We start from the raw sequence: 144,179 nt of genomic DNA on the forward strand, positions 1-144,179 counted from the left end.
AGGCCTTAATACCATATAGTGCGGCATCCAAAGAAGTGGGTTTCTGTCCATGAAAGCTTATGCTAAAATAAAAGCCAGTTAGTCTTAAAGGTGCTGTCACAGTTCCTCCTCTCCTTTTCTTCTCCTTCCTTCTTCCTTTTTAGTGAATAATTTATCATAAAAGGCACTTAGAAATAATGATAATTTATCAGCTGAGGGCTCATCTGGAAAGGAAAAAGGGCTCTTGAAGTATTTAGAGTTTCCAGTTCTTTTTGCTTTGATTTTACATGAGCATTTCCAGTTGTGCATCCAAATCCTTTCTTGAAACATCCCAGATTTCCCTCCTTCCTCACCTCCTTGACTTCTTCTGCTTTCCCCCTCTCCCTGAGCATGTATCACATCTAAAATTATGCGACATTTTAGAAATAGATTTTCACCAATTTCCATTGATCCTTCTTTATTATTTTAGGAGTTATAGTCAAAGTGCTAAAACCAAAGAGCTGGAAGGAACCTTGTAGGCTATCCTTTCAAACATCCTGTTCAGTTGAAGTATTAATTTTCATCTATAATTCCCTTTTGACATGACACCTGCATACCTGGAGAAACTACATCATTCTATATCAAGGATGAACAACTAGTCCAGGATTCAACTGTCAGCACCAGGACACTCTAGTCTGCCTAAAATGCTACTCAGCCCCCCAAAAACCCTACTACTTTAGGTGCAGTACTATATGTTATTAAGGCATCAGGCATAAAGCATATTTACATAGTTGTGGACCCTAGCCTTAATTTTTTAAAGGGTGTAATCTTCTCTGAAAAGGAGAAGAGTGCTCAACCTGGGGGAAATGGAGCAGATGATGCAGTAGGGGAAATGCAGCACAGAATAGGAAAAGAGGCATCTACTTCTTATTCTGGAACATTCTTGATTTTCAAATATTAAATAGTGCAGAGGGGGTGCAACCTAATTAAAAGGCAAATTGTCCTCTAGAAGTTTAGAGGACAGTCCAGGTTTTGTTTTACATGAAAAAGGACAGTCTAGTGTGTGTAGATGGATCAAGAGACACAAAGTGGCCTTTGGAGGAGCCACATATTTCCCTAGGGCTCTGCTTTGCTTATCCCACTACATACAAGCCATTTGAGGTTAGAAAATTCTGCTTTGTTTGCCTTCAAGGCAAGAGTTTATAAATAGGACAGTGACACAGGAATTTTTATTTTTCCAACAGCTGCCCCTCAGCTTTGGATTGGAATGACCTGTCTTCAGGCATAAAGGAGTTCCTACCTCTAGTTGTTTTCTGTAAGGACTGCAATATGTTTCATGATGAGACAGAACAATTTTGGATTATTCAGGAAGCTTTTTTGGACTCCTTTTCCATTTCACATCTGCTGCTTCATATTATGATTTTATTTGGTTATAATGTTTTTAAAAGAGAACCAATATGGCGTAGTGGATTGAGTGTTGAACTAGCATGCTGAGAGAGCAGGTTTCAAATCCCTGCTCAGCTATGGAAATCCACTGGGTGACTTTGGGCAAGTCATATTCTGTCAGCCTCAGAGGAGGGCAATGGCAAACTCCCTCTGAATAAATTTGCCAAGACAGAGTCACCATAAGATGGAAGGCACATAAAAACCATAATAATTGTTTTTAAATGCTGTATGCCTCCTTGAGCATTGAAAAACACTAGACAACCAGACAACAAATGTGTTAAATTATATTCTCTGCAGGACCCAAGAAGAGAAACTGATATAAAAAATCCTGTACTTTGAAAATTAAATTATGGATCTTCTCTAATTTTGAAAGAGAGTTTATATTAAGACATGCCAAGGTCCTAAAATCCATGTTAAGTCAAAACAGACTCCAGTGGTGTACCCTGACTTGGTGTCACCCAGTGTGTGTGGGGGGGGGGGGGGGCAGGGCTTCTGGGGCCAGGACCTCTGGTGAATGTGCTGAATAGGAGCACACACACAAGCATGCACACTGGGAAAATGTGCACCCAGCCCCGTAGCAGCCTGGAAAGCCCTGCAGCGGCTGGAAAAACAGGACTCGCGCTCCCTTAGTGGCCCAGGAAGCCCCACGGCGGCCAGGAGAGCAGACCCCATGTTCCCCTGGCAGTCCAGAAAGCCATTGCCATGGTGGCTGGGAGTGCAGACCCCTGGCAGCCCAGAAAGCCCTATGGTAGCTGAGAGAATGGGCCCCGCATGCCCCCGGCTGCCCAGAAAGCCCTGTGGCAGCTGGGAGAGCGACCCAAGGCCCCAGGAATGCCCCACAGATTCTACCACAGATTAGAATTCTACCACAGATTAGATATGAATGAGTAACTCTAGATTACGCATTTGTAACAGATTGTGAATTCCAGCCCTCGGAATTTAGTATTTTTTATTTTAATCTTGGGTCCTATGTTTATTTTACTTAACTTGTCTGTAAAGATTGCATTACCTGAAGGGTGACACTACGTATTCTTAGTTATATTCTTATTCTTATTTTATTACTATTTATTATTACTATTTATTACTATTTATTATTTATCTTATTATTATTACTTGGTGGTGATATGCTTTAAAACAAATAAACAAACAAGCTAATTCCCCCATGTTAATAAAGTAGCTATCAATTGCACATATTCTCTCTCATTAGCTATATAGGATAACAGCCAGCTTTTTTTAAAAAAAATTTTTTTTAATTTTTAGAAACAGGGATTGGGAAAAGTTAGCTATCCACATGTTTCTGAACTACAAATCCCTTCAGTCCTAGTCAGTATAGGCAATAGTGAGAAATTCTGGGAATTGTGGTCCAATATTTGAAGAGCTGCATGGTTGCAGTTTGGGGACTAAGGAGCTCTACAGACCGTCCCGATGGAGCAGTGTCCCACCACCCCTTTCAGCACCGGATTGGGGCCACAGAAACCACACACCACGGCCATGAACTGGCAGTTTGCTGTTCTAAAAAGAAACAGCAAAATGCCGTTCTCTTTTAGAGTGGCAAAAAACCACCTTTGCCACAGCAGCGGTGAGTTTTCAGCATTTCTTTGGCACAACACATCTAAGCACTGCATCAAAGAAACAGCATGACACCAACCAATGTGCAGACAGGTGACATGATGGACAGGTAGGTGACATCAGGGCGGAGTCAGGGCATGCAGTGTGCGATCACCACGCCCCCACTCCACCCCAATGCCGGCATTTCTTGCTAGTCTGTAGAGGCCCTAAATTCTAAGCTTAGTTCTAATGAAAGTAAACCTATTGAATCAGTGAGATTTGTATAAGTGTCAAGTTAACTACGGCCCGGTACATCTGGAGTGGCGGCAGCTTTTTTTCCCCTCTGGAGGGAAGCCACAGCTGCCAAACCGTGCAGCTTCCCTCCGCAGGAAAAAGAACCCGCAAAAAGCGGGTTCTTTTTCCACCACATCATAATGGCAGTGCCTGTGTACACGGGGCGCCACCATTACAGCACTGCCAGTATGTGCTAAGGTTAGGGACTGTGTGGTTGCCGCACGGTCCCTAACCCTAGCTACACTGCCACCATGCCACAAAAGGGCCATCTGTCCCAGGCCTACATTGCCATCGTTTCAATGAGTTTACTTCAGTCAGGATTACCAACTAGATTTAACCTTTTGTGTGTGTTCAAACTTTATATATTTACATGCCTGCTACATTTGGTGGAAAGTAGGATAATCATCTCACTGGCCAAGATAGCGTAGGTTTAACTACTGCCCTTTTTAGAAAGGTAAAATAAAAAGTGCAAGCAGCGTCAGCACCAGAAAAGTAAAGAGAGAGAGGGAGGGAGGGAGGGAGGGAGGGAGGGAGGGAGGGACAGGGAAAGGGAAAGGGAAAGAAAATGGCAGGAAGACAGAGGGGGTAAAATGAATGAAAATGGTATGAAAATGGCTAGTTTTCTTAAATGGGAATAATGGTCTATTTCATATTAATGTGGCCAACCTGATTTTCACATAAACGTGGTTACAATTCCATCATTACTTTAATTTTCAGTTTATTATTCATTTACAATATCTCTGTGAAAATGCCTTTTCTTTAGATAGTTATATGTCCCAGCAAGGATAGTGGCACACTGAACTACTTGAGCTGTGTGTTGGGGTAACAACAGATTACCAAGACACTTATGAGTTTCACATAAGAATAGAAGTCTGGTTTACAGATGGAAATTATATTTTCAGAAAACAGAGATGAGTCTTTATTTAATGTTCCTTTATCCTGGCAGTCAACACTCCTAGAGCCCATCATATTACTTTGTAGAGGCTCACCCTAATGTCTGAACAGGTCTTTCATTGTTCCATTTTAAGACTGTGACTAAACACAAATGTCATTGCTTCAGTCCTTCAGTCTGTTTTATTTACCATCTAACCTGATGAAGAGTTCTAGAGAATTCAAAGGTGGCACACCCTTAGTGTGCGACTTATTGGTTAGACTGAGAAAAGTATTTCCCTAATACAGGCACGGTACAGAGTGCCAAAAGAGGTGCCAGGGAGGCGCCTCTCCTTGCTCCGCAGCAGCACCATAGCAACCAAATCGTGCGGCGCTGCTACGCAGCAAGAAAGTAGCATGCGGAAGCGGCTCCTTTTTTGCGGCTCACTTGCGCCGTGCCAAAGTGCCAGTGACGGCATGATGGTATGCAAGCGCACAGCGCCATTTGGAGGCTGCGCTGCTGGCACGTCATTGCTGTGTGCACCATCTGGATGGTGCTGCGCAGCTGTGGCACACCCATGACGTGCTAGGGTTGTGGGCCATGTGCATGCCCCGCCCGGAGCAACCCTAGCACATCATGGGCGCACTGCAAAGGGCCTATCTGTACCGGGCCATAGATTTTCAATTTGTTTTCTTTAATCAAGGTGGTTATTACTAATATATGCCTGTCAATATTGCAACTCTATGAATTTCACAGGGTTCTTTTTAAGATAGGAAGCACTCAAAGGTGGTTTGCCAGTTCCCTTCCTCTCATTATAGTCTACAGCACCTGTTTTTTGCTGGCAGTTACTCCTTTCCAAATACTAACCAGGCCTGACCATGTTTAGCTTCCAAGATCTGGTGATTTCAGGTATTTAGGTCATTCTTATGGTGGCTAATTACTTTTGCTTTTTGAGTAGGATCATCACATTCATCATGTGATGCTCTATGACCAACACTTTTGAGAAAAACCCAGTCATCCTTTGCTTCAGTCTCTTGTAGCCACAATTGTTTTGTTAATTTGACCTATTTACTTTCATTTGCTTCCATTCTAGTTTGGCATATGCTTTGTTCCCTTTTCAAATATATAAAATAATTGCAATCTACAACCAGAAGAGGGCGATGAACCCTAATAAATAAAAAAGGTGATTGTTACCAAAGCATAAACTACAGATCGAAAGCAATAGCATCTTGTTTATTTGCTTGTTTGACATATATCGCCACCGTGGCACTAAGCATTTGGCCTTCATCTTACTGGATCATACTAATTTTCATTTCAGTCTGAGAACTGAATTTAATTACACCATCATCTTTTTGTTTTGTTTTTTGTTGTTATTTGAACATGTATGTGAAGACATTTTGTAGATGAGAAGAAAATGTAAAGCAATCCAGTGGCTGCTTTTAGGAGCTTCCTCTTGACCAGATGTGGAAGAAAGCATTTAACTGGACTGGATCCCAGACTAAATTCCATGGAAGAAATTATACTCAGTGAAAGTATTTGGTGCATTTTTAGGAACCTTCTATTCCAAAACCACAACCACATCTCTCACACACTTTTCCCCTCCATCCCTGCACATTCTGATGCATGCCCTCTAAAGTTTGTTACCCTTTGGTGAAATCTAAAAATATATATTAACAAAATTTGTTAATATTTCCCCAGGAAAAAAAATACTGGACACCCCACTGCTTTATGGCTCACTCTAGACATAAACAACAATAATGGTCCCACTGGACCAAGCCTTATAATTTGCTTTGTTTTTCTTCAGAAGGAAACTCCCTTTAGACCAGCAACTTAACTTATAATTTCAAGGAGCCAACTTTTTTTTAAATGAGGGTGGATTTGGTCAAAGCAAATATAGCCTTTTTCTGAAGTGTAAAGTGCCTCAACATCCATAGTAGTGAGGATGGTGTTTTCCCCCCTAGAGAAATGACAATGGATTAGCATTTCCTCAGAAAATCAATGGTATTGTAACTTTGGATATTGGTGGCATACAGTTTGAGAATTGAATTCAATTGTAACTGGAAACACTACTCAGGGTTGCCTGGTTGTATATTTGTATAAATGAGAGATACGAGTAATGCAGCCTTCCAGATGAGAGGTCTGGGGAAAGTCCTATGAGTAACTGTTGAAAGAGAATGTTGAGGTGAAAAGCCAAAAACAAAATTCTTGTGTGTCGGAATTTATGCACCAGCTGAAAATAGAGATTCGTACTTCCAAAAAGTACACGAAGAAATAAAAAAAACAGATTATGATAATATAATAATGTTAGGGGACTTTAATGCAGTAATAAATCTTATGGTGGATAGAAAACCAAACACAAATAAAAAGATCAGGAAATCTCAAGGCAAGCTCCCTAAAACATTTTTTAAGCTTATAGAAGATATCAACTTGATTGATGTTTGGAGGTATAAAAACAACTCCGTGAATGGATTCAGTTTTCACTCTGAAGTTCATGACTTGTTATCGAGACTAGATCTATTTCTTGCCTCCAAATCAATGTTACCACAAATAAAATCCATGGATATACTGGTAAAACCAACATCTGACCACAATCCAATAATGATGGAAATTAAAGAAAGATGACCAGACTTTAATTGGGGACTACAAGAAAATTTATGAAATGAAATGGAAGTAGTGAAGAAAATCAAATAAGAACTTAAAACTTTTTTTAAGGAAAATAAGACAGAAGGAATGAAAAATAAAATAATCTGGAATATCAGTAAAGCGGTTATTAGAGGAGTATTTATCAAAATAAATAATGAACATATAAAGGAACAACAAAGAAAAGAAAAAATCATCTTGGAAGAATTTTAAAAAAAGAGGATGAATGGGGGAAGGAGATTAAAATTAAAAATAGAAGTAACTTTGTTACAACAACAACTAAAAACATTAACATTAAATGATATTTCAAAAAAATTAAAAGCAAACTGACAAAAGCAATTTGAATTTGGTGATAAAGTAGGAAAGTTATTAGCAAATAAACTAAAGAAAACCAAAGAAAAGAAACTAATCACAGAATTGAGGAACAAAGGTATTACTGATTACTGAGCAAGATCAAACATACATTTAAAGAATACTTTAAAAAGCTATATAAATATAATAAAGAAGCAGATAATGAGAAAGAAGATATCAGTACATACTTAGCTAAACAAAATATAACAATATTGAACAAGGAACAAAAAGCAACGTTAAACCAGAATTTTACAAATAGCGAAATCTCAGATGCTATCAAGAAATTAAAAGCTGGTAAGACTCCAGGACCTGATCGTCTATTTGCAGCATATTACAAAAAACAGAAGAAATTATACTTGGTCTACTAAGAGATACATTAAATGATATCCAGAACGAAGGAATTACTGACTTCTGGAAGAAAGCATTAATTACACTAATCCCCAAAGAAGATAGAGACAAATTAGAAGCATCAAATTATAGACCTATCTCACTCATTAACATTGATTACAAAATTTTTGCAACAATCATTGCCGAAAGATTTAAATTTTTTTTTTGAAATATCTAATCCATGAAGACCAAAGCGGATTTCTCCCAAACCGACATATGAAAAATAACATAAGAACAGTAATGAATATAATCAAACACTATGAAATACATAATGAGAAGAAGTTGGCTATGATTATGTTGGACACAGAGAAAGCCTTCAATAGAGTGAACTGGACATTCCTACAAGAAACTTTGGAAAAAATGGAGATGGGCCCAAGATTTTTAACATGGATAAAGGCGATCTATAAAGATCAAAAAGCTCAATTAATAATAAACCAAGAAAGAACAGATTATATAAGGATCAAACGGGGTACGAGACAGGGTTGTCCATTGTCACCACTGCTGTTCTTGGTAGTTTTAGAAATATTAAACAACAAAATAAGAGAAGATCCAAACATTGAGAGTATAAAAATAAAAAGTTATCAATGGAAGTCGAAAGCATTCACCGATAATTTAGTTTGTTTCTTGGAAGACCTGCAAAAAAGTATAAACCATTTAGTAGCAATTATTAGTGAATTTGGCAAATATTGAGGCTTTAAGATAAACCAAGAAAAAACATCAGTTATACTTAAAAATATGACTGCAATAGAGGAGAAAGATACACAAAGAAGAACAGGATTTAAGATAGAAAATAAAGTGAAATATCTAGGGATAACATTAACCAAAAGGAACATAGAATTATTTTCAAACAACTATGAGAAAACGTGGAAGGAAATAAAAAACAACTTAGAGAAATGGAACAAACTAAACCTATCTTTAATGGGAAGAGCTGCAGTCATCAAAATGAACATCTTACCTAAACTCATATTTTTATTTCAAAACTTACCTATTATATCTAATGATAAATATCTTGAACAATGGCAAAAAGAACTGTCACAATTCTTATGGAAAGGGAAAAAAGCAAGGGTAAAGTGGAAAATATTGACTGACAACAAAAGCGGGCCCTTCCAAACATCACATTATATTACTATTCATTTTGTTTAAATTGGTTTGAGGATTGGGTAGGATTGGATAATGAACGATTATTGTGTTTAGAAGGTTACAATTTGCATTATGGATTCCATTGATACATGTGGTACAATAAGCTGAAAACAGACAAAAAAATTGACCATAATTTTGTAAGACGCTCCCAATTTAAAGTGTGTAATAAGATAAGAAACCAATTTTATAAAGAAATACCAATATGGACATCTCCACAGGAAGCATTCTTGTATAGAATTAAAATTAAAAACAAGAATTGGGTAAGATACAAAGATATATTAAACAAAGGGAGTGACAACGAATATATTATGAAACCTATGAATCAGCTACAGGAAGAACTACCAAATATAAATTGGTTTGTATATAACCAATTGACAACACAGTTTAAAAAAGATAAAAAAGAATTTGGAATATCAAAAAGCAAAAGTGAATTGGATGATATCCTTTTTAACAAGGACGGAGCGCACATCACTAAATTCTACAAAACACTGAAAAAACTAGACACCAGAACAAGAAGTAGTCAAACACTCAATGATACGCTGGGCAATAGATATTGGAAGAACAATAAAACTAGAAGCTTGGGAAAAATCATGGAGAGACACCAACAAATTTACTTTATGTCAGAATTTGAAAGAAAATTATTTCAAAATGATGTATTGCTGGTATATGACCCCAACAAAAATAAATTTGATCTATAAAACTGGAAAGAAAAACTGTTGGAAATGTGAAAAGACTGAAGGAAACTTCTATCACTGTTGGTGGAAGTGCCAAAAGGCCAAAGAATATTGGAGGAGGATACAAAAAACGATGACTGAGATTTTACAAGTAGAAATAAATACCACTAAAACCTGAATTATTTTTACTTAATATGACTGAAAAAACATCCAATAAAAAGATTGAGAAATTCACAAAAATTATTTTGTACATGGTGACATCCGTGAGAATACTTTACGTGAAATATTGGAAAAACTCCCACACCAACTAAAGAGGAATGGTTGCTGAAATTAAGAGAAAACATGGACATGGATATACTCACCAAAATAATGAATAACAAACCCTCAAAAGAGGCAGAAAATGATTGGAAATGCCTGAAAGAATACGGAAAAAATTCAGGATGGAACTAAAATTAAATATAAACTAAAGATTCGAGAAAATTAAGGAAAATGAAGGAAAAGAAAAGAACACAGATACAGTATAAAAGGCTGTAAGATACTACATATGAATAATTTATATTTTTCTTCAATAGATAACTTTTGAGCTTTAGTATTAAGAAAAAATAAAGAGAGAGAGTTAAATATACATTTATCAACTTGTTTGTAAAAACAATTGAAAAAGAGAAGGTCTACTGTTATTAAATTAATATGTGGAATCAGGAGAGTTACATTTAATTTCAAGGACATGGATTCAGCAGTAAAGATAAGGAAGATTTAACAAATCAATGAAAATTACAAGAAGTTACTAGGCTTTTTGTTGTTTATTGTATGTATGTATGTATGTTTTTGTATGTATGTTTTTAATGTTCTTGTAGGCATGCATATATGTATCCTCTTTGACATTTGTCTTTTAATGTTGTGAAATAAATAACATTAGCCCCTTGCCTTCTCTGTTTGCACAACATCCTAGCAAAAAGAAATAGCATGTTTAGCCTACAGAAGAGAAGACTGAACCAAAAAATAATAACAGAAGATGCAACAGAATTCCAGGCAATAATATAGGGGAGGAGATGCAGATGTAATATTAGGAGACACATTATGATGGTAAAAACTCAGACGGTGACGGGCTCTTTGTTGATGAAGGTTTTTAAGCAGGGATGCTGTAGTTGCACCCAACATTGTAGATCCTTCATTGAGCAGGGGATGAAGTAGATCACTGTTTCTTAAGCTTTCTGATGTGTGGGACTGGAAACTCTCTCCTTGGCTGTGCCAGGGACTGGTACCATATTTATGACCATTTGCTATAATTGTTTCTTTATTGGAAGCAGTCCAGGAATCAGCAGTAAATGACTTGGAGGCTGGCATCTATTGACAGACCACCACTTTGACCAACATTGGATTAGATGGCCTCTGAGGTCCCTTGAAATGCTATTATTCTATTTTATATGTTATCACTTAAAGAACAAGTAATCATTCATATCAGTAAAGGAAGGATCACTTTGGACAGCTTTACAGTAAAATAATGTTGAAATAACCAGAAAGAAAAAGACACTTTAACTGCCAAGTGTGTTTTCACCAGTCAGGCTATTGTATATCAGTAATATATCAGCTGCTTCTAGCTATCATGAGAACAAAGGAAACTAGCTCCCTGCCTTCTCTGTTTGCACAACATCCTAGCAAAATAAGAACAGTAATCTTTGCATAGGCCAATATAGTAAGCATCAGTGGAAGTGGAAGTGGAGTAATGGAGAGATAAAAATACAAAGAGTGGCATGTTTAATGGCTTGGATAAGTACACAGAAAGATGTATACAAAATGATGTATTTTACAGTGTGAGATGGTACTAAGAGAGTCATAGGCCATCCAAAGCTTCCCTTTAAAGTTGTTTGTAAACATGACTTGAGCAAAATTGACATTAATGAGAGGGAAGCTCTGGTGAGCAGGAGGAACATCTGCTGTTGCAAACTCTGGCTGGCATACACACTTAAGATGACAGAAACCTACAGAGTGAATATAAGCATAAAATGAAACATGATGAATGTGGGGAGTAGCCTTATTCCTGGGCAGATCCAACCTGATGCTGTTTCATGTGACTGGCAATCACTCCCCATGGTCTCAGGCAAAGGTTTGATGCACAACGTACTAGCTTGTATTTTATGTAATAATCTCTGATGTGCCAAATGATTGTTTTTGTGGGATCTTGTTTAATTTCTTGCAGTCTGTCTTGTCTGTATTTCTGTTATTTTCAGTAATTTATTAATATTGACTTTGTTCTCTTTAACTTAAGCATTGTTGACCACCAGGAGAGGACTGTTTTAAAGGACACCTGGATCCATGGTTGAGAGGGCACCCCTGGAACCAGTGGGTAATGCAGGTTGGTTCTCAGGGGGCAGAGTCTAGGGGTCTGACCTGGATAATGAAGTACCTTGTCTCTCTGGTCTGCTCCTATGCCATATATTAGAGGGTCCCACATGGCTCTATCCCTAGTGTCAGCACTAGGGATAGAAAGAATATTTGAATATATTTGAAAAATGGCTTTCTCTGGTGTCAGAAAATTCTGAAGAGGAGAAGCAAGTAAGAATCTTCATAGTTTGGGAATCTTGTGAAAAAGTCATTTGGGCCAAGGTCCTACATCGACAATGTAACTGTGATGCCACTGTGATGCCACAGTTACATGACTGTAGCTACATCAGACTATGCCCTCTCCCCAAAAACCTATCTTTGCAGCCTGGCAGTGTCTTGACTGAAGTATTTCCATATGGGGAGATGGGGAGTTGGAAATTCACATCTCCTGCAGTCTCCTGATCCTTAAGGACTGTAGCACTGCTTTTCTGGCCTCTTAAGATGCATGTGTCATTTAAACAGCGTACCTCCAAAGTGACCCAAAGCAGCTTTATTTTGGCCTGTCTGTATGGGCCCAATATAATTCAAAGTAAAAATGTTTAAGAATGACATTAAAATTATGATAATTTTGATGTAAAACTTTACTGTTACATGAGATACATCAACAGATTAGGTTTACATAATTAATAATGGCCCAAACAATGTAAAAGTTGTAGACAAATGCATATGGAAATATACTTGTAAATGAAATAATAACCCCTCCCCCCACATGCACAGGAATGCACACACACACACACACACACAGTGGAACAAATACACAAGAATTTCAGCATTTATTGAATATCGTGACCAAATCAGAACTTTCCTTTCAGGCCTTCAATGTTATGAACTTTGTAAATCATTTCATCAAAATCAATGTATTTGGCCAACTCACTTTCAATTTTTAATATAACCAGATCAGACACCCTTTGACTGTCTCATGCAACTAGCTGGATACCAAAGGTCACAACCTTGGGCAATTCACACACTCTCAGCCTTGAAGGAAGGTAAAGCCAGATCCACTTCTGAACAAATCTTACCAAAAAAGCACACACACACACCCAATAAGGGTCCAAAACACCCTGCAGATATAACCCAGTTTGAGACTGCTTTAACTGTTCTGGCTCAGAGCTAGGGAATCCTGGGAATTGTAGTTTACTGTGACACCAGAGCTCTCTGAGAGAGGTGACTAAATGTCTCAAAAACTATAGTCCCCAGAATTCCCTAGCATAGAGCCAGGGTAATTAAAGTGCTCTGAAACTGGATTATTTCTGCAGGGTGTTTTGGATCCATGTCATGGGGTTTTCTTGACAAGATTTGTTCAAAGGAGGTGAGCCTTTACCTTCCTCTGAGGCTGAGAAAGTGTGACTTGCTCAAGGCCACCCAGTGGGTTGTGTCCTATCTACAGTGTGTTTTGTACCAGGGTTGCCATAAGTCAGAAACAGCTTGATGGCATGCAACAGGTTTTAAAACTCAAGAAATAATTCATTACATTATAGAATCATATAAAGAACAGAAAAGAATCAAGAGGACGTTCTCTTGCACAGGTTCCTTGGTCATGACTATGCAATTCCTTAATTGAACATCTGTAGCCTTTCTAACTGAATCACTCTATCTAGGAGATACACACACACACACACACACACACACACTAGTGTGAATAGCAAACAAAAACTAATAAATTAACAAAAGGGTTTGGCTTCTTCAGAATTTAATTTTTTATTAAGTTATGTTTGTTAATCACACTAATAAATATTTGCACTTTTAGTTTTTTGTTGCATCCTTCTGGGATCTAGAAGAAACCTGTCACAAGTTCCGATTGTTTGTTTTAAATCTATCTATAATGGAGGAATGGGTGAAAGAGTAGTTTTTAAGGGCCTAGTCCTAAACCTGCTTACTGGCAAGTAAACCCCTCTGAAAACAACAGGACTCAGAAAAATGTGAACATCAAGTTAAAACATAATTTTTAAATCAAGGCTTCAGGGAAACTAATGATTCTATACCACTTAGAGCTTAATGTTTATTTTTTTTATTTCTTGGCCACAATGAGCAGTCCAAAATTTCTCCAAATGGGGTCAGCCTAATGACAGCTGGAGTGTATCACTTCTGCTTTGCTGAATTATGGTTTGCTGAACTACAGCATGTGACACTGCTCAGGATAAAATAAGAATTCCAAATGACAAAAAGCTACAGATTTGTTGGTTCATTTTTTACCAGAAGGGTTTTTCAGTTGTTGTTGTTTACAAAAATAAACTGTACATAAGAAGTGAAATTTGGGGAAATGGTTTACCACTGGTCAAGTGACAACATTGCTGAATATCTGCATTGTATGTCTAGTGCTATATGGATTCCATAACAAGATGTGATTCTGGGGAACTGAAATGTGAGGTATGAGGGCTAAATAGAGTGACCCACATTTATTTATTTTTATTTGTTGTTAAATCAAATTGACGGTTTCAGCTGGAGTACAACCATTTAATCAATGGAATTCCCATGGCTGTAGCTGAATCCACAGCTAACAAGTGGATTTAAGTTGATAGAAATAACTCATACAGCTAGTGCTTTGCTTTAGATTGGCCTCTTCAGCTATTAGAAAAAATTGTGTTCAACTTAACCAGATGTTGCTCAAAGAGATGCCACAAAGACATCCATCTTTCTACACAGACAGATAAGAACCATTTTCAACCTACATATAAACCTCTAGTAGCCAAACAATCTCACCGTTTCAGCATCTGTGACTCTATGAACCAGCTGTTTCAATAAAGAAAAAAGTATGGATAATAGAATACAGACGCCTCTAACAAAAGCATAATTATTTGATAATGTTCAATAAATTTTGATTTGGCTTGATGCTTAAATCTAATTTAATACTGAGCAGTCGGGATTACTTTTCATATTCAAGAGGAAAATAAGAGACCAACAAAAGTAAAAGAAATTTGTCCTCATTCTCTGTGGTTGATTGAATCACCTGGAGCTAACATCTTTCCAATGAGAAATTTATTAAGAGCCCCTTGAATGCCTCACAAAATGGGAAACACATTTCAGTTACAAATTCCAAAGGAGAATAGCAGAAGTTTAACAGTGGCAGCTGTATAATGCCTCTCTTTCTAGATGATAACTATAGGGCGGAGAGAAGATTTTTTTTTGGGGGGGGGGGAGTTTCCACAAAAGGTTCAGAGTGCACAGCCCAAGTAAACTTTTAGTTTCCTTAACTAATTAACTATTAAATTCACATTACAGATGATAATCTGGAGAAGAATGCACACCACATGCACTGCTGTGAGAAACCGCTTATACCTAAAGAGATCTTGTAGCACCTTTGAGACTTAAGTGAAAGAAAGAAATTGGCAGCATGAGCTTTCATAGGGCCCATTCACACTCAGAAATAACCCAGTTTGGAAATCGGGTTATTTCCATGGTTTGCCATGTTCGAATCTCTCAGTGGCATTGATTTGCCATGATCGTGCCATTCTATCCCTGATTCTGTTCACATTGGCAATGGGATAAAATGCCATGATCCTGGCAGGAGGAGGGAGAGGAGGAGGGAGGGAAAGATGTGCAGAGACAGCAGGGGGGAGAAGAAGAGGAGGAAGGACAAGAGCAGAGACAGCAGGGGGCAGAGGAATAGGAGGAAGGACGAGAGCAGAGATGGCAGGGGGCATAGGAAGAGGAGGAAGGACGAGAGCAGAGATGGCAAGGGCAGAGGAAGAGGAGGAAGGACAAGGAGATGGCAGGAGCAGAGGAAGAAGAGGAAGTTCAAGAGCGCAGATGGCATGGGGGAAAGGAAGATGAGGAAGGATGAGAGTGGAGATGGCAGGGGACAGAGGAAGAGGAGGAAAAGCAGAGGTGGTGGGGGAGAAGGAGAGGAAGAGGAAGGGGAAGAAGAGTGGAGACAGTGGGATGCTCTGAATGGGATCGACTTTTGAGTTCTCATTGGCAACTCCCACAAAAAAGAACCACAGAAAAATAAACCTGATTAAGAGGGTTTGCACTGAACTCCCCCCCCCCCCAAATTCAGGTCAGAAAACCCCCTAATTCGAGACAGGATTACTATTGAACAGTTGTTGAAGGGGGGGGGGGGTTGGCATTGTCACTGCATAATGTCCCTGTTTCAGGATTATTATGGAGAGTATGTTCTATGGCCATATGTGGGTACTCAGAATGCTTTGGAGTAGAAAAGAAGATCAGGGAAACTCTTGCTTTGCTCCCTAACACCCCATCTCCTCCTGTTTTCCAAAATGTCATTATAGTTAAAGAGCATGATGCTTACAAGATGATAACATTATGACAGCACAACCTTGCTGACATAATTTGAAGCTTCCCCATCTTGTGGAAGTTTTATATGAACATAATTTCCAACAGATACCAACAGTAAAATTATCCAAACCATTTTCTCCCATAAATTAAAACTAATATTAATCCAAAACTTTTTTAAAAAATCCTCAGGGACTTAAAAAAATCATTTTACTTTCACTTGATAACATCTAAAGAAATTATAATAGGAATTGATTGATGAAATGTTGTCTCTTGGAGGTGAGAAGATCCATCACTTTACTGTGTCTCACAAAAGCCATATTAATTGAAAACACAAAATACGGAGTACATTGGGCTGAAAAACTGGTTTTAAAAATGTTCTCTTCTAGTCAGTGGGCAGGAATGCCCGCAACTATTGCTTTCGTCCTTTTCATAAAAACAGTAAAGTCATCAGGAAAAACTATGACTGGAATCCCTTCGTGTGTGGAATTTTTTTCTAATATCACACATTGAGAAACAACAAGCTGTTTGTGAAGCTAGCAAGGTTTATGTGAAGATTACAAAGACAGAGTACTCATATTTTTTCAATAGTTGCATTTTCCAGCTTTCACAGACTTTCCATTTCCATCTGATTTAGTCATTGTTTGATGCTCTTGGGGACAGAGTGAAAAACAAAGTAAAATAACTACAATGAAAAGGTTTTAGGAGACTGGGATGGGTGGTCAGTAAATAAGAAAAGGTAATCTCTCCAGCAGAGTATAAGTGTAAAAAAAAAAAAAAGCCTTAGTCAAACCGTTGCCCTTCAGATGCATTGAAACACAGACTTCATCATCACCAACTAGTATGATTGTGCTGGCTGGCATGGTAGGAGATGTAGTCCAATCCTTTTATATTGGCGGGCTTCTTTAAGGAGATTAGTGCATTGGCTTTAAAGTGCCTTATCTCCAACGGGATAAAGGCTAATTTAATTTTCAAACAGGTGAATGCGATAACACCCATTTTGAAAATTAAATGTGCCTTTATCTCTTGGATAGCCAATGCGCTAATCTCCTAAATACATGCCACTAATCAAAACAGTTTTTATTTTCTTTTGGCTGAAAAACAAAAACAAATATCATTACCAAATTTATCACAGATTTCCTTTTTAAAAAAACATATCATCTATAAATTGGCTATTGAGGACTCAGTGCTTGTGTTACCTTCCAAATAGTACTGAAACGTATTAACCCCCAGAGTCTAGCATTCTCCTTTGACAAAATGTTAATCGTCTTTGCCTTTTGCACAGCTAGAAATCTGCCAGTTGCCACAAGGGGACTAAACTCCATTATTAATTTAAAGTGGGGTAGACTACAGTAGATTTATTCCCACTGATATGAGGAGTTCTGTTCTGATTGAGACTAACAATTGGATTTAGGCCTTAGTCTTTTTAGTTTTTAAAAGTTTTTACTTCTAGTTTGTAGACCTTTTTAAAAATTTTCTAAGACTGTAACTGTTTCTGTTATTATTGAGGAGCACCACACTTTTCTTTTTGGATTCTATCTAATGCTAAGGACCTTTATTCCCTTCTACCATTGATGTACATTTCCTTTGTAAAGAAGTTTAACTTCTTCTCTCCTGTTCACATCTTCCACTATTTCATCCTGTTCTTTCTTCCTAAAATTTTGAGGCATCACTATGGCTACTCTCCCTCTTTCGCTTCCATTTTCTCAGTCCTTTCCTTTTGTGATATACATCCTGTAATTCTCCTTGCAGCTTGCCTTTTTTAAAAAAAACTTGCCCCATAGACTTTCCTTTTACCAGGAACTCCTGATCTTGTTTCTGTTGCTTTGGGTCTTAGAAATGTGCAAATACTTTACTATTTTCATACACATGCTCTTCTCCTCTAGGCCAAACTGTATCATGGGATTTGTAATTTACAGTTGTTTGACACTTTTCTCTGTAGCTTTAGAATTTGGAAAGGTTACAGAAAGTAATTTATTTATACACTCTGTGAGATTCCTGCTCATTTAAAACAAGAGTATCCAAATGTCAAAAGAATGCATATGTTTCAAGAATATAGTGCACAGCTTTACCTCAGTTAAGAAAGCATCCTTTTTACAAAGTCTCTTTAGGGTAGCTAAGCTCCCCGCTTCCTTGTCTTCTCTCTAGCTGGAAGTTGGGGTTTTTTGTTTGTTTGTTTTTTGCAGCATTAGCACTAGGAGCAAGATTGAAGGAGGGCTGACTTTCAATGCTGGGTTGCAGCAGTGTTTGCAGTAAATAATACAATAAAGCTTGACCTGGGAAAGACTGGGATTCTACTCCGATCCTACTATAGCTGTGTGTGCTTATGTGCAACAGGCAAGATAAACAGATGCCCTCAGAATCACTTACTGAGCTTATATGAACAGCAAAGCAGATAAAAATATGAAAGCAGATTAGGATGCCTCATCAGCCTCCCTGGCATGTTGAAAAAGCATAGATCTATCAGTTTCACCTCCTAAATGGAAATCATTAGAAAAGTGGAAGCTGTTGAAAGAGGTAGGGAAGAGAGAATCATCCCAGGAGGCATTTTGGAAGAAGCTTTCAAGTGGTTCCTAGAAGATTCAAAATGTTTTTTTGCTTACTTATGCAAAGTAAGTATCCTATCCTGGGTGTTTCATTTCACACATGCACATTTTTAGTTTTAAATGAAAAGTTTGCTGAAACATGTTGAATTGCTTATCCTTTTTGTGGAACAGGAACCTATCTATTTTGTATACCTTTACTTGTTGCAAAAAGCATGATAAATAAAAGTATATTCACATAGGTTGCAATCCTATACATACTTACCTCGGACTGAGTAAGGTCTATTGAATTCAGTGATACATGTTTTTGTGTTCCTTCAAGTTGTTTCTGACTTAAGATTACCTATCATGGGGCTTTCCTAGCAAGATTTGTTCACGGACATTTGCCTTTGCTTTTATCTGAGGTTTAGAGTAGGGTCTCCCAGTGGGCTTTCATGGCTGAGTGGGCTTCCAGAGTTGTGGTCTGGCAGTCAATCCACTATCATGTTGGCTCTCCCTGTGATACATATCTCTTGAGTATTCAACAAAACAGTAACCCACAGACTGGAAACACTCAGTATATATTCCTTTTTTCCCCCCTCAAGAAAGGAGGCACCAGGAATAGCAGTATAGGACCATTGTATTGATTTGTCATGCAAGCAAGTTAATGCTTAAAATTCAACAACAAAGAATCTTACCGTATATGGAGTGAGAACTGCCAGATGTCCAAGTGAGGTCCAGGAAAGGAAGAGGCACTAGGGATCATATAGCAAATATATACTGGAAAATGGAAAGTACTATGGAATTTCAAAAGAAGATGAGCCTGTGCTTTATAGAATATAGCAAAGCACTTGATTGCATTGCTTATGGGAAACTATGGTTCACTCTTTTAAAAAATGGGTGTGCCACATTTGATAGTCCTGATACATAATCTGTACTCTGGACAAGAGGCCACTATTATTATTATTTTATTATTAACCTTTATTTATGAAGCGCTGTAAATTTACACAGCGCTGTACATAGAATCTTTTTAATTAGACAGTTCCCTGCCCTCGGGCTTCCAATCTAAAAAGACATGACACAAAAGGAGAAGGGAGTGGTGGAGGGAAAGGGTAAGAGGTCCAGCAGTTCCTCTCTACCTTCAAGGCATGGACCAAGGGAGATGGACTGGAGGGAGGGCTGGGCTTCATAATGGATGGTTAATCTTCTTCAAGGGAAAATACATACTCTCAAGTAGGATAATACATATACAGTACATAGCAATACAGGAAATGGTTCAATAAACAGGCACCAAAAGAACATCAAATAGAAATGGAATGGTTTCCAATTGGCAAGGGGAGGGCAGGCAAGACTGTATTCTATCAGCCTATTTAATTTGTATACTGAGACTATCATATGAAAAGCAGGATTGGACTTGGAGGAGGGAGGCATGAAAACAGCAGGAATCAACATTAACAGCCTAAAATATTCAGATGACACCATAATACTAGTAGAAACTATCAGAGATATGGAAATATTATTGAAATTCAAGGCAGAAAGTGCAAAGGCAGGTTTGCAGCTAAACAGCAAGAAAATAAAATTTATGACCATAGATGATCTACATAAATGTAATGATGAAGAGTTTGACATAGTTCAAGATTTTTCACACTTGGGCTCAATCATCAACCAGAGTGGAAACTGCAGTCAAAAAGTCAGAAGAAGACCTTAGGACATGGAAGGGCAGCTATGAAGGAACAAGACAAGATCCTGAAGTGTAAGGATATATCATTAAATACTAAAGTTAGGATTGTTCATCCCGTCATATTTCCCATTTCAATAAATGGCAGTGAGAGGTAGGCAGTGAAGAAAGCCGATAGGGGGGAAAATCAACTAATTTGTGGTGTGGTGCTGGAAGAGAGTTCTGAGAATACCGTGGACTTCTGAAAAGACCAATGGATGGGCAGATCTGGGCCAAACTCTCCCTGGAAGCAAAAACAACTAAACTCAGGCTGCCCTATTTTGGCCATATCATGAGAAAAAAGGACTCACTAGAAAACACTGTATGAAGAGAGATCTTGTAGCACCTTTGAGACTAAATGAAAGAAAGAAGTTGGCAGCATGAGCTTTCGTAGACTTCAGTCTACTTCCTCAGATGCACTAGAAAAGACTAAAAGTAGAGGGCAATAGGAAAAGAGGAAGACCACATTCCTGATGGATAAACTCAATCAAAGAAACCATGGCTATGAATCTGCAGGAGATGAGCAGGGTGGATTAGGATTAGATGACTTGGAGGTCTCTCATTCATAGGGTTGCTATAGGTTGAAGTTGACTTGACGGCAGTTAACAAGGCAAAATATTTAATCACAAACACTGTGAAAACCTTCGCTGATGTTTGTTGCTATGGAAAGGCCCAAAGTCAGTGGCATTACACACTGACTTCTCCTTGCATGCCTCAGGTTTAATTTCCACCTGTCTCCAGTTAAAGGGATTAGAGAGATGACAACAAATATCTCTGACCCTATCCATCTTGAAGAAGGAGAGTCAAGTCTACAAAAGCTCATTATACCAGCTTCAGTTAGTCCAATGGTGTTATTAGATATCTTTGCATAAAGAAGTACCTGAGATCACAGAAAGCATAAGTTTAGATAGGCAGAAGTGGATAATATAAGGCATCTCCTTGTGTATTAAACTCACAGTAGGAAAGAGTTACTTTTTTGGACTATTGTTATTTTATGGCCATGCTGGTTGAGGGATTCTGGGAGCTGAAAATGCCTGGAGTCTCTCTTTTGTCGATTTTTCAGCTACTCTGTTGGGATTCAAGGGGTTATCTTGGCTCATTATAATAGGTATAGGACTAGGAACAGTTTGCTCAGAGAAAGAAAAACGTGTAAGGGTTTTAAATTCATCTCCGCTCCCCTTGTTTGCCATTCTGGACGTGATGGACAGTCCGTCTCAGTGGAAAACTCACTTTTAAGTGAATCTCTTGTCCAGGAGACACACACGTCTGTCACGAAGTCCTCATGTGACTCACCCAGAGAAAAACAAAACTTTGGTATGCTTGAGTTTATTTGGGGAGGATTTGAGCCATAATGAAAAGGGCATTACAAGCGGACATGGAGTTGTTGAGGGTTCCCCCCCCTTCTTCACCCTGGCCACCACCAAGGTTTCCCGCCAGGCCCAAGTGGTGGGAGATGTCTAGGGTGAAAACTATTTCCCAGAAAACATGTTCCAGTCTCTGACTCTGCTTTCTTGTCTCTGGAGCGGCCCTGATGATCTAATAGCATTTTTCTCTGTGCATATTTTGGCAGCGCCTCACCACCTGGCAGCCTGAGGAGTCTGAGGGAAGAAGAAGGGAAAGGCCTGCATGCTGTTGTTGTTAACCCTCAGAGGTGAGGGCCTCCTCCACAGACGGCTGGTGGGGGGTCCTCTCAGAACCAGGAGGACATAGGCGGCCTTGCCTTCTTTGTCTTGCTGAAGGCCCTACACACCAGCGGAAAGGCTTGGCAATGCAGAGGGGGAGTAAGCAGGGTGACCAGGCATTGCCCTTTTCCAGGACATACCCTACATTTCAACCTTCAATCCTCCATTTAAAGCACAGCTGAGCAGCATGAATTTACATTTCTATGAGTGCTTTTGTTTCAGCTTTTACATGAGTGTTTTGATTTTGATTTGGTCACGTCTTCCATTTTTTCTGGAACATCCTCCATTTCGAACCAGACTCAGCAGCATGCATTTGCATTTCTGTATGTATGTTTTTGAGCTTGTATTGGGCCTGTCCTCCATTTTTTCTTGAATGCCCTCCATTTTGAGCCAAAGTCAGCAGCATGAATCTACACTTCTCTTTGTGTTTTGAGCTTTTATTTGGTCACATCCTCCTTTTTTTTCTTGAACGTTCTGCATTTCGATCAGGACTCAGAAGCATGAATTTACATTTCTATGTGTATGTTTTTGAACTTTTATTTGGTCACATCATTTTTTTCTCAACTGTCCTCCATTTTGTGCCTTGTCCTCCTTTGCAGTCAGGAGGGACATCTGGTCATCCTGGGAAATAAGGCCTGCTTGAGTGGGGGAGAAATAAAGACTGAGGGGGGAAGTAAGGTCTATGAGGGGAAAATAAAGCCTATGGGAGGAAGTAAAGCCTGAGGGGAGAAATAAAACCCAAGGGGTGAAATAAACCCTATGGGGGCTGAGTAAAGCATGAGGGGGAAGTAAAGCCTATAGTGGGCAAATAAACCCTATTGCGGGGAGAGGTAAAGCCTGATGGTGGACAGAAAACCTGAGGGGGGGGGAATAAAGTCTGTGGGAGAGTAAATAAGGCCTCTGGGGGAAGGGAAAGCCTATGGAGAGGAAGTAAAGCCTATTGGGGGGGATAGGGCCTATGGGGTAAATAAAACCTATTGGGGAAAGGTAAAGCTTGAGGGGAGAGGGTAAAGAAAGCCTGAGGGTGAAAAATAACGCCTCAGGGGAGGAGAAAAACCTCAGGGTGAAACAAAGCCTTACAGGGGAGTGAAACCTTAGGGGGAATAAAGCCTTGTGTGTGTGTGGGGGGGGGGGATAAAGCCTGAAGGGGGGAGCTTAGGGTTGGGGGGCGAAGGGGCAATCTGTGAACGTCGCACGTTTCCAATACCACCATTACGCGAAGCGAAAAGCGGCGGAGCTCGCTGCCAGGAAGGGGCTGCTTGTGTAACTTTGCCCAAGGTGCCAGAAAGTTTAAAACGCCACATCCCTCCTCCTCCTCCTCCTCCTCCTCCTCCCTCTCTTTCCCACCCTCGCCCCCTTTTCTCCCCTCCTCCGCATCTCTCTCTCTCCACTCAGCCATTCCGTTCCAGCCGAAGGGCCCGCGCGCTCCTCGCCTCTCCTCCTCCTCCTCCCCCTCTGGCCAGAAGTCCTTGGGGGGCGCTACTGAAGTAGTAAGGATTGGAAGAAGTGAGGAAGGCTCCCAGGGAGTGGAAGAGTGGCTGCATTCATTGGGCTGCCTTTGGTATTTTGACACAGACGCCCGCGTCGCATTTTCGATCCCTTTCCCCGTAGTCCGCCGGCCTTCCTCCTCCCGGCCATGCGGCCACCTCCGCCTCCTCCTGCCGGGGGGCTGCTCCTGGTGCCGGGGCTCTGCCGCCTGTGCTGGCTGTGCCTGGTGCTGTGGGGCCCGGCGCTGGGTCTGCCCCCGCGGAGCCCTCCTCCTCCTCCTCCTCCGGGGGTCTGGCGGCAGAGGGTCCAGTGGGAGAACAACGGGCAGGTCTTCAGCCTCCTCAGCCTGGGCGCCCAGTACCAGCCCCCCCGGCGTAGGCAGGGTTCCCCCCCGGAGCAGCAGCAGCAAGAGAGCCCCGGCCACGTCCTCCTCCTCCGGGGAAATGCTACCCAGCCCCGCAGCAGAGCCCGCAATGCCGAGGCGCCCCGCAGGTGGTTCCAGGCCGGCTCCCGGCGGCCGGCGGGTGAGAGAAGCACCCCTGCGCCGCCTCCTTCTCCGAGCAGCAGCAGCCCCAGCCCCAGCCCCCCTCTCCGCCCCCGGGAGGACGCCATGGTCGGAGACGACCCTTACAACCCCTACAAGTACTCCGACGACAACCCTTACTACAACTACCACGACACCTACGAGCAGCCCAGGCAGAGCAGCCGCTACCGGCCGGGATACGGCACCGGCTACTTCCAGTACGGTAAGCTTGGTTAAGGCATTGTGTTGCGTCCGCACCGGGGTCATGAGCCGGTTTCGTGCCGCTTTAATTAGCCATGTCTCCTGCCTATGGCTCCATCAGGGCACCTCTCTTGCTGCTGCCGCAAACGACGCTACTCTGAATTCCACAGCCTGGAACCGTGAATCGGGATTGTTTCCCCAATGCATTGGGGAAAGAGCATAGAGATGCCCCCTGAGGCAGTGAGAGCCCGACCACCGCCGTCCTGCCCTTGGTCATCGTCAACCCAACGAGAGATGCTGCCGCGTGGCAAAAGCCTCCCCAGTGGCCAGACAGCGTGCCCTCTTTGGCAATGCATCCCCATCCCCTTTTGCTTCCAAATCTTGCTTCTAACCCCCATTTGCTCGCCCCACCCTCAAGCCCTCAAAGGGGGGGGGGGGAGAGAGAGTCATAGAAATTTGATTCTTTTTGTAACACTAACATCAGGGATACAGCATGGGATACTTCCAGTACGGTAAGCTTGAAGACATTATTGCATCCACACCTGGGTAATGACCCAGTTTCATACCACTTTAACAGACCATGGATCCAGGCTGTGGTTACAGGCTTCCTCTCTTGCTGCCACCACAAATGACACTACTCAGAATTTCATAGCCTGGAGCCATGCCCTGTTAAAGTAGTACGACTCAGGGTCATTTCCCCAACGCAGCATGAATTGCATTGGGAAAATAACATAGAGATGCACCCTGAGGTAATGGGAGCCCCACCACCATTGTGCAGTTGGCCATCATCAGCGCAGCTGGGATGCTGCCGCGTGGCAAAAGCCTCTCCAGTGGCCAGACAGTGTGCCCCCTTTGGCAAAGTACTCCCCAATCCCCATTTGCACCCATTTGCCCTCCCCCCAACACCTTGAAGGGGAGAGAGAGAGAGAGAGAGCGCAGTTGAAACTGGATTCATTGTGACACTAACGTTAAGGATACTTCCAGTATGATAAGCTTGAAGATACTGCATCTGCACTGAAGAAATGACCTGGTTTCATTCTGCTTTAACAGGCCATGGATGGCTCCAGCCTATGAAATTCTGGGAAGTGTCATGGAGATTATCAGACCAGGGACGGGATTGCTCTCCCATTCTTGTCCTGATCCTGCAAAAGTGTTTCAGAGACATCATGTTTATCCTGTTGTTGAAGTAGAATTGTATTAATGAGAACATACAAAATGCCAGGACAATTCCACTTCAATGTTGGGACAATAACAGGATAAGCGTGATGTTATCTGAAAGCCTTTCATGCAGTCATGCTTTCCAGATGTGACAGTGTCCAGATAAGCATGACATCATGTGAAAGTCCTTCCTGCAAACGGGTAGGAAGGACGAGACGTCCTCCATCTGATAATCTATCAGCTGGCATCATTTTTAAAAAGAAAACACAAAAGAAGAGAAAGCAGCCCCACCCCCCACCCCCCAAAAAGGTTCTCCTCTTTCCACAGCAGGGAAGGCTCAGTAGTAAAATGAGGGAGGCATGACAAGATGGGGTTTGCAGGAGAGGTGTTTAGTTCTTTTTGCTAACTCCAAACTTGTGGTGGACAGTGTGCAGGTGCTTGGAAGGGGATTGCAGGCAGAGCAAGCAGATGTCCCCTATTTTTTGTGGGAGAGGGAGAGAAAGGTGGCATTAAAAATGAAATAAATAATAAAGGAGGACATGGTGCCCCAAAATGGAGGATGTCCAAGGCAAAATGGAGGGCATGACCAAAGAAGCTAAAAACGCTCACAGAAATGTAAATTCATGCTTCTGAGTCCTGCTCAAAATGGAGGACATTTTGGAATTCTTCCTGGACAGAAGGTGGAAATTGAGGACATGTCCTGAAAAAGGAGGACACAAGGTCACCAAGGGAGGCTGCCCTGTCCCCTTCTCTTCCCCTCATTTCACTTGTCTTCCCCACTGGCTGTTGCATTCTCAGATGCCCACTCAAGGCTGGCAGGGGTCAGGCAGTTGTCTGGGTTAGTGAGGCAGCAGGAGGTGATGGAAGGAGCATGTGCTGACCCTCCTTTTCTGGTGCCTTGACTCCCTTGTCCAAGAGAGCCATGGCACCAGAGAAGGCAGGAGGGTTGGAAGGAAGGCCTCCGCTACATGGAGATGTCAACAGGTGCATTCTGCACTTCCTGCACTACCTAATGACACCACTGTTGGTAGTCTTACCAGGAGGTATTCCTGGGAAGATTTATTCAGAGGAGATTTGTCATTATCTTCCTCTAAGACAGAGAGAATGCACTAGGTCACTTAGTCAGTTTCCATGGCCAAGCAGGGTTTTGAACCCTAGTTGCACAGAGTCCTAGTCCAACACTCAAACTACAACACCACACTGGCTGCCATTAGTCTTAGCTCTCATGTGTTTATATGCCTTCAAGTTGCCTGCCAACGTATGGTGACACCGTGAATTTAACAGGGTTTTCTTAGACAAGGAATACTCAGTGGTGGATTTGCCAGTCCCTTCCTCTGAAATATAGCCTACAGCACCTGGTATTCATTGTCAGCCTCTCATCTGACTCTGAGTACTAACCAGGGTTGACCCTGCTTAGCTTCCAAGATCAGACAGGATCTGGTGTCTTAGCTACCATAAATCCCAGTTTTTCGTGAATGGTGGGGTATAAAGTTAATAATGATGATTATAGTAGTCTCCAGAGTATGCCTTTTGTGTAAGGTGTATTGTGTTTAGACCTGCTGGAACACCACGTTTTGTTCTCCTACCCCATAGATCCCTGATTTTACCAGTTATTCCTTAGTAGCCAGGGAAGGTTTTCTATATTCTCAGAGGCACTTTGTTATTTTATTTGCTTCTATCCAAATAATATCCTAACTATCAGTCACCTGTCTTTCTAACTGGGGGTGGGTGAGTGGGTAAGTCCCTCATCCTGAATGGGAAAAGACCTCCTCCATTTGGACCATGGACTGATGGTGATCCAGACATGTAAATAATATCATTTTATCTACTTCTATGGGCCAGGTAAAGGTACTGGGATGAACCAGAGAGAAGAAAACTGGATTGTGTTCTGTCAACATCATTGCCCATTCCTAAAATAAAGGGAATTAACACAAGAGCTTCCTCTTTGAGTTCCAAAGAAGGGCTGACAGATGTCTTTCCTCATATAGCTCATCTTACAAAAGAGTTTAATTCAAAATATATCCTGCTTAATATAGATACTCAAAGCTTTTGGATAATAGCTATAGCTCCTTAAATCAAAGAGCACAGCTCTGCAGTATGAAATATATGGCTGTCTTAAAATGGTCTCCTCAGCTGGTGTCCTTATGGTGAGAAGGCTTGAAGATTTATGAGAAAAATTGGCTAGCAGAGTAAGATGCCATACCATATCTGTCAGTCTGCAAGACACATTGTCTCCTCATACTTCTTTTGAACTGGTGAAAAGGGAGTCTTTACTAGCTTGCTTTGGGTGTGAGACTAGTGGATTGTAATATAGTGGGTGGAAAGTAGCTTCCCTGTCAGTCAGGCAAAAGGAAGTTTGCAGACATCTTGGGCTTGATAAATTTCTTTCTCTCTGATTTGATGTACTGCAGGTCTTCCTGATTTAGTTCCAGATCCCTATTACATCCAAGCATCCACCTATGTCCAGAGGACATCCATGTACAACCTGAGGTGTGCTGCTGAAGAGAACTGCCTGGCAAGGTAATACAGTCACTACTCCTTGAATCACAGAATCAGAGTTAGAAGAGACTACAAGGGCCATCCACTCTAATCCCCTGCCATGCAGGAACACACAATCAAAGCACCCCTGACAGATGGCCATCCAGCCTCTGTTTAAAGACCTCTAAGGAAGGAGATTCCACTACACTCCAAGGGAGTGTGTTCCACTGTCAAACTGCCCTTACTGCTAGGAAATTCCTCCTAATGTTTAGGTGGAATCTCTTTTCCTGTAGTTTACATCCATTGTTCCTGGGCCTGTTCTCTGGAGCAGCAGAAAACAAGCTTGCTCCGTCCGCAATATGACACGCCTTCAAATACTTAAACAGGACTGTTGTATCACCCCTTAACCATCTCTTCTCCAGGCTAAACATACCCAGCTCCCTAAGTCTCCTCATAGGGCATGGTTTCAAGACTCTTCACCATTTTGGTTGCCTTCCTCTAGACATGCTCCAGCTTGTCCGTGTTGTATTTGAATTGTGCTGAGAACTGAACGCGGTATTCCAGGTGGGGCCTGATCAAAGCAGAATAGAGTGGCACTATTACTTCTCCTGATCTAGACACTATGGCCTGTTACAGACAGGCCAAAATAAAGCTGCTTCGAGTCACTTTGGAGGTATGGTATTTCAATGATGCATGCATCCTAAGAGTCCAAACGCCGCACCAAAGCCACGCTCTGGTCCTAAGGATTGGAGTGCAGCTTTGGTGTGGCTTTTGGACTCTTAGGACTCATGCATCATTGAAATACCATACCTCCAAAGTGACTCGAAGCAGCTTTATTTTGGCCTGTCTGTAACAGGCCTATACTTCTATTGATGCAGCCTAGAATCACATTGGCCTTTTCAGCTGTAGACTCATGTTCAACTCTACTAGGACCCCTAGATCCCTTTCACATGTAGTCTTGGTAAGCCAGGTGTCCCCCGTCCTATAGCTACACATTTCATTTTTTTTCCTGCCTAAATGCTGTACTTTACATTTCTCCCTTTTGAAATTCATTTTGTTAGTTTTGGCTTAGCTTTCTAATCTATTAAGATCTCGAATTTTGGTCCCCTACTCTGGGGTATTAGCTACTCCTCCTAATTTGGTGTCATCTGCAAATTTGATAAGCATTACCTCCCTTCTTTCATCCAAGTCATTGATAAATTATTTATCCAGTTTCTTCCTGAATCTGGTGCAAAGATGTAGAAATTTGCAGCACCCAGAGAAGTTACTTTTACTGTTTTGGAATAAAACTCCCAGAATTCCCCAATCAGCAGCCATGCAGTTCTGGAAGGTATAGTACCTCAAAGTAACTTACAAGTTCTGACATTTGGGGAAACGGGGCAGCCATCAGCATTGTTCAGGAATCACTAGCAAAGTTTTCAGAATGTCACTAGTGACTTAAAAGTGGGGTGGTGAGGAATTAAATGGATAATTCAGTCTCTGTCTCAGTTTGCAAAACACGTTGTTTTTATTATCCTCTGCTAAGAGTTTGTTGACCAAGTTACAAGACTTCCATGCCTTTATTGTTTGGGAATTATTGCCTTACCAAAGCCTGTTTCTCATTAATCCAGAGCTTTGTTAATTTTTTGAAAACAATTCTCCTCTGAACACATCCCTTATGAATGTAATTTTTTTTAAAAGAAACATCCTTGTTTTTTTGAGTATTGCAATTTCCGGATCGTCCTTAAACTACCTTTAAAAAATCCATTGCTCTTTAACACATAAATTGACTAGTAGCCAAACTTAGTGTCATTTATTTAGTCATGAGGTAATCCTGTGCATAAGTATTTGGAAGTAGTTCCATTGAAATTGGTGGGCCTTGAAAAATCAGGCCTGGCCCTAACATTAGGAAGTGTAAGCTTACTTCAGGTACATATGCTGAGGTACAGAGGGCAAGACAGGTATGAGAACTATCAGGGTACATCACTTTTACTGTCATGGCTCCATCCTACAGAATCCTGGGATTTGCAGTTTTGTGAGTTGCTAACACTCTTTTGGCACACTGTTTGGCAGAGAAGACTAAAGAACCTGTAAAACTACAAATCCCAGGATTCCATAGGATGGAGCTACAGCACTCAGAGTGGTGTCAAACTGTTATTTCCACAGTGGTATATGCACCCACTTTCTCCCCTTGTTGCCCCTCAGATGCAGCAGAGGACACTCTCCCATCACTGGTATAGAAATAATATCTAGCAGAGTGGCTAGCTTTTAGTCATGAAATGGAAAGAGATGCCATCTTGTCCTTGACTTCAGGCAACACAATATCTTGGGTATGGCAAACTTGAACAGAATGGGGTTCTAAATGATGATGATGATATGTGAGGTTTAAGGTTACTCCACTATTCCTACAAACAAGTCCTATTGAACTGAGTTTAATTTGCTTTTCAGTAGACATGAATGGTATCACATTGTACATAAACTTTAGAGAACATCTGTGTCCAATATTAATGCAAACCTCGACAAGCTGCAATGCACATTATTCACCATGATGTGGAGGAATTTTTCTGTTTTGCTTGGACTTGAACTCAAAATGGCTTATTATAATTTCATTTGAATTAAATGACATTATGAAAAGCTGCATTTAAAATTAGTTGTAATATGATTTACACATTTGTAATAATAATATTTTTTAGAGAGAATTGTATTAGGGTAAAAAAAAAAAAAAAAGCTAGCTAGCAATATATTGCAGGGATGTGGATGCAGTTGTAAATTCAATAGGAATATTTTTCCAGAAGTTAAACCACAAGTTAAAGTAGGAATGTAACACACCTCCAAAATATTCTTAGTTGAGATGATTAAAAACAGAAGTCATAGAAAAGACAAATAAGCATTGATGAAATTGGCAGGAGAGGAGAGAAATAGCGAGTCAAGGGGCATGAACACCAGGAAGAGGAAACAGAAACAAACAAATCTGGTATATGAATTTGACTGGATAGCTGAATATTCAAAGTGAACTTTGACTTAGTAATAAAAATAGAAGTTTTGATTTTCATAGCACCTATCGTCAAGAAATATTTATACTATTGACATTTATCTGTTTACTAGTAAGGGAAGTCTGGGACTTTCTAGTAAGTGGATACGTAGGATGGTAGTAAGAGCTGTATTCAGTGGTATTCATCCATCAAAAGAGTCACAGATGGTAGAATAGATTCTTCCTTCTGCTCCAGAAAAATGTGGAGAGTTGATTGATCCCCTCAAGATATTGAGGGATGCAAAGGTTCATAGTGGAAGAAGACCTGTTGAATGAATAGAAATATGCTTGTGACATGTTAGATATAACCCTAAAGTAGGTTTCCACTATGTTTTATTTAAAATTATTAATATATTCTGTTTATTTATATCCCACTTTTCCCCAGTTCTGGAATCAAAGCAGGTTACAACATTTACAACAAACATAATTAAAAAGTCAAAGCATACAAAAGTTTAAAGGTAATTAGACTGCCAAAAAATGTAAAAGCAGTTAAAAACATAAACCATTAAAAAGAAAAGGTAGGGAAAAAATGAGAATCTAGCACCTTAAACCATCTAGCACAGGGGTAGGTAACCGGCAGCCCGCGGGCCGGATGCGGCCCGGTGAGGCCTTGGGACCGGCCCCAGCCTGGTCCTGCCGCCGATTGCTGCCGGGGCCTTTGGCGTCTCGCGCAAGGGGCATGGTGGGGCAATTGTCTATAGAAGCCTCAGAAACATGCATTTATCTTAACTTTTTTTTTAAAATCAGCAAATTTTTTCATGTGTCCTCCATTTTTTATGTAAAAAGTGCCCTCCATTTGAAAATTTTGTCCTACATTTGTCCCGGTTTATTTATTTATTTAATTTTAAAAAATTATTTAATTATTTGTTTTTTGGCTTCGGCCCCCCAGTTGTCTGAGGGACAGCAACCCAGCCCCCGGCTCAAAAGGGTTGCCTACCCCTGATCTAGCACCTCAAAGGCCTGCTGAAACAAAAGGGTCTTCAATAACCTCTCTAGGAAGGGAGTTCCAGAGACTGGGAGCAGCCACCAAGAAAGCCCTCTCCTGTGTTCCCACCAGAAGAACCCTTGATTGGCAACGGAAGAGAAAGAGAAGCCCCCATCCCATCTAAAGAATTTTCATTTTAAAAATCTTTAAAATTCAGTTAAGACCTATTTTTCACTTATTTTTAAAAATACTTCCTTAGATTAAATATTTTACTGAAGTTACTAATACTGGCATATACTTCAAACAAGGAACTTACGGCATTTTTGATTGCAGCTAAATATCGCCACCCACAATACCATGTCTGAACACAACTCAGAAAGAGGCCAAATGTCCAATGACAACAGGAAAACACAAGTGAACATCATTTCTAAAAGTGGGCCTGTTTTCAGAAACATACAATTACTCCAATGTGAAGTCGAAGGCTTTCATGGCTGGCATCCATAGTTTTTTGTGGGTTTTTCGGGTTATGTGGCCATGTTCAACAACAGAACAATGCACAGATTAACATGGGAATCACTCCTCCTTACCCAGGGTCATACAGTATAGATATACCCACTCTCTTTCAGGTCAGTATTCTCTGAAGATGCCAGCCACAGATGCTGGCAAAACATCAGAAATAAACTCTTCTAGAACATGACCACATAGCCCGAAAAACCCACAAAAAACTATACAGTTACTCTGTTGGGGACTGTTAAATGTCTTGAGATTTTGTAATGTTGTGTTCTTGGTGCATTGGTTGAGGCAGACTTAGTTATGGTTAGAGTTGTCCCATTAATTTCAGTAGGTCTGCTCGAAGCATAACTAAATCTGAAGCCAACCCATAATTTGTTTTTTTTTAATGTAAAAATCATATTATAAACTTAATCTTTTTTAAACACGTAGTTGCAAGTATGTATCTCTTATGCATATTTTTACATCGTTGCAGCTCAGCTTACAGGTCAGATGTGAGAGATTATGACAGCAGAGTGCTTCTGAGGTTCCCCCAAAGAGTGAAAAACCAAGGCACATCAGATTTCTTACCAAGCCGACCACGATACTCATGGGAGTGGCACAGCTGTCATCAGTGAGTGAAGTGCTCAGTATGGTACTTTCCAATTATGTACATTTGCTCTTTTTTGTGATGTGGTTCTCTCTCCCGGTCCTGCCCCTGGAGGCTGTTTGGAAAGTAGTAGCAGAAGTCTAAAAACTTACTGTTTTGCCTTAGAATGAATGAATGAATGAATGAATGAATAAATAAATAAATAAATTGTATATTTCTGTCCAAGACTGACAGAAGAAGATACCTTGTTAAAATAATGTATACATTATAGGCATAAAGGCCTATAAAGGTGGCTAGTGGATGAAATCATTGTTCTTAATATAGTGAGCCTTTGGTATCTACTGGGGTTTGGTTTGACCCACCCCATGGACACCAAAATCAGTAGATACTCAAGTCCCATTATATACAGTGTTGCAGAAAAATGGTATCTCCTACATGAAATGGCAAAATCAAGAGTTGCTTTTTGGAATGTTACTGTTTTGTTTGTTTCTTTTTAAAATATTTTCAACCTGTGGATGGTGGAATCCCTGGATGCAGAAACTAAGGATATGGAGGGCTAAATGTATTCTGTTACTGCCAGCCTTGAAGCTGGATCAGACCCTTTAAACTGAACAGGAATTTCTATGAACAGAATTTGAAGGGGGATCTTAACATAGTGCTTCTACTGAGCATAGACCAAAAGATAGATTTTACTCTCCAATTGGCAAATCTGCCCTTTATGGTTTTAGATCACAGACAGGATGTTTGTCTTCAGGCTTTGTTTGCTTTCACTGTATATGCCATAAGCAACAATAGAAGACTGATGGAAACAAAAAATTGACAAAGGGGTAGATCGGATGGGTAGCTTAGGCAGCTCCAGCCCTGATTGGCACCTGATGAGCCAGGAACTGTGGCAACCCCGTGGCCTGCTCTGAAAGTGGGGCACCATGGTGGTCCTGAATGGACCATCAGTAAGGAGGCCTTTTTCCATGCTCTTTTTTCTGATGGTTTCAGGCCACCTTAGGTGGGCCCAGAGCCAATTCCGGCCAATCCAGGGGTGTGCATATTCGGCATGCCATGCCCCCAAAGCAGCTGGAAGCCACCCTTTTTTGCTTGTGTGTTTTGGGCCATAGATTTCAATCAGTGTCATAATAGTGCCTGTTAATGTGACGGAACTTCCCTCCCCCCCCCCCATTCTTCCACATACCCCCAAATAAAACTTTCTGGAAAATTTTAGAAGATTTCCTAGTCCTTTACAGGCTGATTTTAGGACATACTGAGGGATGAAAAAAAAAGGGGGGGGGGAATCATCTCCACTTTGTTTCTATGGAAGGAAGCAGTTTTGGCAGCAGCCTTAAAGTTCATCCCAAATTGTTTTTCATAAGTTATTGTGGCTACTCATGAATGCAAATGTTTCAGGGATATAAGTATTTAGAATTTACAGTGTGCAAGGTAAACATTTTTTGTTAATGTTGGGATAACAGCTGGATGATGTGCAACACTGTAGGTCTCCTTGTTCTTATCACAGCTGGAAATGTTGAAATAATAAATATTTATACATTACTTTGCTTACAGATAATTTAAATTATATACATCTATTTGTTTTTAAAAAGTGATATACTTTATATAGTTGTTGAATTTTCCAACTTCCTGAGAACATCCTCTCTAAGCCAAAAAATATTAATCAATTACTTTAGAATATTGCTGTATTATGTATCTTGTTAAATCTTGTGAATAACTGATCTATTAGGCCATTTCATTGGGTTATTATTATGGATGCTGGTTTAACTTGTAGGTAAAAGCAAACTTCTCTACTTATTTATTTGTGGTTTGACAGACATTATCACAGCATGGATGAATTCAGCCACTATGACTTGCTTGAAGCAAGCTCACAAAGGAGAGTAGCCGAAGGACATAAAGCAAGTTTTTGTCTTGAAGATACATCTTGTGATTATGGATATTACAGGCGATATGCATGTACTGCACATACCCAGGTAAGATACAATTATTTATAAATTGTCCCTTTTGCAGACCAGGAAATATCAGCATAGGCAGTTTTATGAACAATGATTCCTCTACTTGTAGACTTTGGTAGGTCCTTTCCAAGAAAATAATTAGGGATAAAAGTACGTAGAGAGATCTTGTAGCACCTCTGAGACTAACTGAAAGAAATTGGCAACATGAGCTTTGGCAGACTTCAGTATACATCCTCAGATGCTAGGGATAAGTTAGCAGAAATTGCTTAAGTCTGTCTTAGAATTAATAAATCCTGTGGGGTCTTTGGTAGGTGGAATAAGTTAGTGTATTACTGCAGCTTGAGGATAGAAAGGCAAAGTATCTGTGGGCATAGGGTGATGTTCAGTACCTCAGTGGTAGTTTAGCCAAAGATCATTGACCTTTGATTAGAACAAAAAGTAAGGCTGCATAATAATACTTACCAGCCCAGTCCTGCCTTATTTATAACCCATCTTTTCTCCAGTCAGCTGACAGCAGTGTACATTGCTCTTCTCCTGCCTGCTTTGTCTTCATAATAACCCAGTGATTTAGGACATACTTAGGACTTAAGGTGGTTGTTGGTGGTGGTGGGGGATCATCTTCACTCTGTTTCTATGGAAGGAAGCAGCCTTGGCAGTAGCCTAATTCCTGGATTCCTGGTCAGGCTGGGAGGGAATGACTGACCCAAGATCAATCCACTGAGTTTCATAGTGTAATGGGGAACAGAACCTGGATTTCTTGATTCCAACATCCTAAGGATTATACCATACTGGCTCTCACACTGATTTAGGACAAGTGTTTTTTAGAACACTTTACTTAGCTACAGGAAAAGAGATTCCACCTGAACATTAGGAGGAACTTCCTGACAGTAAGGGCTGTTCGACAGTGGAATGCACTCCCTCGGAGGGTGATAGAGTCTCCTTCCTTGGAGGTCTTTAAACAGAGGCTGGATGGCCATCTGTCAGGGATGCTTTGATTTGGATTTCCTGCATGGCAGGGGGTTGGACTGGATGGCCCTAGTGGTCTCTTCCAACTCTATGATTATATGATTCTATGATTCTATGTTGGATAGTATTACTTTGTAAATTAACTATTTCATCTACATGAGATATTTCATTCAAGTAGCCATATGTACATACCCATATGAAGGATATAATGCATTATTTTTCCACACAAAAATAATTTTTGATTCTAGACTCTAGATTGTCAGTGCAAATTCTGACAGTCTTCAAAATATGTTTGTGCTACACCTGTTTTATGCCAAGTTCACATATTCAGCAGAAGGATTTCTTAATAAAAGCTACTGATTTTTGTTGATTTCACTGAATGGTACATTATCGTATTCAAATTTAGCTGTCTGTGTGCTTCTAAACATTTTTTTAAAAGCTTAAATAGTTGTTAATATATGTGCACATTATAATTAGAAGTATGGGTCGTTAGTTGCAGGTATTGGCAACTAGAACTTTGGAAGATAGCCATAACTTTAGAAGATGCCTAAAGATTGTATACAAAGTACAAGTTCTGATTTTGTTTTGATGTAAGGGAAACACGGAAATAGGGTTTGTTGTGAATACCTGTATATTCCTGGACCTTGCTATATTCAGTATAATTAAGAATCATAGTTGTAGACTCACCACCTTGTCAGTCCAGAAGCATGAATTCTTTTGATAGTACCAACTAGGCCAGGCCCATTGAATCAATTGTTGAATGATGAAGTCAACATTTAAATAAATCCCATTAATCCTGTGAGTCTCTTCTAGCTGGGACTTACAGTAGGAGTCAGGACACACTGCTTTCTGTCAGTAATCTTATAAACACCCATGTGATTGTAATCTCTGATTAAATCATAATATTATAAACAGCAGATAAAATATCACTTGAAAGATGTCATAGGTAACAATAGAAATAAATAATTTAGTATATTCAACTTTATTAATAAAATCAATTTGTTTGCATTTGCTTTATACAGTAGGAAAAACTGTATGTGTAATACTTCACATTCATAAGCATTCGTGATAATTAAGCAATGTGTTGGTGCAGCAAAGATGTAAAAACAAGAAATAATATAATAACCAGAAACAAAATACTGTGTTATATTGAACACTGAAAATAAAATAATGGCCACTGAAATTAAATGTTCTGGGGATAACATTCATGAAATGTCTTCCATATCCTTACACATAGTGGGATAGATCTGGATTATGTGTTCAGTGAACTAAAAGCAGTAAGAGAAAACATAGAAGACACTAGGTGAAGGAGAGGTCCTTGACAACTTCAGAATAGCTTTTTGGGAGGTACTTCAGGTGAAAGGAGGCAGAGAAAAGGAGGCAAAGAATGCCAGTTGTTTTGACCCTTCCACAACTCTAGCCCAATACCATTTTGTGTTAACTTTGGCTAGATCTTGAGAATGATGACATTCACAGCCTGTCCAGCACATTATAGCTTGTTTTCTTACATTCATATGTATTTCATGAAAATATTTGTCGTTCTTTTTTGACCGAAATATTTGGCAAAATGTGATACTTTTCTTCTGTTATTTTGGCTGGATTTAGACATCAGTATGTCCTGAATCCACCTATCCCTGCTTTCAGCATTAGTACTTAAATGTTAGTTTATAGGTTTGTACATATGGAGGAACTATATTGCAGTGGCAGTCAGTTACAATTCACATTCTGTGGCTACCTCTATTCCGTGGGAATAACTGGCAACCGTTCATTAAGAGTTTCTGTAGCGTATACAACACTGTTTTCTGCAAACAGAAATGTCTAATGCTACTTTGAATTTTTTTAAAATTCTTGTGGCTTCATCTGTTTCAAGACCTGTGCTTGTTATGAAGTATTTTCCTCAGCAACTGAAGACTACATCCAGATTCCAGATCAAAAAAATGCATCCAGCTGCCAGCACTCAATATACCCATGACCTCCTTCTCCATAGCAAGTACCTAACTCTTGCCAAGTGACACACCATCTGTAGCCAAACATTGTGCTTTTCATAGGGGCAGTCAGACACCACTCAGAATGATTTCAGGGTGGAGAAAGGGAATGGACCTCACATATTACATGGAGCCCAAAGAACTGTATGTTCACAGCTTAAATGGAGCTGCCATTCCAGGACAATAATATGTTTCCTAAGTTAAACCTTTTTTTTATGCCAACAAAATTGCAGTGAGGCTTGCACAGAGACCAGCATAAGCCCTATTATTCTAGAAAGAATAGAGTAGAATACTGTATTGGCTTACTTTGAGACAGAAATGGAATGAAGATAATCAAATCTTTGCATTGTTAATACTGCAAAACTATTATGCCAAGCTTTGCTTCTGATATTCCAGTGCAAAAGTCAATACATTTTTCCTGAAATAGGGCAGTGATTACAATTTTTATTATTACAGCAGTTACTTTTAGAAAGTCTGATATAGCCTTTTTTTTGCACAAGGAGCAATAAAAATGGGGTTGGATTCATGGATAAATAAGCAAAATTTGGCTTATGTAGTGGGATTTTGCTGGCTCTTCCCTGCCTGCCCCCCACCCCCACTCTCTGTGATGCAATGGAAACTGTAACAAGACAAGGAATTGTGATAATTTAATATAGCTGCATTATGAAAGGTCAAGGGCTTTTTGCCCATGATACATTTCTAGATCCAAACCCATACACATTAGAAAAGAAAGGCTTACTGTATAGTTCGAGAACTGACAGACACAGCTGTGTTAATCTGTAATATCAGTATGCAAAGGGAACTTGTAGCACCTTTGAAACTGTGTGAAAGAAGTGTAGCATAAGCTTTTGTAGACTGGGTCTACTTCCTCAGATACGTATTGTTGTACTTATGCATGTAAAAACAGTTGTAAAGAAGTCAGTAATTCTCCAAAATACAGTGCAATGTTATATAAAGATTAAAGTATTAGATTGTGAATTGCTGAGAAATTTATACTAATCAGTACTTTCACTTGTTTCTCAATTATAATTCTAGGGACTGAGTCCTGGCTGTTATGACACATACAATGCTGACATAGATTGCCAATGGATTGATATTACAGATGTAAAACCTGGCAATTACATTTTAAAGGTAATCAGAATGCCTCAAAAAAAATTACACATAAATAGTATGAGATTGCAAATTATAGTGTGTATTTCTTTTGCAGGTTAGTGTAAACCCTAGCTACTTGGTACCAGAATCTGACTATTCCAATAACATAGTACGTTGTGATATCCGCTATACAGGCCACCATGCATATGCCTCTGGTTGCACAATTTCACCGTAAGTACTTTAGTTTTCTCTTAAGTGTTTTGTTGTACAAATATCACATGTATGGTACTTTGGAAAAAGCAGTGTGCTTTAATGATGAAGCAGAGAATAAACTGTCAGATGTAATACTAATGAGTCATGAGACTTGAGATTAACTTCTCCCTTCCTTTTGTTGGTGCAACCATGTGTATTTCCTTTAAACTAATAGTTCCCCCTTATATTTGAACTTGGGGGAACCCTCATTCAAATGTAATGTTTGTACAAAATACAGGATACAAATGTATCCATACTTGTTTGAACATGTCACCATTTAAATTTTGGCTGCACAACTGTTGGAAGTTAGGGGATTGTATTGGCTGTCAAGAGGAACCTGGAGGGAACTCACCCTCTCCCTCCCACACTTCTGAAAAAAGACTATATAGAGAGTCTTGTAATTCCCACCCCTGGTTTCAGTTATACCTGGAATGGGGTCAGTGTCTGTCCATTTTCCTTAATTACACAGCTGCTCTGCTGTAAGATTAGAGCCGCTGAAAAGTTAAAATAAAACACTTTGATTTTTCATAAGATCAGGGTAAATGAATGGCCTAGAATGAACCTACAATAATGGAAGTCTTGAGTTACTTGCCAACGCAAGACACTTAAGTTGGATTCTTTCTGAAATACTTCTCCCTTAGAAATCTTGTTTGGGGGATTTAAAGGGATTTGTACATTCCTACTGCTGCACAGACTTAGTGAGCTTCAGCTGTTATTTCTGGCTTGCACTCCCAAACTCTCTGGATAGGATACTGCTTATCCATTCCACATACAGGGCATCTTTAGAACACCATGGAGGACACTGTCAAGGAACTCTAAACAAATCCATGTTAACTTGATCTTTCCATACCTAGGATCTTAGAGGTTGCTCTCCCCCAACTGCTCTTGTAATCTCATGGAGACACAGAAGTATAAATTAGGCTAAACACAAATACAGCTGCCTATGATTTCTGGGACAGTACTTTCTCCAGTAAACACAGAAGTTACTGTAGCATACTGGCTATTTTCTATATGCACATGAAGAGAGGTGAATGTGAACCTGAACATCCAGAGCTTGGAGGTAACAAGTTAAAAGTAACATAACAGCCTCTGGGTTGGCAACATGGTTATACCAAAAGTAGCATTAAAAAGTGGAAACTAAGGGGCGAAACAGATCAGCAAGAAGGGTCGGCTTGATGGATTGGGGGGCTGTGGCAACCACACACCACAGCCCAATCTGCCTTGAAACCAGCCCCAAAAGGAGTGGCAAAGTTCTGCTCCTTTTTGGGCTGGAAAAACAGCTGGCTTTTGCAGCTCTGCTAGTCTGCTTCAAGACGCTCCAGCGATGTGCAGCATATAAACACTACACTGCTGAAGCACCTTGAAGCTGCCCATGTCTGGGCAGCTGGGCACCTTCACACCGGTTTCATGGCTTCATTGGAGTGTGTGCCATGTAAACATGCTCTGATGATACCCAAATGTGAGCTTTTCCCACCCATCTGTTTGGGCCCTATGTTCCCTTTTTATGGCCTAAATATCCTAAAGGCATCAGATGCTGTCTGATCTTGGATGCTCAGCAAGGCCAGTTCTGGTTAGTATTTGAATGGGAGACCACCAGGTGCTGTAGGCTGTATTTCAAAGGGAGAAACTGCCAAAACCACCTGTGAGAATTCTTTGCCTAAGAAAACCCTGTGAGATTCATGGGGTCACCATAAGTTGATAGGCCATTTGAAGGCACACATGCAAGCAAGTCTGTTGTTTAGGGTAATTGGTAACAAATTCTAGTTATCTTCAGAATTACTTTAACATGTTAAGAGTTCTTGTCACACCTTTGAGACTAACTAAAGAAAGAAATTGGCAGCATGAGTTTTCATACACTTAAGTATATGTCCTCAGAAGCATTTGATGAGAAAGCAGACTTAAGTGTATGAAAGTTCATGTTGCCAACTTCTATCTTTAGTTATTCTGAAAGGTGCTAAAAGATCTCTCTACATACTACTCTACAGACTAACACGGCTATATCTTTGAATTTTAACATATTAAGGTATTTTTGGAGGCATTTTGACAGGAATTTTTCAAGTTTTATATCATTCGGTTATGAAGCCTAAGGCATTCTTTTACATGAAAGGATTAAGTGGAAAGGAACAAGCAATTCAAATTTCAACACAGGAATGATGACAATTGACAATGTGTGTGTGTTCCTTCAAGTTGCCTGATGATTTATGGCAACCTCGTGAATTTCATAGGGTTTTCTTAGGCAGAAAATACTCTTCAGGTTGCTTTGCCAGTTGCATCATCAGATTAATAGCCTACAGCACTTGGTATTTGTTGGCAGTCTCCCATCCAAGTACTAACAAGGGTTCTCCCTAGTTAGCTTACATTATCAGGTGGGATCTTGTGCCTATAGGGTATTAAATGTCAAGCTCTGAAATAACCTGATGAGGATAGGCATTTGCATTTCACAACACATGTGAAATCAGGATTAAGTATGTATGGTCTTGTGTGCCTTACTTACAAGTTTCTGTGTTTGCTTTGTTCCCCAAGTTGTTCTCAGGAGTGCATTATTAGGGGATGTATGAATATTACCACCACCAATACTACTTCTACACACACACTCAAAATTATTTGCCCAAACAAGCAACTAAACCTATTTCTGTCAATACCAGCCCAGTGTTGTAGTCAGTTTACAGAATCAACAAGAAGTCTTCTTCTGAATTGTATGTATTTTTAGCCATGTGAATTTGTGGGAGTCTAAAAAGTAGAATGGTAGGACTTTTACAAGTCTGCAGTGATATTAAGAGTTGTAAGAAGAATTTGTCAAAGCTACCCACTGCACTAAGAACCTTTTTAAAAACATCTGAAACAGCTCCTTTTCTTTACAAACTAGGCATGTTCCAATTTGGGGGAGAAAACTTCTAAGACTTGAACATATTTGTATTAAACCCTCAATGAAAACACTAATGAATGTCAACTTGTATTCTATCTCCTTTTGGTCAATTAAGAAGAAGAATTTAAGCAAAAGAAAAATAATTTCCATTTTCCCCCTTAAATTTAAAAACTAATGGGTATTTCTAATTATCTGTTTAGTACTTTGGTTGTGATATGTTATACTTAAAAATATTGTTTCTTTTCTTTTTAATAGATATTAAGCTGAAAGAAAATTTATGAATCGGTGCCCAAAGTGTTGCAAAACAATTATTTTATAAACTGAGATAGGATGTAAAAACTTTTGAAAATGAAAAAGGACAAGAGTATATACAAAGAATTTTAATGCAAGTCTGAAGCATCAAGACCTTCTTCAGAATAATTTTGTTCCTCGATTCATACATTCATTGTTTGAGAGCACAAGCTGTTGGTGCTCTATACACAGAATTTCAAATTCTCCAGGAAGTTTTACTGTTCAAAGAAATGTCTTCACATTGACTACTGGAAATCAGTATACTATCTGTGAATGAGTTTTATAAACGATTTAAAGAGTGTTCACAAAGGCTGAGATCCAAAGAGTTATTTTAGGTTTCATCTGATGGTTCATGTATGCCCATTGGAAGCTAATATGTTGTTTTTAAGAAATGATTTTTTCTCCCTAGTTTAACAAAATTGCTTCTGACATTCTCCCCTTTGGGAAGCTGTTTGCTACATAGCCAGGGTACTACTGTCCAGAGCTATTTGGGATCATGGAAGTAATTTTACATTTCTTTGAATTACAACCATATAAGGAATAGAAACATCGGTAATCATATGGTAAAATCCAGTCCAGTTGGGGAATAAAGCGGCCATCAATATATATATATATTTAAAAATAGGTTATAAAAGCACTATTCAATTCTAAAGAACTGGTGCTGTAGTGCTTTGTGTATGGGAATACCTGGATTTGGGCAACCTAAATTAAAGCTGATTGTGTGCACAGCAGAAAAATATAATGAAAGTTTGCAATATTTTAATTTCCAGGTGTGTTCCATTATTTTAAGAAAACTTATGTCATCGGTTATATTAAAAGATAGATTGATTAAAAGATCAACAGTAATATATTCAAGTGGCATCCCACAGCAAGCCATAGTACTATAAAACTGGCTTTTCAGAGTGGGACTGATCATATATGTTCTCCAGGAACTTACAGAGTACTGTACTTTTAAACTGTCTGTTTAGCTAGACAAGATGGAATGAAGTTTTTGGAAAACTTCTACACACAGAGTAATCTATATAATACCATAGCACTATACTATAATTTCTGACATACGCAAGATAGCATCTACTGGCAGTGCAGTGAACAAACTAGGAATATTTAGAAGTAAATAAATTACTTATTTGTAGAAGAATTATTCCCTTTTTGAATGAAACCCAGTTCAACCATGAAATACACACACACCTCCCCCCATTTGAAATATTTCAACAGCTGGAGTCTTTTCCCCATTACTTGGTTGCTGAAAGCCCCCTTCCCTTTAATTACTGAGTTTTTGGCTATGCTTAATTAATTGTTTACTGTAAAAACTGCTGCATTTTTCAATGCATTGCATATATTGTGCATATGTGCCTTCACATTACCTATCAACTTATGGCAATCCCATGAATTTCATAGTTTTCTTAGGCAAGGAATACTCAGAGGTGTTTTTGTCAGTTCCTTCCTCTGAAATATAACCCACAGCACAGTATGTAGGAAGTGACACAGTAAACACAGTGAAGTTATGCATCTGAGGAAGTAGGCTTTAGTCTATGAAAGTTGATGCTGCCAACTTCTTTCTTTCAGTTAGTCCACAAGATCTCTCTACATACTGATTCTACAGACTAACAGGGCTATATCTTTGAATTAGATCATCTGAGTGGCTCCCAGACATCAATAGATGATTGTCTATAGGTAAAATGTCAGTACACATGGAATTTTACTTGGAAAGGGAGTTCCTCTTCCTTCCCCTTTGTGCTCCCAAATTTGTTCTCCTACCACCCTGTAGAGCAAACTGTAGGAGCACAAACAGGTGCAGTAAAGCAGGAGTAAATTCCACCAGCAGATAGGCACAGCTGGATTTCATCCTATTAGTATTGTGACCTGTTTTATAAATTTAGATTTGTTGTCATATTTGGAACAACATACTTTCTGTGTAGTGTGATGTGAATGATGTGAAAAATTTTGTTCTTTCAGATTGCCAGTGATTCCTTATCTTTGATGGTTCCCATGGGTGCTGAACCATTAGTCTTGGCATGAACCCACACAACACTTTTATAGCCATTTAACTGCCATGAATCTGTTTTATGGGAACCTGGGACTAGTCCATTTCCATAAACTACATCAATAGAGTTCTTTGACAAAGGATGCAAAGGACCATACAAAACTATAAATCCCAAGAGTCCATGACAATTGGGATTGTCCCTGCCAGAACAGCTGGGGATTGCATAATAAAAAAAAGTAGATAAAGAGCCCATTTTGAGAGTCAGATTTTTCTTGGAAGGCCACAAATATGGCATGAACACCACAATCTTCTGTTGTTCCCCTTTTCATTCAGCAACTAATGCCCAAAGGCAGATGTACTGCCTGTCTGGAGGTTCCTTTTAGAGATCAAGATTATCAAATTCCCCAAATCATACATATTAACATATGCTGGATGGACCTCTCTATAGAAACTATAGTTGACAAATATGGCATAGTTATCTGAATGCTGGACTAGAACCCTGGATACCAGGGTTCAAATTCCTACTTGACCACAGAAACCCACTTGGTATCTTGGGCAAGTCACACTCTCTCAGGCTTGGAAAAAAGCCATGGATAACTTCTGAACAAATCTTGCCAAGAAAGCCCAATGATACATTTACCTTAGGGTTGTCATAAGTCAGAAGTGGCTTGAATGCACATAACAACAAAAAGTTCCTATGTGATACATGTAGGTCTGATCTGAACTGCAGCAACTTAATTTCCAATAATCATTGTTATGGAATTCTGGGATTTATAATTGTATGATATTTTAGCCTTTGCACATTTTAGTGCCACAAGAAAATACAATTCCACGAGTTCCATAGCACTGAGTCATGGAAGTTAAAGTAGTGTCAAACTGCTTTATTTCTGCAGTCTAGATTAAACTGTAGGCTCTTTTTAAAAGTGCCATAGTGGCAGCAACAGATAAAAATGGCTGGCATTAGGGAGCTGGTGACTACTGAGGAGCAGAGTCTCAGGAAAGCAGATGGCTCCATGGTGGCAGCTAAAGAGGTAGGAATGCCCTGCCTGATGCTCTAGGTAACTACGCTATATATGAAAATTTTCCTTCTCTGCTGTTAAATTTTGAACAGAACTATTTAGTGCTTTTGGTTCAGGCTTCAGCTGGAATGTACATTGCCAAAGTTAATTTAATAGAAAAAGACACGAATTTCTGAATAACCATTGCAATTTAGAAATTTTCCTATGGCCCCTAGAAGTCTGACGAATTAGTGGACAATACCTTATAATAATCAGATCTCTTCACCTCCCAACTGGATACCACACTAAACATGAAGACTGGTCACAGAACTACTTTCTTCAGTCAGTAGCAGTTTCACAAATCTGGCTTGTTTCATACAAAACTTTGCCATTCCAAGCATTTCATGATCCATGATTAAATCTAAGAGATTTCTGGTGGTAAAACTTATAATGACCATTTTCCCCCGGTCAGCCTCTTTGTACATTCCTATAATTTTTGTTGGACTTAACTGAAGTAGTATGCTCATTTCATTGAAAGTGGTCTATCCTGTGCCTTACAATATAGCAAAAACATTCTTTTCACATTCCAGATATTACTACGGTGCTTACATATTTTAACTTGAACTGAAAAAAGTTTGCTGTCAGGAACTTTATAAGCAACCAAATGTTACAAATTGACTGAAAAGCCACTCTTCTTGAAGTATTTTTTTAAAATATTTACTACAGGTCTTCAAAGATCCTTACTTTTGAAATCTATGCATCTTTCTCTGAAAAGTTATTTATAATTATTCATACACTAGCTCTGTATTCTTTACTTGCACTTCCATATTCTTGTGTTACATTCTTGTATCATGGTTGCAAATTTATGTGAAAATGAACTGAATAAAAATGTTTCAAATGCTCAGAATCTCTGCTGTTTTCACCAAAACATACTACATATATATTGCAATTAGAGGTTAAAAGACATCTTTATATTCTTGTAAGGATCCATTCACTTGAAAAACATTTGAATCTCTACTAAAAATACAAATATGGGGCCATGTACACTATAAAACAAGGGAAACATTATACATATGAGCACATAAACAAGGTAAAATTTCAGCTATTTGGAAGTGATAGACTTAGTAGTCTGCAAAAAGTAAGATTTTAGGTGATGGTAATCCTCAGATATTTTGTTATATTTTTTTCAGTTTACTAGATTAGGGAGAACCCAAGCCCAAGAACTCAGACTTTACAAAGTTAAGGTTGTAACACTTGGAAGTGGAAACCTGTATCTATACAGAGTAACAACAGAGAAAAAATAACATATGTAACCTCTATCAATGACAGATTTAGAGAGAATTTATAATGTGAGAATTGAATGCCTCATTATGATAGACTGTTTACTAGACCCAGTCCTCCATAGTTTATGCAAATTAACAAAAGTCACAATATGGAGTAAACAAAGAAATTGTAAATCCATCTGTATGTATACTGATACTCAAACAGAATGAAATCACAACTATGAATGAAATCATAAGCACACTATAAGACTTGATATTTAGAAACTCGGCATGATTATAAATTTGAGCCAAATTCAAAATGAGTAGTTAATAGATTATCTTCTCAACAGCCAGTCTGAATAAGGTAAGTCTATGGCAAGAAGAATGTAAACTTTACCTTGAAAGGAGTATATGCGAAATCTTAGCTATGGGTTTTCTCTCAAGACAGACTGCGTATTACTTTTATGTGCTGACTTACAATCAGTTATTGATACTGCTATTTGACCTTTTCAAAGATACTGTGGGGTTGTTGTTTTTTTTTGTTGGGCTTAACTGTAGTAGTATGCTCATTTCATTGAAAGTGGTCTTGCTCTGTGCTGCCTGCATCTTATTGCCTCAAGGGCTGAGCAGACAGAGAGGAAAAACTGGGTCGATCCTGGTTTTTCTCAAATCGCTTGGAAACCCAGCTGTCACACAGCCCACTCCCAAGGTGGGCTGAACATCCACATGCAGATCATACCACTGTTTATCTCCCTTTTCCCACCCAGATGCCATCCCACTGATGCTATGTGACCCGCCACACAGTTGCACAAGTGAGACACTGCTCATACAGTGCATCTTTGCACTCAGTGACATAACAACAACAACAACAACAATAAAAAGTCGAAGGCTTTCATGGCCAGCATCCATAGTTTTTTTCAGGCTATGTGGCCATGTTCCAGAAAAGTTTCTTCCTGACGTTTTGCCAGCATCTGTGGCTGGCATCTCTCTGAAGATGACAGCCACAGATGCTGGCGAAACGTCAGGAAGAAACTTTTCTGGAACATGGCACATAGCCTGAAAAACTCACAAAAAACTAATAATATTTATATTCCGCTTAATCACTTGGAATCCAAGCGGATTACAATAATAAAAGAGGATACAGTTAAAATTTTCAAACCCCTATTCCCCCCCCCCCCCCATTGGCAAAGAGTCTTATACCTGCCCATTTTCTCCCCCACTTCACCCCATGCCCCTCCACTGGACTGTCAGGTTTGTGTTTATGTTTTAATGGGATCCATTGCATTATTTCCAAGTTATTATGTTTGTCGTACTTTTGCAACATGGGGTGTGTGACAGCTCAATGGTGTGATGACTCAGTAGTGCAGATGGCTACTCATGCACCTGTATGCGCAAGCCAAAAACCCATATAGCGCCAGCAGCTGCATCTCACTGGACCCAAGATACATGCTCTAAGACGACTTCCATATGCCATCTGGGCTTTCCTGCATTCCTGCACTCGTGCTGTGCTGTATATGCTGGTGCAATGATGCACATTTTCTGTGTTAAAGCAGAGTATCAGCACTTTTTGGTCCAGTTTTTAGCCCTGGATCATGGCTTTGTGTCAGCTTCCACCACGCTTGGCCCCGTACATCTTCTGAATAGTAAGTCTTCAAGTTGATTTGAAGCCTCTTTATGTTGCCATTGCGGACAACACCTCAATTGCAAATACTGTCAACTACACAAATGAGTGGAGTTGATTATACAGCCATGTAACAATCTCATTTCTGCATATGCTGGCTCCTGTAACATAAACCATTTATATACTATTATGTATGCATATTAGAACACAGCACCACTAAGGCTGTCTATCCACTATTTACTAAAGAAATGCAAGCTGGAAGGCCTTGCTCCTAAACGTTGCTAATTATATATTTTATAAAACTGTAAAGGACAAAAGTAAACTAAAATGAAAGAGTAGTATCTATGATCTGCCCAAATAATAATAATACTAATTTACAGCAAATTAGTCTTATTATTACTTGGGCAGATCATAGATACTACTCTTTCATTTTAGTTTACTTTTGTCCTTTTTTCATTTTAGTTTACTTTTTGTCAGAAAATAGATAAGCAATGCTTTTTCAATGTTTGTTAATTTATCAGTACAGTCAGTCCTTGAGGTTCACGGGGGTTAGGGGTGCAAGACCCCTACAAATGTGGGAAAACTGCAAATACCCCCCCCCCCCCGCAACACGGAAGCCAGTTAAACAGACAGGAGGGTGCGCTTCTCTTCTTCCCCAGCCCTCCTATCTCTTTAATTGGATCTCTGTCCCTTGCCTGGTGGGATAGCTGGAAAGACAGCTATCCCAGCAAGAAGGCACATGGGGGATCAATTCCCCTCCCCCCTTTTCCCCCTCCCTCCTGGGCTTTCCCCCTCCCCAAGAGGGAAAGCCCATGAGGGAGGAGTGTGTGCGTACGCAGCCATGACCTCATGAATAATCAAAACTGTGCGTGTCAAAGCTGCAAATGCTAAGGGCCGACTGTAAATGTCACAGTTTTAATACATATGTCTATTCACAATAGATATGTCAGCTTCTGACTTTTTCAGTTTCTGTGCATCAAAAATAATAGACTAGAAAATAGTGCACACTCTGGCACAATGGAACCCTGCTTTTAACAGGTTGTGCCCATGAACAACAATATTTAAGATTGATTTCCTTCTATATTTTAGTTTTTCAATTTATGGCACTTCACAGTATGTTAGGTGGCACAAACACCTCTGAATGAAACACAGAGAACACGAAACTTTCCTTCATCTGGTATCGCCTTTGCATATAGCAATTTCTACTGGTAGAGTTTGTTTATTGGTGTGTGTGTGTTAAATCTAGCCAGGAACACAAGGGTCATTTTAAAAATGCTGTGATGTTCTAGACATCCCACAGGAATACTGTTTAAAGTCACACGTTAGAGCAATAAATATCTCTTCTTTAAATAATCAATTGCCAAGAAAAACTAAGTAATCTTGGCATTCCACAGATAAGTAAAGAGATGTTCTCCAAGCTACAAAGTTTATGTTTTTCTATTTCAACTAAAAAGTTCAGTTGAAACTAAACTGTTAGATCATCTAAAAATAATGTATTTCTTTTAAGCATTATTTTTTTTTCTCTAGACAGTCATATTTGTTTGAATCAAAGCTATTTTCCCTAAACTTTAGCCTAGAATATTTACAGGTTAGAAACAAAACAGACAAATTTAAGTTTATACACTCTAATGTTGAGTTAGCGCTAAACATGTCCAAATTTATTGCAACAACACTCTGTACACAACATTCAAGACTTCCAAATGCAAAATGTAAATACACTGATCACTGATCTTATAATACATTTAGGATATGTTTATTTATAGGTTTAATCCTAAAAACCAATAACTGAATAAAAGCAACCACATTTAATGTTAAAACCAGTCTAGGAGCAGCTTAAATAATAGGAATTTTATTATGCCATACATTTTCATGGACTTCTGTCAACTTCACTGGATACATTGTTATCTTCAGTTAGCAAGTATGCTTCTAGCCCTACCCAGGCATTCGTCTGTTCATCTGTATACCTAACTGGGTGGTGTGAATGTGGATCTATGCATAATGGCCTGCTGCCAAATGTGTACATGCACCTGGCAGATGGATCTCTGTAATCATGTTCACCTACATGTCATTATAGACCTCCTGTGCCTGGAAATTTGGTGTCAGCAGGTCCTCATCATGGCAGCTCTGTAACTGGACTCAGTCAAATGGATTTATAGAGGTCTCTTTATACCTTCATATTCAACTGTGAAGGTCTACAATGCTGCTGAGGAGGTGGGGATGTTTCAGAATATACAGGAAAAACAGTATGTAGCTTGCTAAATGGAAGACATATAAAACATCTAATAATTGAACTGAAGTTTAAAATGAATGCAAAATAAGCACATGATTACTGACAACATAATCTCAACTCAACACCACAGTGGGTAAAGTAAGAACTTTGTTATAAACTCTGATTCTGCTTTTTCACTCTGGATTTTTTTCTGTTCGAATAAGACAATTTTCAGGTCATCAACAGACATTCAAAATGTTCTTTTTGGTATGATTTCAGTATAAAGTGGCAGCTTATAATCAAATGTATGACTTTCATGCAAGTTTCCATTAGGCAATTTAAAAATATGCCAACTGGATGTATTCCTGACAAATGAGATTGACTTGTCCACAAAGCCTTTGTTGCAGCTTAAGACATTTTGTGAACTCAGTTACAAACAAGGCAGCTAGCAATATTACTAGCATCATAAGATTAATATAAAATGTCAGCTTTTAAAAATAAAAGCCTTTTTTTTTTTAAAAAAAAAATTAGTCTTCAAATATTATTTTTTTCCCTTGGAATGCTGTAATTTGAGATGCTTGCTCTCGGCGTTTTCTGCTTGCCTCCCACGAAGGATGAAGGGGTTGTTCCAATTGTTTTTTCTCGGTATCTTGTTGTATACTTAAACCTTTGGGCTTCTGTTTCCGTGGATTATTTTTTTCAAAAGCTGTGCAAGAATGTGAAAATGAAATGAAACAACAATAAGAAAACTTTCAAGATATATTACTTTAAGTTTGCTGTCTAAAAGATACATAAAATGCTTTCTGGATTATACCTTTCAAATACGATAAAATATCTCCATTTAAATTCATACATGTGCTAAAGAACTTTATTACTGTAATGCTTTCAATTTGTTTCTGACTTATGACAACCCTAAGACAAACCTATCATGGGGTTCCTGGAAAGATTTGTTCAGAGGGGGCTTGCCTTTTCCATTCTCTGAGACTGGGGGAGTGTAGCTTGCAAAAGATCACCCAGTGGATTTCCATGGTTGAACGGGGATTTGAATCATGGTACCCAAAGTTATAGGCCAATGCTCAAACCACTACACCACAATGACTCTCATCAACAAACTTGATATATTTTCCAACTTTCTTCTAAGACATATTGCAAGTGGAAATTCATGCAGACATGGCAAACAAATCTTCAAAACAAGGTTTCCATATGGATTTTCTAAGCACATTTGTTTTTCTGATTGAATATAAACTTCCTGAATTATATGATACAGGCAAAGAAGTACTTTCTTGGGAGGAGTTCCAATTTCAAGAAAGACTTTAACACAATAATGCTCCAACATTATCCCCACATGCCTGCCAAACACCTACGTTTATACTGGAAAAATTCACTAACGTGGAACTCAATGGGATTTTCTCCAGAGAATGTGTGTGTCACACTTTTAATACCACTAAGCTGAACATTATCTTTCCTGTGCACTTTGTTTTTGAAATAATTACTATAATCAGGCTAGAGGAAGGACAATAAAATAAACCTAGCTGTTATAATAGATCTCAGTATTTCAAAATGCAAAGAATGACAAAGATTGAGACCAGTAGCAATACTTTTAAACAGGAAGGTTTAATAAATCTGAAAAACTAATACCACATTGTTAGTACAAAGAAAGTATTACAGGTCAAGTCTCCTTTATGCAAAATGGTTAGGACCAGAAGTGTTTTGGATTTTTTTCAGGTTATCGATAGTTGAGGTATATCTTCATGATGGAGATGGGACCCAGGTCTAAACATGAAATCAATTTATGTTTCTTATACACTTTATATGCAGCCTGGAGGTAATTTTATATCTGGTATTTTTAATAATTTTGTGCATGAAACAAAATGTATGTACTCCGAATCAATGGTGTTACTATCTCAGCCACCTATGTTGACAATTTTGGATTTTGGAGTATTTTGGATTTCAGAATTCCAGATAAGGGAGACTCAACCTGTACTTTTGTTATTCATGAATCCAAGCAAGGTTAATCTGGCTTACCAGTTGTTTTATTTCTAGGAAGACTGTCTCTAGAGGTTCTAGAACACAGGAGACATAAAGTTAGCAGTATGACTGTGCAGGGAAAAAGCATGCTACCATATTTTTCTTTTAAAAGTGTGTGAGCAATCAACAAACATTTGATAACTGTTAAACCATAAAATGAATCCAAATCATATCTATCCATCCAAGGGTTATTTATGTAACTGTGTCAAAATGAGCTTGCTGGCATCAATATGATGTAATTTCGCTCCAGATTTGCAAGGTTAGACTGGACCTTTCCTAAGTCTGCGAATAATGCTCAAAGTAGTACAGTACTTCCTCTAGGAAAGGCTGAATATAAAATTGACTCAATACAGCACAGTGTGAAAACAATTGAGTAGAGTGGCTAGACCAACAGTCAAATTTATCTCATTACTACTCACAATATTTCATGTACTGCTAACTCCCTGACTAGATTAATACAATGCAATCTATGTGGGGCTCCCCTTGAATACTACTCAGAAGCTGCAGCTAGTTCGAAATGAAAGCAGCTAAATTTCTGCTACCATAGATAAGCCACATAACACCAGCTTTAAAGAAATGACAGTGGCTACCAATAGATTTTGGTCCTTATCTATGGTTCTGGTAGTGATTTAGACCTTGATACTTGAAAGAGCTGCTCTTCCTATGTACATTTGCCCTAGATCTGAAATCTGCTGGAGGATCCCTCCTCTGTGTCTCATCAGTCAAAGTAATATGATGTGAGAGGACATGGAAAAGGGCCTTAACTTCTCCCTAGTAGCATGCCTGGCACTAATGTGGCTGTCATTATGGTGCCAAGTAACCAACAAACAGCTATTTAATAAAGGTTTGGGGAAATGATTGATTTTGCTCAAATGTGCACATATGAGTGTATTTTAACTTTTTTTTTGTTTTAAATGGTCCCATTTTAAGAGTTAATTGGTTTTATATGCTTCTAGCCTCCAAATTATTTTATTGTTTTAAATGATCTTAAACTGTTCAAATTGATTTTATTCTACACTGCCCTGAAATTTTCCTATGTAGGACAGGATATAAATATCTAAATAAATAAATAGCACTCCAGACCTGCTGATATGCAGGTACACATATGGCTATGACCCTTATATGAGGGTCATCTCGAAACCTGATCAGCATTTTTTTCCAGAACCTTTTGTTTTCTTTTCCCTAACTTATCACACATTTTTGTCCCATTGTAAATGGGTGGAGTATTATTTTATGTTCATTTTTGTCCAAATTGGACAGGGGACTTAATCTTGTTTGATTATTTTCTTTACTGCGTGCCACTTCTTTCAAGATATGGGAGAAAAAACCACAAAGATACAGGAATTTATACTCTAGGTGAGTCTGGCAGCATGCACCAACCTCCCCTCCTAGCAACCAGATGCCACTGCAAGAGTAAAGAAGGGACTACCTAAAACTATTTGCCCCTAAAAGTTCTAAATTATCTCAAGATTAGTAAAATGTCTCCTCCTAGTTAGCCCTCACTGGTTCAGAACCTAACCCTCAAACTTTACCAAAATGTTACTATTTACTATTTTACTACTATTATTTACCAGTTGTGCTAAAGAAGTTTTAAAAAAAAACCCGAAACCCTTACCTTTTCACATTTTTGGATTTCTTCGAATTGGACAATGAACAGTAAAAGACAGATTCTAGTGCTCCTGCTTTTGAACACTGAGTGCTGCCTTTTGTGTCTGTGTGCTGCACCATGCCAGACTCCAAGTCCTTTGCACTTTTTAGCAACATCACCTTTTTCTCTTCTCTAGGTAAGGAAATATCAGCAGTTCCCTTCTTTTTAGTTCTTTTTACTTTGCCAATGAAGAAATCATCATTACCGTCACTTTCCTCAGAGCCAGAAGACTGATTATAGAATCTTTCTTCAGTGCTGTCATCAAAGTATTCCTTCTCTGTTCCACTCTCCTCACTTCTACTTTCATCACTATCAGATTCAACTGCCCTACTCAGGAGATCACCCACACATTTCTCTTCTAGTGGACAAACTGCATTATCTGTTTGAACTTGATGAGCTAATTTATTAAGTTCTCCATCTTGCAGGGAAGAATCATCCATAGGACACTGTTGCTCAATGTCTGCCTTTTCCTGTTGTTCTAACACACTGATTTGTTTCTTTCCCATGACAGTTCTTGGCTTCTCTTTCACTTTTATTTTGTCTTGGTTTTCAGTATGGTTAAGTATTTTGTTATGTTCCCTACTGCTGGAATGCTGGGTCTCCTCAGGTTGTTTTGTAAGCTGCCCTTCTGATTTATGTTCTTCTGAAGAAATAGTTCTGGATGGTTTCTGTCTTGCATCTTTAAAGGCTTTTACAGCAGCTAGGAAAAAAAACATCTTTTTTTTAAAAAAAAATACAGCAGTGTAACATCCATGCTAAAATATAAACACAGTGATAATGAAGAAGTCATAAAACATGCTAACCATTTTTTTGGGAAGAGAAACCCTAGCACAGTAGTAGGTAACTTCTGTGTTCTGAATGTGACACTCACAATTAAAAATCTCAGGTAATATGGCAGTATAGACCCTGCCTAGTCTGAAACCTTGAAAAGCTGTTGTCATTCAGTATTATTATAGTGTTCTAGACAGACCAGTGCAAGGTGGCTTTATTTACTTCAGTAAGCCTGCATCAGGTAAAATACATCTGGGAAACCATTCTGCCATATGTAAGGAATAATGGGCCAATGTAGTGCCCACTTATAGTCCATTGAAGTCTCTCTGCAAATCTTTGCAGTGGATGATTCTACATCTTGTCTGTTGAGCCAAGTACTGAATTACATGAGATGCAGGCAAGGAGCAAACCTTTCTTATTCTCCTTTTTGCTTTCAACATTCAGTTCAACAGCTTCCACAACAATCAAGTCACAGAATGGTTTTGTATGTCATCCCACTCATATCCAGGCTGTCAAAGTTCTTCTGACTGTTCCATATATTGTGCCCTTGATATCTAGAGCACAATATAGATTTTAAAAAACAAAAACTATACGCCTCCCAAACAGGAATGCACTAAAAAAAGTGGAAGAAGCTGCCTCAAAAATCTTATATTATGGGTACACATACAGGCACAGTCTTTATTTTTGCATCCCTTGAAACATGTTATATGGTCCCACCAGAGAAAGGAGGACTCCCTAAATACCAACAGGAGAGGCCTGTTAGCATTTTATTCCCCATGCTACCCCAGTGGGGAATGTCATAAATTTTTTTATGATCACTATCCACACAGACAGGGAAAAGCAAAAGGGCACAGCAGGCTTCTTCAATCTTCAATGGACTTGCCTGTGCAAGTTGCTATCTTGAAGCAGCCCACCCTGGACTCCACTCTAAATTAAGGAATGTTGTCAAAAGTAATGTGGTTGACATTACCCATAAAGATCATGTGTTCTGTAGCTGAACAATTAAATGCTCCTACATTCCTAATCTTCAATTGCTAGCTTTAACATTTCTTGAAAGATACATGAAAAAAAAAATTATTTCTCCAGTCAGAATGTCAAAAGAAAAAACTCAGCCAATTACATCAGTTAATGTGGAGGTGGTCAGCTGATAGAATCTGCCATAAATTAAAGATAACCCTTGGGATGCAAACATGAAATAAGGACAGGTTGCTCACCTGTAACTGTGTTTCTTCGAGTGGTCATCTGCGAATTCACACAAATGGGTTATTTCTGCGCATGTGCAGCAAACTCGGAAACTTCTAGAATCTCCAGGCAGAAAGTCATGTAACTTTCTGCAGCCTCTTGCAACTTTTTGGCGGTAGCCCCGCCCATCCGTATATAAGACCCCTACCGGCCCGCTCTCCTTCAGTTCCGAATGAGCCGCAGACAGCGCGGCAGCAAGCGTTATCAAATGAGCAGACACTGAGGGGATGGATGGGTGGGTTTGTGTGAATTCGCAGATGACCACTCGAAGAAACACAGTTACAGGTGAGCAACCTGTCCTTCTTCTTCGTGGTCTCTGCGAATCACACAAATGGGTTAGACTAGCGAGCTATATTCAGAGGAGGAGGGAGTGTCAATCATGAAAAATCAAACAGAGAATAAAGTATGTAAACCAAACAACTGTGTTATTTATTTACAGTGTAAATACTCAATGTATGGCAGAAAGTAACACTGCCCTCCCAAAAGCTGCATCTTGCCTGGCCCTGGCGTCCAGCCTATAGTGCTTAATGAATGTCATTGGTTGTGACCAAACAGCAGCCTTACACACATCCTCGAGTGGGATCCCAGCTAAAAAGGCCGAGGATGCTGCTACCGCCCTAGTTACATGGGCTCTAACCCGTCCTGGTAGAGGCTTCTTTGCCAGTTCATAGCAGAGGTGAATGGTACTGGCAACCCACTTGGAAAACCTCTGCGGTGAAACCGGCAGACCCCTCCTGGCCTCGGAGTAGCATACAAAAAGTCTCTCCGACCGTCTGGTGGCAGCAGTTCTGTCTAGATAGAACGCCAGTGCCCTGCGAACATCCAGGGAGTGAAGCTGGCGCTCTGAGTCCGTGGTTGGGTTAGGGGCTAAGGTTGGCAAAACAATGTCCTGGTTAACATGGAAAGCAGACACCACCTTTGGTAAGAATGAAATGTCCGTCCGGAGAACAACCTTGTCTCTGTGAAAACGTAGGAAGGGCTGGTCCATTCTGAGTGCACACAGTTCACCGGCCCGACGGGCTGACGTGATCGCTACCAGGAAGGCCGTTTTCCATGTCAGGAGTCTCAGATCTGTGGTAGCTAAGGGTTCAAATGGTTTGGACATCAGAATTCCAAAACTGTGTCCAGGTTCCACTGTGGAGAAGGATCTGCAACTGGTGGACGTAAGTTGTTGAGTCCTTTGAGGAATCTTTTTATGAGAGGGTTCCTAAACAAGGACGGTTTGTCATGCAATAAGTAATGGGACGAAATGGCAGACAAATAAGACTTTATGGAACTCAAAGAGAGCTGCGGTAGTCAATGTCATAAGAAAGTCCAGGACTATCGGGACGGAAACATTAGACGGTGAAATATCACTGGTTCGTAGGAAGGTAAGGAACTTGTTCCATTTATATGCGTAAGACCTCTGTGTAGAAGGTCTTTGTGCTGCTTTGATAATATCTCGCACTCCGGATGGTAGTGATCCTAGGATCGAATCCTCCACGCCACCAATTTGAGGGATTGCATCTCGGGGTGGTGGACTTGTCCTCCGTGAAGCGAGAGTAAGTCTGGTCTGTGGTCCAGGCGGAGATGTTCTTGGGCTCGTTGCAGCAATGGAGCGAACCAAGGTTGTCTGGGCCACCATGGAGTGATCAGAATTGCATTCGTGGAATCCATCCACATCTTTGCTAATACTCTGGTTATCAGCGGGAAGGGGGGAAACAGGTACAGGAGACCGTTTGTCCATTGAAATTGGAAGGCGTTTCCCAGGGAGCCAGCTGCACGAACCCGTGAGCAATAGCTTTGTAGTTGAGCATTGCTGGGTGAGGCGAACAGATCCACTGTTGGGGTGCCCCATCGCCGAAAGAGAGTGGCAGTTACCTCTGGATGTAACATCCACTCGTGGCACGTTGATCTGGATCTGCTTAGCTGGTCTGCCAGCTCGTTTTCGTCTCCTGGGAGGTGAACACACTGAAGCAGTATTCTGTGTTGTATGCACCAGTCCCATATTCTGAGTGTGATATCCAAGAGAGTTTTCGACCTCGTACCCCCCTGTTTGTTGAGGTAATACATGGTCGTGGTGTTGTCTGTCAGGAGGAGGACCACTTTGTTGGAGAGCAGGCTTTGGAATGCTCTGAGGGCTTTTTCCACTGCTAACATTTCTAGCACATTGATGTGGAGGTTTGAGTCTTCGTGGGACCATTTGTCTTTGACGGTCAGGCCCAATGTATGGGCTCCCCATCCTTGAAGTGACGCATCTGTTGTCAGAGTAATGTCTGGTTGAGGTGGGGCAAAGGGCATGCTTGAACAGACGTTGTCTGGCTGGAGCCACCATCGTAACGAGGCTTGGACTTTTCTTGGAATGGTGAGTACCTTGTCGGGACGGTCCTTTATGGGATCGAAAACGGAAAGGAACCAAGATTGTACTGGTCTCAGACGTAGTCTTGCCCATGGCGTTACAAAGGTTGTTGAAGCCAGATGTCCCATTGCAACTTGTACTACACGGGCTGGTAGGTGTCTGGAATGGAGGCAGGCCCGTATGGTCAGAGATAGCGTCAGGAACCTGGACGGAGGGAGGTAAGCCTTGGCAGCTTGAGAGTCCAGCAGCGTGCCTATGAACTCGATCCGTCTGGATGGAGTTAGATGTGACTTTCCTATGTTGATGCAAATTCCCAATGACCGCAACAGGCTTTGTGCAAAGTCCATCTGGTGCTGTAGGGATTGTCTTGACGGTGCAGTGAATAGCCAGTCGTCCAGATATGGGAAGACTGCAATTCCCTTCTGTTGGAGGTATGCGACTACAGGGGCCATACATTTCGTGAAGACTCTTGGAGCTGACGAAAGACTGAATGGAAGGACCTTGTACTGGAAAAAATCCTGACCTACGGTGAAGGCGAGAAATCTGCGATGATCTTCTCGAATGCCAATGTGGAAGTAGGCATCTTTCAGGTCCAGGGTGGCGAACCAGGAGTCTTTCTGCAATAATGGCAGAATAGAAGCAAGAGTTACCATCCTGAAACGTTTGTATACTATGAAGGAGTTTAAGGCACACAAGTCCAAGATGGGCCTAAGGCCCTCATGTTTTTTAGGGACTATAAAGTACTTAGAAAAAAAGCATGATCGGGCCTGTGAAGAGTGTACAGGTTCGATAGCACCTTTATCTAAAAGGGAGAGCACTTCGTCAAGAAGGGTGTCCGAGGGGGAAGTATAAATGATGGCTCCGGTGGTAGGGATCTCAGAAAACTCAAGGGCATAACCCCATCGAACGATGTTAAGGGCCCAAGAGTCTGAAGTAATAGAAGCCCAGTTGTTAAAGAAAGGCCATAGGCTGTTTACAGTGGTGACGAAATGCGCTGGGGAACTTCAAAAGCGTTTCTTGCCTCTGGTATCCTTCTTTTTATAGCCCTGCTGATAGCGGCCCTGAGATGGCTGACGTCGGTCCTGATGAGTAGAAGGGGATCTTGACGGTCTGCCCTGATGAGATGAGTCTTGAGGTTGAAACTGACGGTCCGGTTGGTTATAGCGTTGTTGACCGTGATGGAACCAAGAACGCTGCCCAGTGTATCTCTGTCGGGCTGGTCTAGATGGAGGAGCCGACATGCCATGCTTTTTGGCAGCGGTTTTCATTCTGTATTTGAAACTTAACTTCTCATCAGTTTCTTTGTTGAATAAGCCGGAGTTGTCAAACGGCATGTCCTCGATGGTGGATTTAGCCTGGGGGTTCAGATCTGAAGAACGTAGCCAGGCGTATCTGCGAAGGGCCACCGAGCAGCAAAGGATCTTTGAAGCGCAGTCTGTGGAGTGACGCGCTGAAATTATTTGCTGGCCGCCTACCTGGTGAACTTCGTTTCTGATGGCGGTCATGAGCCTCTTTTTGTCATCAGGGAGCTCGGCGATGACGGGGTCCATCTTTTCCATTAGGAGCTGGACATATGCCCCCATGCATGCTGCATAATTAGCTATTTTAATGTCCAATGCAGCAGAGGCATAAAATTTCTTGGCCAAACCGTCTATCTTCCTGCTTTCCTTATCCACTGGGGAAGAGGAAGGTCGAGCAGCGAAGGAGGTTTGGGAACCTTCTATGATAGCTGAGTTTGGTTTTGGGTGGTTAAATAGCCAAGTGGGTCCAGATGGTGTGACCCTGTATAGATTTTCGATCTTCCTAGAGGTCGAGGCAATAGTAGCGGGAGTATCCCAGGACCTTCTAGCGATTTTTTTCCAAAGAGGGTAGAAATGCCAGGGATGGAGGCGCTGGGGCGCAGCCATGGATTCTCCGTTCCACTGGATCGAGCGCCACATCTTCAGAGTGAGCAACCTCTAATTTGAGGGCATCAGCCATCCTAATTATCCTGTCCGAGAAGGAACGGACATCATCCGTTGGAGAAGGTGCGTCCGGTTCGCCAAAGGAGAGAGGTTGATCGGCATCCAACTGTAGGTAAGGGGATGCTGAGCGGGAGCGGGACTCTGAAGGTGATCTGCTGCATCTGTGGCTGGCAGGGGAAGGGTCCCTGCTACAGGAGCGATGTCTAGCTGGTTGTTTGTGTTGCGGTGAGCGAGGCCTCGCTCTGGAAGAGTCCGTGGTAGTATGGCGAAGATAATCGACGTCGACCGGTAGGAGATATTGACCAGAGTGTTGGTCATAAACTAAATCCGGGTAAGTATTGAAGAGGTCGCGTTCTGAGTGGTCTCTACTCAGAGGGGAGCGATTTGGGTGGCCACTATCTAGGGCCTCATCCGCTTCTGTACCTAGGGCTGCTCTATCTCTCCTTTGAGGGGAAGCACCAACCCGTCTGGGTCGGGACGGTGATCTAGATGGCTGTCTCTGCCTCGGTGGACGGGACGGTGATCTGGATGGACATCTCCGTCCCTGTGGTGAGGGGGGAGCGTCTGAATCAGGGATCTCTCCCTCTGATTCTGAGGAGTCTCCCAAGTTCACAATTTCCAGTTCCTTGTCTTGTACAGACAAATGGGAGGAGATGAGGACCCGTGGTTCCAGAGGTGGTGGGGCCGATGCCGCAGTGATCTCCGGAATGGGAGTAGCAGCGGTTAGAGGCTCAGGCGGAGGAACCGATATGGTACTTGGGGGTCCCTTGCGCCTGGACTTGGGCGGTGGAGAGGCTGATTTGGCCCTTCTGGTATCCCGGTGGTCCTTAGAGGTTTTGGAGGACTTTTGCTTGTCTCCATGAGCCCTCTTTGAAGCCCTCTCCGGCTTAGCCTTTGGGTCGGCGGCTGTTGATTGGGCAGCCGGCTCCTGGACCGTCGCGCTAGGGCGAAAGGCTTTTTCGTAAAGGGACGCCTTGAGTTTTTGGTCCCTATTTTTCAGTGCCTGGGCAGTCATGGCCTTACAGTGTCTGCAGGCCCCAGGGATATGTTCCTCTCCAAGACAGAGGACACATCTATCATGTCCGTCGGACATGGGGATTTTGACCCCGCATTTAATGCATTGTTTAAATGAAGCCATAAGGATAGTCGTTACCGGTCCGCGTCAATGCCTGTAGAGTTTGAGACAATGTCCAAATCGTAATCCAAGAGAATGGTCAAGTGTCCAGTCCTGTTTCAATAGCCAGTTGAGAGATTCAGAGAAGTCAAGCGAAGTTCCTCGAGCTGCAAACGCGGCGGAATGAAGGAACTGAAGGAGAGCGGGCCGGTAGGGGTCTTATATACGGATGGGCGGGGCTACTGCCAAAAAGTTGCAAGAGGCTGCAGAAAGTTACATGACTTTCTGCCTGGAGATTCTAGAAGTTTCCGAGTTTGCTGCGCATGCGCAGAAATAACCCATTTGTGTGATTCGCAGAGACCACGAAGAAGAAAGATTATCTTCACTTGATGGAGAAAATACAGGTGTAGAAGATTTGGGACTCAAACATTTTTAGAAATTTTTTGATTTTAGAAAAGCAAGTTCAGAAGATAGTGAGAAATTTGACTACAAATTTACACATGGGGCTTGCTGGGGAAGGGCAGCGGTGGCCAAAAGGGGTGCTTGGCCATTTCTACCACCACATAAAAGCTGGGAGAGAGGTTCTTGGCCTTCTCCTTCACTGCAGTAGTGCTCTTCTCATGAGGAGGCCTCTGCTGCTGTGGCAAAACTGGGAAAGGCACACAAGGGCTTCTACTTCACTGTAGCAGCAGAGGTCTCCTTATCAGCCCTCCACCATCATGGCAAAGCTGGGCCTTTTCCTAGACTGCTTTGGCAAAGCTGGGTTTGGGCCTCTCCTTCGCTGATGCAGTGAATCCAGAGAGCTGCAGTGGGAGGAGGGCCTGACCAGGCATCATCTCTATTCTGGGGTGTTACTTGATGCAGGCTGCACCCCCTAGTGATGCCTTGGTGTCAATCTCACTGAACGCAGTGTACCTTACCTACAACTAAGCAAACACAGAATTAAGTAGACATCATTATCAAAGCCTGTTCAAGGGTTGCACTATATGTGTCTTGGCTGACTCTACTTGTATTCAGACCTCTACCAGAGACTTTTAAATCAGTGCTTCACTTCCCCCATTTTAGAAATCCTGGAAATAGAGGCAACTAAGAGTTTTTACAAGTTCTAGTGTGAGTAATACATATATGTAACAGAAAACATAATCATTCTATGATCTAGAAAGAAAACCTGCAATTACATGGATCAGTGCACGTTGTTCAGGCATCAGCAGATATGTTGCTTTTCTTCTAGAACATTTCTTGTAGTGTTCTCTTTAACTAATTACTTCAGATAAAAAGAATGCAAAACATTTGGTTGCATAACTACTGCAAATGCTCAGTTTGAAAGAATCAGTAAAGTCTAGATGTATGATTTAAAATAGACTAAAACCAGATACTGTTTTTTAAAAGAATTCAAATATACATAGAGTAGGTGGCCTAACTTTGGCTTACCTTTAATATCATCAATTTTTGTCTTTAGTAGCGGGTGAGCTGACAATCTAGCAATTGCTCTGTCTCTTGCTGTACAATTGGGCTGCACAGAAAAAGAAATTTGTGAATCACATTCCTGAGTGACAGAAGAATTAAGAGAACGAAGTAGCCCTGTACAGAAAGACCCTGGGAATGACACTGCTTCGCCAACTACATACCATAAAACCTCTTGGCAATCTAAACAGTAGTCAAGTTCTCCACAAATAATACAAAAACAAACTGCCTACAGAACAGCTGATCTACTCTTAATCAAGTTGCTATACTTACACAGTCAGCCCTTCATATCCACAGATTGTTTATTCCAAAAAGATATACAGTGAGCCCTTGATATCCACGGGGATCTGTTCTGGACCCCCCAGGGATACCAAAATCCACAGATGTTCAAGTTCCATTGTCTGTACTGCCATTAGGGAGAATGGGCCTGGAGTCCCCACTCCCTCTACCTTCCCTCCTCCCGCCCCTTCCTTCCTCTTTCCCCCCTCACTCCTTCCTTCCTTCCTTCCTTCCTTCCTTCCTTCCTTCCTCTCTGCTCCGGCTTGGCTTTGGGGGTGGAGTCTGGCTCCCAGTCAGCCAGGGCTGGGGCCAGGGCTTGAATCTTGGAGCCCCTGTCTCAGGCCCAGCACCCAGGACAGAGCCTCTGGGCCCCGACACCCAAGCCCTGGCCCTGGTGCTAGCTGCCTCCAGCCAATGGGGCTCTGACAGAGCCAGCACCACCAGAACTGGTACTGGATCTCGGGGCCCAGAGGCTCCATCCTGAGCCTGGGGACAGGGGTTCTGAGACTGAAGCCCTGGCTGTAGCCACAGCTGCGGCCCCCGGCCAACAGGCTCCACCCCCAAGGCCAAACTGGGGCAGACAGGAAGGAAGGAGGTAAGGAAGGAGGGAGGGAGCGGGGAGGGAGGAAAGGGGATGAGGGACTTTTCCCCCCAATGGTGGCACAGCTCCATCCATGCTGCCACTGGGACAATGTGGGTTGGCCATTCACAGATGCTGAAATTCGCGGATGGCAAGCCCGCAGATAAGGAAGGCCCAGTGTAAATTCCAAAAAGCAAACCTTGATTTGGCTACTTTATATATGGGACTCCATTTCATTACACCATTGTGTTTAATGGGACTTGAATATCCATAGATTTTGGTATTTACAGGGAGTCCTGGAACCAAAATCCAGTAGATACCAAGGGCCTACTTTATGTTCTTTTATCAATACACAGAGTCAGAAATACATACAAAAACCTTCCATATAGACATGTTTAAAAGAAGACAACAAATACCAGTAAGAAATTATTCCAACCCATAAGCCTTTATTCAAAATCCTGAATGTGAAGTGTTTGATCCACGGCAAGCAATATCTTCTCTAAGATGATGTTGGGAAACGAAGCATCTTCTAGCAAATTGATTGGGACTTATTACTAACTATGTATAGGTTGCAATATATTTTCACTTGTCAATCTTTAAAACCACATCTGTTTCATTATCAAATATGTTTCCATCTTTTTGATCTCAGAGGGAATAAAAACCATCTCTTTAGATTTTGAATCTATTATTATTATTATTATTATTATCATTATTATTATTATTTTCTTATATCCTGCCTTTCTTCCAATATAGGGACCCAAAGCGGTGAACAACAAGTATAAAACAATACAATTTTAAAACAATACAACAATATTAAAATATATAAATATAAACTTTAAAGAACAATTAAACAATGTTAAGAGTTAAAACAGGTATACATTAAAATATAACATGTTAAAATACAAACCATCAAAATTTGTATTGCACAACATTAAAAACCCAGTCCTTAGTTTGCAAAGACCGGCTGACACAAAAAAGTCTTTATCTGCTGCCAGAAGGACAGCAGGGATGGCGTCATCCTGGCCTCCCTAGGGAGGGAGTTTCCCACCAAACACAGCTGAGAGGGTAGCGGAACAGAGAGAAGATCCTTTCTCGATGATTTCTATACTCTGGGGGGCATACAGGGAGATACAGTCCTTCAAATAGCCTGGATCAAAGCCGTATAGGGCTTTATAGGTTAAAAACCAGTACTTTGAATCTAACTTTTAATTATGTTTGCCTGTCTATTCTGGACTTTAATAAATAATAATATGGATATTATCATAATAATAGGGGCATCATAATGTTCCTGAAGGGCTGTAATGTATTTAGTATTTTAAGTCTGCTATTATACAGCATTTTTGTACAGCTATCCAAATTCTATATTATTGTGTACATTGCTTTGGGCTTGAGAATGGGACAAACAAATATTCAGTTAAAATTAGGTAAAATATTAGTTTATATTTAAAATATGGAAAATGAATTGAATCAATATTTGATTGTACCTATATCTTGAATGCCAGCCTGTGAAGATTTTACAGTCTTTCCCACAGCAACAGCTGGCTTTGACTACATACAGATCACTTCTGCCCATTCTCCTTTTCAATTGAAGCAAATGCCTTTCAACAGTGGGAGAACAACAATATAAAGGAGCATTTTGGATGTGGGTAAAGATGAAACTTTTGACTCAGGAATTCCTTTACTTCATCCATAGTCAGAAGGTGAAAAACGTTTCACTTCTACTTTACAGTGTGAAGACAAACATTCCATCAAGCAGCTTCCTTCTCTGTAGAAGCTGTTCCCCACATAGTGACCAAAAAGAAATATATTCCATGGATTATCTTGCCCCCCCCCCCCCAACAATTCCTCCTGAGATTTCTACTTAGTAACAATTTTTATGTGACAGAGCAATGAATTTGGCAAGTGTGTATTTTCTAAAGGTAATATAGTGGGCCATTGGTATCTGCTGCAGTTTCATTCAAGGACCCTCCATGGATACAAAAATCCGTGGATGTTCAAGTGCAATTATATACAATTGTGTAGTAAAATGGCATCCCTTATATAAAATGTCAAAATCAAGGTTTCCTCTTTGGGTGTGTGTGAACCATGGTTGGTTGAATTTGTGGATGCAGAATCTGGGATAAAGAAGGCCAACTGTTCATGGGAATATTCATGGATCTTTCATATGATGTTTATGTGTGAACCAGAACTACATTATCAACAAGGTAACTTCACTGAGCAAAGCCAAGAACAGTGTCACAGGAAAACATAAGGGCCAGTGTATAAAATATCAAGATCAGACATTACTGAGTTTGTCAATCGAGAGTGACACCACCCTATGAAGTAGATTCCTTTTCCCTCTGGTGCACAGTGAGCCTCCAAATATGCTCTGATAGTTTGGGGGACCCTCTGTAGATGATTTTGGGCGCACATGGGACACTGTGGAAATTAAGAGAGGATAAGACAGCAGTACTGTGCGAATGGAAGTCTGTTCATAGAATGCTGGACGCAGCCCTTTATAAGCATAACTCGAACATGAACACATCTAACTCTGGAAGCTCTTTGAGCCATTTCTGTTCTAAAGGCAGTGTCTCAAGACAGACTGTGTATCTTTGGCGTTAAGGAAACATTCAAGTTAGACAACAAATTCTGAAGGCTGTGAAAATATTTAAGAGCATAGTTCAAAAGTACAAATGTTTTGAAGATCACAAAGTTGAATCATTTATATTACAGGAACTCAGTTAGTCACAGGCAGACAGATCTTACACCTTCATGCAACATTCCCTCATCATCAACATTCTCAAAGAAACCACAACCACTTTTGTTTGATGTTAACATGAGACTGCCATGGAAATTCTTCAGGAAACAGTGTTGTTGGTTTTTTAAATACACCCACAGTAATTTCCATTCCAGACAGAATTGGGGTACTGTTTCAGTTTTATAGACATTATTCCTAGGATATCTTATCTTGTACTTTCAGAAGAAAGTCAAGCCATTGCATTTGTTTCCAAGAAATTATTAGTATTTTTGCCTGGCAACTTGAAGCCAAATACATATAAGCAGAATAAACTTAGGACTACTTGGGATAAGTACTGCTTTGAAAGTGTGCAGACTGCATAGGAACATGACTGCTAGCAATTACACTTGCCCAAAAAACTTAACTTTTTGCATTGTAAACAGCAGAAATGCTATCTGCTGAAAAAATTTAAGCTCTCCTATAAAATATGCTCATTAAGTACAAGAAATAATCAGCAATACAAAAAATCATTTCATATAAATTGTGCACATTTAGTACAAGAAATCACAAGGAAAAAGAGACAGTTCACTGTATGAGTTCACAGTACTGGTAATCTATTTTTGTCTGTTTTTAAGGCTGAATATAACGGCAAACAATTTTTAAAATCCACTTAATTTTGTTTTTATTAAGGTAGTTGCAAATGCTGATGTTTTCTATAAAGTAACAGAAAAGTACTAATAACATGGGACTTAGAAATCATTCAAACATATTGGCTTTGATCCATCAGTTATTTGGTAATTGATTCTTAAACTTAGATCTATAGACACCCACCAAATGGCTTTAATACACATCAAATAAAAGCAATAGACTTTAACTCCTGAGATGCTTGAATTATTATAAAACTCTGAATTTATTTATGGTTTTATCTATTACGATTGGAGGATACAGTCTGATTCTAAAATACTGATAGAAATACTAGAATATAAAAAAGAACAACATATTGCTCAGGTCCAGATTATTTGTAGAACTGTATCTCCCCATATGAACGCGTCAGAACACTAAGGCCTGCAGGGGAAGGCTTTTTCTTAGCCCTATCACCAGCACAGACTTATTTTGTGATAACATGAGAGAGAGTCTTCTTGGTGGTTGCTCTGACCCTCTGGAATGCCCTTTCTTGGAAGCTAGGCTGGCTCTCTCCCTGTTTGCTTTTCACCAGCAAGCTAAGACATTTTTATTAAAGCAAGCTTTTAATATATAATCATATCAGACTGGCTTTTATATGGGTGTGTGTGTGTGTTAATTATGCTTTTAAACTTTTGTATTTTATGTAATTTTATACTGTTTTTATTTAGGTTATTTCAATTGTTTTTAAAAAATTACTGTACAGTTTTTAAAATCATTTTATCTGTGAGCCACTTGGGTCCGTTTCTGGGGAAAGGTGGCATACAAATGAAATAAATAAAATAACATCTAGGCAAGAGGCAAAAGAATTAATTATCAATAAGCAAGTCTATTTTATGTTAGGCCCAGTCCCACATAAAAGATAATCTACTGATGCAACAGTTATTTTTTTGGGAAAAACTATTTTTATGAGCTTTCATAATACACTTCCCATAACACTGTTCAGGGAAGAGGAAAATACCCTGGAACTCATTGCCATCATATGTACTTTCAAAGGTGGAGAAACATATTGAAAGACTTCCTCATAAGTTCTTACCACATGAGAACGTGTTCTTAGAATTTCTCCTCTACTGTTCATCTGATAAAATATTGGCTTAAATTAAACTGCTAGTCCAAAGAAGAGTAGGCACATTTAATCAATAGGCTTTCCGGGATAAACTTTTATGCAGAAAACATCATACAATGAGCAGATTTAGACTCAGAAGAAAGAGGAGTGAAGATAGGAGGAAGGAGCACTAACAATGTAAGATATATGTATCACCATGATACTAGCAGAAAACATCAGAGACTAGGAAGAATTGCTAACGAAGGTCAAAAAAGAAAGCACAAAGGCAGGCTTACCACTGAGCATATAGAAAACAAAAATAATGACCACAGAAGAGCTACAGAAGTTCAAGCCAGATAATGAGGAAATCAAAATAGTTGAAGTGTCCCCATACCTTGGATCACACATTGATCAGAATGGAGACTGCAGTCAAGAAATAAGAAAACAACTAGGAATGGGAAGGGCAGCCATGGAAGAACTAGACAAGATCTGAAAGTGTATATATACAACTGGGCACTAAAGATAGATCATTTAAACCATTATATTTCTCATCATCATGGACAGAGATGAAAGCTGGACGGTGAAGAAAGCTGATAGGAAAAAAATGAACTCATTTTAGAAGTGGTATGGGAGAAGTACACTGAGGATACTGTGGACGGTCAAAACAACAAATTAATGAACCCTAGAACAGATTGAGTCTGAACTCTCTCTGGAAGCCAAGATGATAAAACTTGAGGCTGTTGTATTTTGGCCACTGCATGAGAAGGCAAGACTCATTAGAAAAGACAATAATGCTAGAGGAGATGAAAGGTAGCAGAAAAGACCACATGCTAAATGGCTAGATTCAATCAAGGAGGTCACAGGCCTGAATCTGCAGAATCTAAGCATAGCAGTGGAGGATAGGAGGGATTGGAGATGTCTCATCCACAGGTTCTGCATGAGTTGCAGTCAACTCAAGGCAGTTAGAAACAACTGGGTCTGAAGTAGATGGGGCAAAAATGGGATTTATGCCATTGTTTCAGATATAAAATTTTGTATATCCCTTCTATAACTACTTCCCTACATCTAAATGTGGTTACAGTGAGCTCTTGTTATCCACTGAGGTTTGGTTCCAAAACCTTCCGTGGATACCAAAATCCATGAATACTCAAGTCCCATTAAATGCAGTGGTGTATTGAAATGATGTCCCTTATATAAGATAATAAAATCAAGCTTTGCTGTTTGGAATTTATATTTTTTTGGAATATTTTCAAGCTGTGGACACTTGAATCTGTGAATAAAAATCTGTGGATATGGAGGGTCAACTGACTGGTATGCTAGTTAGAATTTTACTGGCTAAAACTGGTTGCAGTGACCTAATCAAAGGTCTTTTCAGTACTTCAAAAAGCAATTCTACTTCGTCCTGAATATCACATTAATACAGCCATTTTTTCCACTTTAAAGTCAACCAAACAATGTGAATGCACATTTGCACACACAACCTCACCAAACTCTCTTTTCGTTACATAACTTATAGGCCAAAGGACTGTCTGAATAAGGTCCTTATTCAGTGTAGACCTTCTGCTGGTGAAAGGAAAGGAGAAAGGGGGCCAACTCTCTGAAACTCCTGGGGGCGAGAATTCCACAACTTGGGAGCATTCACCAAGACGGCTCACCCCTGTGCCCTCATCAAAAGTGTCTGCATTGGTAGTGGAATCAAGACAACACATTCCCATGAAGAACTTAGAACTTGGGCAGGCTAATACAGGGAGATATAGCCTTTCAGAAAGTGTGGGCTGAGCCATATTGGGCTCAAAAGGTCACAATGGGCACTATGAATTGTGCCAGGAAATAAATTGGTAGCTGGTAGAATTGTTTCAATTGGGGGGGGGGGGTCCTATGTTCCCTGCAACCAGACCCAGTCAGCAGCATTTTGGATCCACTGAATTTTCAAACAATTTCCAAAGACAGCTCCTCCATAGAAAGTGTTACAACAATCCAACCAGGATGTCATTAAAGCAACATTAGAAGATGAAACAACTGCAATGGCATGCTTCTCAACAGCATCCGCTAAGAGTTTTGTCAATCATTTATTTGTTTGGAATTTAAATAAATCTGCTGGTGTTAAATGAGTGATGTTCTTCCAAACAAGTTGCAGTGCTACTTAAGACCAACACAAGATAAGTCATACCATTTTGCAGATAATTTCAAAATCAATTTCTTTCCCAAGTGCTAATTTGGTAACTTGATCCGGTTTTATTTCCTATGAAAAAAAAGAGAGAAAGAAAGAACTAGTTAATTACTATGAAGTTTCTTCATGATAGTAATTATTAAATCCTTCCACTTAAATTGAGGACAAATTGCAACCAACTTCACTGAAATTATGGCGGGGTACAGACCGCCAGAAAGAGGCAGCCGGTGGCCACCTTTCTTTTCCGCGTAACCGCGCCGCAGCAACCAAATTGCACGGCACGGCTATGCGGAAACAAAAGGACCGCTAAAAAGCTGCTTCTTTTAGCACTGCTGCAAACTGCCTGTGGCGGCACAAGCACATCACTGCCACGCGTGCCCATCTGGAAGGCGTGCGGCAGTGACGTCACAACTGTGCGCACTATGTATACGGTGCCGCAGAGCTGTGACGTCCTGGTGATGTCCTAGGGTTGTGGGGCATCTGGAAATGGCGCCTGAGGCAACTCTAGCACGTCACCAGGATGTGCTAAAGGGCCCGTGTGTACAGGGCCCATGATCTGCAAAACAGCATAACTACTATAGTATTATTCCACATAGACCAGAGTAGGCACCTTGGTTAAAAGGTAAGGCAGATTTTCTTCCTAGGACTCGCTGAAAGTCACACAGACTGCCAAAATGCTAAAAAAAAGAAGATAACAACAAAACCTGAGGTAGCTGGATGCCTTTTTCTGGGTTTGAAAAATGGTTTTAAATATTAAACAGTGCAGGGTGTGGGGACTCGCAACCTATTTAAAATCAGGAGGGACTGCCATTTCTAAAGGCTTTGAAAGATGCAATTCATTTTCCTGATAAAACGAGCAGTCTGAAGAGGGTGGGTCAGAACAACAGAAAAAGCCATGGGTGACTCTATGGAGCTGAAAGGCTGCACTTTGTCCATTTTAGACACAGCAGGACACCCAATCACAATTATTCCCCAGTGTCTTCAGTAAATATTTGACATTCTTCAGCAATTTCTCTCCTTTCTCCAGCTCTCCAAGTATTTAATCTGAGCTGCATTCCCAAATGTGTAGGCGAGAGGTATAGATACAGGCTAGAGCTGCTGATACCTGGCAATCCAACATAATACATAATTCCCACCTTTGAACACCAGGACAAATAGGGGTTTTATTTTTTGTTTTTAAATTTATGTGTACAGATTAGATTTTTGTTTTATTTTATTATTTTATTTTTTTAAAAGTTGACAAAGTACCTAGATACTAAGATAGGAAAACACTCTTTTATTGACGGTAGGGGTGGAGTTCATGATGGAGTTACCAAATCTAAAAGCCAGCCTCACTGATAAATTAGGGAACAAAATTAGTTGCTATGCATTTTAAAAACAGGTAATTATAACCATTTCGTTGTGCCTGAAGAAAACTTTTTGTTAAATCTAATGGGCATGCTGGAACCCTATGCATTCTTTCTCCCTCTGCCGCCTTCTCCTCCTTACAAATATCTATATAGGTTGGGTCTTCCTGATCCAGAATTCTGAAATCCAAAATGGTCCAAAATAATCCAAAATTGTCCACATGGGTGGCTGAGATAGTGACACCTTTACTTTTTAATAGTTCACTGTACACAAATTTTGTTTTGTGCAAATTTATTCAAAATAATATGTATAAAATTACCTTCAAGGTATGTATATAAAGTACAATGTGCCCGCGTCATACACAGGCAGCTTTACGCGGCTTTCAACATACGTTAAAAGCTGTGCGGGGAGGAAGGGGCGGCGCATCCCGTAGGAACTAATAGGATCTGCGTCCATGGTGTGCCACCGCGTGCATGAGTCCCATTCATTTAAATGGGGCTCGAGCATACGCGGAATTTGCTTTACATGGGGGAGTCCAGAACTGATCCCCGCATAAAGCAAGGGCGTACTGTACAGATGATAGATAAATGAAATTCAAGTTTAGACTTGGGTCCAATCTCCAAGATACCTTTTTATGTATATGCAAACATTCCAAAAGCCAAATAAACAAACTTCTGGTCCTAAGCATCTCAGATAAGGGAGGTAACCTATGTCACTCTACTAATTTTGCTTCATCCTATTTTTTATTTAAAGCTGAGGCATACATTACACCCCTAACAACTAAGGGGCTGTACAAACAGCCCTAATGGGGTGGCCTCCAGCCTCCCCTTCTTCAAAAAGCTGCTCCTTTTTGCACCCTTGAAAGGGTGCCATATTCATGGTAGCACGGCTATATAGCACCCCTTCAGTGCTGTGTCATCTTGATGCAGCGCCGTAAGCTTGTCATGATGCCGTGCGCCATCTGGAGTGGCATGTGGCATCAGGGTGCCCTGGGAAGGCAGAGTCAGGCGTGCATCATCAGGAAGCTACGCCCTGACTCTGCCCCCAAGCCGGCCTTTCAGGCCAGTCTGGACAAGGCTGTCCAGACATGGGAGAACCTACTTGTACTTCAATTCCCCAAAGGGGAACAGATTACTCCCAAATCATCACCACTCAGAGAACTTGAAGAGGCATGTATTCAAGAACTGGCCAACGCTTTTGACTGTCAGATCTGTAGAGGGAAGGAGTGACACCACTACTCACCAACATATTCTCAACCTACAGCACCAGCTAGTTTTTTGGAAGCAGGTAGAAGACAAAGATTTGTGAGGGTTGGCCTTTTCTTTCTTTCTTTCTTTTTTTTTTGCATATGAATCTCTCTAAAACGCTATATGCACTTATATCTCTTTATAAATTAATATACTGCTACTTTGACAGTTGCCACAATTCCTAACAGCAAACACTTGTAACAGATCTTGTGTCATAATTTGCTGACAAACCAGAAACATAGCCAAGAATATTTTAAAACATCACTAGACAATATTTTCCACAACAGGTAAAAAAGCACTGCTGAGTGTGGGTTCAATTATAAATTACTCCTAGATCTCTGAGAGAAGTCCAACCCCTTGGTATATTGCAACACAATTTGATATAGCATCAAAAAAGTACAACAGGAAAAATAATCTTTCCTGGCAGTCAAGTAGACAGATGAGATGATCTAATAGGTGTCTTCCATATTGATTTTAAGACAGTCTTCAATTTCCCCCCTCAAATGTTCTTATCAAAAAGAAAACTAACAGAGCAAGGCCAATGGCTTGCTGACAATAGCACTAAAGAACAGCTGGTTTAAACATTACATGACAACCTGGTGGATCATTTTTTAAAAGCAGCCTCTATTTCTGTTCTAGTTATACAGTATGCCATAGGGTTGTTAGATTAGGACTTGGAAGGGCAGCTATAAAGGAACGTGATAAAATACTGAAGTGCAAACATATATAATTGAATTCTAAAGTTAGCATGCCATCATGCTTCCCATTTCTATGTATGGTTGTGAAAGCTGGATAGTAAATAAAGCTGATAAGAAGATACTATGGACTACTAAAAAGACAAATAAGCGTGTCCTAGAGCAAATCATACTTGAACTCAGCCTAGAAGTGAAGATATCTAAGCTGAGACTGTTGTACATTGGACATACAGTTGGCCCTTGGTATCCATGGAGGATCCATTCCTTTCCCTCCCCCACATACCAAAAGCAGCAGATGTTCAAGTTCAATTGTCCCTAATGGCAGCACAGCCATATGGCCACGCCACCACTAGGGACAAATGTACTCAAGTCCTCCCTTCGCCCCTCCCTCCCCATTCCTTCCTTCCTTCTGTTCTCTTTCTCTCTCCTTCCTTCCTTCTGTCCCCCCTCCTTTTCTTTCCTTCCTTCATCTCTCCCCCTCGCCCTCCTACAGGTCTGCCCCAGGCTTGGCTTTGGGGGTGGTTCAGAGCTGAAGCCAATGCCAGGCACAGGCACAGGGCTTGGGTCTCAGAACCTGAAGGTTCCGTCCTGGTTTGTTGGACCTGGAAGGGGACTCCAAGATCAAGACCAGGCTCTGACTCCCTCCAACAAAGGATAGGGCTCCAACCTCTGCCTCTGAATCGCCCCCAAAACCAAGCCTGGGAGAGAAGCTTTGGAGGGAGAAGGAGGGGGGAGACAGGAAGGAAGGACGGATGGATGGATTTCAGGGCAGTTTTTCCAATGGCAGTATGACTACATGCATGCAACGCCACTGAGGACAACATGGGCTTGCCTTCCACAGATGCTCAAATCTGCGATACTGTGAAGGCATGACTCAGTAGAAAAAATGGTAATACTTGGTAAAGTAGAAGGCAGCAGGAAAAGAGGGAGACCGTATTACGGATAGATTCAATCAAAGAAGCCACAGTCCAGAGTCTGAAAAAATGGAGTAGGGCTGTTGATGATTATGAATGCCTTTGGAGGTCTCTCATTCATAGCATCAGATCTGATCTGATGACAGTTAACAGGAAACATTCAAATTTTCAAACCTGGAAACTTGACTAAAAATTGGTAATTAATTTTTTTTAATCTCCAAAACAGTCCTAATAAATCCCAAAACTGTTCCTTTCATGACCAGTTTTGGCCACACTTGGTGCAGCCTCTGAGCGACCATTAAATTCAAACTTGTGCTCTTCTGTCTACTGGGAATTCTATAAGATACACTATCCAAGTAAGACTGAATATAAAGAAAAGAGAAGAATGTGGTATTATTTCATCCAAATAGGCTACAAATATGGATAGTGTTTAAGCTTCATTCATTTTACTGAACTTCAGTTCCAGCAATCTTCTTTTAAAATTGATTGAGAAATGCAAGCAATGCATCAAGTCTAGAACTGTTGATTTGAAATAATAGGGGTGAAATATTTTGCCATAGCATGGTGATGCAAGCTCCAGTCTTGTGACTGCTACTGTGGTCAAATTTACACTAAGCTTTGCAGATGGAAATATCATTTAAAGTTTGTTGCCAAGCAAAGGAAAAAAACACTCTCATTACTTCTGAAAAATGATTTTACCAGCTGCTTTATATTTTACAATTCACCGTGAGTTCAACGGTATCTCTGCCTGACCCAGTCAAGAGAGCTGATTTGAATTTGACACTCATTATCTCAAGATTCACATTTAAAACTTATCCTAATGATTCCCTGAGTCAGAAACAATAACAAAACTGGATTCCCTCTTTTAATACTGGATGAAGCACCAACACAACTGAACTGCATTGCAAGAGAAATTAGGTGTAGTTGATAGAACTGGGCACTGGACCTGGGAGAATAACTCAATCATGCACTGTATTTGTTGGCTGTGTCACGCCACCATCTCTAGGAGTTACCCATAAAATGTGAATAGCTACCAAATGCATTTCAGAATTGAGAGACTAAATGGGGCATAGAATACAACCTTGTGTACTAGGGACATACTGTTCTTTAAATCTGAAGAAATAATCTCACAACTATTATTTTTTACTTACACATCAGGTAGGTGTGGACATATTGCTACATTCTGTAGACAAGAGAACAAAAGAATATATAAACACTGTGATTCTAAAGATGCTATTTTTCAAAGGATATCTATGCTAGTTTCAGTACGAAAAGAAGAGAGGAACAACAAAAAAGCAGACTTGTGCCACCTTTAAGACTATCAGCTTATTTTAGCACAAGCTTTTGCATGTAACAATCCACTTCCTCAGTTGTACAGATGAAGTAAAATATTCAAGCTTTAGTTATATGTGCACAGCTGTATGGTTGTGGATAACACTAGTCATAATCCCTCACTTAACTCTGCTGAACGGGATACATTTTACCCATCCCGATGTATTTAAAACTTTTATTACTATATTTTACTGTATTTTCATTACTTTAACACCATCAAAATGGAATTACAGAAGAAACAGCAGACAGATACATATAATAGAAAGGAAAATATTAGCTTGGCTAAAATGCTAAGAATCCATTTCTTAACCTTGCCATTCCAGGCCGGGCATTTTAATACCCCATAACCACATTTTGTTGCACAGTTCACATAAAGATATATGTACAAGGGAAGCATTTTGCAGTTTCGTCACTTGAAAATTTTTAAATAATGTCCCTGAATTTCAGCCAACTGTTATGTCCGTTGTTCCACCAGCACCAGTTTTGCCAACAAGCCTTGAAGATATTTACCAGAATGTTTTACCAAAATCCAAAACTCCCGGAATTCCCCAATATTTACCGGAATATTCAGTCAAAATTCCCAAAAATAAATAAATTAAATTCCCCAGGTTCCCTGGAAATTGGCAATGCTGCCCAGCACAGACAAATAAACAGTTGGGACAATTATACAGTCAGTTCTCCATTTCTATGGAACTTTTTATCCACTGAATCAAGCATCCACGGCTTGAAAATATTTTAAAAATATATAAAGTCCAAAAAAACAAACCTCGATTTTGCCTTTTTATATTAGGGACACTATTGGAACTTGAGCAACCAATCCCCATGGGCCACTGTACTGTATGTTACCACTAGGGTAATTTTGTTCCACACAATGTAATGTTTTAGATCTTAAAATATCTCATGTCATTCTGTAGATGAAACATAATGCAAAAAAGCCAGTGAGAGTACTCAGAATTGACTTTTTCTGTCCGCTCAAAGATGGGTGATGGGAGTAAGGGGCTGTACAAACAGCCCATTCAGGTGCAGCACCCTGTACTGCTCCTCGAAACACTGGGTTGGGGATGCAGCAGCCACACGCCACGCCCCCAATCCAGTGCAAACAGAAGCCCAAAATGCGGCTTTTATTTTTGTCCTAGAAGGGTACCATATATTATATTCAGAGCATGAAGGCAGGAAAATTGGCATAAGTTGGGACTAGTGACAGGAGCGCACCTAGTTATGCAATGCCTAGGTCTCGACCTGTTGACCTGCCAGCCTTGCAATGGTCAGTCAGCGTCTTAACTACTAAGCCACCATGGTTACTGTGCTACACCCTTAACTCTATGCCCATAAACATGCCTATGCACTTTGGACATTTTTATGCTCTGCAATATATTGTCATTGTCACAGAGGTCAAAAACACTCCTGAAATCAGTGAGTATTTTTATCTATGTGAATGATGGTTAATAAAGTTCCACACAACAGGTCTCACTTCCAAGTAATCATGTATTGTGGGCCCACCATATCAACAGGCTCCATATCTGTGCATTTAACCAACAATGGACTAAAAATTCAGAAACAGTAAAATAAAATACTTGGGACCTAGTGAGAATTGGTCCCAGCCAGCAGTGAGGAGGAAGCAAGGCATCCTTCGGCCTGTGAGGGAGTGAACGGGCAGGCCCAGCTCCACCAGGGCTAGCCTGAAGAAAGAGAGCCCTCCCTCCATGATAACTGTCATCCTTCAGCCTGCGAGGGAGTGAACAGGCAGGCCCAGCTCCATGAGGGCTAGCCTGAAGAAGAAGAAGAGCCCTCCCTCCAGTCCATCTGCCTTGGTCCAGGCCTCAGAGGGAGAGAATAACCACTGGACCTCATCCCCTTTCCCACCACCATTCCCTTTTCCTTTTGTATTGTGTCTTTTAGATTGTAAGCCTGAGGGCAGGGAACCGTCTAATTAAAAATAATAATTGTAAGCTGCTCTGATAGCCTTTAGGGCTGAAGGGCGGGGTATAAATACCATAAATAAAAAATAAGGCCTGGCTGCCAGACACACATTGTTCAGGCATGCAAAACAGGTGGCTGGTGGGCTCCCTGAAGTCAGAGACACAAATCTGATACTGTACAAAGATGTCAATCCCTATTAATAATATGGCATAAGGCAGCAGTGGAGGTGATGGCATGCCGCAGCCACCATGTGTGTATCCTTTGAGCTTCTCCACCTCCTGGGAACCAGCCAAGCTCCAGGTGTGTCTGCAGAGCTTCTGTTTTTTCATTCTAAAGATGGATGTGAGTGGCTGGTGGGCTCAGTGGAGCTGAAGGAGTATGCAGAATGCATGCCCGGTGTCCAGGGTGTACCACCACTGCTACCACCCCCGCTTCTGAAACTTGAGACTGTTGTACACAAGATGATTTTGGACAGAGCACAAGGGCAAAAGAATATCCCTTTATTCCCTGTCCAAAAAGGGACTTATCCACATGGAAGTCACTACCAGAATGCTGGAAAATGAGGTGTAAGCGGAGGTGGGGGTGGGGAGATGCAAATGCAAGGCTGCAGAGAGATGTGAGGGTCTGTGAAATGGTGGGAACCCAATCCTAGTGCTTGGTGTAAATACATGCCTACCACCATTTTACAAATCTCTGCATTCTAGCCCAGCGTTCACATCTCTGTAATCCATTTCCAGAGAGCCCACCAGCTGTCCACCTCACAAGCCTGGTGGCCAGGCCTTGCCACTGCTTGCCCTGGGACCAGTTCTCAGCCTGGTTGCACTAGATCTCAGGTATTATTTATTTATTTTACTATTTCTGTATTTTCAGTATCTAAGAGCAGAAGCACTACAGATGCCACTTCAAAGGTGCTTTTGCTCACTCATACCAAAGACAGATGTGGGTGGCTGGCTGGTGGCTCCCAAGAGGTGTGGGAATCCAGTGAATATTCACCTGGCAGCCAGGGCTTCTCACTGCCTCTGTGGCTGCCCTAGGGTACATTGCTAATGACTTGATCATTTGTGTTTTTAGTTAACTGCACAGGATCCTAGAACCACCCCTCCATGGATGCTACTGTATGCAATTTATTTAATATTATATCATCTTTGCAATTAAGTGGGCAACGTCAGAGGGTCCAAGGCCCATTTTTCATACATCACAGACTCACTGTGGGCTGCACTGCCCCCTCTCCCTATAGAACTGGAAATTGCAAAAAGTCCACTTTCTGCTGTTTTTAAAACATTTCGTTAAAATTTCTTCCCCCCCCCTTGCCCAATCAAGATACAGAAATGACATGCACTAGATTTGAAGAAGAATTGCATTTATTTGAGCAAACCTCCGTTGAGATCTGAAAAAACAGAGTGCATGCTCATAAAAAAAAAACAACCCAAAAGTATATTCATTATAAAACAAGTTTATTCATTCTATTGGTATGAGATTCCAGATAAAGGATAGCATGGGTGAAGGACAAACTGTCTCTATTCCAGAGAAATCAGAAAGACAGTGTGACTTGCACCAGTTTACAAATTGAAGGCAGATGCGATTATGTAATTCACACACACCACCAGCTGCCAATAGGGGATGACTCCCCTCAAATACTGCAGCACAAAGCCATTCTTCCTCCTCTGCCACAATTTAACTTCAGGCATTTTAACAATGCGTATTTTTCCTTCCCTCAGACTACCCTTATGAGTTAAGATGACTTGAAGACAAAACTGAAGCAATGACTTCAGTCTAAAATTTAAACTGGAAATTATGATCTGAGCTTTTTAGAAAGTTTCTAAAAACTTTCAAAAGGTTCCCGTTCAATGCAGTAGTCACATATGGGAAAAATAATTCACTGCCTTTCTCCTAGGATGCAGGCATCAGTTAGCAAGACAGTAATTTTGTGGTAATTTTGAAAGCAGTAGTTCTTCAAATTGCCATTCTCAACTGATTGTAGGGAAGTATTTTGGCTATCAATGCTACAAAAAACAAGTTAGAGAAAAGGAAAAAGCTAGGTCATAACATCATTCAGTGGGGTAATCACAAAAGCCAAAATTATACCATTTCAATGTTCCATTTCCTTAGAAATCCTTTAGTTTTCAGTGTCAGCATTTGCTTGGGACTGTATCTTTTAATTTTTACTTGAAATATATCCCATATTACCTTCAACAATGGAGGGATGAAATTTAAAGTCTAAGCAACATCGAGGATAAAATGTTAATAAGCTTTCCTAGTTTTGACATCACTACCTGCTTCTAGGTTGTGGGGGTGTACAACCTGTAGCCTTTGAGAATTAGAGGTTGCTGGCCTGCAACTTCTATCCTCAACACCAGCAATGTGGGGTAAAGTTGATGGAAGTTGTCCACCGTTCTAGGTGGTAGCTATATCAATGCAATAAGCAGCTAGATTACTTTCTTACTTCATTTCAAACCAACAAAGGAGCAGGCAGGGATGATGTATATGTGACTGTGATCTCTATACTCTACTGACCTCCTACAGACTTCCTTTTGTATCACCATGAAGAGAACCAATTACAGAACACAAACTATGTTTAGAACCAAGAGCCAGCATGTTGTAGTGGTTTGGCTACTTTGGAGGCAAGGGCTCGAATTCCTGCTTGGTCATGGAAACTCACAGAGTAACCTTGGGCAAGTCACACTCTCTCAGCCTCAAAGGAAGGCAAATTTTGCCAAGAAAACCCTGTGACTGGTTTGCCTTAGGATCACCATATGTCAGAAACAACTGGTAGGCACACAACAATGACGAAATATAAACTATGTTTAAGAAAGTAGTACATAAACCATAGTAGAGATTCTTTTGTAGACCTGGAGGTGAATCATAGCAATTCAGCATAGATGGGTTTCTTCTAATATATTTCTGAAATGGTTTGCACTTACGTGAACAATTATTCCAGATGCATATAATTAATCAAAAACACTATTTCACACATTTAGAACAATCCCAACATCCTGAGCGGGGTGCTGAAAATAATCCTGACCATGCATCAGAACTATCCTATCCTTATGCATACCAAACACATTACTTACTGGAGGGAAAGGTCCAGTTGAGAAAGCCTAACTCAAGATCTAAATGTGATGGGCCACTTAGCATCTGAGTGGTATAGACAGGGAAACTGGACTTAATAGCTACATATTGTTAATTGCCACTGATCTTGATTAACCCTCAGCCAGGCAGACGAGACAGTGTAGCCTCACTACCATCCAATGCTGAACATACAGGTTCTTGTCTGATTTTTGAAGCTTAGCAGGGTTAGGCTCAATTACTTCTTGGATGGAAAATAACCAGAGACTACCAGGGATCTGCAAGTAAAGTTAGAAAAGAAGCATGCCTGAAATTTTGAAGAGCTGCTCCCAAGCAAAGTTAACAATACTAGACTACTCTGATTCCATATAGGGTAGCCTCCTAGGTCCTCCAAAATCATGTTTTCTTTTAGAAGTCACACAGAACTACAGCTACCAGGTAGATGATTTACGATCTTCTCCCTTGAAAAGCTCTAAGCAGTACTGCCAAGGGCTGATCAACTATCATGCAGTTATTTTGAAACAAAACAAAACAAATACTGTATTTGCAAGACATGGGACTTGTATTAGTTACTATGATATAAAGTCGGCCCTTCTTCTACACGGATTTTTTATACACGGATTTAAGCATCCACGGTTTGAAAATGTTCAAAAAAGTGTAAATTTCAAATATCAAACCTTGATTTTCCATTTTTTATAAGGGACACCATTTTGCTATGTCATTATATTTAATGGAATTTGAGCATACACGAATTTTGTTATCCACGGGGAATCTTGGAACCGAACACCAGCGTATAACAAGGGGCCACTTTTGTTGGGCAGTTCACACAGACAGCAATCAGCCATCCTGTTCCAAAACTCTTTAATCCATTCCCAGGGTTTATTATTTGGGTTCCTAAGGTGGCTGCACCGCTGAATAAACAAATGAGTGTTATGCTGGGTTGAAGGTTGTAATTACATGACCAATATTCTTCTTTAAAATCCTTAACTAAAGCAAGTTATAACAAAGATTTACTGAACAATAGACATATAAGATGGATGCTAGCTCTATATCTATTTTAATGTAACAATTCATTTTAAAATTAATGTAAAAATTTCCAATTGTATTGACTTATTTCTTTAAAAAGGGACAGCTGACAGCTACTTAAAACAAACATTCTATATCTTTATACAGGCAAGATTACCCTATTTTGAAAAGCAAAAAAGAGTACACATTTACCAACAGGCTATATAAACTGTAAAAAAAATACCCCACATTAAGTTTCAAGATTAGTACAGCTGGATTCTGAACCCATGGATTCTGAACCCACAGATTCCACAATCTATGGTTTGAAAATCCCCCCCCCCCAAAAAAAAAAAAACCTCAGCCTAGGTTTTATCATTTTATATAAGGGACACCATTTTACTATGCCACTGTATATAATGGGACTTGATCACCCACAAATTTTGGTATCCACAAGGGGGCCTTGGAACCAAACCCTAGCAAATACCAAGGGCCCACTGTATTACCTAAATCATTTCAAAAGCAGCAACTCTAATAATAATGACTTTGGAAATGCTAATACAGTATTTAATATTAATGAGCAGCCCTGGAAGTATGTTAAGGGATACTATTGCATTCTTGCAACAGAAATAGATATAGCTAGCATGCCAAGATTTGCAGTCTATGCATCATCCAGTACGGTAGTGTTATCCAACCATCCAAGTTCAGTCCTGGGCTCAGTCATTGAGAAGACCAAATGTTATTTATTTAGTAAGAATCCTTTTAGCAGTAAATCCAATCAATACTGTAAACATAGCTCAAGACTAGAAGAGACCAAACAGTCATCAATGCTTATGACAGAAAATGGTATCACAAGCCAGTCTTCTGTAGGACTTTCCAAGTATCGTAATCTGGATTTTCTGGTATATCACTGGCACAGATGTAAAAGTAATTGTTAGCCACTACTATTGCAATTGCAGCACCATATGCATACCATTTTGTAAAATGGAAACAGAAGAGATCCCTTACTTTTCATTACCAACTTTTGAAGCTTATACTTTCTTTATCATTATCCAGCATTTGAAAATAAATAAAAATAATTCTTGCTTCAGTGGTGATGTTTGCCAGGGGGAAAATGTTGTTTGGTTACCAACAATAACAATAGTTCAGCTGTTACTTCACTTACTCTGTGATCCAAATAAAACTATTTTCCAAAACACTGCTAATTAACAAGGCAAGAACTCTCAGACAAATCCTGGCTTAAAATATTACTATGACATACAAAAGGATGTTTTATCTAGGAGACTGATTATTAGCTCTCCATTTATGTTCACATGCACATGGATTCACAACTTGTTTTATCCTAAGTGAGGATACAGATTACTCATGGAACATCTTTAATTGTCATTAACAAATCTCTTAACTGCAGTCAAGGCGAGAAGAAAAATTCTGTTTCTGGACAAGGCTGCAAAATGATATGGCCAATTTCTTCCAAGTTCTTCATCATAATTCAGAGACAACTGAACCAGAATGCTTATTGCTGAACACCATCATTTTTATATGAAATATTATACTATGTAATATATTAGGAATATATTATACAATAAAATAAATAACTGTTTCTATGAATTCCTAGTTACAATATCTTGGAAGGCAAAGAATATTGTGATCCATGCCCTTTATTCACACTATACCTTTCATTGCTATTTTTGACATCCATGAAATAAATCACGTAGAGAGGCAGAACTAGCTAAGATCACAGTGTTCTTTGTCTCTTTCCTGTATTTTAAAATAAGTTTTTTTATACAGTTCTGGCAAAATGAACACTGAAGAATCTAAAAACAGTTTTCTGTTCCAACAGCTTCAAGAACTCCTGCAAACAATTAACCCAGTTTTTTCATCCACGTAGCTGGAATTTTTAACCAATCTTGTTTCCCCAAAATGAAGGATATTTCTAGCTTTTCAGTTTACAATTCTGAATATTTTTAAAACAGCTGATTACTTCAAAAATCTATTAGTCTTTCTTAATAAAAATGAAGTGTAAACATCAAGGAGAAAAGTTTCTTAGGCCCACTCACCCATTTTGGTGTAATAACAAATTTGCTATAGTTAGGTTAATGACAGGAATTTCTCAGTTGCTACCATATATACGCTATCCTGTGGCTGGACAACTGATAGTAAATAATTCAGAATGAACACTGCCTACAGCTGTTAACATCAAACAGAATGCTTGTATTCTGAAAATACTTGTCGTTTCTAACATTTGTCAGACAAATCTAGTCTGAACATATGAGTACTAAAAAGTGACCAGAACCATTCTAGTTTTATGTTTTTATCATTTTATCACTTATGATGTATTATTCTTTTTTGTTGATGGGTCTCTTTTACTAATTTTACCATGTTGTTTTATTTGTCGGTTTTGTGGCTTGGTTTTTTTTTAATACTGTTTTTGTATTTACTGTTTGGATCTATTTTATATTGTGACGGCTTTTAGATTTAAACAATAAACTTACACACACACACACACACACACACGCTAAAAAGTGACTTCATATAGAACTTTTATGCAGTTCAAGTGAAAAAAAATCATTTTCTAGCTGAATTAGTTTATGCCCCTCATTTTTTCCTTAAGCATATTTTTAAAGAGCCAAACATGAAAGGATTGTGAATATAATTAACCTCAAGTAGAGAAAAGTTTTGAAACAAGAATCTTGTAAACTTTCAAATAAAATTGGCTGCAAAAGTGAGTCCACTTGCTTCATTGTTTGCAAATAGGGTGACCTTAGGCGAGTCATGCTCCCTCAGCCTTAGAGGATGACAATGGCAAACCCCCTGTGGAGAAACATGCCAAGAAAACCCCATGATAGGTTCATCTTAGGGCTGCCATAAGTCTGAAACAGCTTGAGGGCACACAGCAACAACAAATGTGAGCAGGGTTCTGATCACCTTAATCTTGCAAACTAGTACAAAGCTCTGAAAGTCAGGCAAGGAAAGAATGCTCCAGAGGAATGTTTTTGCCCACCATGGATGGATCTTCTGCCAAATGGAAATGGCAAGACACATTGTCAGTTTCCACCAGGGATTAGCTCCAGTACTATCTTCAGAAGTCACTCCCATTCTTGCCAAGATAAGTTTATGTGCCTTAGGACATGAGGAGGCAGTGTTGGGTCACCCACCTGGCAAATGTTCTTCAACCATTTTGTGAGAAATTAAAGCTTACACTTTGTAAACTGCTTAGGGAGTGCTTAAGTGCACAGATAAGCAGTATAGAAATGTACTTGCTATTGCTATAAAGTGAACACTCATAGAATTTAAGTTCTATGGCAGCTCACTTGTAGCACTAATAACTGATAGCTTTCCCTATGAGGAAACTGCTATAAAATGAGTTCTGTAGAGTGGAAAACTGAATAGGAAAAAAATGGTACAAAGAATTTGCATTTTTGGTTTCTGGGGTGGGGAAGAGGAGGAGATGTATACTTATAATACACAACTGTATATTTCTTAAATAAACATTCAGCTGCAAAGCTAAGAAGGAACAATAGCACCCAGTTGCACCTTACATTTCCTTGGATTTTGGAGTATTCACTCAGATAAATTTGGCAAAATGTAAAAACAAAACAAAACAGGATATATAAAAGGCAACGTAAGCTGTTTTGCTATTATATTTGCTTTCATGGCATCAGCCTGTGTCAAAAGCACGGAGAAAAGTTAACACAAAATAGTGAAAATAAGGAAACAATAGCACTGAAAAAAGATACAAAATTTTCAAAGCGTTTGCTACATGCTGTCCATATAGTTTTAGGATATTCTACAGGCAACAGGCAGTGTTGAATACAATATTTAATCTACTTTTCACTAATGTTGGGAGAATTTCTAAATTTGAAATACTTGCAAGAAGTAGTATGAACTATAAAATTAGTACTGTCCATCTACTGATGAGAGAAAGCTGAGTATTCATTAACAAGGAAAAAACAAATTCCTGCAGTTTAATATTATGGTTAAGCCTCAAAGATTGTCCTTGTAGTTTGACTTTTAAAAGTATAAGCACTGAACAAAGAAAAGACATTGTATAATTATGCTATTCATTGCTATAGAAGAGTTCTGTTATGCAGGAGTCTGCCAGGTATCTAATGGGCCAGGATGCCCGTGTAAAACAAGTAAAAGAGACATGCAAATGCTAATGAATGCCCTGGCTACAGAAGAAATACTTTGGTTTCAATTCATTTTGTCAGTTACTGCTTTGCACATTAGGGCAGTGACAGCAGCACACAAAAATGTAAGGAGTTGGCATGTGGGAAGACTAGGAACTATGATGTCAACTACCAAAATGGTGATCCATGCTTCTGAGCAGCGTAGGCATTCAACAGTAATAGTTTAGTTCAGGAATTAAAACTTGAGGCACATACTGCTCTTGGAAAGAACTGACTATTTAGCTTGGCAACTCTTAAAAAGTCAAATTTGTCTAGCACCTTGACAGTTACACTAATAAACAGTAAAGCAAAAATTTAAAATAGCCACAAAGCTTGCAGTTTGGTACTCTCCCAGAAGTTATACTTACAGCCATCCACACAAGAGCTAAAACAAGCTTATTTGACAGACATTTCAAAGATGACCCACACAGATGTTCTAGATATTATTATAGACATAATGCTTGGCATTACCTTCATGGCATGAATTTCTTCTAGTAACCTCTGTACACGTTTATGGTTTTTCAACACTGCATCTTCAGTGCCCCTGAAAGAGGAAAGTATTTAATTATTACTGTGTGTGTTAGTAACAGCATGGCTATAGGTTCCGCTCAATCAATCATCCTTTCAAAATTTAATCCTATAAAATACGATCACACAGATCTGGTTAAGTCAAAACTGACTTTATCCCCAATCGTGTTAGGAAATATGAACTTCCACCAGGCCACACAAGAAAGAGATAGCGTTTTTTTATTAATTTGTTGAACTTGCTTTAATTGTTTAGTATTTGTTTCACACATTTTATTGACTTTTTTAATAGGATAGCTTTACTCTAAATAACAAAATAAAAATATAATAAATAAATAGTTCTGGTAGCAAGAAGATAGTGGTATTAGATGCACAATGCACCTGAGAAATATTTTCAATGCGTGTTTCTGATATTTTTCAAATTACTGGCCATGCCCTTTTCTCAGCATTGTTTGATGGATGAAATTGAAAACATCCACTTTCTGGTTTGAACTATGTGTGATTTGTCATGTTTGTAGTCAGACTATGGTTAGCTTAAGTCTCATGGGGGGAAATCATAGAATCAAAGAGTTGGAAGAGACCACAAGGGCCATCCAGTCCAACCCCCTACCAAGCAGGAAATCTCAATCAAAGCATCCCTGACAGATGGCCATCCAACCTCTCTTTAAAGACCTCCAAAGAAGACTCCACCACTTTCCAAGGGAGCGTTCCACTGTCAAACATCCCTTACTGTCAGGAAGTTCCTCCTAATGTTGAGGTGGAATCTCTTTTCCTGTAGCTTGCATCCATTGTTCCGGGTCCTGTTCTCTAGAGCAGCAGAAAACAGGCTTGTTCCCTCAATATGATTACCCTGCAAATATTTAAACAGGGCTATCATACCACCTCTTAACCTTCTCTTCCCCAGGCTAAACATCCCCAGCTCCCTAAGTCGCTCCTCATAGGGCATGGTTTCCAGACCCTTCACCATTTCAGTTGCCCTTCTTTGGATACACTCCAGTTTCTCAACATCCTTTATGAATTGTGGCGCCCAGAACTGGACACTGTATTCCAGGTGGGGCCTGACCAAAGCAGAATAGAGTGGCACTGTTACTTCCCTTTGTCTCGACACTATACTTCTATTGATGCAGCCTAAAATTGTGTTGGCCCTTTTAGCTGCCTCATCACGCTGTTGACTCATGTTCAACTTGTGGTCTACTTGGACTCCCAGATCCCTTTCACATGTAGTCTCCTTAAGCCAGGTATCCTCCATCCTATATCTATGCATTTCATTTTTCTGTCCTAAGTGCAATACCTTATATTTTTCTCTGTTGAATATCATTTTGTTAGCTTTGACCCAGCTTTCCAGTTTATTCAGGTAATTTTGAATTTTGATCCTGTCCTCTGAGTTGTTAGCTACTCCTCCTAGTTTGGTGTCATCTGCAAATTGGATACGTATGGCCCTAATTCTGTCATCCAAGTCATTGATACAGATGTTGAATAGCACTAGGCCCAGAACAGACCCCTGTGGGACCCCATTGGTCACTTCTCTCCAGGATGAAAAGGAGCCATTATTGAGTACCAGTTGTGTTCGGCCAGACAACCAATTACAAATCCATGTAACAGTTACCTTGTCTAGCCCACATTTCACTAGCTTGTTTGCAAGAATGGCATGGGGAACCTTGTCAAAGGCCTTACTGAAATCAAGATATGCTATATCACAGCATTCCCTTAATCTACTAAACTGGTAATTTTATAAAAAAAAAAAGAGAGAGAGAGATTAGATTTGTCTGGATGACTTGTTTCTCTGAAACCCATGTTGACTTTTTGTGATTATGGAATTGCCTTCTAGATGTTCACAGACTCTATATTTAGTGATCTGCTCTAGAATCTTTCTTGGTATAGATGTCAGACTAATTGGACGATAATTGCTGGGATCCTCTTTTTTCCCCCTTTTTTGAAGATGGGGACAATGGTTGCCCTCCTCCAGTCTGCTGGCACTTCTTCTGTTCTCCAGGACTTCTCAAAGATTACTGCCAATGGCTCCGATATTACATTTGCCAGTTCTTTTAATACTCTTGGATGTATTTCATCAGGTCCTGGAGACTTATATTCATTTAGATTAACCAGGTATTCCTGAACTATCTCTTTACTTATTCTGTGCTGAATTTCCCCTATCCTGTCCTCTGCTCCATTATCCTCAGGCTGAGCACCCTTTGCCTTTTCTGAGAACACAGAGGCAAAGAAGGTGTTGAGCAATTCTGCCTTTTCTCTGTCCTCTGTTAGCATTTTGCCATCTTCTCCATGCAGTGGCCCTACCATTTCCTTCCTTTTGCTACAGACATATCCAAAAAGCCCTTTTTATTGTTCTTAACCTCTCTAGCAAGCCTGAGTTCATTTTGTGGGAAATCCAATATCAAACCATTGTTTAAATTAACAGTCTGAATGCAATAACAAACTTTGATTATTTTAGAAACTATTGCCTCATCTACTGGTGGGAAGAGGAAGCACTTTTTCCAAGACTCAAGTAGGTTTACTTCTTTGACACTGAACTACGGTTTAATGCTATATCCAAACTTATAATTAATTGTCAATTTAGAAGTAATAAAGCCTTCCCATGAATATGTTGTAGAACTGTGCATGCTATTCTTTCTAGAATTATTTATTTCCTGTTTAACAGTTATATAGCAAAGTCATACTAGATGTCATTGGTCAGGGAACCTAAGTCAACCAAAGGAAGAGTGCTTCATTCTTCTTGTCAGGCAGAACACTTGGATCCAACTGCCAGTTGACTGAGGCCTCATTTCCACTATGGTTTAGATTGGATCGTGATCCAATACGATCTGGCTTAAACGGGCATGGTTCCCACTTAATCGCTGGAACAATTCGGAAAGGGGCACCATGCTTTTCATCCATTTAACCCACATCAAAAAGACGCTGGGTTTTTCTGCTCCTTTTCAAATAAATCAATTCAGCCCAATGGGAACTAGGTGGATTCAAATCCACCCCAGCATTCCCCCTTCTCCAGCCTCTCCGCCCGGTTTCTACTTTCTCTGCTGGGCCTCTGCCCGTCATCTGACTTCTCTGCCCCGGGCCTCCTTCTGCCACCTCCTACCTCTAACCACGCGAGAAGGGTGTCCTCCTCCTCTAGCAGCAAAGAGGGTTCCTGCCAGGGCTGCCCCGCTGCCAGCACCAAGGCCCACAGGCCCCACACCGCCGCGCCAGACGTCAACGGCAGGGAATGATGGGAGAGGCAGTGCAGGCTGCCCACAAGGCCTTTGGAAGGACCCCACAGGGGAAGTGGTCCAGAAGGAGGAGGAGGAACGCATGACGCCATGGGCGGCCTTTCCTTAGGCCCCTTGGAACGGAGCTGCACTGGAGGGCCCCAGGTGCCTGATCTGAAATAATGAAATCGGCACAAACCTAGTGGGAATTAGGTCTTGGATTGAACCGATTCATCAATTCGGATCAGGAACCAAATTAAATGGTAAGTGAGAATGACCCCTGAGATTGCAAATTGGAACACACACATTCACCCTGACCTCTTCCATTATCCAGGGAATTATGTTTGTGTACGAATGTATTAGTAAAGCCAGGGAGGCCCATCTGTCAAAATCAGATACTATTCAGCTTGTGTAACATCAAGGACTTGAATTTGCTTGATTTCCTCTTTTTTACCATACCCCAAACTCATATTAAAAACTTTTGATACTCTCAGAGCATAGAACTGGCTGGCATCTGAGACTAATGATGGAGAATGAGTCTACCTCCAACAAACAAGACAGAACTATAGAAAGTTCACCAAGAAAGGGAACAAAGAGGACACAACTATAATTTTCATGTCAAATAAAGTTCTCATAGAAACTTTTTAGTACAGTAGAGCCCAAGCTGGAAAGCGCAAGAAGTCTATGGTGGAAAGCGCAAGAAGTCATCAATGACTTGTGATATAGTAATTTCTTACTGTACTCCAAATTAAAAATCAGACAGAAATAGGGGGAATGTTGGTTTTGTTTTATGCCATTCATGTTGCATGGATGAGGGAATCACATCTATCATATATACTCATGTGTAAGTCAACCTCATGTATAAATTGAGGGCAGGTTTTGGGGCCAAACTTATGGATTTTGATATGACCCATGGATAGGTAAAGAGTAAAATTAAGGGACATGTAACAAAGGATATAAACAATTACATAATCATCATAAATGTTGCCTGCACTATCTGTAATCCACTGAATCCTTATCCAATGCTTATTAAACTTTGTATTCATAGATGACATTGTCTTCTGTGCCATCCACAGAATTGCTAATGTTATACATCAGGAATGATAGCGATCTGTCGAGGATACTTTGATTTAAATTTTCTGCATGGCAGAATGGGGTTGGACTAGGTGGCCCTTGCAGTCTGTTCCAACTCTATGATTCTATGACTTTTTCATCATTTCTGGTGGAATTTAATACCAAGTGTCCTTTACCCATTTTGCTACCAAATCAGGTTCCTTCCTTTTGTTTCATCAGGTTCCTTCCTTTTGTTAACTTTGCTTCAGCAGAACATATTCATTGTTGCCACATATTGCTCCTAGAAAGGCTTGTTGAGACAAAGTTCAAAGGCTGCAGTATCAATGTTAGATAATCTGGAATCATTGCTAACTACGGACCTGATCACATGAGCTCTTACCCCTGCCAAATCGTTGTCCAAACATTGCAGAACCGCTGGAGGAAGGATCATCCATTGTGCTTCTCCTAGGTAATTGAGGCTTCCCACTTCTCTCCTGTCACTGAAGCGTTTGCGGGAAAGCCTTGGAGAAGCCATTTTTTAATAATGAAATCTTCCGTTATTAAAAAATGGCTTCTCCGAGGATTCCCCATGAACATTTCAGTGACACAAGGAAAGCGGGAAGCCTCAAATTATGTAGAAGTGCGACAGATGACCCCACCTCCGGCGTCGCTGCCAAAATGTTTGGGCAACGTTGTGTCAGCGGTAAGTTCATGTGATCCATAGTCACTATATTCTTTGCTTCATCCTTGACATTCTGAGTGGCATGTGCATGGTTTTGTGTTTATTGATTTGATCATTTGTATGTACAGCGCGGTGTACATTTACTGTACTATAGAAATAAACTATAATAATAATAACAAATCCCACACCAATAACTATGGATATGATCTTAGCCTGTGCCTGGTTGCCAACCCCACAATTTAGTCCCCTTCTCATCCATCCAGCCTTTAGGGTAAACACGAAGAGTTACACCTGCCTGAATTAAAAGTTCTTTGGCATCTTTTTCCTTTTGAATATTATCACTGGACACAGCTTTGTGCCATTTGCCAGACAAGATAGGACAACTGTAAATGGGTCTTTACATGACCATTCGGGTATAGCAGTAATCTATAGAAATAATAGTCTTATAATAAACTATATACAGTATAACTCTGTAATCATATAACCTATAAAAACCCTATATACTCTATATAAAAACCAATATACAAAATTTGGTACAGCGCACCCGTGTCAATTGAATGGGCACGTGCACCCATTGCGCCCCGCACGCTCCCGCGCCACCGCGCACGAGCCCCATTGTTTCCAATGGGGCTCGAGCATAGGCGGAATTCGCCTTACACGGCGGGATCCGGAACGGATCCCCCGCGTAAGGCAAGGACGGACTGTAGTATCTAACTGTCAACCAATATACAATATATGATACCCATCTCACAATACAATGTAATAGATTATGCTTCTTGTGAGTAAATATTTACCTTGTGATTAGCCAAAAGGCAGTAAAACATCCAAAGTTTTATCTTTACAGGCAATGTAAATAAAGGCCAGGACAAGGAGCAAAACATGTACATCTGAAGAGTGTTTAGTCCATAGTGAATGGCTTATCTGAGTCTGAAGGAATACTAATCAAGGTAAACATAGATATGTTCCTAATGAGTAAAGTGAAGGCCATGCAAAATGCTACTTGGTTTCAAGATGAAATACTTTTGAATCTGTAGAAATCCTTGTGGAAATGAATACATAGCTTGTAAGAGTTCTTATCAGGAACATAAATATGGAGCTTGCAAGAGTTCTTATCAAGAACATAAATTACGGGGGTCTGCGTAATTTATACAGTGGTGAATCCTGGTACAGTGGTGATAATGGTACAGTGGTGAAAGGAAAGATTTTCATCTATAAAAGTGAAGAGCCTAAGAGAAGCACTGGCTCCTTCATCTCTCTCCAGTGGCCTTTTGCAACACCTGGGCACAAAAATAGCAGCGATGACAACTCTTTGGTATTTCCACACTGTGGCAGAGAAGTGACCTCTCTCTGCTGTGGTGGGGAAAGGCCACCAGAGACAGTAGAGGGAATCAGACTTTTTTCAGCCTCTCCTGACTCTTTCTAATCTCTCTGACCCAGTGGGAAAGCTCCAAAGAGCCACCACTGGGGCAGAGAGAGCAGGGGATTGGGGCTTTTTTTCAGCTTTTTCCAATCTCCTGTAATCTCCCCACCCTGGCAAGGAAGCTCCAAAGAGCTGCCAAAGCCATGCAGAGACCAAAACAAATAGAAGCTTCTTTCAGGGTTTCCTGGGACAGACTAAGGCAAGAACTTAGTCCATCTGCAGAAAGCCTAAAAGAAGCACGAACCCTCTGCTCTCTCCCCTGCAATGGGGAAGTGCCAAAGAGTTGTCACCCCCATTATTTTCAAGCAGGCATTATAAAAGGGCAGAAGGGACACTGCAGTGGACAGATATACCGCACTGACCCATGTGTAAGTTGACCCAGGTTTTTCAGCATACGTTTTTGATGTATACATGAGTATATAAGGCAACTCAGGATTTGGTCACAGTCTGCTTTACATGGGGGGAAAAACCAGGAAAACATGTTAAACTTACTTTTTTGATTTTAGCTTTGCAATGTGTCTGGTCAGTCTGCGAATTGTGAGGACTCTAACCTTTTTCACTTCTTTTCTCATCTTTACAACCTGTTTTGAAGAAAAATCATCATATAAAATATAATGCAGAACATCACACATATTGTCAAGATTACAAATAGTTTTTAGCATAGTAAGCTCCCTTGCTTAACAAAAGCCATAATTCAGATTTCTCTTAAGAATCAAACTGCTTCCAAATCATTCAACCAATTGAAAAAACAAACAAACCAATAATCCAAAAATGTGTCTGAGTTCTTAATGGAAACAAGCTATGAAAAAACCAAGACATTCCTATGCACGCCTGTTTAATATTCTTAGATGTAGGCTAGGCTGCAGTCCAAAACAGATTATTTGTATTACTTGTCCATTTATATACCCACTCTACTACAAGAACACCTGTACATTCTCTAAAGATATTTATAGTACAAGACTTCCTTCAATTAACAAATTGATACATAAATGATGTAGAGAGAACCACTCAGTGAGCCACTTACATTTATAAAAATTTTACCTAACATTTTTAAAAGTCATAATTTATTACATTTTCCCCAGTTAATTTCATGAAAATTAATTACAGTATATACCTGACTATACATCAAAACATTTATGCCCAAAAATTGATCCAAAATTTCTGGGTCAACTTATATATGGATCAATACAATAATACAGCTCAGAAGCACCTATCTGATGACCCATTTCTGAAAGAACTGCTGAGACAGGAGTGAGTATACATGTATGAGCTTATGTGAAAGGTGATTCCCTTCTCAACCCAATGTTAACACCTTTTCCTCCTCTAAAGTTTACCTTCGGCATGCACAGATCATATCAAAATCCATGATTGTGGGCATAAAACCTTCCCTCAACTTATACATGAGGTTGACTTGTACATGAGTATATATGGTAATTAATTAATGGTTATACTAAAGCAATGAACTAGGACAAGTATCAAACCTGTTGCTGATCATTCAAATACAAGTAACTCTTTAAATACATTTTATATTACCAAGAAATATATGATAGTTGTGTTTTGTTTTGCTTCATTAACTGGACCAATGCTCAGTCCTAGTTCTTGATAGTAGTATTCACAATTGGCTTTGTCCCTGCAGGTATCACCTTACAGAAAGACCAGGAAAGACATTTAGGGACAAGCATTTGCTTTTGGAGAAACTATTCAGAATGTACCTGTCATGCCTGTGTCCATATTCAATATCCCCAAAGAGGTCCCTGGGGTCTCCTGTACTCCATTTTTCCTCAGTAATTTTATTAGAAGTACCCCGTTTTCCTGAATTCTTTCCTTTCTTCAGGACTATTAGCAACAGTTCCTCTCTTGTTTTCTGGCCTTTAAGACAGGGGTAGGCAACCTTTTTGAGTCGGGGGCTGGGTTGCTGTCCCTCAGACAACGGGGGGGCGGGGGGGGGGAGGAGGAGGCAAAAAATAAATAATTAAATAATTTTTAAAAATTAAATAAATAAATAAACCGGGACAAATGTAGGATAAAATTTTCAAATGGGGGACACTTTTTTAAAAAAAATGGAGGACATGCGAAAAAATTGGTTGATTTTTTAAAAAATGTTAATATAAATGCATGTTTCTGAGGCTTCTATAGACAATTGCCCCCTCGCGCGAGAGGTCAAAGGTCCTGGCAGCAATCAGCGGCAGGACCGGGCTGGGGCCGGTCCCAAGGCCTCGCCGGGCCGGATTTGGCCCGCGGGCCGTAGGTTGCCTACCCCTGCTTTAAGAGAAGTTTATAAATTATGTAGCTCGTTTTTAAGAACCCTTCCATTAGGAAAGTTGATGTGAAAAAGGCCATTGCAACTTGGATGACAAACAAACAGTCAAATGTAGAGGCATCCACCACCATTTCCAGTGTTTATAGCAGCTACAGATATGGCAACATTCTCTTTTATGATTATCTGTGTTGGCAAAGCAGACAGTCCTTGTCTGTATGGTAGCATGAAGAGTAGGCCAGTGCAGAGCCAATGCAGTGTACTGGTTTGAGTGTCAGGCTAGGACTCTGGGAGACAATGGCCCGAGACAGACGGGTAGGAAAGGGCGTGTCCATGCTGATTCTAGGGTTCAGGAGCATGCAGCAACTGCATGCTCCCGAATCCTAGTCCATACGGATGCCACCATCATGGTGGACTCCCATCCATACAGGGGCCGCCATGATGACGCAAGCACGGTGCCATGTCCGCACACTAGGGTGTGCGCTTGCATCATTTACATGACAGTGTGCAATGGTGTAGTGATGGCAGCGCCGTGCGCCCAAAAAAACTCCCACGCAATTTGGTTGTTGCAGGGTCCCCCCAGAGGGAAAATGGCCAGCTTCAGAAGTTTGAATCCCTGTTCAGCCATGGAAACCACCTGGATGAGCCTGGAAAAGCCATACTCTCTCAGCCTTAGAGGAAGGGAACGATAAAGTCACTCTGAACAAATCTTGTCAAGAAAATCCCCAAAAATGTTCATCTTAGAGTTGCCTTAATTCAGAAATGACTAGAAGGCAACACCAAGGAAGAATAAGAAAAAGCCAATGCCAATTCATCCACCTGATCATGTTTACATTTTAAAGAGCAGTGAGAGAATACATAGGGCTTATTCTACTAACAAGGATGTCAGTCTCAAAAGGACAACGATACTTTATAGACATGCATTCGAAATATAACAGATATGTATACAGAAATGGCACAAAACCCCAAATCCTTTGAAAGGTTTACTGTACAGTGGAAGTGTTTGCCTCTTAAAACCAGTCATTCATGAATTAGAAATGGCCAGAATGACCATTTCATGTTAACCACCACACTTCTTCTTACCAGTCAAACAGGAAATACTGGCTTGTATAAATACTTCTGGAGAGACAAAATTTAAATAAACTATCCCTGCAATAGCAGGTTGTTGTCCATAAATATCCTCTCTGATTGTGTTTGTAAGGAAATATGCTCTCACACATAACTTTAATAAATAATCACAGAGAACAGAAAAATATTTTACTCAGAAGCTCACAAAGCTCTTCTTTTAAGAACGGATATGAAAACAGAGATTTTTATATATAAAGTACCAAAACTAAATTTGGGTTCCCATCACAAATTCTTGGCCAAGGTTTAAAGGTTTTCTTTTAAAAATTCAAGACAAGAAAATCTACCTTCTACTCTATTCTGCATAACATCCTGTCTTTCCACCCTAACTGTTCCTACCAACTTCCCCAGGTTTCTTAATGCCAGGCTCCCACAATTTAGTGCCACCAGGTATTTTTCACCAATTCCCATAATGCCTTCCCACTGACAGTGTTAGCTGGAGCTGATGAGACATGCAGTAAAACACATATGGCAGTGAACTGCTTTTGACTTGACTTAACTGTCAAGGCATTCTACCTAGGATTTGTATACATATGCAGTAGTAAACATGGACTTGTCATCTGACTGTAAGTAGAAAGATAGGAGTAGCTGCAACAACTGATTTTTTGCCAATAATGATGCTGTTTCAGTCAACACTGTCAGAGGGAAGTATCAGAATCTGACAATAAACTGAAGAGAGTAAATCAGTTTTAATTCATGTGTTAGGATATGGATTAAAAGCTCACAAACTATTACAAAAAATCAACAAGGCACATGCAAGGCCCACAATTTAAGGAATCAAAATAGCTCATTATACATTCAAATATAAATATTTATAATTCTATTAAAAAAACTTTCAAGAATTGTGCATGGAGAAAGTATTTTTATTAATTAACTGACTCAAAAGTCATCTATAGCTGATAGTAATGAATACAATACAATCCTGCTGAGCAGACCAAAGGCCTATCTAGTCCAGCATTTTCTGCCAGAGCAGACAGACAGATACTCACGGGAAGTCAATGATCAAGACACAAATGCACATGCACTCTCTTAATCTTGTCCCCTGGCAAGTAGTCCACTGAGGCATACTGTCTTGGATGGATACCACAGTTCATACACAGCAATCATGGCTAGTCACCACTGAGGGACTTCCCCTCTATGAACTTGTCTAATTTCCCCTTTAAAAGCAATCAAGCCAGTGGAATGTACTGATAACATTCAGATCAGATCGTTGCAATATGCAATCGGTCCTTCTTATACACGGATTTTTTATACACGGATTCAAGCATACATGGTTTGAAAATGTTCAAAAAAAGTATACATTTACCTTGGTTTTCCATTTTTTATAAGGGACACCATTTTGCTATGTCATTATATTTAATGGGACTTGAGCATACACGGATTTTGTTATACACGGGGGATCTTGGAACCAAACCCCAGCGTATAACAAGGGTCCACTGTGCTTTGCACAGACCTGTCTTTAAAAAAAATCTGGGTGATTCTGATGTGTTGATTTTATCTTAGCTCGATTTTTTTATCAGCCTCATCGATTTTCCCATTTGCTTGTGGGTGCTGTTTGAAGTGCTTGAGCCTGGTACCTGAAAAGTATGCTCCTCCCACAAAAACTTATTGCATATCCAAAATTTTCCAAAGCAGGACCGCTTTGTGTGGCCATGTTTTAAGATGAAAAGAAAGTGGAGGCATCTTTAATATGAAACTCATTCATTCTATGTTCTTTTAAATAGGCACTGGGTAAGTTCTGCTATTTTTGCTTTAAATATAATAGTGTAGTAAAAATGGTGTCCCTTATATGAAATAGCAAAATAAAGCTTTGTTTTTAATGCATATATTTTTGAATATTTTCAAGCTGTGGATACCTGAATCCATAGATAAAGAATCTATGGATAAGGTGGGCTGACTGTACAAGCAGTGTTGAATATCATACCTTAAAAGTTGATGTATAACATTTTAAACAAATATTATAGCATTCTCAGCTTTGTGCTAACTTCTTAGAACTGAAAGTATGAAAACTACATTTCATCTTTCCCCACTCTAATTAATTTATACTCTGCTTCCTTACAAATGCTGTGTAACACACACTATACCCCCTTTGGGGGTCGAATGACCCTTTCATGGGGGTCGCCTAAGACCACTGGAAAACACCTATTTAATTACAGTTATGAAGTAGCAACGAAAATAATTTCATGGGTTTGGGTCACCACAACATGAGGAACTGTATTAAAGGGTCACGGCATTAGGAAGATTGGGAAACACTGCACTATACCAACAGTAAGGAAACAATACGATATCTGGCTAAAAATGTAAGATCTGGATATTTTCATTTCCACTGATATTCTAACAGCTGTCTAATGAAATGAAATACAGCAAAGTTTAAATATGCCGTCTACCTATCCATTGAAGAAATGTAATGAAGTAAAAAATACATTCAACAGAAATCATTGGGGGGCCCTGAGCAGGCATAGAAGAGTTTTAACATAAATGTTAAAGTTATTGTTAATTTCTTAATAATGTAAAAATTTGACCTGGACAGAGCCAAGCACCAAAAATTGTATGTAGCAGATTACTAAGAGTACATGTATGAAGATACCCAAAGACAGTAAAGTTAAGCAATAAACCAGGAATATTATTGTAAGAAAGCAGTGAAAAGGAGGAGCAAATAATATAAGTAAGGTAGAAAAAGGGTTATTGATGCCTAAATATGAACAAACAAAAGGAAAGTGTACATGTAAATCTGAGGGTCCAACAATATGTTTTGTTAGTAAGTTACAACTACTGTACCTGTATTGTTCAGAAGTATAAATAACTCTTGATAAATATGAGATTTCATAACTATTATTTAAAGTATTTCATATTTCATTTTATATGACTCTTATGCAATTACTCAACTGCAACAAGGTTTTCCAAAGTAGCCAAAAGAAAATGGCACTCTGATAAGACAAAAATTCAGCTAGTTTTGAACAAATATGCTTTCTAGCTCCCTTTCACACAACTGATGGAATGCCACACATGTGATAATGACACTCAAGGATAACTATGGTACACACATCACGCCAACAAACCACATATAAATTTAAGACATGCATTAGAGACTGGGGTAGAGGGGAAGGTGATGGAATGTTTCAAGGATGTATTCAAGGGTATTTCAAGGGACTCACTGGATCTCAGCCAAAGATTATACACTGTAAAGACCTTGTAAGGGGTGACAAATATTGGAAAGAAATAGGACATCAGAATAAAATGTTATACTTGGCTACTTTAGGGGTTTGCTTTAAGTTTAAACAGCGAGAAGAGGTCCAACTTAAGCTAACCCTCAGCCAGGAACGTAAGAATACTTTCAGGAAAGTTTGACCAAAAGGGGGGAAAGTTTTAGTGCATGACCACCACAGTTTATCACCACCATTAAGTCAAAATATGAAAAGAGTTAACACCAGATAGTAGCAGATTCCCAAGATTAAAGCTATGCTGGGCTCTTGAACAGCCAGGCAGTGATAGAAATATATGGGATTTCTGATACTGACTGGCTGCTGTGCATTTTTACTAGTTTTGTAATCACACATATTGTGATTTGCTCTGATGAAGGATGTGATGGATATCTAATAAATAAGAGCAGAAAGAGGAAAGATATTAATTTTATTGCAAAAATATAAAATCATAACATTAAAAATTTGGAAACAATACATTCAAATCAATACATCTATTAACACTGATGTCAACAGAGCTGATGATGCCCAGTGGAGCTTACCATTTGATGATGCAAATTCAAAATTCCACCTATGCCAGTAATTTGTCTTTGACTATCCAATCTATCTGATGCTGTCTGAATGCCATTACCATTTTTCAGCCATTTGCAACATCATGTACAAAAAATCTTAAAAACCAGAAAACATCCAGGGGTAGCCGTGTTGGCCATTTAAAAAATTTAATCAAAAATCCACCAAACAATCATACCTTTATTGGCCAATCAAAATGCACAATATACATGTTAAAAGCTCTCAAAGCTTCACTGGCTTATACCTGGATGTTTTCTACACCTGGATGTTTTCTGGATTTTAAGATACTGCATTGTAGCCACAACATGGGAACCCTAGAGAATCAGTGGACTGGGATCTTCCTATTTGAGGTTTCGACCTCCAACAAAGGTAAAACAATTTTTTTCTTCTTAAATTTGAACTGAATTGGCATGTTTTACCTCAACACCACCTAAACTTTTCCTGATTCAAAATCATGGATGCTTCTTGAGAAATCCAGTGTCCTCTGTCTACAAAGATGCCTGCAGCCTCACAAAGATGGAGACATATTGGATTGCAAGGGAAGTGTCTTTGTTGAGATGCAAATAGATGTTAAATTTCCTAGACTTTGAGAATCTCCCAGTTGCCACATGGCCAGAAGTAGGACTGTCCCTCCATACCATCTTAACTAAGAACAGAAACAGCAAAATGCAGGCCTATGACTAACATCTCCAATTTTTTTCTCCTGTTTGGTTTTTAACACCTTGCCTGATGAAGAAGCCAGTGAAGCTTCAAAAGCTACAAATTGGGTTGCCAGCTTGGCAGCCTATTCACTACCTTTAATTCTAGCATACTGAGACTGCATGCAAGGCTGCAGTACAATACAATACAGATATACCTCAATAAAGAAAAGTGATATGTTCCTCCTGGGCATTGCATTTAACAAGAAGATGATATGACATTAATCAATAGGGATAGGTTTCTACACTACAAAATAGATGAGCAGAAAAGCTCAAGTTGTAAGTCTGTAACCAAATAGCTGGAATCCCAATCCAGTAATATTTCTGTCTGGTCAGAGGGAGTATTTTGTTTGTTCATTTTATCAGCTGCAATACCAATGTCTGACACCAATTCACAATTTTCCCCACTTGTCTACATGGGGATAAAAATCAGAGGGATGGCCAAGTGTCATCAACAAACTTCAATACTTCTGCCCAAATCTCTGGATGACTTCCCCAGGCAGCTTGGAAATATGATCCAAAAATAAAACGAGAGCTTGACAAAGACCATCAGAAACAAAAGAATTTCTCGCCCTCCAAGAACAACTGGTGGTACTGGAAAGTGTGAATGCTGACAAGGCAGGCCAAAAGACCCTATATGGAGCTGTAACACCAACTAGAGATAGGAGCTCACCCCATCATGCAGCACTCAGGCCTCAAACTGCCAATCTTCCGATCTGCCAATCATCAGAATTGGCATCTTAACCACTAAGCCACTGCACCCCTTCTCCAACTACAACCTCTATAATCTCCAACTACAACCTCCATAATCCACTAGCAAGAATGACCCATGAATACACTGACCAGGGGACTCTATGAGTTGTAAAAAAATATTCTGAAGCTCTATTTTGGGCCCATTCCCACTGGCAGAATAATCTGCGTTCGATTTGGGCTCTGCCCTGGTATTCCAATCACTTCCAAAAGGCCCCTCATTCCCATTATGAAAAGTGGGCCTGTTTGGAAGCGACTTTTCCCCTTTGGGACGTATGTTGTTCCCATTGGAGCCCTTCAGCCAGTGCCTCCCCCCCTCCCCGACCCCTTCCAAAGCTCCTGACCGGACCCTCTTTCTCTCTGACTTCCCTCCCCTCTCCTCTTTTCCTTTCCTCATTCGTTCCTTCTCCCTCTCCCCCTTCTTTTCCTTTCTTCCTACCTTCGGTTTCCTTTTTTCTTGCCTGCTGGGCCTCCGCCGCTTCTCCCTGGCTGGTGGGGCCTGCGGTGTTCCTAGCTAGCCTCCGCCGCTTCTCCCAGGGCTAGCATTGCTTCCGCTGCTACACTGCTGCTGCTTGTCCTGTTCTTGCCTGGCGCAGCAGCAGCGCCAGAAGCACCATCTACACTGGGGAAGCGGCGGAGGCCTGGCAAGAGCGCTGCAAGCTCTGCCAGCCAGGGAGAAGGCAAGGAAGGAGGGAAAGGGAGAGGGAGAAGGAAGCCCCGCCAGCACCAGACAAGCGATCAGTTCTATGGGAAAAAAACCATGATTCTGATCTGGCGTTCCCACTTACTGGGGACGCTTCAGAATCGATTTTTACGGGAAAAACCTCTTCTAAACTAGTGTTAGGAAACCGCGGACTATTTGAGTTTGCCCTGGACCTTTCCTCCTCTAATCGATTAAAGGAGGATCGAAACCGTGGCCAAATTGGAATGAGGGTCATATAGCCTGCATCACACTTCGCAGCAAACTGTAGTGGGAATGAGCCCTTTGTAAGCATTCAGTAGATACACAATGTTGAACCCACTTGTCTAATTTAGTCCTTAGAGTCTTGTTCCCTTTACAGGAATCTGTGATGTGTATGTTAATGTTTCCAGCTGTGGTGATTTGACTACCAAACCTGCTTCCATCCTGGTAAAGACAGCAAACTGTGGCTAATCTTAACAAAGTTACAGCAATGTGATACACTAAAACGGTTTGATACCAACTACTCCTGTAGTTTAGAAGCAGGCTGTAATACTTTCTTGCAGGTAATTCTAAATACAGTATATCATAAAACTACAAATCTGAGGATTCTTTAGGATAACATAGCATAACAGTTGCATTTGTATGAAACTGCTGTAACTGTGAAGCTACCAAGTTTTAAATAAGAACAGCCTGCCACAGTAAACTGCATGATATTTTCTTAATATTGGGCCATACTAAGGCCAGACGCATAGCAAGAACTAAAAAGTAACCAATTTAAATCTCCATCTCCCCCCGCCGCCCACACACACAAATGCCGTACAGTATTCTTGGATTCTTGGACCATGGGCTGCGGTTCCATGAGGAAGGACTTCTGGCAAGGGATGGGTTGCATCTCACGACAGTTGGCAGAAACGTTTTTGCCAACAGTCTCAAGAATTTGATCAGGAGGGCTTTAAACTGAGATATGTAGGGGAGGGAGACAGTATTCTGGAAGGCAAAAAGGCTGGAGAAAATAGTCAAATTGTCATAGAGGGAACAAGGCAAACAGTGCAAGGACCCAAAAGTGGGAGGCAAAAAAACTTGCACAGGCAGCAAGTAAAGGGAACAAATGGTCTTAAATGTCTCTACACTAATGCACAGATCATGGGAAAATAAGCAAGATGAACTTGAAATCCTAGTACAACAAAGCAAATATGATATAATTGGCCTCACTGAAACCTGGTGGGATGAGTCTCATAACTGGAATGTAGAAATAGAAAGCTATAACCTTTTTAAGAGAAACAGGCCAAAAAAGAAAGGAGGAGGAATAGTCCTATATGTCAGGGACATTTACACCAGTGAAGAGATCCAGGACATCAATCCTGGAAGCCAGGTGGAGAGCATCTGGATAAAAATTATAGGGGAGGGAAACAACAAGGATGTTATGGTGGGAGTCTACTACAGACCCCCAAGTCAGACTGAGGAATTGGATGATGCCTTTCTAGAACAGATGACCACACACTCAGAAAGGAGAGATGTAGTAGTGATGGGTGACTTCAACTACCCTGATATTTGTTGGAAGTCAAACTCAGCCAAATCCTCAAGGTCTAGTAAATTCCTGACTTGCCTCAAAGACAATTTCATTGTCCAAAAGGTGGAAGAGGCAACAAGGGGGTCAGCTATTTTAGATCTGATCCTAACCAACAAGGATGATTTGGATAAAGGGGTGCAAGTGGTGGGATCCTTAGGTGGAAGTGACCATGTTCTCCTGGAGTTTGTTATACAGTGGAAAGGAGAAGCCAGGCATAGTCAAACACACATTCTAGACTTTAGGAGAGCGGATTTCAGTAAACTTAGAGAAATACTGGGGGTGATCCCATGGTCAGGAATACTAAAAGAGAAGGGAGTTCAAGATGGATGGGAGTTTCTCAAAAGGGAGATACTGAAGGCACAAATTAAAACAGTTCCAGTGAGAAAGAAAAATGGGAGGTGTCGCAAGAAACCAGGATGGATGACCAAGGAACTTTCAGCTCAGCTAAATTTTAAACGGAACATGTATAAGAAATGGAAAAATGGGGAAATCACCAAAGAGGAATTCAAACAAATAACTAGCAAGTGTAGAGATAAGGTCAAAAAAGCTAAAGCACAGAATGAACTCAGGCTTGCTAGAGAGGTTAAGAACAACAAAAAGGGTTTTTATGGATATGTCCGCAGCAAAAGGAAGAAGAAGGAAATGGTAGGACCACTGTGTGGAGAAAATGGCAAAATGCTAACAGAGGACAGAGAAAAGGCAGAATTACTCAACACTTTCTTTGCCTCAGTCTTCTCAGAAAAGGCAAAGGGAACTCAACTTGAGGATAAAGGAGCAGAGGACAGAATAGGGGAATTTCCGCACAAAATAAGTAAAGAGATAGTACAGGAATTCCTTGTTAATCTAAATGAATTTAAGTCGCCAGGACCAGATGAACTACATCCAAGGGTATTAAAAGAACTGGCAAATGTAATATCGGAGCCATTGGCAATAATCTTTGAAAACTCCTGGAGAACAGGAGAAGTCCAAGTAGACTGGAGGAGGGCAAATGTTGTCCCCATCTTCAAAAAGGGGAAGAAAGAGGATCCAAACAATTATCGGCCAGTTAGTCTGACATCAATACCAGGAAAGATTCTAGAGCAGATAATTAAACAGAGAGTCTGTGAACATCTAGAAAGCAATTCCATAATCACAAAAAGTCAACATGGGTTTCAGAGAAACAAATCATGCCAGACAAATCTGATCTCTTTCTTTGATAAAATTACTAGCTTGGTAGATGAAGGGAATGCTGTGGATATAGTATATCTTGATTTCAGTAAGGCCTTTGACAGGGTTTCCCATGACATTCTTGCAAACAAGCTTGTAAAATGTGGGCTAGACAAGGCAACTGTTACGTGGATTTGTAATTGGTTGACCACCCGAACCCAAAGGGTGCTCAACAATGGCACCTTTTCATCCTGGAGAGAAGTGACCAGTGGGGTCCCACAGGGCTCTGTCCTGGGCCCAGTACATCTTTATCATGACTTGGAGGAAAAAAATTGGGGGAATACTTATCAAATTTGCAGATGACACCAAATTAGGAGGAGTAGCTAACACACCAGAGGACAGGATCAAAATTCAAAATGACCTGAATAGACTAGAAAGCTGGGCCACAGCTAACAAAATGAACTTCAACAGGGAAAAATGTAAGGTACTGCACTTAGGGCAAAAAAATGAAATGCATAGATATAGGATGGGGGACACCTGGCTTAAGGAGACAACATGTAAAAGGGATCTAGGAGTCCAAGTAGACCACAAGTTGAACATAAGTCAACAGTGTGATGCGGCAGCTAACAAGACCAATGCGATTTTAGGCTGCATCAATAGAAGTATAGTGTCTAGATCAAGGGAAGTAATAGTGCCACTGTATTCTGCTCTGGTCAGGCCCCACCTGGAATATTGTGTCCAGTTCTGGGCGCCACAATTCAAAAAGGACATTGAGAAACTGGAGCGTGTCCAGAGGAGGGCGACTAAAATGGTGAAAGGTCTGGAAACCTTGCCCTATGAGGAACGACTTAGGGAGCTGGGGATGTTTAGCCTGGAGAAGAGAAGGTTAAGAGGTGATATGATAGCCCTGTTTAAATATTTGAAGGGATGTCATATTGAGGAGGGAGCAAGCTTGTTTTCTGCTGCTCCAGAGACTAGGACCCGGAGCAATGGATGCAAGCTGCAGGAAAAGAGATTCCACCTCAACATTAGGAGGAACTTCCTGACAGTAAGGGCTGTTTGACAGTGGAACACACTTCCTCGGAGTGCAGTGGAGTCTCCCTCCTTGGAGGTCTTCCAACGGAGGCTGGATGGCCATCTGTCGGGGATGCTTTGATTTGGATTTCCTGCATGGCAGGGGGTTGGACTGGATGGCCCTTGTGGTCTCGTCCAACTCTATGATTCTAGTATTTCCCTCTTCATGAATTGCATGGAAAACATCATTTTAATCTGGTTCAGTGTTTCTAAAAATGAAGCCCAGATGAGCTTAATATTTATTACCAACAAATATGCTTAATATCTACTACTACCAAGTGTGCTATTATTTGTAATTTACATTTGGTAAAACTTTTCATAAGTAATGATATCCTTTCCCCAGTGGCATTGAATATTAAGCTAATGATTTTACTCTGCACCAGAAAGTAGCCAAAGCCCATGTTTAATGATGTTTGTATAACTCAACACATTTATATCACATTCAAAAGAGTATTTAGAGCCATTAAATGAACTGTGGCCATATTTCAGCACATTAAGAAACACTGTACAAAATGCAAAGAAAATATGAAAAACATTCCTGAATGATCTGTTTAGAAAGAACAAAGTTTTCTGTATTTTAAAAACTAGACTGTTGCCCCTTTCAAGGCCTCCTTTTAGCTGACATGAAAACAGCTGTAGCAAGTTTTATATAGAACACACATGCTATGGTCACAATTCTATAAAATTGGCAGTAGGTTATAAATTCCTTTACTAACTTTATGGATTCTTCTTTGCTTTATCTTCAAAATGAGCTTTAATTCAAATGGAATAAACCATTTGCCACTCCCCCAACATTTGCATGAAATACAAAGTCCAAATATAGACAAAATTGCCTCACTTGGTTAAATGTTATTTAGGTTATACAATGAAAGCCAGGATTTGAATTAGCATAACTGTCACAATGAAAGAAAACTATAGATAGTAAATGTACTGAAAACATGCGAAGCAAAAACATATGATTCAAAATGTTAAGAGAATTAAGTATGAAAATAGATGTTCAGACTTAAATTCAACTGCTATTTCCAAATAGATAAGATATGAAAATTTCATTATATTCAATGTAAGTGGAAGTAACTGCTTTAGGTCTCAGTGTCCAGTATGGGTTTGCCAATTTGGTGTTTGCCTTTGATATGCAAGGCAGAGTTGAGTATCTGGAGATGAGAAGAATTAAGGTTACTTAACCCATCTCCATAGTGCTGTTTACTCTCTCCAACTACTTCTTTCCCATCAGCTTTTCCCATTTGTCTTGACTAATAATAATGGGGATAAACTATCTCTCCACCCACCATTTCTTCCTTGCAAGTCTTCCCATTCCAGCCAAAGGGTAAACAGATGTTTGGTACTGAACATCTAGTTCCACCCTGGTTTTTAAACTTGACAAACTTGCATGGTATGACACACATGCTAAAACAGTTTTTTTCCAGGCACATCCAAGACAAATTTACCATAAAAGCTATGTGAAGGAGAAAAAATGATAATGACTGAACAACAGCCACACTGTACCAATGAAGACACATGCAAAAGCTTTTTTTTTCTTGCACAATTTGGAACAAATTGGATGAGAAACTGGAGCTGACACTCATACAAGTAATGACAGAAGTGGGGTCTGCAACAAAACACTGCAGTGTAGAGTGCACCTTTTCTTCTATGACTTCTTCCAGAATATTTTGTTCTTCTTCTCTATCCTATCTTTGAGCAGCATTCTGTAATCAATGGCCACTATAACTGACAGTTGGTAGGGGTCTAACACAGAAGGAGATGGCAAGTAGACATTAAACATGAATTGTTAAGTCCTCTGAACGCCATATATTTATTTCTGATTGTGAATTTCCAAGTGACTATGACCAAGAAGAAGTGAAACCCCTTGTGTTCCCTTCCCTTGAAACAAGTAAACATATGTGCTCTGTCAAATTTTTTCTCCTATTAGCATTCTAAATTTATTTGGTTTGCTTCCCAAGTTGCCCACCTTATGCCACAGAAATCCCTGGTGCCTCACCACACTGAGGCCTTCAAGTATCACTTTGCCCATTTCCTAGTACATTCCTGCCTCTTATGTGGCGAGCTATACTTATATGGCTAACTATAACTCCCTGCCTTCATCTGCTCTTTTTCTATCATGTAAGAGAACAGCCTGATCTTTATTAATATTTTTGAGCTAGGATCCCAGTGCAATGCATACCATATCTCTGCAAAAGATCCTAGTATATCAATATTTCAGTTTGACTGAATACTTTGTGTATATATTTAAGTGTGCATACATATGTAAAGAACACATGGCAACATACTAACTTTCCTCAGATTCCACTTGCTCCATCTTCCAATTCACTTAACACTCACTCTGATTTCGCCCACCATTTCATCACACCCTGATCTTGTCAACCATTCCTCTACACATTCCTCCACTCATTCTTGTCACAGGAGAGCTCAAAGTGGATGTGAATACAATTAGACTATCAGCAGAGTTAGTTAGTACAGGTTGAGTCTCCCTTATCTGGAATTCTGAAATCTAAAACATTTCATAAGCAAAAACATTTCTCATGGGTAGTCGAGATAGTTACACTTTGCTTTCTGATGGTTTAATCGTTTCATGCACAAAATTATTTAAAATATTGTATAATATTATATCCAGGCTATGTGTTTAAGGTATACATGAAACATAAATGAATTTTATGTTTAGAATTGGATCCTGTCTCCAAGATATCTAATTATGTATGTACAGCGTGAACTTGCCATCTGCGGATTTGAGCCTCCACAGACAGCAAGCCCTGGTCTATGTAGGCGCATGCTCCCATTGCAAACAATGGGACATGAGGTTCTGCATTTTTTGCCATCCATGGAGGATCCGGAATGGATACTAAGCATACCAAGTGTCCGCTGTGCATACAAACATAGCCATTGAGATATAAAAAACCCAATAAATCTGAAATCCAAAGCAGTTCTGGTATCAAGCATTTTAGATAAGAAGCACTCAACCTGTACTACTGTTCCCATACTGGAAATGAGTTTGGTATGACATTAAATGTCTTCCTAAAGGCCATCTGTTGAAGTTGTATGACAATTAGACAATTCTTAGCCTTTCTGACTTCATAGTTCTGTGACTTAGGTCATATGCTACAGAAGCACAAACACTAGTGTTTACATCACAGTTGCGGTTGGAGCTATTTATGTTACAGTACCATAAAATTAAAGGGGAGGGGGACAGGACTGCTACTGTGTATCACCCATTTCCATCTGCCCTCTTTGCTCTGTAATTAAATGCATGACACTCTACTCCTTGTTCCCAAGTGCACATGGCTTAAGCTTTTTTTTAAAAAAATCCATGTGTCAGCAGAACTAGCAAAAGGTATCATCAAGGAAATAAGTGCAGCATATTGCAGGACATGGCTGGAATAATAAATGTTCTAAGATGTACAGCAATCTGCAAATTAAAAAAGGGCTCTGCTTATACTCTAGGAAGTAGTCCATGTACACCTGAATGAAAAACAGAAACAACAAGCAGGATGGAGAAGGGAAGCCCCATACTCTATCCATATCCACTGGAATTCTCAAATGCCCCCAAACTGGAACAATACCAAGTTAAATAGCATTTTACGTATATTCAGTGTCAATAAAACCCATTATTAATGACTGTCCTCATTCAGGAAAAGATTCATAGCTGAAAAATAAAAGCTTACTTATCCAAATTAAAACCAACAACATTGATTTACATTAACTCTGTTGCTGCAATACAGTTTAACAGTGCAAAGGTACTGATGCTGGGTTTGACAGGTGTCAACAACCATAAGTACACAATATCAGAATACTTTAAATACATCCTTTACACACCTGTAGATGTACCAGTAAAGCATAGCCATTATCTTCATCATAGTTGTACTGCAGTTCCTTTAAATATAGTCTTCAACAAGTTCCCATGACTGAGCTTGCATATTTGTTATTATGCACCAGCCAAGTAGGCAGCCACATGTTTTATTTTTGGCAACCTCTAGCTAGCCTACGTGGCCCAACCACTTACATTTCAAATAAACCACTCTAAGCTAAAACAGGGAATCTCTTTTACACATATAGTCAATTAATACTGCTCTTTTTACAATAAATACACATAATGCTTTTGCATTTTAATTTTTTCAAAATCTGCTCAAAGTCAAGCAGTCTGAAGTGCAATCACTATTTGTTTTTAATGTTCTGCAGCTGATGATGTGGCAACTTGCATTTGAATAATAGCTGCTGGAAGAGATCCTAGGAAAATGCTGTTCTTCTGAATTCTATTTCAGAGAGCTTGGAAATTTTGTAAGAATTGGTTGTTTAGAACATTCACATGAACAATGAAATAATTTCAGGGATCTTTAAGCAGAAATCAGATTATCATTGGAAATTGTTCTTCTGAAAGAACCAGCATTCATACTAAACTGACTTGAACAACTTTTTGTATGCATTCCCAAGATCTAAGAAGGATTCAAACCCCCACACTTCTGTCCTTGGACAAAGACAAATATGCCCACTAATACTAGCAAAATGCTACACAAATCATGTATCTGGTTGATATGTGGATTATGAACTTGTAATAGGTATGTGAAATTTGAGTTAAAAGGTAAAGGTTTCGTCTTTGACACGATTGTCCAGTTGTGTCGATTTGTAAGGGGTGGTGCTCATCTCAGTTATTAAGCCAAGGGAGCCAGCATTTTCAAAGACTCTGTGGTCATGTGACCAGCATGACTAAATGCTGAGTGCATGAAACATAGTTATCTTCCCACCAAAGTGATGCCTATTTATCTACTTTCACTTTTACATACTTTTGAACTGCTAGATTGGCAGACTAGTTGGGACTAGTGACAGGAGATCACCCTGTCACACGGAGAATCCCAATTAGGAAGGCCAATTTCCCTAGCCTAGCAGGATAGATGACATCAAGGAGCATGGCCACACTGCCAACATCGTTTCTCCCTAGCCAAAGCACCACATCCTCAACCAGTACTTCAGCAAGTGATCCGGTTTTGCTGCTCCTTCCCAAGGTCAGGTTTCCGCTGGCACATGTAGACTCTAGCTGAGATGAACTAGCTTTGTGCCTCTTCCCACTATTAGCATAACCTAGAACTGAATGGTTTTTGCCACACTCATAAATAGACTTGAAATTTAATCAGTTCTATGAAAAAAAAATTAAAGATGTGATTGCATCTGTAAAAACGATACAGAGGCTGCACATGGTCTGTAGGCTGAACTTTCTCCATCCCTGGTTTAAACTAAGAATGGATTATCAAAGAAACACACCATGAATATTTATTTATTTATTTATTTATTTATTTATTTTCCTACCTTTCTCCCAGAAAGGGACCCAAGGCTGCTCATGGATAAAATCAGTATAAAACTTTAAAATAAAAATTTAAATTCAATTGAAACCATCTTGCCCTAAAAACTTCTTTGCATGCTAGCAAAAGGAAAGAGGGAAGTTCCGCTCCCATGGAAGGGCAATCTAGAGGGTGGGAGCAGCCACTGAGAAGGCTACCTCTTGTGTCCTCACCATGCAGGCCTGTGATGGTGGTGGGAAGAAAGCCTTTCAGCTAGTCTCAACTTCAGTTAGTCTGGATCTAAGCCATACAGGGCCAAATAGGTCATGCATTTTGAACTGTACCCAGAAACAAACTAGTAGCCAGTGAAGCTGCTTTAACAAGGCAGTTATATGTCCCCTATAACTGACCCCAGTCAGCATTCTGGCCACTGCATTTTGAACCTGTGGAAGTTTCCAAAAAGTTTTCAAAGGGAGTCCCAAGTACAGTGTGCTACTGTAGTCTAAACAGAATGTAATCAAGGCATGTGTTAAATCTGAAATCTCAAGGAACAGGTGCAGCTGGCACACCAATTTTAACTCTGAAAATGGTCATTGCTGAAACCTTGGCATCCAGGCTCAGAGTTAAGTCTAGAAGAAAAACCAATCTGTGAGCCTGAGATTTCAAGGGGAGTGTAACTCCATCCAGCACAGGCAAAGTCCCCATTCCTTGATCTGCCTTTTGACTAACCGGGAGCAATTCTATTTTATCTCGATTAACTTTCAATTTATTTGCCCTCATTCAATCCATTACTGACAACAGACATTGCTTCAATACAGAGAAAGTTTCCTTGGAATCAGAGAGAAAAGAGAGACAGAGTTGAGTGTCGTATACATTTTGGTGATGCTGCACTCTAAAACTCTGGATGATGTCTCCCAGAGGTTTCATATAGATGCTAGATAGCATGGAGGACAAATGAGAACCTGGTGGGAATTCATAAGACAATGACCAAAGAGTCAAACAGGAGTTCTGAGTTCGACCCTCTTAGAAAGATCAGAACCACTGCATAACAGTGGCCCCAAGTCCCATCTGAAAGTGGTGGCCCAGAAAGATACTATGGTATCAAAAGCTGCAGAGAGGTCCTGAAGAACCAATAGGGACACTTTCCCCCAGTCCAGTTCCCTGATAGGTCATCAACCAAGGCAACCAAAGCGGTGTCTGTACCCTAGGCATGAAACCAAATTGAAATTGATTTAGATAATCTGTTTCATCCAGAAACTCTAGAGCTGGGAGGCCACCACTTTCTCCAGCACCTTGCCCAAGATTGGAATATTAGTGACTTGCCAATAATTATTAAGGATGGTGGGATCCAGAGAGGCATCTTTTGTTGGTAACAGCCTCACCACTGCCTTCGTTAGACAGGATGGAAATCTCCCTTGCTGCAGTGAGGCATTCACCTCCTTCAGTTTCAATGCTATTAGAAAAATTTATATATCATTATAAATATATAGGCTCACTTTTTTCCTTTTTTTTCCTTTTGTTCTTCTCCTTCTTTTCTTTTGTAGTTTTTAATGTATTAAAATTCAATAAAATATAATATAAAAAAATAAAAATGAATGCTTTTATGAAGATGTGCTGAGTGGGGGGGGGGGGGGGAGGAAAGGAAGAAGGGTAAAAGTGCCTCTGCAGACAGGACTAACTTGTGATACACAGGAAAAGTGCTTTAAAGGTTATCACTTCCACCTATTTCCAAACAAACCTTGACTGCGGGCTGTGCAGGCTGCCAATATGCAGTGGTACCAGAAAGCAGGTGAAGATCTGAATTAGGAGTAAGTAGCAAGCTTACTATTTCCTTTCAGTCTGCAGGGTAGGAAATGGGAGAGGTAATTTTGTAAGAAAAACACATCAGGATCTTTTAAACCGATGGAGAGAAACCCTTATCATTGGGCAGCACCTTTTGGTTCAATGACTCACCTAAGGGTTAAAGCAGTGTTTAAAAGTTTAAAACTTAAATGGTTCTCAATTTCTGTTTTTGTTTTCTTTGTGGGGAAGGTGTGCAACCTGTCCTCAGAGTAACACATTGCTCTCAGCAGAAAAATACATTTTTGCATACATTTTGGGCGTACTGCAAAAATGGCTTTGGGGTGCCAAATATAGCCCACAGGCAACACTTTGTCCACCCCTGATAAAGAGTAAATTCCATTGAACAATATATACCAACACGTTTTTGAAACATCTTGTGTAGTTCAGCTTGGATCACTACAATTAAATAGGGAAAAATGCAGTTATAGGAAAGCCAGACATGTCTTATTCATTGCATTTATGCAAAATTCTCAGAAATCAAAATGAACTTTTTAAGTTTCACTGCAAGTTCATCCATAAGTCCTGTACAGTAAGAGGTTGGTGAACTTTACACATAAATGAGATGGCAATGTCCTAAAATAAAAATGAAATTTTACTGAGAACAAATTAAAAATATTTAAAAGAGAAGGTGACGAAGAAGCCACTATGAGGGGAAAGCGTATTACTTATTTTGTGCTGCCACCTAGCAACATTTTCAAGAATAATATCATCAACTTCATGCATACCATTTGATATTTCACCCATGGATGTCAGCCAATATAAAATATCCATCTCTACTCAGAGATAAATCCTACTGAATTTAATGGGGCTTGCTCATTAAAGGGAAGTACCAGAAGAAATGTGCAGTCTACTTTCCAGCTTTTTACATTTTGGAGATGGTCTGGAGATGGCATTCAGAGAAATAACGAGTACTACCTCCTTACCAAACAGGAGGCAAACAATTTGTGCACCTCAGAGGGCTACAGAAAGTGGGGATGCTGCCATATTGGTTTCTAACAATAATTTAAAGTATTATTGAAGATGGACCAAGTTCTCATTCTCAACTTGCATATATTTCTTAAAACATTTGTAGGAAATTCTCCCTCAATTATGTCTTATGTTATAAAATGCTACTATGTTCCTCATTATTCTTAATCTTTCTTGAGCTTTCCCGATCCTTTCCTGGTTCTGACACAGAACACAGGGATTCATCCTGTGTTAGATGGGATTTCACTTCCCATGAAAACACAGGGTCACCATCTGGGGGTACTCCTTGCTTCAGCTCTGACCCAGAAGGCCCAGGATTTGACAGTGACAGGAGCGCTTTTGCACAGTTATAAGTAGTGCTCCAACTGCACTCTTTCCTGGAGAAGTCGAATCTGGCCACAGTGCTACATTCCTTGGTTACATCCCATTTGGATTACTGCTACTTTAGAGGTAATAAATACTATTACTTTAGAGGTAATAAAATCTTAAAAAGAAATAAACAAAGAAACTTGACTTTCTCTCTGTATGTGTGTGTCTGTCTACATGAAAGACTTTTAAATAAACACCTTTTCAATCCTCCATGTACATTAATTTGTGCTCACCATACTTCTACTTCACTTCCCTTTTAGTGACCAGGGGTGGGGTGGGAGGTTGGAGTGTGTAGCCAGGCTGCATCTAGCTGCACAAAGATCACAACTTTTTCTTGGACCTCCCAGAGTTCCTCCAGATATCTGGGAGGATGATGCTCTCTTTGGGAAGTGTGTCCTAGTTGCTTTCTGGTAAGTTGTGCAAAAAAGGTTTTCATATCTCCTTCCACAGACTGTAAAAGGATACACTAAGGCATATTACCAACAGGAACCCTTCCTTTATATCCAAATATAGTCTTAGCCTAAACTAAGATGCATGTGTTTCGATAGAACAGTGTGCAGCACCTGCAGTTTCTCTATAGTATAAAATATATTTACAATTTGAAGCTCTAATATTTTTAAATGTCATAATTTCACACCAAACAGTTTAATTCCATCTGATAACTAAATTATCAATAAAATATTTTATGTTGCTAAAACTATCGCTATAAAATTTAGGTTTGATCCATTCCCCCTTCCACCAATTTGTTTTCATAATTCTTTCCTTTAAAGGGAGAAGGAATCTTGTGAAGATATAGTTTATAGTTTAAAATTTGGCAGAATTAGAGAAGAGAAATGTAATAACAAGATGAAAAGAAAAGGACAAATATAGGGGGAACTATATAATAGTCTCCAAAGATGGAAACATTTAGAAGCAAGAAAGTCTTGTGAAACTGTTTTGTGTGTTGTTGTTTTGTTTGTTTTCTCTTTCTTGTTTTTCACTGTCTTAAGATGTCTTATATCTGTGTTGTTTGTCCGTCTTTTTGACTAAATGTCATGTCACCTTTTTTAAAAAAATTATCACTATTATTATCACGGTTATTCCTTCTTTTTCTTTTTTAATTAAAAGCAAAATGAATGTTGATAAGATATGAAGAAATATATGGAATATAAAGGGATAAAAGACATATTTGATAATGATATACTGTACTTCAAAATGATGATCTGTTATTCTTTTGCAGGGTTTTTGTTTAGTTTTTTGCTTTGTTAGTTGTTATATTCTTGTATATTTGTCTGTTAAAAAAATAAAAATATTAAAAAGGTGGGGGGAGAAATCTCCAATGGCTTCAAAATGTTTGGAAATGTTATATCTCTTTGTGGTATACAGTATATATATATATATATATATATATATATATATATATATAGGTTTCTCTATTATACATTCACAAGATCAGCCTGTGCAGTACAAATGTGAACACAAACATATACACTATGTATGGCATCCTGTTGGTTAGCCCTGAGTAAATCCATTCAATCATATGCTGAATGCTGAGTCAACACATAAGTAAATCTCACTGATTCAATGGGTCTAGTCCAGTCAAAACTAGCAATAGGATTTAGGCCTATGTGTGTCTGTATTAGACATATATTTATATACACACCTGTTTTATGTAATCATATAAAACTGTATATAACCATTGTACACATGCACAATATAACAAAGTGTTTAATACAACCTTAAAGATTAATATGGTATCATGGTGTAAGATTTTATCGAGTCCACTTCAACAATCCTCAGCCCATGAAAGTTCATGTCATGATAAATATATTAGTGTTGGTTTTGTTAGACCTGATTAAATTAGTGTTATGTGTCTTCGGGGCAACTCTGATTTACTGTGGCTTTATCATAAGGTTTTCTAGGCAAGATTTATTCAGAGGTGGTTTGCCATTGCATTCCTCCAAATATAGCCTACAGCATCTACTATGTTCAGCTGGTATCTCTTCCAATTACTAACCAGACCTGACTCTTACTTAGCTTCTAATGTTCAAAACACACTGCAGAAATAATCCAGTTTGAGACTGCTTTAACTGCCCCGACTTAAAATTAGGTATTTCTAGGACCTGTAGTCTTGTGAGACATTTAGCCTTCTCTGTCAGAGAGCTCAGGTTCCACAATAAACTACAGTTCCCAGGATTCCCTAGCACTGAGCCAGGGCATTTAAAACAATATCAAACTTGATTATTTCTGCAGTGTGTTTTGGACCTACGTTCAGGAAAACTGTTATATAATGAGGCATATAGCTTGCACATAGGAAGCCATTTCTGTACTCTATATTTCTTTGATAATAGTAAGGCTGCTACACTTCTAGTCCATTGAAGATAAGGCTAGGACCCAGCAGTAGGTCCTAACTGACCAGATGTATAGTCCCAAGCAGAACATACTAACTCAAGTCACCAACTGATTCACTACTTTGGCTCTACTCAAATTGTGACCACCAACTGAATTTAAACCTTGGGCTTTACACTGACTTGGGAAGTCTTTCCAGGGTCTAAGAAAGGTGGTCGTCCCTGGAGAAGTTAAAGACTGAAAGTGAACTCCTTTCTACTCAAAAAACATGTTAAGAAATGTTACCTTTATTGAACTATAGATCCTTAAAAAACTTCAGACATCATGGCCAATGCTGACTGCGGGTGCATCAACACTGTAGAAATAATGCCGTTTGACATCACTTGACACCATGGCTCCATCCTATAGAATCCGGGGGATTTTTAGTTTTGGCAGGCAGGTTGTTGTTAATTTGTGTCTCCAACATGTTTCCAACTTATCACGACACTATGGTGACCCTACTATGGGGTTTTCCTGCCAAGATTTCTTCAGAAGAGGTTTTGCCATTGCCTACCCCTGAGGCTGAGAGCATGTGACTTCATCAAGGACACCCAGTGGGTCTCACTCAACTTTGAATTGAACCTTAGTCTCCAGAGTCGCAGTCCAATGCTCAGACCACTAGGCCACACCGGCTCTCACTCAGCTTTGGTTTAAAACAGAAGGCCCCCACCTCACCCATGTGAATATGATGTAGCTCAGAGCACACTGTTGCTGCTGCTACTGCTCTGTGCCTTCAAGTCATATCTGATTTATGGCCAACTTATAATGAGATTTTCTTGGCAAGATTTCTTCAGAAGAGATTTTGCCATTTCCTTTCCCTGAGGCTGAGAGAGTGCGACTTGCCCAAGGTCACCCGGCGGGTTTCATGATGAGCCTGGAATTGAACTCTGGTCTTTAGTCCAACATCCAAACCACTATTCCATCCTGTCTCTCACCATTACTCTTTGGCAGAGAAGGCTAAAGACCTTGTAAAACTACAAATCCTAGTATCCCATCAGGCTGGAAATACAGCACTTACAAGTGGTGTCAAACTGCATTATGTGTATCGTGTCGATGCTGCCTCGAACTTCCCAAGGTCTAAGGTCCAAAACACACTGTGGAAATAATCCAGTTTGTGACGGCCTTGACTCAAATGCTAGGGAACCCTGGGAACTGCAGTTTATTGTGACCCCAGAGCTCTCTCTTTGGAAGAGAAGGCTCAATGTCTCACAAACACTGCAAATCCCAACATTCCCTATCATTCATTGAGCCAGGGCAGTTAAAGCAGCTGCAAACTGGATTATTCCTGCAGTGTGTTTTGGACCCCCAGCCCCCATCTCAGAGCCTTTAAACCAGTGGGCCCCAAACTGTGCTCTTTATTAAGCTCTGGAGTCAAAATTAAGGGAATTTTGGACTTCAACTCCCAGAATCCCAGGCTGCTGGCCAACGTGGCTGAGGATTCTGGGAGCTGAAGTCAAAGTCTCTTAATGGGGACCACTGCTGAACCCTTGATATTATAACAGTGGTCCCCAAACTGTGCTCTTTAAGGAATTTTGGGCTTCAGCTCCCAGAATCCCAGGCTACTGGCTAACATGGCTGAGGCTTCTGGGAGTTGGAGTCCAAAAGCTCTTAGAGCACAGTATTAGGGAACCACTCCTTTAAACCAAGCCTGAGGGAGGGAGAGAGGGAGAGCCAAGGCCCTCTCCAAGGCTCCTTCCCTACCTAGCTGCCTGCCATCCTAAGCCAGAGTGCCCAGGAGTCCTCCTTTTCCAGGACACGTCCTCCATCTCAACCTCCTGTCCAGGAAGAATTCCAAAAGGCCCTCCATTTTGAGCAGGACTAAGAAGTATGGATTTATATGAGTGCTTTTAGCTTTTATATGCTGCAACTGTCCTCCATTCTGCGTCCTCCTTGGCGATGAGGACACCTCTGGCCGCCTTGAACTGCCTCCAAAGCAGCAGAGATAACTCACCTCATTGTTGAGGTTCAGAACGTCCGCCATTTTCTCTCAGAGAGCTCCTTTGCGCATGCGCAGTGGGGCGGCCAAGGGATGGTCCGTTTGGGCTAGCCCTCGCAGCCAGGGATCCCCCATGCTTCCCAAAGCAAACGAAAGAACGCGCATGCGCCGCTCGCTCCTCATCGGCGCTCTACTTCCGGCGGACGCTCTAGCTCGCACTCTATGATACAATTCCTGGTAGCTCTAGCTCGCACTCTATGGCAGTGGAGGACCAACCCATAAGAGTTCATATAATAGGACCAGCAAAAGAGAGCAAAGCTCTTGAGGGATGAGGGAACTGGCGAGGATTAAGGGACACTGGGCTCTTTTATGGCCAGCAAATAGTAGGCTGAAACCCTGATCTGAAAGTGAGTAAGTTGGAGTTTTTTGAGTAAGGTCACCCACTGGAGGGAGGCAAAGGCAGCCCTTTCCCCCCTGAACTAATCTGCCCAAGAAAGCCCTTTAACTGGTTCTCTCCTTGGCTGCATCTGTTTTTATTTTATCTGTTTGTTGTATTTTATTGATGTTGTAAGCCGCCTCAATCCAGTAGGAGAGGTGTGATAAAATATATATGTTATACACTCATCCCTCCATATTTGGGGATTTGATTATTCATGGATTTTATTAATATGTTCTCTCTGGGAATATCTAGGTCCTCCAGTGCAACTCTATGGTCAATTTTAACTAAAAGTTTCACTGAAGGACCTAGAGATTCCTAGAGAGACTACTAGGCATTTGTACTCCTCCAGTGCAGTTCTATGGTCAGTGTCTGTTGGACATTGACCACAGAGTTCTCCTGGAGGACCTAGAGATTCCTAGAGAGGTGTCCTCTCAGGTTAAAAACATAGTGTTTTTGATATGTGCGGTTTTTCCATATTCTCGCAGGGGCCTTGTTCCCCTAACCCTAGCAAATATGGAGGGACAAGTGTATATCTGCATTGCTGAGTTAACTCAGTTTGCCACCGCTTTTAACTGTTGTGGCTCCATGCTATGGCATTCTGGGATTTGTAGTTTTGTGAGACCTTTGTAGCCTTCTCTGTCAGTGCCACAGCAAACTACAGATCCCAGGATTCCAGAGGATGGAGGAGTGGCAGTCAAACCGGTGTCAAAGTGCTTTAATTCTGCGGTGCAGATGCAGTCACGATCCTACTTTGGTCACGCCTAGGGTTGCCATAACTGAGGAGCTCCGAACCGGGACAAATGTAGGACAAGGCTTAAAAATGTAGGACCTTTTTTTTTAAGGTCCTACATTTTAAAACCTTGTCCTCCTCCTCCTCCCCGGCTTGGGAGGAAGCCTCAGCCTCCTCTCAGGCCGGGAAGGATGCAAGGGCTGCTCCTCATCGCGGCGATCACCGCGGTGGGAAGCAGCCTCCTCCCGGCCCCCACTCCCTTTCCCGGCCTCGGTAGAGGCTTGGGCCTCCATAGGGGCCGGGAAGGAGGGAGGAAAGCGCCCGCGATCGCAGGCGGCCCCCACTCCCTTTCCCAGCCTCTGTGGAGGCTTGGGCCTCCATAGGGGCCGGGAAGGAGGGAGGAGAGCGCCCTCGCTCGGCGCGATCGCGGGCGGCCCCCACTCCCTTTCCCGGCCTCTGTGGAGGCTTGGGCCTCCATAGGGGCCGGGAAGGAGGGAGGAGAGCGCCCGCGATCGCCGCGATCACGGGCGGCCCCCACACCCTTTCCCGGCCTCTGTGGAGGCCCAAGCCTCCACAGAGGCTGGGAAGGAGGGAGCAGAGCCAGGCTGCCTCCCTCGCCGGCGGAGGAGGCCAAGCAGGGAACGGAGGCGAGACTCCTTTCCCTGCCTGGTGTCCGTCGCGTGAGTGGTGTGTGTCCCGGGGGCGGGGCCAAACCGGGGCGGGACCGTGCGGACCTGCCCCAAACCGGGAAAGTCCCGCCCCCTGGCAGGATATGGCAAGCCTACTCACGCCCCACCTGGAATATTGTGTCCAGTTCTGGGCACCACAGTTCAAAAATGGATGTTGAGAAACTGGAGCATCTCCAAAGGAGGATGACTAAAATGGTGAAGGGTCTGGAAACCATGCCCTATGGGGAACGACTTAGGGAGCTGGTTATGTTTAGTATGGAGAAGAGAAGGTTAAGAGGTGATATGAGATAGCCCTGTTTAAATATTTGAAAGGATGTCATATTGAGGAGGGAGCAGGCTTGTTTTCTGCTGCTCCAGAGAACAGGACCCGGAACAATGGATGCAAGCTCCAGGAAAAGAGATTCCACCTCAACATTAGGAGGAACTTCCTGACAGTAAGGGCTGTTCGACAGTGGAACAGACTCCTTCAGAGTGCAGTGCAGTGCAGTGGAGTCTCCTTCCCTGAAAGTCTTTAAACAGAGGTTTGATGGCCATCTGTCACAGGGGATGCTTTGATTGAGAGTTCCTGCATGGCAGTGGGTTGACTGGATGGCTGTTGTGGTCTCTTCCAGCTCTATGATTCTTATGGCCCCATTCAGACAGGCCAAAATAAAGCTGCTTCAGGTCACTTTGGAGGTATGCTGTTTAAATGATGCATGCGTCCTAAGAGGCCAGAAGCCGTGCCAAAGCCACAATCCACACCAAATGTGCCAAATGTGCCAAAGCCACACATAAGGACTGGAGTGCAGCTTTGGCGCAGCTTCCGGACTCTTAGGACACATGCATCATTTAAACAGCATACCTCCAAAGTGATCTGAAGCAGCTTTATTTTGGCAGTCTGTATGGGGCCTCATGATTCATTTTGAAAACAACGAAAAAACTGTAGAAAAGCAGCACCTGAGAGGAATTCTTCTATCACACTCTTTCTCCACATATCTGGTGCATGGAAATGTACAGAGCGCCTGCGTCATACGCGGGCGCACTTTACACAGCTTTCAGCATATGCTGAAAGCCATGCAGGGAGGAAGGGATGGCGCGTCCCATAGGGACAAATGGGGTATACACCTGTGGCACACGCCTGCTGCGCTGCCGCGCCGCCGCGTGCACGAACCCCATTCATTTATATGCGCTATTTGTTTTACGCAGGGGAGTCCAGAACAAAGGGCGCACTGTAAATGATAAGTTTAGCATCTTTCCCCCACCTCCATGTGCTACTGCAATGGAGGTGTGGAAGTTGAGGGTTGGTGGGGTATCCTCTTGGACTGTGTCTACCACTATAAATAAATAAACAATTTAGCTGAGTTGCTTCTTATGATGCTGATCCAAACACAGCTGTTATGTGAGTTGTGATTAGTAGGGCGGTGGAGGAACAGGTTTTCTTGATAAAGTTGCTTCTTTGCTAGGAGAATTTTGAAGACGGTAGTAGTCAGCACTTTTGGTGAAAAAGTATGGCCTAGTACAAATGGGCCCTCAATGACACCCTCGTCACGTGCTATGGTTGCCTCGGGGCAGAGTGCCCACATGCCCCGCAACTCAGCACATGACAAGGGCATAACAGTGGTGGTGCCCTGTATATAATGGCGCTGCCATTGTTACTTAAGCGCCGCGTGGTGTCTGGATGGCGCCATGCGTCGCTTACGTAACGAGTGCACCAGCGGCACACTTGTTTCACCGCCATTGTGGTTTGGTGGGCTGTGGCTTCCCACCTAGCAGAAAAAGAGATGCCGGCAGGGCGCCGTTTTTTGGCAGTCTGTACTGCACCTTAAATAAACATTAACTTTGTATGTGAAGTTGAAGGATTTTGCAGCCGGCATCCATGGTTTTTTGTGGGTTTTCTGGCCTATCTGAAGATGCCAGTGGCAGCTGCTGGCGAAATGTCAGGAATAACCTCTTTCAGAACATGGACGCATAGCCTGAAAAACCCACAAAAATTAACTTGTACTGTATGTACTTTTTGAAATCAGGCAGGCGAATCCCCCAGGTAGTAATGTTGAATCTGAAAAGCAAAATAGAAAATGGAGAGGTTATTCAGCTTTATCTCTGTGAGTGGTGAATTTACTGAAAACATGTTTCTAATAATTGTAAGAATAAGAATAATACATATTTATGATTATTACAGTCAGCCCTCCCTATCCACAGATTCAATCATCCTCGGCTTCAAAGTATTTAAACATGTGTGTGTGTGCATATACAGTATGTATAAAGCAAACCTTGATTTTGCCATTTTATATAAGGGTCATCATTTTACTACCCCATTATATTTAATAGGATATGAGCATCCACAGATTTTGCTGTCCATGGGAGTCCTGGACTTAAACATCAGTGGATACCAATGGCCTACTGTACTTATCATTTCTCAGGCTGTTCAAAGGCTGATCCAATGTATGCTTGGGACCTCAGCTCTCAGAATTCCTGACCATTGGACTTGTTGGCTGAGACTTCAGGAAATCGAAGTATAAAACATGCAGAAGACCAAACTACAGGTTGAGTCTCCCTCGGCTGGAATTCTGATTTCCAAAATACTCCAAATCAAAAGTTGTCCACATGGGTGACTGAAATAGTGACTCTTTTGCTTTCTGATGGTTCAGTGTACATAAATTTTGTTTCATGCACAAAAATATTAAAAACATTTGTGTATAAAATTAACTGCAGGCTATGTCTATGAAGCGTATGGCACAAAAATGTCCTGTAGCCCATGTGCTGCATTTTGCTCAACTTTGGATCAAAACACACTGCAGAAATAATCCAGTTTGAGACCACTTTAACTGCCCTGGCTTAATGCTAGGGAACTGTAGTTTTGTGAGACATTTAGCCTTCTCTGTCAGAGAGCTCTGATACCACAATAAACTACAGTTCCCAGAATTCCCTAGCATTGAGCTAGGTGAGTTAAAGTGGTCTCAAACTGGATTATTTCTGTAGTGTGTTTTGGACTTTAATCTTAAAGAGATAGTTACATTCCAAACATGCATAGCATTTTAGTGGTGTTTTTTTTGAAAAACAGTTGTGCAGTTTTCTATAATGGTTAGGTATTCCTTTGGCCTAGGGGAGCTGTGAAACATTAAAGGAGTTGTGAACCAAGAAAGTTTGGGAACCTCCAACTCAAGATCTATTTGTTTAGGTCTGAAACTTCCAGTTCCACATAAACATTTGAAAAAGTGAGTTGGAACCCGTGAAAGCTCACACAAAGCTATTAAAATAGCTGAACAATTATAATTGTTAGTCCATAAATGTTTTCTATCCTGAATACTTTATGGCTTGATACAATCCACACTTCTAAGGCTTATAATACAATTGGTGTTTATCACACGGAGCTTTTTGGAGATTTTGCAGCTCAGATCCGGGGTGACTGCGGGTCCAACGATGCGGATTCACGTGATAACGTGAATGTGTTATCAGACGATATTCCTTTCTATGGGCGCTTCTTCCGTGGCGCTTCCGCAGTAATTCCAAAGTGACCCTTCATTTTGGTGAAATCGGAAAAAAAGTGAATTCACAGAATTTGCTTTCAAGCTCACTTCGATTTCACTTCGAATTAATCTGGTGTGGAAGATCACTCCGATGTCACCCCCCATCTCTCCCCCTTTGCCACCTGCGACCCATTCCATCATCCCCTGACTGTTCCTGCATCCCCATCTCGTCCTTTCTGCCACCCTGTGACCTATCCCATCATCCCCTGACTGCTCCTTCAGCCCGATCCAGTCCCCAGTGACTCCCTGCAACCTATTGCATCATCCCCTGACTGCTCCTTCAGCTTGATCCAGTCCCCAGTGACTCCTTGCAACCTATCCCACTGTCCCCTGCCTGCTCCTTCAGCCTGATCCAGTCCCCAGTGTGCCCCTGTGACCTATCCCATCATCCCCTGACTGCTCCTTCAGCCCGATCCTGGCCCCAGTGACCCCCTGCCACCCATCCCATCATCCCCTGACTGCTCCTGCACGATGAAGGATGACAGCTAAGGAGGGACAGGGAAGGACAGTGTCCAGAGCTCCATTGAGCATGTGCAAGGATGCTAATTCGAATTGTTGAAACTTCCGGTGTGGTAATACAATGTGTACTCACCACGCTTTGCTTGAATCCACATCACGTGACTTGTCTGGAATTGAACTGACTCCGCTTCCCCCTCGATTCAGAAGGGCAATGGAAAAGCAACCAGGTGTGAAACATCATGTTTTAACATCACTTTTTAACATGAATTCGCATTGCTAGACAGGAGTAACTCCAGATCTGGTGTGAAAAAACATCATGTTTCGCATTGCTAGAACAGGAGTGACTGCGGATCTGAGCTGCAAACCCCCATGTGTAATAAAGCTCATTGTTTATTTTATGTTCTGAAAAATCATGCTTTAATACTTTTTATTTCCTATCAAGTTCTTTTTGTATTTTTGTATGCACAAAACATGGACATGGCACTATTCAGCATTGCTGGGGATGCAATTAGGCGCTTTCCCCAGTTTCATATGAAGTATGGTTTTTTTTCTGAGTAAAGTTATGTTTATAACTAGCAAAATGTCAGCCATTATAACAGAATGTATGCTGCAGGAACCATGGGTGTGAATTTTCAGCTTATCCCTGTGTGGTCTTTATATAGGATCCATCACAGATATGGTAGAGATCCCTGAAGGCAACACTCAGTTTTTCTTCATAGTAATTAGTGATAGCCCTGGAATATGTGATAGCTAAAGCTGGTAGCTAAAACTGCTACCTTCTTACCATGAAACTATCAATCAAGAACTAAGCCTGTTTTCCTTTGTACAGGCCCATCTTTGCTTCTCTTTCTTCCAGTCACACTGAAGTACCCTGAGATATTGGGAGAATGGGGCAGGGGCCACAGAATTAACTCAGCTTGAAACTGCTTTAACTGTCATGGCTCCAATCTATGCAATCCTGGAGTGTGTAGTTTGTTGTGGCACCAGAGCTCTCTGACAGAGAAGGATAAATATCTGAGGAACTATAAATCCCAGCATTCCATCCCACTGAGCCATGGCAGTTAAAATGGTGTCAAACTGCATTAATTCTGTAATGCAGATGCAGCCAGTGTTGAAAGTACTGTCTGGTATATGTGCTTAATATTGCATGGCTCATAAATTCTGTGATAGATATGGATCACATTAAATTTTTGTGCGATTTTGCAGTTACTTCTGGGGATTTTGCTGATGTACTATGTCCCCCTTTGCAGTTCTTTAATAGTATGTGCTGTTTTATACCTCAATTCTGAGAATATGAATGTTAATAATGTAGAGCCTGTAATTAACAGAGCAACAGCACAACGCAGGGTGTGCACTATTTAAACTAAGCATTTCATACTGAGACTTTACATTCAAAATCCTTAGGAATTTTCCTTTGAGCATAATCCCATGGCAGATTGTACAACACTCACACACTGGCCTCTGGGTGCCACTGTTGTTTAGAAAAATTAGTCAAATGTGTAAATCTTTTGCACGATTGTGATCCACTAGCCTGTGGGTGGCAATGTTGCTTAGGAATTGTATTCTGTTGAAAGAAAAAAGTATTATAAAAAGTGAAATCTAAATGAGTGTCAGAGACCTCTTGTTTAGCATTTGGCTCTGTTTGCAGATCTGATTGCATTCTGATCTGTGTTAAGAGCGGAAGTGGCACACTAGGCTGCCAACTATGGTCCGTTTAGCTCAGCTTCCTGTCTATTGGCAGTGGCTAGGCTGATGCCTCCGGGAGGTTCAGCAGCAGGGCGTGATGGCAGTATCCATCTCAGATTGTTAATTTCCAGCATCTGCTACGTGGAAGCACAACACTGTGTTTGCATCTTGCTATGATTGTTAGCAGCCACTGACAGAGTTATCTTTCATATATTCATTGAAACCTGTGAACAAGTCATATATACTAACTGCCATTGCACCCTTATGTAGTAATAATAGCTTTTTCTCCTACCCCTTGAGGCATTCTTCAGCTTGCATGAATTATGCAACATAGTGACAGTGGCCTAATGTTACTTCCAAACAACATGGAGGAGGGAGAAATTCAGAACAAGGGCAAGGTAGTATGACAATTTGCCAGTCTTGCACATAAATTCTTAATGTGCAGATGCTTGTGTCTTGCATTTTGGCTATGGTCTGCGTGCTTTTCTACATGCATTTTTAAAAGTGAGTCAGGGATATGGAGCATCAAAATTACTTTTGAGATGCCAAAGAACCTATTTAAAGTAACTGCTGCCCCTCTCCAGAGACCTGCTGGTCTGTTATTCTCATAGCCACACAGAAGTCAGTGAGAAGTGGCTGCTGAAGTAGGGTCTGAAGTGAGTGTGGTCTTCAGATACCATGAATGTTTGCCAGCCATGCACATAACAGTACCATACAACTTTAATAGCCCCAGAAAAGTGTCCTACAGCTCAAATGGGCATAGCATTGAATATAATTCAACTGGCATAGTCTCAAAGCCTTATTGCACTATTCACCTTAGCCTGGTGTTCTAGTGGATAACTATATGAGCTCATGGGTTTTCCTGTGGGAAACTGGGAAAGAAAACAGCTTCCTCTTCCAATGTTTCTAGAAGAACAGGACACACTTGATTTGGCACAATAGGGATTACTTTGTGTAAGGCTTTGTTTTAAAAATGATTCCTTGTGTCCACATCCTCTAGTTTTGTTCTGAAGGATTACTCATGCCTGCATATAGCCTTTCTTTGTCAGTGAACATGCATTGCATCTTCTCTTCTCCAATAAACCTACCCTTACACCAGTGGCATTGTCTCATCTGAACCAGTTATTTTTGATGTGGTTCTGCTCTAGCCCCACTTCAGTAAATAGACTTTTTAATATGAAGGGATGTTGTCCTTTTTTCCTGGTGTGTTTTAAAATTGCTTTTCAGTTAACTGTAGTTTAATATAATTTATTTAATTATATTTCAGTATTATAACTTATTGTGTTTTTACTTGTATCTTTTTTTTTAATCCTCTGGGCTTCCTTTTGAGTCCCAAGTTTTGGGGAAAAGGTAGATTATCAGTTCAATCAATGAATTGTACAATTATTATTGTTAATTTTTATTTATATAGCACCATAAATTTGCATGGCAATTTTCAGGCATCATCACAACAGCATATAACTTGCCAATGGCATATAATCTATAAGTCATAAAATATAAACTATACAAAATTAACCAAGTTATCCAGTTAAAATAGAAACAGTAAAAACAACTAATACATATTAACAAATATAAAGTTATAAAACAGTATTAAAATACAGTTCCAAATGCTTTAGAGAACAAGAAAGTCTTTAATTTGGATTTAAAACTAGCAAGAGAAGAGATAGTCTGCAGATATTCAGGGAGGCAGTTCCAGGAATATGCTGCAGCAAATGAAAAAAGATGAAGCCGAGCCAAGGAAAAAGAAACCCTTAGCTTGGTAAGACACCTGGAGCTCCGGGACCACAGATCTTGAACAGGATGGTGAGAGGACATAAGGGCTGACAAATAAGGGGGAGCTAAGTTATGTAAAGCTTTAAGCATTAAGAGAAGAAGCTTCTACTGAATCCTAAACAAATGGATAGCCAGTGAAGAGATGCCAGAAGTGGGTGACATGAATAAAGCAACAAGCTAAAAAGATAATGTTAGCAGCACAATGTTGAATGGAAAGCAGAGGACTAAGGTGGGACCATGGGATTCCCATCAAAAGAAGATTGCAGTAGTCAAGGGAGGAGATAACTAGGGCATAAACTAAGGTCTTAAGCAGAAGAATTCAATCGAAAAGGTCTAATTTTAGCAATATTATAAATAAAAAATTGGCACGACCTGGCTACAGCCCGAATCTGATGAGTGAAGGACAAAGAAGAATAAAAAATAAAGCCAAGGCTGTGTGCTTTCTTCACAGGATGAATGGGAATATTATTGACTGTGGTAGAAAATGTATAGTGTGAAGTAGGTTTTGTAGGAAAGATGAGTAGTTCTGTCTTAGCTATGTTAAGTTTTAGATGCCAATGAAGCATCCATGATGAGATAGCTGAGAGACATGATGTAACATGTTCAATATCCAAAGAAAATTCTGGAGCAGAAAAATATAACTGTGTAAGATTGCTGCAATCCCGCATTCCTATTTTTGCTGGAGAAGGCATGAAACTTAGGCCATTTGTGACAACTTTGGAAAAGTGTCTTAATTTTTTCCCCAAAGACGCTGTTTCTTTATAAATAGGCACTATAATTGATCTCAGAGTGGCTGTTACATAACACAGCAATTTCAAGGAAAGTTTTGAAAAGAATAGAGGTAAAGTGGGATACAGTCACAATTTCTAGTTTATAAACAAAGGACTGCAATAGACAATGGCTTCTTAGCACCCTCCATATAGTAATAGGCCAGTGATTACATTTGTTTTGTGTATAGCCCCCCCCTACTCCACCCAATTTTCTTCTTTTTCCAAAAAAGAGTCTGGCTTCAATAGAATGGAACCTTCTTGAAAGCAGAACTCATTGCTTTAACAATTTAGAGGCAATCAACAGCCTAGCAGATATGCCTGTTAGTTTATAGATGCCAAGATGTTTATGCTAACTAGCCTGTGAAAGTTTATGACCAATATAACCAATACAACTGTTATTTTCTCTGCCCCATTTCATTTTGATCCCACCCCACAGCTTGTTAACGGTGCACATCTGAGGGTGGATTCAAATCATTTGAAACAATGGATGATTACAAATGAACATTGATGCAAACATAAATCTGACTTAAAGGCATCCTGTTGTCACACAACTCCCAAAACTGTGGAGATTTAGGGAATTGTCTAAAAATGTCATGTTTGCAACCTCTGAGTAACATTGGTCATATTTTGGAAGGGGGCACAACAAGGGAGAGTTTTTCCACTTCAGAACTCTGGCCTGGAGTCGGCCGCCATTGCTAGATATCCGGTAATACATTCATTGGCCACGGAGAACTGTTGCATTCATGATATTTGATAAGAAAGCTGTTGTGGTAGCAGCAGTTTATTTAGTACCAATTGCAAAAGAGAAACAATCATCTCCCCCCTCACGAAAACATATAAAGGCCTGTATTTTCCGTGCAAAATGAAACTTACTAAAATGTCATTCTTATATCCTTTATTCTTTCTAGGCAACCTATGCAGATTCTTGATCATACCACATTTATTCTTTAATAATAAGAAGCAGACAAATTAAATGTACTCCACTGATACTTGATTTATTTGAATAATTAACTGCAATTTTTTCCTCAGTACTTTAGGAACTTTTCATTCACTTCATTTTTAAGCAGCCATAAGCCCATGCTAAACCATGTTGGCTTGATTGTTGCTCTTGTCACAGAAATCTTGGGATTCCCTATCAGGACCTGTGCAGCTTAAACAATTTGAAAACTTCCTCAGTCCTAAGAACTTTGTAACATGCACAGGTTGTGGCTGAGATAGTGACACCTTTATTTTCTAATGGTTCAGTGTACAGAAACATCGTTTCTTGCATAAATTATTCAAAATACTGTATAAAATTTCCTTCAGAGTGTGTGTGTAAGCTGTATACAGTATGGAACATACATGAATTTTGTGTTTAGACATGGGTTCTGTTATCTCATTAAGTATGTATATGCAAATACAGGTATCCTGAAATAAAAAATAATAATCCAGAACATTGCTGGTCCCAAGAATTTTGGATAAGGGAGATTCAGCCTGTATACTGTATTAAAACTTTAAGTTTCTAGTTTTAGTTGAAATATCCCCCTTCCCCTGCTGCAGCTTATGGGAGAAACTTTGGCGGGGTACAAACCGCCGCTTTGCGGCGGTCTGCCGCCGCCGCCGGTAGATCCGTGGGGGAGCTGGAGCCTTCAGACGGCACGGCTCCCACGCGGACCGAAAAAGAAGCTCCAAAATGGAGCTTCTTTTTCAGTCGCGTTTGTGACGTAGCGAGGCGCCAGGGGCGCACTCGCTACGTCATAAAGGCTGCGACACATACGGACGCTCAGCGTCCGATACGTAAAGATGGCGGCGCCCATGTGGAAGGGGCGCCGCCATCTTGTACGTATAGGATACGTACTAGGGTTAAGGGGGTGCGGAAGCACCGCCCCTTCCTAACCCTAGTACGTATCCTATACGTACTAAATGGCGGTATGTATCCCGCCTTTATTCTCCCATAAAGCTTCCCTTTAATACCTAAGTTAATCTTCCTATCCCAACATTATTGCTTAATCATACATATTTTCCAAGCTTTTTGATAACTTATTCTTAAAGAAAAGTAAAACTTGCTTATTATACTCACTAGAATGGCATTGCTAGGGGGATGAATTGGTGTTGCATCAGTTAACACCCCAGAAGGAGACTGACACCCCAGAAGGGGAGAAGACATCTGGTCAGCCCCCATGCACTATCCCCTCTGTGCTCATCCCTACACCCTCTGCATGCACTCCCCCTGAACTGTCCCTTCACTTGCTCCTCCATCCCATCCTTTTCTTCATCGGGAAGAGGATGGGGCAGCATGGGGAGGGAGCACATGCTGCCTCTTGAAGCCTCGCCTCCAGAATCTCCACTCCATACCGCCTGACACACCATGTGGGGATGCCACTGACCTACTACACTATTTTTAAAATTCTTTTGGCAAACCCTAATTTTACATCTGCATTAGATTTTTCTCCCTTATCTTGAGCCTCTAAGTAGAGAGCAAGATACATTTTTATGCTCTTCACTTAAAGAGGGAAGTAGACATCATTCCCAAATTAGATTCATTAAGACAAAGTTTGAATGGTTTCCCAGTCCTGATGAACAGCAAGGTCAACATAAATAGTCTGGACAAGAGTGTGAAATAAAAACTGGCATGAATATGATAGTGTGATATACTAACAATAAGAACAATGGGCACAGAAAATATTATTCCATGTGCAATTTATCACTGTACAAATTGTGAAAAATATTTGTTGTGGGCAAATATTGGTGTTCTCCAACAATCTGGTTTGTCCATTTTGACAGTTTATGGGCAAACTAGTCAGTCTAGTTTAATTTCACTTTTCATCCTGTTTTTGTTTTTGTTTTTGTTCCTTATGCCTAAGAAGCATTTGCAAGTGGCCTTGCCTTGACTGTAGGAAATGTTTAACCCAGCTGTAGTGTGTGCTTGAGAAACAATAATTCCCCAAGTTACAATAACTATAACTTAAACCTCTAAAGATGTTAAGTTAAAATCTAACATGAGATCTGAAGCAACCAAACATTTTCTGAAAGCATCCAAATAATAGTGTGCAAGGTCCAATGATCCTCTTTGGAAGGGACTAGTACCTTTAGAAGGCAAGAACATGTAGTTGTCATCCTACTTTGAATTAAGCTACATATTGTCTTTCAAGTAATTTCTGACTTATGGTGTCCCTAAGGTGAATCTATCATAGGGTTTTCTTGGCAAGATTTGTTCAGAGGAGATCACCATTGCCTTCCTCCGAGGCTGAAAGGGTGTGATTTGCTCAAGGTTATTCAGTGAGCTTCTATGACTGAATGGGGATTAAAACCCTGGTATCCAGAGATGTAGTCCAACACTCAAATGACTACACTACACTAGCTCTTTTAAGCTACACATACCAGGCCCCAATGTGCTTCAAAAGCATATAGCAGGTGCATTATGAGAAATTGTTTGCATAGTAATAGCTTGACATGATTCTTACATGCAGAGGTTTCCCAAGATAATAAATACACTTCATACAGCAACTTACTTATTAGATTTCTGTTATCATTTGACATACAGGAATTTGAGGGGGCACATATTTCCAGACAGACCCTTCTATGGCCCAGCTGCTAATTACAGCTCTCTAAAGCACATCCTAAGCATTTGCAGATGTGTTTCTCCCCTTCAGATTCAACACAGAACACCTGTATACCAATGTTGCCACATGAAATATGAAATGACCCATAGATGCCAACAATGGTCTGGTATGAATTTTGTTTCCTGCTTACAGTAAGCAGTCACAAAACCTGTTAACCAAGTTATCCTGATAGAAGCTTTATTCAAAGCAGCTCTTCCCTATCAGTATACAAAGCTGAATATATAAAACATCTAATTACTCTCAATGCTTGAACAGAGTTTTATGACTCCACAGTATGGATTTTGAGGTTTTCTTATAACCAATGCAGCCTTATTGAATTTTTCAGTATCCTGTTTTCATTTATGGTAGTTTCCAGTGGTTGGGGATAGTAGGGAAGATATATCAATTTTCTTCTGTTTGAAGCACCTGGTGGACAAAATTAAATCCTTTCCCTCATCCGATGCTATAAAGGGGCATGGGAAGGAACTGTTTCTGCCTAAAGATGTTTTGAATCTATATGAATGGGGAAACAAATATTTCAGTTTACAGACAGCGGACAAATGCATTGGGAGAATCTAACTAAAGCTAAAAGCTCAAACTAGAATTAGATGTTATTGACAGTGTCTGGCTGCCTCTTAAAACAAAACACCTAGCTGTGCTATTCCTTCTCTCTTGTAATGTCTAGTAAAAGAAAATATATAACAGGGCACCATCATGATCCTAGGATACTGATTTTTGTTTGACTTTGGTGCTTGCTGCTTGCAGACATTGAAGTGCTGAGTGTCATGCCAATTCATCACATACTTTTTGATACTGAATGTAATAGATGAGAATCCACACTTCCTTCATAACACCTTGTTCCAGCCTAAGGCGAGGACTAAATGTTACACTTACCACACTGTTAGGCGTTGGTATGGGAACTGAGATATTATATTACTGTGTACTCTAGACAAGCCTTTCATGATGCGTGGTCTCCCCCCACCCTGGTTGTCAACCGTCACTAAAAAGAGAGAGAAAGTATATTGCTTCGAGCATATTAAGATTTGAAATGGAAATGAGCACTTCTGTGTGCCTTCTGTGTTTATAGTAGTATATCTCTTTATAAATATGGCCACAATGCTCATATTTACCTTCTTACCATTAGTTTAAAAAGAAACTGCAGGAAAAAAAGAGTTTTTTTCCATGTAAGATGAGCCACTTTAGCCTTTGCAAAAACTGCGCTGGTAGACAAATTATTCTTTCCCAAGCTGTTGTGAAGAATATAACATAATAATTTGTCATGCAAACAGAATAGTATGCTAAGCTATCTTGGAGTTCCTGCTGTGGGAAGTAGAAATTCCATGCACATTGCAAGCAAGTAAGTATGTTGCACGGGAACTGCAAAAGCCACAAGGTGCACCTGATGTGTAATAATTATGGATGGCTTTTTCTTTTTTATTAAAGGATTGGGGATGAGGGCTCAAGGTGATCCTTAAACGGACCAGTTCAATGAGTGTGGCAAGCATGACCAGACTCTCTATCAAAACCTAACAGGAACAGTTGGACACTGTTGTAAAAAAATAAAAATAAACAAGCAGTACTAGTGGTGACCCGAAGGCAAACCTATCACAAGGTTTTGTTGGCAAATTTCTTCATAAGGAATTAGCCATTGCCATCCTCTGAGACAGTGAGAGTGTGACTCACCAAGTGAGTTTTCATGGCTGAGCAAGGAATCCAACCCTGGCCTCCAGAGTCACAGTCCAATGCTCAAACTACTCCATCACGCTGGCTCTCACCTATAATTATACTTGCCTATAATTTTGCAATGTTTTATTACACATTACATCTGGCAAAGTCACTTTAACTTCCCGAATGTACCAGTTATCCACATTAAAATACTTACATTTCATTAAATTTTCACTGCATGTCTTTTTAAACTTAGGCCTCATTCCCACTTACAAATAAGTCGGTGTCCGATCCAAATCAATGGATCGATTCGACATCAGATCGTGGTTTACACTACACTTGCCTCGGTCACATTTTCTGACATTTTCTGGCATCAAAATAATGCACTTATGGTTCACACCAATGTATGAATCGATTCTATTTAAACAGTTTCCTGAGATAGATAACCCACTTGTAAGTAATGAATTGATTTAAATAGAATCATTTCCTGTGGGTTTTTAAAAAATGTCCATCACAGTAATCACATTTACGTACATCTGATCTGTCAGACATCATTCTGAAATTAAAATTAAAAGTAGAAATTAAAATTAAATAGAAGCCAGCTGGTAATTAGACATGCAGCAGTGCAAGACCCTCTCCCCCAAAATGACGCTGGTCCATGATATCATTTCCGCTTTCCTATGCCTCCTACGCCCACCTGATGTTGCCTAAACACATCATAATAAATTGATTTCAATCCACATCCAGTTTATATTTGTGCAGAAGTGATTCTTTTAAATTCAATTTGTTAAATCAAATCTAACCCGCATCTGGTTCACACTTGCATTGAATTGATTTGGTCAAAAAGATGCGGAAAAAATCAGCGTCAAAAAGACGTGGGTAAAATGGGTCTAGCACATGGCCCCCCCTCTCCAAATCGCTTCAGCAAATCAATTCAAGTGGGAACCAGGGTCATTTGAACCAGTTCAAACAGATTGCAATCCGGTTTAAAAGGTAGTGGGAATCAGGCCTTAAGCATATATCACGTTAATATTTTTTATTATTTAACAAGCATTTCCATTTTTTCTAAGCCACATTATTTAAACTTTCTCAAGCTTTCATTCATTTATGATTCACTTACCATGTTCAATATGTTAAATATTAAAACTATGCAAGATAGACATCACAAACACTTGTCAGTAGAACACACCCTTTTAAAAGTCAATGGTAGTGTACAAATTAACATATACAGTAGACCCTTGTTATATGCTTGGGTTTGGTTCCAAGATCCTTGTGTTTAACAAAATCCGTGGATGCTCAAGTCCCATTAAAAATAATGACATAGCAAAATGATGTCCCTTATAAAAAATGGAAAATCAAGGTTTGGTATTTGAAATTTATACATTTTTTGAACATTTTGAACATGGATGCTTGAATCCGTGTATAAAAAATCCGTGTAGAAGAAGGGCCAACTGTACAACTTTTCTAAACTTGTATTCTCATTTTGGCATATACACATTTCACCATACAGTGTAGGAAATGGCTAATTCCATCCACTGCCATTTTCCAACTCCTCCCCCCATAAATAAAGTTGCAACTCTCATGTATAATCCATACAGAATGATGCAAGTATTGCAAGCAGAACAATTGATCTAACAAAGTGGTGGTGCTTCCAGTGAGTCTTCTCTATTATCACAGCACCTGCCCATATAGGCAACTCTTGCCTATACACTGTACATTTTAGACCCTACATTGTACTTTCTAGTCATTCCCAATGATTAGGAGCTGTACAATCTATGGGGGTGGTCTCCTTTTTCTCCATACTGATGGCCACTGGTGTATACTGTCCCAAATGGTATGTGGATGCCACCCTATTTGGCTGAGTCCTGCAGGCATTCTTTTGGGTTCTCCCCCCTCTTCTTCCTTCACTCTTGCTCTTCTTTTTCTTTTTGCATCATTATCTTGCATCTTGCCACCTGTGTCAGACAAGTCAGTCCCTATAGAATTTACATATGCAGCAAATTTCCAAAAGCTATGAATCCCATTCAGAGGATGATGCCAGAACTGTCACAATCTTTGCACCCTTGTTAATGTTCACAGATTCTACACCCTGGTTGTAATTGAAGTCTGCCACTTAGAGCAATGTTGCCTTGCAGAATTCTTTCATTTCTGATATCACTTCTTTTAGGCCATTTTTCAGTGTTTCTACTAAGACATTTGCTTTCAAGTTACTTCCAGAACCATATACATGATCTCTGGGTTGACTGGTTATGGTTAGAGTTTTTCTGTTTATCCATAGTCTTTGCCTTTTTGATTTTATTAGTACATTTGCATCATCCAGTTGATGCAAGAAAGCCCTGGTGGCGCAGTAGTTAAATGCCAGTACTGTAGCCACAAGGTTATGAGTTTGATCCCAGGCAGGGCTCCAAGGTTGACTCAGCCTTCTATCCTTTCGTAGGCCAGTAAAATAAGTACCCAGCTTGTTAGACGCAATTAGCTTACAGACTATAAACCACTTAGAGAGTGCTTAGTTCACTGATAAGCAGTAGAGAAATGCACAAGCTATTGCTATTGGTTCCTTGGTTTGATTCAGGTTGTCATCTGTTGTGTGGTATGTAGTACTTCTAGGTGAGCCTTTTAATTCTAAGGCAATTAACCCTACTTGCTTCAGCAATAACATCTGGCTAAAAACCTGGGTGGCTAGACACAGTGGTGTATTCAAGTCTATTACTCCAACTCTCAGGTCAAGTGTCTAGTCTCTACATTCATGTCTCAAATAGAGTCTCCAGTCCTTGCAAGATACTTTCAATTCAATTCTCATGAAAATCCTGATTACAAAAGATTCCTTTTCGAATAAAGCAGTTGGATGCATACAGCTGATACTGTTGGGTGCCCTCTTATAGATCTTCAATTTTATTGAGTATGCTTTCATAATGGTTAACATATTAACCTGGATCAGGGAATCTCACAAATTTAATTCCGTGGATTTTAAATATCTGGTAGCTTTCTTCTCCAAAAACATAAGAGCCCATTATTATAGATATTATAAACATAGCTCTATACTTGCTGCTTTTATTCCCTTTTTTACTCCATCCCACCCCTCCTGCACACTGATATCTGACCATGTAACATTTCATTTTAGCTAGGATCAAATCCTAGTATGAATTTTTGCTGCCAGGGCACATTCCTTTAGCCTAATATATAGGACTAACAAATGTTAAAGAGCATGTAGCTTTCTGACCCAGTGATGATTCATGAACTCTATAATCTAAGTTCGCTGGTAAAATCAGAAGAAGGCATGTTCGTGACAGGTAGAGATGTAGTTCTTTGCTAATTTAATTCTTGAAGGAAGCAATAAGTAATTTTGACAATTCTGTCAGTGAGAAAGTTTCCAAAAACTGTGCAGTGTTCAATGACAGTTGAGGACTTACTCTGCACAATATTCACACTTGATATTCTTGCATAGAAAATAGCATTTTCTTACTGGAAATTTGAAAGAAGAAAAAAAAGCTGTTTTCTACACAGAAAATGTTTTAGTTATGGATTTTTTCTGTGCAATATCACAGATTTGCATTTTCTGCACAGAAAATAAATATTTCTTGTTAAAAGATAATATTTGCAAATATATTGGTTTTTAGTAGAAGTAGAAGAAATTTTTATTATTAAAAGCTAAAAGCCGTCACAATATAAAATATATCCAACCAGTAAATACAAAACCAGAGTTTAAAAAAAAGTATTAAAATCACCAAAAACAACATGGTAAAGTTAATAAAAGAGATCCATCAACAAAAGGCCAATAATACATCATAAATGATAAAATAATATAACCATAAAACTAGACTGGAACTAGCCATCATTCCCATCAAGAAAGCTAATTCTAATCTTGCTAGCAGCTAAACCAAATTTTGCTACCATAGAAGTAACAAATGCATTGTTGCCAGCCAAAAGGACACAAGTCTGCTGAAAGCAAGATCTATCGGAAAGGGATTTCAAAATACAATCAAGAAACCTTTGTCAGGAGATATATACAGAGGGCAATGTAGAAGGTAATGTTCTATATTCTCCACTTCCCCAGTTTTGCAGATACATAGTCTTAGATGGACAGGAGTGTTGTTATATCTGCCCGTTGTGCAGAAATTGCTCTTTTCTAGGCAAAAACTCTGTATATGATTTTTTCCACATAATAAATTCAGAACTGCAAGGATTCTCATCAGTCCAGAACTCTTCTTTTCAGAATGTAATATGTAACATTTTCTAGTTGCTTTTGAAGTTACTTTTAAAAACACATTTTCATCAGTCTCAGTGACAATTCAACAAAGGGCTTTTTCATGTTTTATGCCATTCTGTGATCAATCTGTTTTAAAGAAATGATCAAAAAGTGACAAAAATGTATAAGTGGGAAAGTGAGTTGTTTTCTAGAATTAAAACAAATTAGGATAATGGGATATATATTTTAACAATAGAATGAATTACTTTTCGAAAGTAATATTACAAGCTGTGACTGACACCGAAATGCTATGGTATCGAGAAGTACATTCCCCTTTGAAAAGGGAATGAGCCCTAATTCACGACTCCTGTCTTAGAGCTACTGTTGCTTCCGTATTGGTGGCTTTGTGCTATTTTCAGAGGTGTTAAAATGGAGACATAAAATCAGAGGTTTTGGGAACTCCAGATGAAGTGTGATGCTTTTGATTTGCCTGAACATGGTCACGCAACCCTGCTGTCGCTTTACAGAACATGCTGCTATCAATACCTTCAGGCTGGAAGTTTTATGAGAGAGGAGATTACATGATGCTAGGAAGATATCATCTCATATCTTCCTAAGCAAAAAAAGATTTTGTACACAGTTTATGTTCCTAAGATCCAAAAGGATATTTGGAAATATATTATTGTTGAGAACACAGACTCAAGTATCTGAAAATAACAAGATTGTGATGTAGCTGCTTAAGCGCTGCGATAAGGAACAAGCAGCACGCCAAGAAAATTTGTTTATGTGTTACATCATAACAGTGTGCTGATTTATACACCTAAAAGTTGTAGGAGGTAGCACAGCTGTACAAGAGTTTGATATTTTTTTAAAAAAAATAGCATCTGGAGATGCTGTCACAGAATTACATTAATATATATCATGTCATGTAAGTATTGCCTTATTATTAGAATGTTCTGCACAAAAGTCAATCTTTGCACATTTCAAATAGAAATGCAACAATTTATTCCTAATTTAATTTTATTCCGTTGAACTATGTCATAGTAGCAACAGTACAATTATTTTTTTAAAAAAATAATAATAATAGAAAGATTTAAAAAAGAAACAATCAGCAACAATCACAACTTTCTTTCTGATCATTTCACGCTGCTCAGTTATAATCAGAATAACCTTTACCAAATAATGCTTTGGGATATTTCATGCGGTGCATTGTTTCCCAATGGGAGAGAGTTCATATGGAATACATTAAAGTTCACCAGGTTTCATAAGGTAGATTACTCTAGTTTTAGGCTATAGTTCTGTCATGAGCTGGAAGCTAGCTGAGGTACCTCAAGAAATGGCATAAGATGCACAGTGCCAGCAGAAATTGAAGCATACTGCCACAGGTCCCTTGGCCCAGTGGTGGAAAGCCAGTGATCCACAAATACATAATAAATATGGAGCTTTTGAAGGCAATGTGCATGTTATTTTTATGACATGAAGATGTTTAGACTGCTGTTTTTGACTCTGACTGATGGAAAGAATTATAATATTTCTAGGAATAGAGGATTTCAATACTGGATACTAAGGAAGATAGCTGTATCAAAACATATGTGACCTTTGTTCATGTGCTGGCTTGTTTACACCAATGTTCATCAACCTACCCCCAATGCAAAGATGTATCCCAAACCAGCCTTGACATATATAGGATTGTGCTTATAGTGTTGTTATAAAACTGTATTGATTATGAATGTATTATGAATATTTGACTTTTTATGGAGATTTGTTAGAAAGTGATCTGTTTCATAAATTTCCAGTATATTTATATAAGTTTTATTTATTTATTTCCTGACTCCATGGTTTGTTGATGTGAGTCTTATATTTCCATTTTGTTTGTTTGATGGTGGAAAACTCCACGTGAGTCATTGTTCTGTCTGCAGTGGGAAAAATAGGGCTTTGTTTTGTTTTGTTTGTTTGTTTTTAGTTGTAATGCTATAATGCAAAAGTGCCATTTCAATGAGGTTCAACAACTCTACTACAACTCTACTATAAGGGGGAAAACGAAAAAGAAAAAGAAAGATGCACATTTTCTTTCATTATGTTTAGAAATTAAAAAGAAACCTACTTGAATAAAATCTTGTACCTGAATTGCCAAAAAAACAAAACAAAACAAAAGCCTGGAACACCAGAAAAGTTGTTTGGATATTTTTTAGAAAAATCTCAAGTACTACAGCAACAAATACTCCCGACACATATGCCCTGTCTTGAGGAGCCCTAACGTGTAACATCTGCTACTGTTTTCAATATTTCAAAAAGCCACCTGAACTGAGGTTCTGATATGAAGCAATGTTGTTAACAGTGCAATCCTATCTATATCTACACAGAAGTAAATTATATAGTTCAGTGAGACCTCAAAGGCTAGTTCAGGCTTAGAATTCCTCTTCAGTTAAAAGGCACATAATTAACTTAGTGAAAATTCTCCTGTGGCAAATTAATACTAACAGATGAATAAGGAGGGGAACCACATTTTTTTCCTACAGGTTGAGTCTCCCATATCTGAAATGCCTGGGTCCAGAGGTGTTTTTTTATTTCAGATATATATATATATATATATATATATATATATATATGGATTTTGGAATGTCTGTATTTGCATATAAATACATAATGGGATATCTTGGAGATGGGACCCAAATCTAAACACAAAATTTATTTAAGTTTCATATACACAATATATACATAGCTTGAAGCTTATTTTATACAATACTCTTTAATAGTTTTGTGCATGAAACAAAGTTTGTGTACACTGAACCATCAGAAAGCAAAAGTGTCATTATCACAGCCACCCATGAAAAAAAGCTTTGTTTTTTGGAGTATTTTGGATTGGGAGATTCAACCTGTATGTGACATTTCAAAACACGTAATTCCTATTAGGAAACTCTAAAACTGCTATAAGATTGACTGGGTTTAGTTTGTTTTGGCTTTGATTACATCTGGATAATGGGGGCAATGTTGGAAGTAATAAGGATCCTTGATTAGAACAACTAATGAAATCTGTTAAAGCTTCAAGAAGGCACAGGAAAGTGAGGAAAAGTTGTTTGCTAAATAATTATGGAAATACAAGAGCTGTCGCTCATAGATGAGAGATGGGAGACAAAATATGTGAAATTAGAATGAGGTAGAAAGCAACACTTTGTGTATTTTATTTTGTCATCCAACTTGATTGATATTATGTTGGCGTCTTACAAATGAGTGTTATGCATAACATGATACATGCTCCTTTCCAGTGTGACTTAGAAGTATTTGGTATCCGTATGGTTGTTCTTGAAGATAACAGATTTCACAGGATGGTCTTTTACTGAGTATGTTCCCAGGAAATGTAGCATCAGCAAATTTGTTACACTATGCACAAATGTACAGAGTAATGGAAAAACAGTTTAGCTGGGAATCGTGGGCTAGGAAATTACGCAACAGAATTGAAGAGTTATGGAGCAGGAATTAATCTTTTACTTGTAAGTTTTGAAGTGAGGGAAAGTAGTCCTCAGTTGGAGCCAGAAAACCACATAGCTGAAGGCGGTGGGTGGTGGTGGGATAGATAAATAGTAAAGTAAGAGACAAAAGGTAAAAGTATAAATAAAACCTATTCCCTTTTCTTTCTCCTCATGCATTCCTCTACCTCCACCTAGAGGAGTGTGTGTGTTATGATGAGGTGAAGTAGCTTGCCTGAGGAGCTCCTCATGTGCTTTAATGACATAGATTAGGCATTATTGTATACATGCTGAAAGGCTTTGGTTAAACAGCATATGAACATATCCACCCCCAAATTCCACTACCACTTCCCATTATATAAAGAAAATCTAAACAAAAAAAGCAAGATATCTGTGTTTCACCTTGCTGGAATAAAAATTCCTGTTCCAGTTAAGTCTGTTCCATTCAAGTCAGAAACCAATACATTCAAAACAGGCATGATCTACTTTTAGTCCTGTTGGGCAGAGCTGTCCTGATGACTAATCCTGGAATAGGTTGCTAAGATTCTGAATTAGTAGGCCTTCAGCTATACCCAAAGGTATGTAGTCATTCCACTCTTTCTGAGAAAAGGAGTATATAGGCACTGAAATTCTACATGAGCTAAAGAGGCATCACAGAAGAAGACTGCAAGCATTCAGGGAGAATACTTCTTCATTAAAGATTTGAGTGACTGAAGTTGCCTTCTCATCTATATGTACACTGGCCCCGAAGGATGCTAACAAGTTAAATGGGCAGAAAACCATCTTTATTTGCAAATGGTTCCTTGATTTTTCCATCTCCACCCCTCTGTCAATGGAACCCTTAAGTGATATCCATCTGCTCATGGTGCCAAGTTAATCTAAATTTCATTTCTTTAATAAGAGTCCATCACTGGAGCAATCAGCTGGGAAGCTGGATGCATAATTAAGCATTTAGGGGAGATTTTCCACAAGCCCTCCTGTGAATGTATCAAAGTCCTTATTTAACAGCTCAGCAATTTTACTTATTCCTATAAATTCTTATCCTTTAATTGTACAAAGTGTTGTAATTCCTTCCCTACTTCATACATCTTAATGACTCTTGCAGGCAATATTCAGTGTCTGGACATGAGTATTAATATTACATACATATTTATCTCGTGTCTGTGTATGTATGTGTGTCTTAGAGAAGGTTGCATCTGCATCTGTTTATACTTATCCCTTTACTTTTATTTATTCATTTTAATATACATATATATTCCATCTTTCTGCTTGACAGCTTTTCATGCATTTCATGAATTAAAATAACCACAGCCAGTTTGTTATAAACATCCTTCAAATGTAACCGATTTTTCTTTTTAAAATGCAAGACATAAAATAAACCTGTCTGCAATTTTGTTTAAAGTCAATTGAGAAGGTGCTATGTAGGTGTATCTGGGGAAGGTTTTCCAAGTGAGGTGTTACCACAGAAGGACATCTCTGTGGTCACCATCGGCCTATTGGAATCACTTCTCACAAGTCCTAAAGATGATGATAGATCATAGGTATATTTATAAGGTTTTTTTAAAAAAAAAATACCTTTGAGAAAACACATCACAAAAAACTTAAATCTCTCATATGTATCTACCTTCTTTCTGGGAATCTTCTTTGAAGTCCTCTTCTACATTCCAGCAGCCAATATGTTTATTGGGAAAACACTGTTTTCAGTGGGCTCTGTGACTTAAAAGGACGGTCATCTCAGTTCTTCACTAATCATCTTCCATAAGCTGGTGACGATTTTCCTTTTTATGAAGACATTCAGTGGAATTTTTTTTTACATATTTTAAAATCATACAGCCAATAAATTATTTAAAACATTTATTTTTGCTATCCATTTGTCTTTCTGTTGCTGTTTTTGTGTTTTATGTTATAAAGGAACACATTTAAACTTTTGGTGGTGATAAGATGTGATTTGCATCTTTTAAAATAAAATAAATATGGATGTGAATGCAAGTGAGTCCCATAGAGTCACAGGTTGTACAGAAGAATCCCCAGCTGAACTCCAAGAAGGCAAGAAAGAGGAGGAGGAGGCTGCAAGACAAAATCACATACCTGAGAGGATGCCCTGCTGAACTCAGCTTCACTTAGTTCTGAGTAAACATTAATAAGATGCTGCAGTAATGGCTTTAAAAATCAGTTTGACAAACTGTTTCTGCACTTCAGTGTGTACAGTTTGCGTTTGCACTTCAGTTTCTATTGGGAAATTATTCAGAGCTGTGAGAACAGCAGAAGGCTACAGTACTGTGGGAGATTTTGCCACCCTGTGTCATTATTTCCCCCAAAACAATGCTTTCAAACTGACATGATTTAGTGAGTGAGTATGCCTCTGGGACTTAAGTGCAGTCACCATATTAAATACATAGTCATGGATTTCCAAAGTAGAGTTGAAAATCTATGAATTCACATCGGTTGTCTTATCTTACTGTATTTGTTTATCTTGTCTCTTCCAGTCAGTTAACCAGTAGTCTGAAGTAGAATATTGATTATTTTATTAGATATAGGCTTAGATATCAATGGGTTTGTGAGTTTGTGCATTAT

General features: G+C 40.0%; 2 protein-coding genes across 4 annotated transcripts; one reads left to right on the forward strand and one right to left on the reverse strand.

Annotated features, from left to right (window-relative positions):
* Positions 1–23,201: 23,201 nt before the first annotated feature.
* Positions 23,202–45,989, forward strand: LOC149323745 (protein-lysine 6-oxidase). 2 transcript variants are annotated; one of them, XM_089491730.1, is made up of 7 exons: positions 23,208–24,079; positions 27,627–27,735; positions 32,614–32,751; positions 34,544–34,700; positions 38,669–38,764; positions 38,841–38,956; positions 42,099–45,989. In XM_089491730.1, the coding sequence occupies exons 1-7, from the start codon at positions 23,482–23,484 to the stop codon at positions 42,103–42,105; spliced, it is 1,221 nt and encodes a 406-aa protein (XP_089347856.1). In that variant the 5' UTR covers positions 23,208–23,481; the 3' UTR covers positions 42,106–45,989. The 2 variants fall into 2 exon arrangements, with proteins under 2 accessions (XP_089347864.1, XP_089347856.1); XM_089491738.1 differs by lacking the exon at positions 42,099–45,989 and having other exon boundaries at positions 23,202–24,079; positions 38,841–38,960.
* A 4,739-nt stretch (positions 45,990–50,728) lies between these two features.
* On the reverse strand, positions 50,729–118,769 carry SRFBP1 (serum response factor binding protein 1). Of its 2 annotated transcripts, XM_089491753.1 has the most exons (8): positions 118,670–118,769; positions 93,313–93,401; positions 86,412–86,484; positions 70,249–70,320; positions 62,745–62,826; positions 53,852–54,584; positions 52,234–52,271; positions 50,729–50,914 (listed from the first exon to the last, which is right to left on the reverse strand). In XM_089491753.1, the coding sequence occupies exons 1-8, from the start codon at positions 118,697–118,699 to the stop codon at positions 50,736–50,738; spliced, it is 1,296 nt and encodes a 431-aa protein (XP_089347879.1). In that variant the 5' UTR covers positions 118,700–118,769; the 3' UTR covers positions 50,729–50,735. The 2 variants fall into 2 exon arrangements, with proteins under 2 accessions (XP_089347879.1, XP_089347890.1); XM_089491764.1 differs by lacking the exon at positions 70,249–70,320.
* Positions 118,770–144,179: the final 25,410 nt, after the last annotated feature.

Source organism: Sceloporus occidentalis, unplaced genomic scaffold (assembly GCF_023333645.1).
Source record: "Sceloporus occidentalis isolate IW3139 unplaced genomic scaffold, rSceOcc1.0.p SCAF_1, whole genome shotgun sequence".
Lineage (NCBI taxonomy): Eukaryota > Metazoa > Chordata > Lepidosauria > Squamata > Phrynosomatidae > Sceloporus > Sceloporus occidentalis.

What these genes read in the sequence shown, in the direction of transcription:
- SRFBP1 (XM_089491753.1), bottom strand. Translation starts at nt 118,699, where the DNA reads ATGGCGGACGTTCTGAACCTCAACAATGAG. An exon ending in TTCTGAACCTCAACAATGAG is followed by an intron (nt 93,402 to 118,669) that starts GTGAGTTATCTC and finishes TCTTCAAAACAG; the next exon opens with GTTGTAAAGATGAGAAAAGA. An exon ending in AAAAATTGATGATATTAAAG is followed by an intron (nt 54,585 to 62,744) that starts GTAAGCCAAAGT and finishes TTTTTTTCCTAG; the next exon opens with CTGCTGTAAAAGCCTTTAAA.
- LOC149323745 (XM_089491730.1), top strand. Translation starts at nt 23,482, where the DNA reads ATGCGGCCACCTCCGCCTCCTCCTGCCGGGGGGCTGCTCCTGGTGCCG. An exon ending in CACCGGCTACTTCCAGTACG is followed by an intron (nt 24,080 to 27,626) that starts GTAAGCTTGGTT and finishes GATGTACTGCAG; the next exon opens with GTCTTCCTGATTTAGTTCCA. An exon ending in GAGTGGCACAGCTGTCATCA is followed by an intron (nt 32,752 to 34,543) that starts GTGAGTGAAGTG and finishes GTGGTTTGACAG; the next exon opens with ACATTATCACAGCATGGATG.